This window comes from Epinephelus lanceolatus, chromosome 13 (assembly GCF_041903045.1).
Source record: "Epinephelus lanceolatus isolate andai-2023 chromosome 13, ASM4190304v1, whole genome shotgun sequence".
Taxonomy (NCBI): Eukaryota; Metazoa; Chordata; class Actinopteri; order Perciformes; family Serranidae; genus Epinephelus; species Epinephelus lanceolatus.
Window position 1 is genome coordinate 21,001,530 of NC_135746.1, and position 144,179 is coordinate 21,145,708.

General features: G+C 42.2%; 5 protein-coding genes and 1 long non-coding RNA gene across 12 annotated transcripts; 4 read left to right on the top strand and 2 right to left on the bottom strand.

Moving 5' to 3' along the window:
• Positions 1 to 25,094: 25,094 nt before the first annotated feature.
• On the bottom strand, positions 25,095 to 27,937 carry LOC144466535 (uncharacterized). Its single transcript, XR_013493148.1, has 2 exons — positions 27,790 to 27,937; positions 25,095 to 26,171 (listed from the first exon to the last, which is right to left on the bottom strand). It is a non-coding gene; the product is annotated as an uncharacterized LOC144466535 (long non-coding RNA).
• Positions 27,938 to 33,918: 5,981 nt separating this feature from the next.
• On the top strand, positions 33,919 to 48,849 carry LOC117270927 (sine oculis-binding protein homolog). Of its 2 annotated transcripts, none has more exons than XM_033648939.2 (7): positions 33,919 to 34,256; positions 36,835 to 36,964; positions 37,267 to 37,461; positions 39,297 to 39,448; positions 40,627 to 40,722; positions 42,228 to 44,153; positions 46,455 to 48,849. In XM_033648939.2, exons 1-6 carry the CDS (start codon positions 34,164 to 34,166, stop codon positions 44,142 to 44,144), a joined length of 2,583 nt encoding a protein of 860 aa, XP_033504830.1. In that variant the 5' UTR covers positions 33,919 to 34,163; the 3' UTR covers positions 44,145 to 44,153; positions 46,455 to 48,849. The 2 variants fall into 2 exon arrangements, with proteins under 2 accessions (XP_033504830.1, XP_033504831.1); XM_033648940.2 differs by having other exon boundaries at positions 42,249 to 44,153.
• Positions 48,850 to 51,113: 2,264 nt separating this feature from the next.
• Positions 51,114 to 105,303, top strand: LOC117270871 (rho-associated protein kinase 2-like). Of its 6 annotated transcripts, XR_013493149.1 has the most exons (35): positions 51,114 to 51,585; positions 62,046 to 62,127; positions 64,210 to 64,310; positions 64,981 to 65,118; positions 66,102 to 66,362; positions 67,023 to 67,167; positions 67,450 to 67,588; positions 70,983 to 71,074; positions 76,599 to 76,758; positions 78,026 to 78,122; positions 79,146 to 79,225; positions 80,954 to 81,002; positions 81,094 to 81,229; positions 81,586 to 81,677; positions 81,917 to 82,163; positions 83,796 to 83,902; positions 84,117 to 84,276; positions 87,679 to 87,839; positions 89,215 to 89,399; positions 89,597 to 89,666; positions 89,889 to 89,992; positions 90,896 to 91,082; positions 92,888 to 92,981; positions 93,259 to 93,353; positions 93,641 to 93,829; positions 93,946 to 94,114; positions 95,198 to 95,419; positions 96,059 to 96,126; positions 96,241 to 96,329; positions 97,598 to 97,676; positions 97,826 to 98,093; positions 100,202 to 100,484; positions 102,407 to 102,488; positions 102,707 to 102,817; positions 104,656 to 105,303. XR_013493149.1 is itself a non-coding variant. In XM_078173866.1 (34 exons), the coding sequence occupies exons 1-33, from the start codon at positions 51,490 to 51,492 to the stop codon at positions 102,438 to 102,440; spliced, it is 4,479 nt and encodes a 1,492-aa protein (XP_078029992.1). In that variant the 5' UTR covers positions 51,114 to 51,489; the 3' UTR covers positions 102,441 to 102,488; positions 104,656 to 105,303. The 6 variants fall into 6 exon arrangements, 5 of the variants coding, with proteins under 5 accessions (XP_078029992.1, XP_078029991.1, XP_078029993.1 ...); XM_078173866.1 differs by lacking the exon at positions 102,707 to 102,817; XM_078173865.1 differs by lacking the exon at positions 102,407 to 102,488.
• A 4,843-nt stretch (positions 105,304 to 110,146) lies between these two features.
• Positions 110,147 to 111,648, top strand: LOC117270476 (uncharacterized). The gene is made up of 2 exons (XM_033648108.2): positions 110,147 to 110,304; positions 110,512 to 111,648. The coding sequence occupies exons 1-2, from the start codon at positions 110,208 to 110,210 to the stop codon at positions 111,507 to 111,509; spliced, it is 1,095 nt and encodes a 364-aa protein (XP_033503999.2). The 5' UTR covers positions 110,147 to 110,207; the 3' UTR covers positions 111,510 to 111,648.
• An 813-nt stretch (positions 111,649 to 112,461) lies between these two features.
• On the top strand, positions 112,462 to 113,864 carry LOC117270477 (uncharacterized). The gene is made up of 2 exons (XM_033648109.2): positions 112,462 to 112,620; positions 112,744 to 113,864. Exons 1-2 carry the CDS (start codon positions 112,586 to 112,588, stop codon positions 113,753 to 113,755), a joined length of 1,047 nt encoding a protein of 348 aa, XP_033504000.2. The 5' UTR covers positions 112,462 to 112,585; the 3' UTR covers positions 113,756 to 113,864.
• Positions 113,865 to 140,877: 27,013 nt separating this feature from the next.
• On the bottom strand, positions 140,878 to 143,175 carry LOC117270456 (voltage-gated potassium channel regulatory subunit KCNF1-like). The gene has a single exon (XM_033648077.2). It carries the CDS (start codon positions 142,830 to 142,832, stop codon positions 141,333 to 141,335), a length of 1,500 nt encoding a protein of 499 aa, XP_033503968.1. The 5' UTR covers positions 142,833 to 143,175; the 3' UTR covers positions 140,878 to 141,332.
• Positions 143,176 to 144,179: the final 1,004 nt, after the last annotated feature.

Genomic DNA, 144,179 nt, shown 5'->3' on the forward strand with positions numbered 1-144,179 from the left:
GCTTCCTCCACACTGCAAGGACAGCAGTGGAAATATAATGCACTGTTGAGTCTCTGTTTATCCTGGGGATTAGGAAGAACTATACTGTATGCTGAGGTCAGAGTTATAGCTGTCAGTTTCAAACTTTGGCTTACACACACACCCACACACAATAGACATTTTGTCTATAAGAAGATCAACAACTTAAAAGTTGCTGAAGGTTGGCGAGTACGTGCAATTGTTTCAAAATGTTTTCTCCATGCCTTTTTATATTAGAATACTATTAACCACTTCCCTCTTGTCTTTTATTTTACATTCTATACATGTAGAATAATGTTTGAATAGTGTGACAGAGACCACAAGAAGCGTGATGCAAATTAAATATTTGAAGAAAAGATTATTTACTTAGAAACAAGTTTGTTACGTTAGTGTTTAATCTTTTTACACAGTGACTCTTCTAATGACTTTGAACCTTTCGAGGAAGCACATAGAGGAAACTCCCAAAAGTGCCTTAAAACTTAAGTTTATGAAAATGTAATGATGTGAAATTTTAGCTCATGCCAATGTGAAGTCAGCAATGATAAATTGTATGTGAGCATGTTCCATCACATACAACAAATTCTATCACAACAAATTTAGGTACAACTTAAGATTTTATTTGCACACATTCGGACACATTTACATCTGCAAAACCCACATTTGTACAACTTTTCTTTTATGAAGACTCACAATGACACTGACAGCCTCTCAGCCTAAACCCTTAACCATAAACACCACATGCAACTCCAACCCTTGCCCTAATCTGAACATAGTTCTTACTTAAACCCTTAAACCAAGCCTTAAAGGGACAGTTCACCTCAAAATCCAAAGTACATACTTTCCTTCCTACCTGAGTGCTGTTAATCAGTCTAGATTGTTTAGAGATGTCTGCCTTCTCTCCAGTATAACAGGACTAGACGGCACTCGGCTTGTGGTGCTCGAAGCACCAACAAATGCATTTGAGAAACTCAACAGCAAAGTCTCTTTCTAGAAATCATGATCTGGTTACTCAAGATAATCCACAGAGCAGTTTCATGTGGGAACTATTTTCTTTCTACCAAACTACACCCTCTAACAGTATCACAGCGCAAAACTAAGCGTGCATCCATCATGGTAGACAAGAGTTGTGTCTCAGTTCAGGGGCTTCAACCTTTGAAGGACGCAGCCTTTGCGGTCGACATCGGCAAAGTCCTTTGAAGACCGCATCAGCCAAACCGAACGGTCTCCGCAATGGGACGGTCTGGTCTGCTGAAGATATCCTGATTGCAATACCAGTTGCTTTCGCCCTAGTCTCTATATACAGACTCTACATTCAGTGAATGTAGAGTCTGTAGGCAAACCCCGAAGATCTTGCCTCCGGAAGAAGAGCGGAAGAGCCCTGGTTTCCGGTTTTAGGCTGATTGTAGTCTGCGTGATATTGACCAATCACGTTTGAGCCGGCTGCAGTTGTTGCCAGGTTAAACGGTCCGTGCGGTGAACTAACGAGGCTCCACCTGAATCAAACCGGAATGGCAAAAAAATCGGGGGTCTGCCCCCAGAGGCTGTATCGCCGTCTGCCGGAAGTCAGACGCTGAATACAGCCAATGGGTTCCGAGAATGCTCTCGCCCCAACCCATTGGCATTCCTGTTGACTAGCAACCAGTTGTGCTTGACGAAAGAAGGAGTAAGCTACTAAGTAAGTTAGCCCTAAATCATATACCCAGAGATTGTTATTATTGATTTGATTTATTTCAGGCTGATGGAGGACTGTTTTCAGGTAAACTTTTTAAAATAAGGTTGTTTAAGCTGTTTGCTTTTAGCTAACAACAATAATGTTAACAACAATTAACTGTTAGCTAGTTAACAACTCTTAGTTGACTTAACTTGATATTTAATCTTCAGCGGCTCGCAATGCATCTTGGGATAGGCTAGGCCACGAAGGATTCATCCATTGCATCCTCCAAATTCTGGGAAAGAAGGCTGCATTTCTCGCCCACATTTCAAAGGGCCTATGAAATGGGACAGCCTTGGTCGCGCCAATGTGATGCAATCGGTCTTCAAATGCAGCCTTCGAATGCTGCAGCCCCTGAACTGAGACACAGCTAAGACGTAAATATTATTGCCGTCCTCCTTGGCTCATGAGCTAGCTTCATGGTGCTAGGTGAGTTGGTAGTTTTGTGATACAGTTGGCGGGTTTAGTCCAGTAGAAAGAAAATAGTTCCTACATGAAACTGCTCCTCTCTGCAGTCGGTATTTTCAACCCAGTCTCACTCCGAAGTCGTCGAAATCCAACACTTGGCCAGTGACTTGCAGCATCAGATACCAACAAAAAAAGACGCTCTTTAATGTCGGCATGATACGCGGCTGGTGGATGTTATGGTGGCGGAAGTCCAAGTAGGGTAGGTGGGAGGGGAGGTGGATAGGTCCAGCAAACACTGACGAGATCGGTATTCGAGTCTCCATAAGATCATAAAGCCAAACACTGTTCTTTTTTCCTAATCCCAACCACATGGGTTTGTTGTTGAAGGAAAAAAACATCAAACTGTGGTGTTGAACCTACGTAGTGCATTTATTTTGAAAGAAGACAATGCATGTAACAGGCAGAGCTTGACACAGCATCCCTTAATTTCAAAAATCAACGCACCCAGGGTACCTTGCACATGGTATCTGGACATGGATGTGACAAGGTCGGAGTGAGAATGTGTTGATAGTACCAAAACTTGAACTGTACTGTCCCTTTAACCAATAAAAACCTGTTTGAACAAGTGAAAGACAAACAAACGTCTTCATTTGCACAGTATAAAACTCAAACTGGTCCTAACAAAGGTGTAAAAACGTACACGCTCACACACACAAACTCATTTTTATTACATTAATTTATGTTCTTATAATTAATTGCCACCGGAACATAAACAATGACTGACACAAAACTCCACTGTAAACTCTGTGATTTATTGTGTTTCCACTATTGTTCCAACTAAGGGTACAAACTGCAATGTGCCCTATAAATACAGCAAACGCCAATAACTGCAGACATAACAGCTCCTTAGCAAATCCTTCTCTCTGGCATCTCTGCCATCTACCAACCCTCAGAACCCCGATTTAAGGACACTGCCCAGACTGCCAAAGATAAACACAAGTAGCCTGCATTCATTCACAAACAGAGGGGAAGCATTATATTTACAAGAGGTTTATTCTTTGTATCCTCAGCAAAGGAATGCTTTCCCCGAATTGCTGTCTCAAGTGCACTTCTCTTATAATTACCAAAGTAGGGTAACATCCCAAGTATGAGCTGCCACACTTAAAGCAACAGTTTGACATTACTGTGAGTATTTCTGGTGAAGAGTTAGATGAGACCTAATCTACACTGAATAGGCCTTTGAGGTTACAATCAGTAGCCGCCTAGTGTAGCTTAGCTTAAGGATGAGAAATGGGAACCCACTTGCAATGAGGGGACAATGCTAACCACTGCACCACCGTGCTGCCCTTCTTTTTTTCTTTCTTTTTTTTATTTGACTGATATGATCTTGTACTGGGTTGATATCAGATATTAAGCTAGCAGATAAAGACGAGCAGCAAAATAAGTAGCAAACACTAAATTTGTGCTGTATATACTGTGTTATTATTCAGAATCTGCTTTCATCCATCCACACAACACTTCCAAACGATGTAGGAGGATTGGAGGGAGAGGAGACCACGCCCACTTAGGAGTCCAAAAGTGTATACCATTTCATACAGACCCCCAAGATGTGCATCAGGTTTCGTAGGCAATTTTCGTGGTGGCCAAACAGTGTGTGGCCCAAAAATATTTTTTCCCATTGACTTACATGGGAAAAGAAGCATCTGTAAATCCATGGATACACAACCCCCACAAAATGACTCTTTTGACTTTTCAGGACCTTATCTGTTCATTCAGATAACATTTGAAAGGTCTAGAAGAGCCCAAGACTGAATCTTTTTTTTTTTCCCATTCAAGTTGATGGAGCGCTTAAATGGTCAGAGGAAGTCTTAAGTGTGTCTGCTCTATGGGCTGCACAGTGCGGAAGCAGTGCTAATCATTCGGACAATTTTATACAGGGCAGCTTGACCATTTTGTCTTCATGCTTCATTGAACAGCTCTCATAGGAATGAATCAGATCAACTCCAACGTTGTATCCAGCTCTCTTTATACTTCCATGATTTCGTGACGCCAGTGCATTTTGTTATGCGTTACCCTTTGTTATAGAGCATCTTTGCTATGAAGGCCCAGATGCACCAAACCAACTTCAAAGAACTAGCGGTGATAAAGCCCTCTGTGGCGTTGGCTCACGTTGCCCATGTCTCAGCCAAAAAGTCGTACATGAACACCCCGCAAAGACTTCAAATGACAGCCAGCCAGCACATACAGTACAGGCCAAAAGTTTGGACACACCTTCTCATTCAATGCGTTTTCTTTATTTTCATGACTATTTACATTGTAGATTCTCACTGAAGGCATCAAAACTATGAATGAACACATGTGGAGTTATGTACTTAACAAAAAAAGGTGAAATAACTGAAAACATGTTTTATATTCTAGTTTCTTCAAAGTAGCCACCCTTTGCTCTGATTACTGCTTTGCACACTCTTGGCATTCTCTCGATGAGCTTCAAGAGGTAGTCACCTGAAATGGTTTTCCAACAGTCTTGAAGGAGTTCCCAGAGGTGTTTAGCACTTGTTGGCCCCTTTGCCTTCACTCTGCGGTCCAGCTCACCCCAAACCATCTGGATTGGGTTCAGGTCCGGTGACTGTGGAGGCCAGGTCATCTGCCGCAGCACTCCATCACTCTCCTTCTTGGTCAAATAGCCCTTACACAGCCTGGAGGTGTGTTTGGGGTCATTGTCCTGTTGAAAAATAAATGATCGTCCAACTAAAGGCAAACCGGATGGGATGGCATGTCGCTGCAGGATGCTGTGGTAGTCATGCTGGTTCAGTGTGCCTTCAATTTTGAATAAATCCCCAACAGTGTCACCAGCAAAACACCCCCACACCATCACACCTCCTCCTCCATGCTTCACAGTGGGAACCAGGCATGTGGAATCCACCCGTTCACCTTTTCTGCGTCTCACAAAGACACGGCGGTTGGAACCAAAGATCTCAAATTTGGACTCATCAGACCAAAGCACAGATTTCCACTGGTCTAATGTCCATTCCTTGTGTTTCTTGGCCCAAACAAATCTCTTCTGCTTGTTGCCTCTCCTTAGCAGTGGTTTCCTAGCAGCTATTTGACCATGAAGGCCTGATTGGCGCAGTCTCCTCTTAACAGTTGTTCTAGAGATGGGTCTGCTGCTAGAACTCTGTGTGGCATTCATCTGGTCTCTGATCTGAGCTGCTGTTAACTTGCCATTTCTGAGGCTGGTGACTCGGATGAACTTATCCTCAGAAGCAGAGGTGACTCTTGGTCTTCCTTTCCTGGGTCGGTCTTCATGTGTGCCAGTTTCGTTGTAGCGCTTGATGGTTTTTGCGACTCCACTTGGGGACACATTTAAAGTTTTTGCAATTTTCCGGACTGACTGACCTTCATTTCTTAAAGTAATGATGGCCACTCATTTTTCTTTAGTTAGCTGATTGGTTCTTGCCATAATATGAATTTTAACAGTTGTCCAATAGGGCTGTCGGCTGTGTATTAACCTGACTTCTGCACAACACAACTGATGGTCCCAACCCCATTGATAAAGCAAGAAATTCCACTAATTAACCCTGATAAGGCACACCTGTGAAGTGGAAACCATTTCAGGTGACTACCTCTTGAAGCTCATGGAGAGAATGCCAAGATTGTGCAAAGCAGTAATCAGAGCAAAGGGTGGCTATTTTGAAGAAACTAGAATATAAAACATGTTTTCAGTTATTTCACCTTTTTTTGTTAAGTACATAACTCCACATGTGTTCATTCATAGTTTTGATGCCTTCAGTGAGAATCTACAATGTAAATAGTCATGAAAATAAAGAAAACGCATTGAATGAGAAGGTGTGTCCAAACTTTTGGCCTGTACTGTATGTTCTGTGCCTGCGTGAGAGGAAATTACTCTCTACAACAGCAGATGGCGGTGGTCTGTAATGGTCATACAAAAAGGAAAAACGGAAGACCATCTTGACGCTAGTTAGCCAATTAGCACAATAACAACACAATCCCATGTTGTAAAAACAAAGCATATTTGCCTTGTGCCAGTAAACAATAACACAGGAAACATTTCTGCTAGAGAGCGCAATGGTTAAAGCAAAAATAATCTTACCTTATGTCACAAGGTTGTTTACGTTCCTCACTTCCGTTTCTCCTCTTGTGCGCTGAGCTGAACTGCCAATCAGAGTGATTTCTTCACCAGCAGGCTCCACAGTCGCTGATGCCAGTTCATCATGCTGAATCAGCCGAAAAAAAGCCAAATAGTGCTGACAAGGGCCATGGATGCTCACTGACGGCCCAACATTGACCAATAACTGACCGTTGCCTGAGTGTGTCACAGCCTTAACACCAGAATCATAGGTTCTCAATCAGACTGCTGTCTCATGTTAGGCTCATGCAACAAAAGCACTTTGCGTAAGGTCAGAGAAAGATTGTGATCTTTGTTATGTTAATAAAAAGGTAATAATTTAAAAGAATAATGCTGCAGTTAGCCATGTTCCTGCATTAGCCTCTGTTATTGGCCTATAAAACATAATTTGCTCTGCATCACATTTCCATCAAAAACAATTAGTTGTATATGAACATAATTTCTAGGAAGCAGGGCTGCTAATGGACAGAATGATGCAGATCTTCATATCTAGCTCTCTGCCAGAAATATACATGGGGAGACCAGGGTTGGATGGCTACAGGGGCTGTTAAAGGGGCACACAGCTATTTTCTGGTCCTTTGAAGGTCACAGGAAAACAAATTCAACATCAAAATGTTTGCTTTCTTTGCCTGCACTCATCTACTGTGTTAAAACACCTGAAAGTCAGTAACTTACTTGATGAGGGGGACAGTCAAAAGTACAGAAGGCACAAAATAGGTCCTTTAAAAAGTCATTTAAAAATAATTCCAGGGGTGGATGGAATGGACAATAAAGTTTGAATGAAATATATTACTGCTGTTAGTAAATGATGGAATGTAAAATGTAAAATTGTATTTCCTTGAGTCAGAAGAAGTATTTAAAACAGTATTTCCTGTGCTTTATGAATGCACATTGATGGTAAATATTGATTACTGAATGCATTACAAACGTGTCCACTGCTGTCCTGCTGACACCACATTGTATTCAGCATTGTTATGAAAAAAAAAACCCTGCACATTTATTCAGTCTGGTTCCCAAATGAATTATCTTTCCAGTATGCTTTACACCTGCGGGGATTAAATGTAATCCAAACAGCTCTTTTGCCCGAGAACATTGCACTTACACAAATACAACTAAACTTTCTCCACAGTCCACAGTGTCTCACACCTAATTGGGCAGCCATCTGATAAATGAACCACATTCATTATACAAATGTCAGTGCCTGCTGGTGGAGTGTAGGAGAAGAGAGGGCTGGGGAGGAGGTGCAGAGGGGCTGGGAGTCGAGCTGGCAGGCTGCTAATGAGATATCATCAAGGAAAACGGCTCCTCAGTCCAGTTAAGAGGCACAATTTCTAACATAGTAGTTGGGTGTATAATATAATGAGGCACACTGTGGGATTACGGTTTGTCATCCTGTTTTGTTGTAACCGTAAACCATGTCCATCACCATCATAACATGTCTGCACCAGGTTTTTATATTGAACAAGGTCAACCCTTTATTTTACTTTTAAGTTTACAAAAACACTCCAACATTTTATAATATGTTTCCGTCCTTGTCTCGCATCCCTTTGGCTATTCACTATTCACTCATCACACTCGCTGTTTACAAGGTAGCACTGGGTGCGTATGTTATCAGGAGCATCTAAAATCCATTTTACGCTTAAAAAAAAGGATGTTATTGTAAGGAAAGAATAGACCACTGGGGCATAACAGTTATCTTTGGCTAAAAAGCACAGCAGAGAATATCTTTATGTAAATTTAACTCAACAGTTACAAGTACACTGAGAGGAAAAACATTCGCTAAAAGCACAACACATTAGCCGCATCGTGTCACACTGTGCTGTTGTTGCCCTGGGGATAGATACAAAGACAAGATAGACCTAAACTGTGGCGAGGTGCGCAACAGCAGATGGTAAACACCAAGCTCATATGTTGCAATCCCTATTTGACAGTGCTGACTGAAGTGGCTCAGACCATTACTTCTCTGAAACATTCAAAGGAATAGCTCAGTATTTTGGAAATATACTGTCTTGAGAAAAAGATACCACTGTCTATCTGTCCACTAAATACAACTGCAGCCAGCAGGTGGTTAGCATAGATTAGGCCTATGCAACTATACCATCTCTATGGGGTCTAATCACAAAAGACTTTTCAGATGTGTGTGTATTTTGGGCCTGTGTGTATATTACCACAGAGTCAAACAAACTGAATTTCCCCTCAGGGACTGATAAAGTACATCATTATTTATCTTTTTCTTCATCAACAACAATTACACCCTGTAAAGCGTCCCCCACCATCCACTGGTCCTGATCCAAAACCACAGTTTCTGATAGCCTTTATGTCGCAAACACTGAGGTAGACCAAATAACATCGAAGTGAAGCAGCAATGCTAAGTTTAAGTGTAAAGTAGGCTACTCATTAGGCCAAGCAGTGTTGACAAAACGGAAACAAACCGGTAGTCCGCTTCCGCTTGCTCACTTGCTTCTGGCTTATGCTTATCATACAAAGCAACAATGAACATGTATGAACTGAGGAGATTACGTCATTGTCTCTCAAGTGCTCCAATTTGCATGTCCAAACAGAGACACAGTAATCAGGGTTTCAGAAAGTCTGCATCTAGGTAGGCGTTCTTAAAAATAAACAAAAATATCTGCATACATCTCGACAGGGCCGTAATGTATGGGAGGTGGATTTTGTTGCATTTAGACAGAGCCAGGCTAGCTGTTTCCCCCTGTTTACAGTCTTTATGCTAAGATAACCAGAAAATCTGGGCAGCACAGTGGTGCAGTGGTTAGCATTGTCGCCTCACCGCAAGAGGGTTCCTGGTTCTAACCCGGGGGAGCCCTTCTGTGTGGAGTTTGCATGTTCTCCCCGTGTCAGCATGGGTTTTCTCTGGGTACTCCGGGTTCCTCTCGCAGTCCAAAGATATGCAGGTTAACTGGTGACTCTAAATTCTCCATAGGTGTGAATGTGAGTGTGAATGGTTGTCTGTCTCTATGTGTCAGCCCTGTGATAGTCTGGTGACCTGTCCAGGGTGTACCCCGCCTCTTACCCATTGTCAGCTGGGATAGGACCCAGCCCCCTGTGACCCCCAACAGGAATGAATGAGACCTGTATACTACATTACCTCAGTCAATCTTCTATTGCTGAGAGTTTTTCAAGTACAAACCTCCCCTATCATACCACAATAGTCTGGTGACCTGTCCAGGGTGTACCCCACCTCTCGGCCATTGTCAGCTGTGATAGGCTCCAGCCCCCCCCCCCACGATTCCTAAGCGGTTACAGAAAATGAACGTATTAGAAAATCAGCAAAGTGTATTTCCCATAATGTTGAACTATTCCTTTAAACCCATCTAACCAATTTTTAAAGCTATGCCATTGCATCAGCCTTGCAAAGCACACATCTCAATGGGTCTGAAGGGTTTGATATGTCAGCAATATAAGCTCAACTAGTTGTGGAAAATGATCCACTGGAGCAAACACTCTCTAACACACACCAGAGGCTGGATAAATCCTGGTTTGAGACCTTGAGATTTCAAATGAATTGCAGTCAGCTCACTGACAGTTTACAATTTTCAGAGCAGATCTGCAGCTGGCCTCGTAAAAATTGTATGAGAGTTCATAGGTGTTCGATATCAAATAAACAAGGTCTGTGGGAAGTGAAACTCATCGCCTCACCCAACAGCAGCAGAGTCAGCAGCTCTTTTACCAAAGTTTCCAGGTGGCCTCGGCTGCGGATGTTGTAGTCGTGGAATAGATTGCCTTTTGTTTCCTGTGCAGCGGATGTCACTCACGGTTCACTTCAGATCACACAGTGGAGCGGCACAGAGTGAAGGTCATGATAAAGTTAAAGAGGAGAGGATGAATAGTGCTCAGTGGATGACAGTTTAACATAAAGATAGATCATAAATATGAGCTTGTAAGCTAATTTGCCACTAATGAATCATCCACTGGTATGACTTTCAAAAGAAAATGATGGCCAGAAATTGCCAACATGACCGAAATAAACAGCTCTAAACTTTGAGTTTTGGTCAAAATGGTCAAATTTAATAATGCAAAAACTGTCTGTATTGTGAAGTATTGTCAAAAGTTGGTGTACAATACTTACACTAACACAACATCCATCTTTTTTTTAAAATTGGCAAATACTGAGCAATAAAACATCTGATTTTCAGTTACTTTTAATGAGATCCCCTCAGAGCTTCCTGGCAGGAAAACCAGTTTTAAGTGCAGCTTTCAATTTGTCAGATGATTCTGACAGGCGAACGCAGCTCGAAGAAAAAGCATTGATTCTCTGTTGCCTCACAGACCAGATGGTACTGAGACACGTAGACTCTCTCTCCCTCTCTCTCTCTCACGCATCAGTGTATTCAACAGTCATTGTGCGCGGGATTAGTGCATGTACATTGTAGGTTTCCGTCTGGGGCTTCTCGTATGGCTGTCTTTCGACACGGGGTGATTGGAAGCTGCTCCCAGCAAACAGGTGCCATCATGTGGCATCAGGTGTCCTTCCAAAAGGTTAGACAGAGAGAAGGGAGGATGGTTTGTCCTAGATATGCAGTTAGTTAGATCAGAGCCGCTCTCGGAGGACACTCTGAGTTTGGTAGCCACCGACAGCGGGGGACAGTGGCGCTGTGAATCTGGGATACAACCTGATTTGCTTATGAAATCAGGTTAGCTCTGTGGGCGCTCGCTCGTGTCGTGTTAAGCAGGTCAAGCTAAGCCTCGCAAAACGACGAGGCTTTGCATCACAGCAGAGTAAATATTAATTTTGGTTATCAGATTGCATGTGAAGTGCGCTCAATTATCACCCCACCTGTCTGATCGCAGGGCGGCAATCAAGCGAAGCAAAGAGGCCGCAAACACTTGGACCGACTTCGCCAGTGCACATTTACCCAGCAGGACAGCATTCCAGGATTGGTGTCAAACATCTCTCTGATGTTTGGTTTCCATGGCGACAGCAGCCTCTGGACATGAATCACTGAAACTGCAGACAGGAACAGAGGATCCATTTATGCACCTAATTGACGAGCTACATGTGATTAGTGTAAATGAGAGAAACCAAACAGCTTTACAGAGGTCTGTCTCCATCCATGCTAATTGATCCACTTTAGCTGTCTGTTGATACAGCAAAGGGGAGCCTCATTGTGTCTCAAAAGCAACAAGCTAGGGCAGGAGGGAAAAAAAGAGTACAGCTGACCATCTGGCACGAAGGACCTTTCAGCTGATTTACAGCCTTTTGTCTGCCTTTTCCTTTTTCCTTCCTCTATTCAAGTCATTAAGGGCATAATGTTACTGAAATGTTCCCGTAGCCCTTTAACAGATCTATTTACCATTGATTTCATTTCACATATCAGAGAAAAATTGTTTAAAGTGATGTTTTCTGCAGTTTTGTTTTCTGTGTTGCGAACGTAACATGGTTTCCAGGTACGCTTTAATCAGCATTCATCAAATAAATAACATCCAGGCATCAGTCAGTAAACACACAAACAAGGCAACAGGTAGCGACAGATTGTGTTAAAAGCATATTTTCAAAAGCAGGAAGCAAGTAAATTGTGAATATGAGCCATTATGTTATTTCCTAAAAAATAAATTTGAGTTTTAAACCAGCTTTGTCCCTCTGTGCTTGGGTTCCATTTGTCAGCTCAATCAATAAAAACAAAATTGAAGAGCTTGGTGAAATAAGCTCACTCTGGGGAGTGACAGCAGAAATCTTCGTCAGAGAGGGTGAAGACAGAAGCAGCAGTTTATGTTGTCCCCTGTCAGAGATGAGTCTGACCAACGCCCTCTTGGTGCTGCCATAAATGCAATTAAAATCTCATTAATGCCAGCGCATGAGCTATGTGTTTTGCAGCAATGAGAAGACTTCTATTACTCTCTCTTGAGCTATTAAATGCTTGTCTGGTCCATCAGCTACTAATGAATCGCATGAGTGAATGTTGTGGAAATTCATCGTGTTGTGTTGGATGTTTTTGGCTGAATAATGTCGTTATTGTTGTGGTTTATTTTGGAACTTACTAAAGAGGTCTTTGTGGGGGGGTCATTGATTGGTCACCACCATCAGGAAGATTCTACTGTTCAGACATACTGTTGAGAGTAGTGGTTCTCAACCAGCTGTCTGAGGACATCCAGGGGTCCTTAAGGGAGTACTAGGGGGTCCCCAGAAGAATGGGAAATGGTTTATTTTCATGATTTCATTTACTATAGTGAGCACCGTGTGACTAAGGGTGCTTTTACACCTGTCGTGTTTGATTTGGTTCAGTTGAACTCAAGTTCGTTTGCCCCCTAAAGTGCAACACACACTGCCGCCGTACGCCGCGCGTCAAAACGCCCGCCTCCATTATATGCTATGAACCAACCCACACTGGCGCCGGCCGGCCGCCGCGCCGCGCCGCTCTGCTTCAGCCCACTTCTCTATTTCCAGCGCGTCCGGCACTCATGGCGGCGCTACGAGAAAAGCCTTTTATGTACGTCTCGTCTCGTAGGATCAACTCCGGTTGTTTCAAATTTTTAATGAGACGACTTTGATAAGAAATTCACCCGTGAAATTCAAGTTGTTGTTGCCTCAAAGTTTTTCCTCTTCTTCTTCTGTTACTAGCAGTTGGCAACCGTTGGCAACTAGTGTAGGTACAGCCACCTAGCGGGCTGGGGTGGAAAATACATGTTGACGGTGCCGCTGCACGCTGCTGCCAGTGTGTGTTGGGGGGCGGCCCTTGACGGCCACAGCGCTGCGCTGGCGGCGGTGTGTGTTGCACTTAAGTGCAGTTCGTTTGGGCAGGTGTGAACACAGCAATCACACTCCATAACAACCAGACTGAGACCTTCTTGAAGAGGTGGTTTTGGTCCAGTTACAAACAAACTCTGGTGCGGTTCATTTGTGGTGAGAACGTGTTCCGACCTTGATCTGAACCAGCTGCAGTCACATGACACATTGTTTGGGTTAAACATAAACATGTTACAGTCCTGGAGGATTATTAATGTGCACCTCCTCCTGTACTGCCTTAATATGCACATTCAGCACATCCAATGCATCAAAACATTGTTTTCTAGTTGGAGCCGCGCCTCGTTTTCAAACTGTATGGTTTGACTAAAATGAACAATGACAGCAATATAGTCCACGATGACCAGCGCTAAAATCAACCTGCGTAGTTGTCCCTCCATTGTGACATTAGAAAGTGTCACATTTATCTTGCAAGTGTACTCTTCTTCAACGTTTGTTTACTTCCTGGATTTTTCCCACATGGAAATTCTGACCAATCAAGAGCAGCTTTCTGGCGCAAGGCATTTTGGGCCTGTCCCAATACTATGGGGTCAGATCAGTCTCATAATGAATGAACTCACGCAGGGTTTTTCACGAATGCACATGCTCTGGTTCGCAGTTGTATTTTGGACTCACTAATGCACACGCTCTGCTTCACAAATATTATTTTGAGGCACACTTGTAATATAAATTCACAGATCATGCGAATCGCTGAATGTGCATTTACAAATTGCTTCTCATTTGTGAACCTCTCTACATTTGTGAGAGAAATCTGTGTGGTGAATTTTGAGACTCTCCTGACGTCGCAGGTCAACAAACATCACCATTGGCTGATAAATCTGTCAATCAAATTTATGATTCTGATTGACAGATTCATCAGTTGATCAGGTGTGTTCGCTTTCAGCCAATCGTATGGCTCTTTCCATTTTCTCCACACTTTCAAACCAATAGCAGAGCTACTGTTACGTGCACATGCGCAGTGCAGTTCAAACAAGACTCGCTAGACTGAAATGGTGGACAGGAGCCATGGTGGAAGAGACATGGATCAATCTCAATCTGTAAGTAACACATTTATCTCATTATCATTATCATGTCTACCAAGATTTCAAGGGAGACCCGACCCACACTTTCAACGAAATGGAAGATGAAATGAAATGAAATTTCCCAAAACATTTTTGAAAAACAATTTGTTACTGTACGATTGGAATGTAAGCTATACAAACAACAGGTGGCTGGACTAGCGTGAACTCATCAGCAACTCAGCTGAACACAGCGTCAAAATATTTAAACAAATCGACTTACCCGAACAAAATCGATCAGAACTAGAAGATGTCGTAGGCGCCTCCTGTTTTCAGCATTCATCTTCTCCGTTGATTCATCAGACGGAGAAGAATAAACATAGCACACACCACAACACAAGCACTGGAGCATTCTCAAACCTGAAAGACTACCGGTATTTTGCGTTGCTACTATGCGTGACATATGCCTGCACGATATTTCTCACTTCCCTCATCAAGGGTTATCTCGCAAACAAGGGCACTCACTACCAAGTGGAGGAGTTACGGGGTAGAAATGGGATTGAGCCTTTATCTGGTCCGCTTATAAATACTGCCGTGAGAACACGAACCAACTCTAGGCAATTATGCAACTTTGTAACAAAATTCGTCCCTGATTCAGACCAAAGCGAGACAACTCTAGGTCTGAAAGCACCCTAAGAGTCAAAAGACTGACTACTCGTCCTCCACGGCGCTCTCCTCAACTGTGGTGGACAGCTATAGAATTACGGTCTTAATCAAAGTGAACAACCAAAATCTTTTTAGATGGAGTTCAAGAATCAAAATCTTACCAAATGGGGGTCCATGACCTAAAATGTATCAATTTCAGGTCCTTGACATGAGAAAGCGCCCCAGCTGACCACCACTGTTGTTAGACGTTGATATATGGTTGAATTTAGGTTGTGATTCGTCGCATATTGAACAGTTTTTATGGTTTATCTATAGATTTTATAGCTTATGTAGAAAAGGCGTGTCATTTTGTTGTGGATAGCTACCACTGAAAACAAAATAAAGTAAAAAAGTAAACCAATAAACCATCCTTTTTGAGGACATATAGCAAATGGCAATGTTTTAAAATAAGCAACATTCTTTTCAAGATGAATCACCTGCAAGGGCCAAGACGTTTAAAATATCACCATCCTGATTTTCATTCCAACCAAAAATTGAATATCTCTCCAATGAAAGAGTCCATTGTCTTTCTGATGTCAAGAGGCCTGCTGCCAGCTGGGTCGCAAACCACTGATGAAGGCAATACAGTGAGAACATCTCAAAAAAGATTAGTTATTTAAAGATGCTCACAGGCATAACTAAGCCAACCCCAGGTTCACCCCCGTTTTTTTTTTTTTTTGTTGTTTTGCTTTTCTGGCACTGTGTGTCTTGAATGCCTGCTGCTTACAGTCCTTTTTTATAATGCCCTCGACCTCACCTGGGTGCTGCAGGGGTGGACGCCCATTAACATCCAGAGCACAGAAAATAAGAAGAGCATAAGAAAATACAGGCAGAGGGCAGAGTCAGCCTGACCTAGTAATCTGAACAGGAATAAGATAAGAAACTAATTTGTCCAAGAAGACAAATCAAAATCATGTAATATCTAGGGTCTCGCTGGCTGTAAACAGCTTCTGCTAAACTGTCTGTAGAGACGAGACAGATGAGGAAAATGTTCCTCACTGACAAGAACAGCAACAGCTTGTTCTGGTTGTGAGAGTCAAATGCTGACAGGAACAGATGATTTGCATAAACAGGGTAGAGGAGTGATAAACTGAGAAAGGATCAGGATAATCTAATTACTGCAAAATATATTAGCGTTAAAGCTGAAAGCCACAGAGTGCTTAGATGACAAGCTTCTTTGATAAAGTGTAGTGATTAATTAATGGTCAGTAATGTGGGTGCCGTCGTATACCCCAATATTTACAGTAAATATTTAAGTTAAATTATTTCTAGCTTTCACAGAACACTATAATTACTGTGTCAGTACGCCATGTAATTTAATTTTGAATATGCAGCTTTGTTCCATCATCATGGATGCATTTACTTTTGAAGTGTGCTTTACATAAAAGTACATAGTTCGACTTTTAAATAGTTATTAAAGTTCATGTTTTTGAAATGGAAACTTTGCAAATCTGAGACAGAAAGTTTGCAAGAATGTAAATTTTTGTAAATGGTCCTGATCCTCGTGTAAACACCTAAACTCAGAAGGTCCTTTGTTGTGCGTGTGACAGGTTTGTTGGCTGTGAACAAATTTGGTTCTTCAGCAGCAGGAGTCACTGTGATTTGAATTGCTTTGGGCTTTTTGAAAACACACCTGTTGAGGCTCTGAGGTCACTTCGCCTCCTTGAGCTTTTCTTGTTGTGTGAAGGTTTTGAGCTCGTACAGGTCTTCAACAGAGTTCAATTTACAGTATACCCATGAAAATACATGAGGTTGAGCATTTTTTAAGCAAATTAGCCTAAGAACTCCTTAAAGTTTGATGCTAAAATATTTGTTTGGGTGGCTTATATATGTAACGTTTTTCTAAAGTAAGTGATGGTTTTATTAATTGTTAATTAATGATTTAAGAATACTTTATAGATCTGTTGCCCTATGGCATGTGATTGTCTTGCAGCAGGACACTTGTCCTTTCTAAGCCCACTCATGGACCAATTACCTTCTGGAAAAACCCAAAAAAAAATCTAAACCAACATGAAGTGGATTTTTTTCCTAGGGGTTACCAGATGGGGCCACTGAAAATCTTGTGTGGCACACCACCACCAAAAGTAATGACTGAATTTCAGAAATTCTATTACACTGCAGTGGTCTAGTATGTTAATATGAGAGTATTCTGATAAACTCTAGTCCCTGTTTTACAGTTAATGTTACTAAGTGTCTGATATGCCTGACTAGTGTTGGTACAGTTAACATATTATGCTCCACAACAGTCCTGTTTTAATGTGTTATGTATCTGTATTTACCAGTGACTGTATATAAAGATGGACAATGCATCTCTGCTTCCTCCCACAGTACAAAAGTGAAGCCAAGGTATCCTGAATATAGTCAGTACCATCTTGTGCCAGTGATGTAATTTGACGCCAGAGTGTGCACAGTACTGATCTCCACAGTATCAACTTTCCACCCGTACACCTGTCCAACCAATAATAGGGCACTCAGACAGCATCAAACAACGTCAAAATACGTCCACTAAAAGTGCATTTTTTTCACACAGATAGGCTCGGATTGTTTATATAATTATCCAACAACATAACGGAAAGGAGAAATGAACGTCTGTGTTCACCTTTAGCTGGATTCGGACAGGAGTCCCTGAACGTGCGTGTATTGGCTAAACGTAACCATGTGCATTTATTGTTGAAGGAGAAAAAAAAGTCAATTCACTGTATGTCTATTTTGAAAGAGCCTGTATGCAAATTGTACATTTCCTGTGAAAAAAGTACAAAAAGTACATGTAACAGGCTGAAGTTTACACAGTGTCCCAGAATGTCAACAACAGACACCCCCAGGCTGTTTTGCACGTCATATGTAGACATGGAAAGTTAAATACCAAACAACGATATGTGACGAGGTTGGAGTGAGAATGTGTTGGGACATACGTCAGCTAGAAATGACAGACAGTGATTCTATCAGGGTGGCTCTGGCCCCTCTGGCCACCACTAATGGCTAAAGTATACTTGCTGCACGAAACGCGTGCCCGTGCAGTTTTCGTGCACGTTTGGCTGCCACGCGTATTTTGCGAGGTAGCGTGACACGTACGCGAGATGCAATATTGACATGAACACTAGAGGCGCTCGTGCGAAGTATACCTAGAGACCATGAACGTGAGGTTGGCCGCACGTCGGCCGCACATACCATCTCCGATGGCGGTGGAGACGACACCTTTTCCTCTGCCGAGGTCTTAACAGCAATAAAATTATGATCTCCTCTTCATCGAGAGTGTCCATGTTTGTGTTAATCCGGAAATACACTGTCACCGCCCTGTGTCTGAGTGCTACGGTCTGCCCCAAGCGGAGACCACCAGTATCAGGCATTTTGGTTGCATCGACGAACGTCCATGCTGCAGCAAGTATACACACTGGTGCAGCACACCCCGCATACACGTATGTTTGGCCATGCAGCAAGTATACTTCTCGCTTAACAGAGCCACTGCTAACATATATTAGTTAAAGGTGTATTAACATGTACAGCTGTTGGCTTGGTGGCTTAAGTGTGAAGCCCGTGAACATTTATCGAAGGTTTACAAGCATTTACGACAGTACATCCAGTGGATCCAGAGGATTTTTTTTACAAACTGGAAACCCAAAAGTTGTTCTTATTAATGGCTTATAAATGATCTATAAAGCACTGAAAAATAGGCTATAAATTAACCGTTACAAAAAATTAGTTTACAGCTCACAAATGCTCTTTAAAGGATGACCAATGAGAAAGTGGTACCATTATATTGTTCCCTTATATACACCATCCGCCTCAGCACAACCCCACCCTACCACTTTCACTTTTTTGGCCAGCCATCAGATTTGGGCTGAGAATGTGAATTAAGTTGCTAATGTTGCTTGAAAATACTCCAAAAATGCTGCAGAGGGGAGAGCATATTTAGGTAGAATTTAGCATGAAGACCAACTTAATAATTTCTTGGATTTTGTTCTGGTCACCATAGTTCCGAAATGTATGTAGGAAAAAACTTCTCAACCCCTGTATACAGTACAGAGCAGGACTCGGTATTTTCAATTAATATGTCCCCAAGAATAGACTGTTTTGACGAAGCTTACTGCAGCTGCTACCTGTTGTTTTTTCCGTCTCTGTACCAACCAAATTAAAGGCAAGTTGTTGTTCTCCGGAAAACCAAGAGCTGTACAGATCGTACTGTGAGAACAGCATGAGAGCAGCTGCGGTTAGTTCCAGTATGATTTGACCATTTGAGAAGCCAACAATTTTTTACCTCAGTCATCTCCCGAGTGTATGAATCAGCGGGTGAAGAGACGGTTTCTGGGCACAGGGTTGGACAGTTGTTACACTGAGACTCGCATTTGTCTGAGGTGTGAATTGGATTATTCATGAGGCCAGAACAATTTCCTTGATAGAGTTGAAGCTTTAAACACTCCCATACAGCTGGAGATCTAAGAACAAAATGCTAGATTTGAAATTTACAAGTGAGAAAAGTTTTAGATCTATGAAACAGGTTCATTACCTAAAAAGCTGCTATTGTTCCCAAGCAACCCTGTAGTGAGTCGTCTTACTACAGCCCTGAAACCTGACACAAGTCAGGGGGGCCCTTAATGACAGAAACGTGACTACTGTAGCTAATATCGGTTACGTTATTGCCACACAAACACACAAAAATATACCCACCTTCCAAATAAACAAGTGAACACACATAAAAACCCCTCTCCCCTTTCACAACACAGTGTATGAATAATGACCATGTGATCAAACCACTTGCTTCTACACAAAGACACATATAAAAGGGTCCGCGGAGAGAGGTGTCCATGTGGGCTGGGAGTGGAGCATTATATGTGTGTGTGACATTGTCCCCTGCAACACTGGCGGCTGTCTCAATAATTCATAAAGCCAATCAATGATTAAAGGTCTGCTGGGTGTTACACCTCACACCGGTAGAGAGGTCACTGTATGTCATTCACGGTTATGGAGACAGTGTGTTGAGGTAAAGTGACAGACGACATATAGCAGAGGAAAGAGGAAGTAAAACTTACAGGGACACTGAAGCTCCTTTCTTTCCTTTATTGCTTACGAAAGGTTGAAAACTTTTTTTATTGCTCACACAATGTGCCATTAAAACAATAAAGATGTTATGTTTGGTTTACTTGTTCCATGTCATGACTTTTTATCTGACTCATCGCCAGCTGATGAAACATAATAGTGGCTTATCTCATACCTACATCATGAAAGCTTACACGGTTGTTGTCGTGGCTAACAGGCTGTGTCTAATGGGTCTTTTCAGAGAAAAAAAACACTGGCACACAGGAAGTCATGCCTCTGATGTTACTGGAAGCAGCAATTCTGGCTTATTCAGAATACTCAGAAGGGACTGTACGCAATGGATAAACATGATCCTTTCATCCCCTCAGAACTTCATCAACAGGAAAAATATACAGATGCTTTGACTGACAGGAAGTGCTTTACGTGAATGTTTCAGCAATGTGCGGTCAAAACTAATAAACCGAGAATCTTGTGGAGAGATTTCTATAAGAGATGTTTTGCTTCTCATTCTGGCTCTAAAAATCAATCAAAGGGAGGAGAGGAGCAGAGATGGAGGAAAACTTAAGACACTTGAGACCCTTCTGTGAAGAAATGACTCAGCAAACTACTACTGAGGTGTTTGTGTTACTGTACATCATGCTACTCATACACTCAGGAGCCAAGATGCTCCCCTAGCAAGGTCTGGAAGACGGTATTAAAACTTTCTTCCCTGTATTTGTATATTGTCATATAACTGGTGGGGTCATAGACTGTATAGAATAATGAATGTAGCTATGGTGACGTCACCTTTTGGTTAGTAAGCTGCTGTTTTGAAGCAGGCCACAACTGGAATTACAACTTCCTGGGTCCGTCACGTGATGTCATTGGGCCCAAAAAGACTTTTTCCCTTTGACTTATATTGTGAAAGAGACATCTGTAGGTCACTAGACCACACTTTTTTTGAGCCTCGTAACCCTGTCTTATTTTACTTTCAGAATTTGAGCCATTTGGTTCAGAACATTTGGGAAATCTAGAAGAGTTGCATGATTGAATCATTTTATCCCTATTCAAGTTAACAGAGCGCTAAACCTGAAGTAGCCAGCTCGGCCAATGGGAATCTCTGGTGCACTTGCTTTATGGGCTAAATGATGCAGAAGCAATGCCAATCATGTGGCAATATTAAGTGCTATATCGTAGGCAACTGGACTTGCTTGCGTTACTTGAAGATGTTTCACCTCTCATCCAAGACACTTCCTCAGTTCTGACGTCTTCAAGAAACGCAAGCAAGTCCAGTTGCCTACGATATAGCACTTAGGATTACCATGACCTGGATGACTGAGAACCTTCACCAACAATCATGTAGCAATTAAACATTTTTGGCTCCATGTGCCATTGAGCAACTTTCATAGGAAAGAATGGGGCCCTGCCTTCAATGATGCATCCAGTTCTCTTAATACATCCATGTTTTGAAGCCTACGGGTTACATCTGTAACAGGAAACCGATGAGATTGGGAGCCGGCGATGTTTTTATTCCCACAGCTGGGGAAATCACAAGTTTGCACCATTTTGGTATTCCTCTGTTTACCTACAGCAGCTGACGAGGGTGTGTCGTGAGCCTGAGCCGGGGTTCGCGCTGTAGTAGTAGGTATATATAGGGCTAGTACATCTTCTTCCTCACTAATAATAGCCTACTGGTTCTCTGTTGGAAACAGCTGATGAAGTTTTCGTTAGCCGTTGCTATCCTGCGCACCTGCGCAGCGTGGTGATGAACTGTCTTATTGATTTCTGTTGCCGTGCTGTCTTGCGGGCCTGCACGGCGGAGTGATACTGGCCAGAAAATAGTCCCAATTGATAGCAAGGTCTGATGTAATGTGGGGATGTTTTAAAATTATTGAAATAATCTAACAAAACACATGCATACTTTTTTGTAGCTTAAAACCTTTTGGTTACGTGTCCCCCGTACATCTTCAGAACTACTTTTTCTCCGGTAAGCTACAGGCGATTTCTCAGAGCAGGAGGCTCGCTGACAGTAGTGACACTGTCACATCAGAGCTACAGATGGTCAGCGTTTCACACAACTTCATGTCCAAAAACCCGAACTATCCCTTTAACCTTCATTCTTGTCCTGCTGCATATCCCCCTGATGCTGCCGAGCACCGTTAAATATAACATGACATCATGCCAATGTTAAAGGACAGCATTTTTCATTAGCGTGTGATGCTGCAAGTCCCTGCCCAATTGCCGGATTTCGATGACTTTGGAATGAGGTGGAGTTGGTGGTAATCCCTCACAGACAGCCTGTCACTCAAGTGGCCCCGCCCTTAAATATGCGTAACTTTAGGTCTTAATAAAATTTAATGTCTGATGAAAATTTTTTTGCCCCCGTACAGTTGTCATGAAGGGCGAAATGAGCAAAAGAGACCAAAACCGCTTTTTTGTACCAGGCTGTAAACATGTTAACATGGGGCTTGATAATTGATCGCTTCTGAAGCCAGTCACCATTCCATGAACTGCACTTTTTTCATTTTTCAGCCTTGGAAGTTGCTGCACATTTGCGATTGAAGATTGGCTCTCTGAGAGCAAAGCCACATAAGTGGAGTTTGAGGGCCCTGACACATCAGACCGATGGTTGACTGTTGGTCAGTGTCGGGCCATCCATGAGTGTCTGACGCTTTAGTTTTTATGGTGCCTCTTGCACTGTTTGTGCGAATCAACTCTTGTCAAGGCCAACTGTTAATGTGCTAACTGGCTAACTAACATCTTTGATCTTGAATCTGTCGTGTCAATTCCCTTTTTTTAATGACAAATACAGACTATTGTGCTCGCTGGTATGAAGAGTTATTACCTCTTATGCAGTTGCAGAACGTACGAGCCAGTCGGCCATTGACTGTAGTTGGCAGCTCATCTTTGGGAGCCATCTTCCTGATGTATTCCTGGAACTTTGTTGTTTCATCCTGGACAGCGGCTCTGATGCTCACCAGTCCTCGGCCCCCCTCGCTCAGCTTTAGTGTACAGTCTCAGGGTGCTGGATTGGGATGAAACCCTCCATACATTGTGAGAAACTTCCTTGTTTTGATATCAGTGGCCTCTATCTCCTCCTTTGGCCAGCGTATTATACCAGTGGGGTATCTGATGACTGGCAGGGCATACGTGTTGATGGCTCGGACCTTGTTCTTTCTTCTTCCTGTTCAGCAGACTTTTCAGAACCTGCCTTACTCTGTGTAGGTGGCTGTGGCTGACTTCCTTGCAGTTTCCTCATGGTTCCCATTTTTTGGCTGTATTTTGACCTCCCTTTATTTACAGGAAGCCATGGACACCTGCCTGGTCCAATGCAATCCAACAGCAACACTACTTGAAATGGCTTCAAAGACCGCAGTCAACAATTCTTTGATCTAGTCTTAACACGTAACATAGAGTACAGATGTTCATGATATTGCCCACCTTCCATATATTGAAATACCCAAAGATTACCTCTTTTAATGTGAGCTGGCAGCAAGAGAATCTCTGAGCAAACATACTCTATTTACCCATTCCCAAATCCATTTAAATGTAATTAAAGCAATTTTAGCATGTATTGTTCCCGAGGGCTTAACAAAGCAGCCTATCCTTCTCTTTTAGACCTGCACACATGCAGACACCTACACACTTAAGCCCCTGGATGTCAGGTTCTCTAATTGGAGAGAATGTCTGTATTAACAGAAATGCCCTTTGTATTTGTCTGTCCCTTTGTGCCAAAGAGTGCGTTGGCTGACCCCTTTTGTTTAGGAAATAATGGTATGAAGAAAGGGTTTTTAGTGAAGTAATTGTACAGAGATAATTTGGATTTTAGAATCTTTTAGATGGTGTGCTTTGTATGCTGTACCTGGAGTAAATGGCATCATAACCTGAGATACTCACATTCAACTATTTTGGGAGGAATCAAACATCTAATAAAGAGCCTGATTGTCTTTTTGTGTGGAAAGATTAATGTTATAACTACTCAGTGAGTTGTTAAATTGCAGAAGTGAAATAATTTCCAACAATACTCTGAAAGTGTTGTGTAGAAAAACAAAACCCTTGGTCATTTTTAAAAAAAACCCCACATCTATGCAGTCCTCGCAGACCAGACTGCGGGGGGACAGTAAATGGATAGATCCGGAAAAGAGATACTAAAAGAGAGGAGGGAGGGGAGATGGTGGGGAGATGGCGTTGTGTGGGGAGAGGTTAATAGTGCATAGAAGGATTGAGAGAGACAATAGGCCCGGCTAATGAGTCATGAAGCTGGCTTTAACTGGTGCGGAGGCATTTCCAAGCTGCACGCTACTCACTCTTTCATCACTGTGATCACCAGAAAATGCACACATAATGGTGTTATCTGTGGTTTTTGCTTCTTTTGATTGGTTTAAACGCTTTTACTTGACTAGCTGCCAGATCAATAGTAAAAAAAAGCAGATATTTGCACTATGAGGGTTTAAATTGGAAGAGATTTGTTACAAAATGCTTCAAATCAATGCTTTTTATGACATATTTAACTTTCAAACTCTTTCTCAGTAGTACAAAACCACTTTAAAATAAAGTCCTCTTCCATTATGTTTATCTCAAAGAGACTGTTACATTTGAAAACCCTATTAAATCTAATTAATATTAGAGTATGTCTATACAGATATTTTTCCATGCTCTGCAGCTGTTGGAGAATTAAGCACCGGGACACAGACAGGATTAGACAGTGTTGAGCACAAGCCAAAAGCCAAACTTGTTTAAACACCTAATCAAATATGACATTGCATTCCCTTAGGGACTCATTAAACTCATCTTTATTCTTCTGAGTAATTGAAAGATATAAATAATGGTAGTCAGACTCCTGACTCAAATGACAGGTTGCTGCATGCTAACAGCTTTTTTACACGCTCCCTCTCCTCCTGCTGGAGTCAAAATGAAGAATCATAATCTGAATGTTGTATGCAGGCTTATTTAGACTTTATACATCACTAGAATACCTCGGAGGCTGGCAGTGTTTCATATCCAGTCAGCGATGCTCTGGCACTAATCCAGAGGGGATCAGCGGGGGCATCAGGGAATGCTGAGTCCATCTCTGGCCTGCAGCTCAGCAGTTGCCTGTCTAGACTGCCTGGCAGCTCAGTAATGATGAGCACAACATCACCATGCCCTTTAAATCGACTGTATCGGGATGATTTTCATGGACTGAGATCCATGCAAATTCGGAGGACGGAAGAACAAGATTATCAGAGATTAAACAGCATTAGTAAAATATTGGTTTAAGTGCTGCTCTCAAAGGAAAGACAAACATTCTTAACCAAAAGTTAAACAAAAATCAAAGAAACAATTACAGCTGTCGTCGTTTTTCATAATTTATTGTACATTGTCATTTCTTCCATTATCTTATACCCAAACTAATAAACAGTACAACGTTTCAATTTATACAAAATATAAACTATAAAGGGGAAATATAAATCTAACATTAACCCGTCCCATATGGTTACACATACAGCCATTTCCTGGGTCTAACCTATGGGTGAAGGGAGGGGGGAAAGGTGTCAATCAAACCCTCATTGTAAAAGACCACAACTCTTTAAAAATCACAAGGCAAAACTGACACAAGTTTTGTGGCAACTGATTTGCTACATACATCTCTTTGACATTTCTAATAAAAAGACAGAGGAGCCAAATGATGAAAGAACCCAACTAAAAATGTCATCTGGCTCACGCTTTTGTTTTGTCTTTTTAAAACCCTCCTACTGTTTGTGCCAAACTTCACTTAACAGACAAAAACCATTCTGATATAGATTGCCAGGTGGATTTGAAGCCACAGAAAGAACTCTGTACACTCAAGTGGTCCGCATTTCAATCAAGACACGTGACATGACAACCGCAGCCCTGAGCATCTCCAAAATGTGATGGCGTGACTATGGAAACGCAAAGCCAAAAGGGAAGCTGGGTGAACCGCCATTCCTTTTGATTCCATGCAAAGGGCCTGAGGGGTTCGTGGTGATAATCTCCAGCTGAAGGTTAAACCCCCTTTATTGAAAGAAATGTCTTGAATTATAGATATTTGTTTTATCATTACTTAAGGAGGACAACAAAGGTTGTGGAGTCCATCCATGTTAGTCTTGTGGTCTCTGTGCAGTGCAGTGAAGGGGAGAAGAGTGAGGTTGGACTGGGTGGGATGATGAGGGGTGGGGGGTGTGGGGGACTGTGGGGTCCAGGGCTTCAACAGTAGCGCTGCAGCAGAGAGGCTGCCATGATGATGGGGATCAGGAAAGAGATGGCGCCTGCGTGCAGCGAGACGCCTGCTCCGGCGGGCTTGGTGGTGTTGGCCGAAATGCTGTGCATGTCTGTGGCCATGGTGGTGGCGTTGGGGTTAGAGGTGGAGTTTCCCCCTGCTGTGGCGTCTGTGCTGTTCTGGGACACCACCTGTAAGAGGGAGGAAAGGAGGATGGAAGGATGAGGAGGGTTTCAAACTTTCAAAGTATTCTGTGATAAAGCCTGTGCTTCAGTGCTGAACTTAGACACAGCGGCTGCAGATGATAGAGGTGGCCACCTAGGGTGCCACCCAGAATGGGGGCAATATTTTTTTATTTATTTTTTTTCATTAAAGGGTTTTTTGGGGGGAGTTTTTCCATATCTGCTGTGAGGGTCCAAAGGACAGAGTGATGTTGTATGTCGTAAAGCCCTCTGAGGCAAATTGAGATTTGTGATCACTTTATTTTATTTATTTTTAGTTTGTTTTATTTTATTTTATTCTCTTTTATTTATTTTTTTAGTTTGTTTTATTTTATCTTATTTTATTTTTTTTTTTAGTTCGTTTTATTTTATCTTATTTTATTTATTTTTTAGTTTGTTTTATTTTATTTATCTGTATTTTATTTTATTTTAAAGAATTTTGAAAAATAAGAAGTCCAACATAACTTAGATGCAATGGCGGATCTCCCTATAGACGACATAACCACTCACCTAAGGCACCAGGGCACCACCCAGAATGATCCCCGTCCCCACCCCAACACCACCACCACCATATTTTATTTCATTTCATCTTTCAAAATTAAAATGAAATTCAAATTTTTTTGAAAATGATCCAAACCAGAGCCCTAATGCTAATGCTAAGTGTCACTCTGTAGGCTAGTTATCAGTTATTTATTTTAATTGCTTGTTAACTAAGTTATTTTGTGTCGATTTCTCCTTTGCTCTTCTTCTTCTTGTTTGTAAAAAATACAATAAATATAAAAGATTTTTTTTTCAGGGTGCCGGGGGAAGCTTGCCCAGGGTGCTGAATGTGCTAGGTCCAGCACTGCTTCGACAAAATACACTTAATGATAAATACCTGACCTGATAAGTTAAAAAAAAATACCTGATAAGTTTTGCAGGAAGTGATTAGTACAGAATAAAACTTAAAGCATGCACTGAGCTCAGAAACAGTGGTGCAAATTATTACAGAACACTGGAAATCAATTAAAATCCATTAATCTTTACCACAGTTATTTCTGCCTACTCGTTTAGCTGATAATATACTTCCTAACAGCAAAGAAAAAGCAAAAAAAAAAGATAAGCGAGACCCAAGTTTCTGCGCCTGCGTGTCAGGTTTCTTATAGCCCCCACACACACACACACCGAAAAGAAACTTTAGATTCCCTCCCAGCCTTTGTACAGGTACACAATACACTGCACCTGAATCATTAATTCGCTGGAGTGTACGCTAATCAAGAGCTGAAGATAAATGTGAAAAATTATCAGGACTGGGGATGAAGTGTAATTAATAAAGACACACACCAATTTAGAAATCGACAGACTAGAATTGAGGATCATATTAATTTCCCAAGAGAGCTTCAAGTCTAGCCTGTAATCCAGACCATCACAGCAAGCGAGTATTACAGTGTAAACCCAGACTGGAAACATCATTAAAGTCGAGTAACCCTGCAGCACACAGTTCATTTCCATCTGTATTCAAAATATATTAAATAAAAAAAGCCCCCCCGCATCACTACCAAATGAACACAATCAGATTAAAGCATCCAGAATATATTCATAATCATACCTGTGTTGATAAACATATGGCGAACACAATCACTCCCAGCTGAACGATCGTCATTTTAGACATTTTTTTTTTTTTTTTTTTTTGCAGTAATTTGGCCAGGTGGAGGAGACTGCCCACAGACGCTGCTTCTCTCTAATGTGGACGCTGCATCAGACGGAGCTTTTTATACCAGCTACAGGTCTGTGACGTCAGCTATAGGATCCTAACAGACCCGGACAGGGTGGAAATAACAGTTACACAGAAATGCAACATAGGCTATCAATGGACAGAGGTTTGAGCGCAGGAGCGTCAATCATGGAAATAATGACACACTTTGGGCTCGTTGTATTCCGCTGAAGGCTTTAAAACACGTTTGCGAAGTGAGCTGAGCTGCGCATGCTCCGTAGCAGTCACATTTTATCCACTTTTTTTTTTTTTTTTTTTACCATATGTCAACACGTCTTGATCGATGACACGAGTCCGTGTGATGAAGACTCCATTTTTATCATCATAGTGACAGAGGAAGGCGGACTGGGTACCACCACCTGCACTCTGCTCCCACCGTTATGTTGCCATGGTGATAATGATTCGTGGGCTGCTTGGCTCCCAGGCTGTCATTTGGTTTCTTATTATTGAGATGTCAATAGCTGCTTCTACCGGTAAAACTCCGTTGCTTCACTTCGACTTGTATTGGCAAGAAAGTCACATAGATCGAATGAACGATGGAAGAAATGGCAAAGTTAAGTTAACACAACCTGTTGAGCAGGAGCTCACGCCGAGGCTATAAGTGTGGCAACAGCGACACCCAGTGTTCAGCACTGGAATTGACCTGATATAGTAATGAACCCATTAAAGGTAAAAGTAGTCCAGCAGATCGTCATTCTCCTAAATTTATCACTTGCAAAATCAATTTTTGGTATCATTTAGGGGTGTCACATTATGGGATGGCTTTGTCCACCTGGCAAAAAAAACTGCTCCTCTATAAAAAGTTATAAAAGATGCTTAAAAAATGTTTTTTGCTTTTGCTCCTCGAAACACTTCTATCTTGTATATCTGTATATTTTGCCAGATATTTAATACTCTGTTGTTCTATAACTGTGCCCACCCAGTGAGTGGCCCTGACCCAGGGTACCCACACTGTAGAAATTATTAAGTCGGTTTAATTTGAAAACTTAAGTTCAATTGCTGCCTTAAAAATGTGAGTAAACTCAATTTCAAGAAAAGCTTTATTTCATCTCAGAAAGATAAGTTATATAAGCTCAACTTGATGCTTGGAGTTGAAATGACTTGCCTTCTCTTGTCAAACAAACCTATAATTTGACACTATTTCAACTCACAAAATTCAGTTACATCAGTTCTCACTGATGAACTCACTATATTAAATTATACATTTAAGAAAACTTGCTTTGTGTTGTCAAATGTGAATGCTGTGAACATGTGAACGCTGAATGTGCTAGCTCTGGCACTGCCTAGACTTCACATGAGCAAATACACTTAATGATAAATACCAGATGCTAAACGTAGACCTGATAAGTTAAAAAAAAAAAACAAAAAACAAAAAAAAACGAATAAGTTTTGCAGGAAGGGATTAGTATGGAACAAAAAGCTTGCATTGAATCCATGAACATTGGTACAAATGTTCAGAAAACACCGGAAATCAATTAAAATGTCCATTAATCTTTATCAAGGTTTAAATTATTACCACAGTAATTGAACTGCATTGAATTGAATTAAAAGAACATTAAACTGCTGTTTTGTAACTGCTTTTCTCTTCTCATATATCCATAACAATCTCTAGACATTTTTCATCTTTTTTCCTCACTTAAAGACATTTATATATAAATGTATATGTATATGAATTGCTATGACAGGCAACCATGCACCATCGTCCGAATTACATTATTAGCAAATGTGCCATAATCATAAATAAACTTAACAAATTGCCATTTTTATTGCTACTGGTTCTAGTATTACAGTGTAGGCTACTGTAGTCCTGCGTGTGGTTTGTCCAAGTGGTGCTGCTTGACTGCTGTGTATAGGTACAATCAATGTCAAACACTGTACTGTCTCTTTAATTCGTTACTTTCAAATATATTAAAAAGTTGAAAACAAGAATGTCATAGGCTATGACTGTGTTGTTGACTGAGTGTGGGGACCACTAGACCACCTGGCAGATTTTGCCCCCTCCATTGCTGACTCAATGACTACGGCCCTGTCAAAAACAGTAGTCAGATGTAATCAGTTACATTACTTTGATTTAGTAATTAAAATAGTTATAATAGGCCTACTTATTACTTTTTTAACAGGGTAGCCTAATTATATTTCAAAAGTGACCTTCCCAACACTGCCCGTTACTAAGTTTGAACTCTTGAGGTAGTAAAGACTGAAAGAATGTGTAAATTGGTTGCTAGGAGACACCTGTGGACCGTCCAATCAAGAGCAACCACTTATGTAAACAGGAAGTCACTGTTCACAAGCTAGCATAACATACGAAAAGACACAAACGATGTAGCTTTCTAAATGCCCGATATTACTTGGTTTTAATTGTCTGCAAACATGAAAAGGTACGATTTTTTTTCAGAGTAAGTATTATACATACAGTTCACCATGAGTTTGGAGAGGAATTATCCCATTTATGCTAAGCTAACTGATGTTTATATGCATTAGCATATTAGCATTACATGTGTCATTTTCGTGAAATATACGGCTTATTGAAAAACTAAAGATTCACATTGTTATGAAACAGCATTATCAATTTTTCAGGCCAGATATGTCAAGCGTATTTAATATCACCTTCTTAAATTAACTCTTCACCCAAAACATTTTATATATTAGCAAGCTAAAGCTAACGTTAGCTTTGTCAGTTGGTCCAGTTAGCACAAGTGTTAACACTCAGTGGGTGTGAAATATTTCGCAACAACTAATCTCTGTTTGTCACATGTAGTAACATTTTATTTTTATATTTAGGATGTTTATATCGGCACCTGATTATAACGACAGAAGTAAATGTACACAAATACACAAACTGTGGCAACACAATAGAGAGGAGGGGGTGCAACTACAGTTCAGCAACAAAGCAGTACTTGTAATGTAGCCTATAATGGTGGGGACACATCATCCCCAATATTCAAGTATGCTCATATGTTGCATGTGTAATTTGTGTAGTCAGTGGTAAGTTTTATTTATTACATATTCGTATCCTGTATAGCTTTACCCGCTCATGATAGATAACATATCAGGACGTGAGTTTAGGAAATAAATTTAAATGTCAAAGTTGTTAATCAAATGCGAATGTTTCATATGCCTCAGGTCAGTTTATTTGGTCACTGAGGCAGAAACACAGATGCCCTCATCATGACTGTATTTGTATGTAATTTGATGCAGGGAAAACACCAGGCTATATTCACTGACACAACTATGCAAAACCAATGGGTGGACAACGCCCCCTTATGGTGGAAACACATTACCTTAAACCGCAGTGGATCACACAGAGTATCCCTCTCTTAATGCTGAGGACCAGACTACAACATTTTCAATCATCTTCTAAATTGACAGGGTATTTTCACTGTAATCATGTATCCATGGACAATAATGCAAGTAATGATACACAAAGTGGCCAATTTTTATGATTCAGACCAGATGTTGGGGATTGTAACTTTAGACCTATAAATACTGTCTGTAGTCCTCTATCATTTGTGTAAGTGGATTTCTGAGGGAACAGTGAGACGGTCTTATCCCCTCCTTCACCCCCCAGAGGAACCTGAAGGGACAGCGCTCCCTGCAGAGGCACCAGATGTGCGCTGTTATGGAAAGCCGGAGAGAGGGGCCTTTTGTGAGGCATCAGATAAGCCCTGTTCCCAAAGCCGGGCCGGATCGGGTATCATCAGTGGGTGTACGAAGGGGCGAAACCCAAGCCCCGCGCACTGGATCAGGTTTCTGTTTACACGAGCCGTGGTCCCTGGATTCCTCCAACCAGAGCAGACTGAGGACGGCTGGAGACAGGGAGGAGAGGGGCTGTGAAACAGCCTTCACGTCCCGCCTGTCTGTCTACCTGTCTGTCTCTCTGCATGGGGTTTAGTGTCCAAGTGAAAGTTCTGCTAGAGAGAGATTTCAGGATGCAGCAGAGCCCTGTTTACCTGCATGATTGGTAATGACATGACCAACTTTATGACTTAAATCCATCACAGTAAGTAGTAGTAATAACCTGATGTTAGGTAAAATAGGGATGTTTAGAATAAAAACAAATTTAGCAGTAAATAGTGGTCAAATAATAATCAGAGTTTTCCAACTTCAACAACTCTGACATGACGTTGATGTTTGTGTTGCTGAATGTAACTCTATCCTCTCCATCTTTTCATCACCAGCCTGGAAACATCATATTGTAATAAATCCTCTGGCCTCTCCCATCAAGAATAACCATGGGACAAATATTTACGTGCACAGACACAGGACACACACCTCCCTCATATGTGAACATAAATCCTGCCCTCAGGCGTGTGTGGTACTTTTCCTAGGGCAAGGGGTGGCTCAGGGGCCAAATGTGGACGTTTCAGGTGTTTTTTATGCCGCGTGCACATATACACACACACATCATGGCTCACAAACAGACACACTGATCAAACAGATGCCATTTGAGAAAGCCCCATACATTCTGCCATGGTATCATTTAACTCACGGCGTTCTTTTCATCTCTTTATTTTAAGACAAGAGTATACAGACAGTGTTTGTACTGTGTCCCCCTCAGATAAAATACAGTCTTTGCATTCCTTATGAAATGTATCTGTTGAGATTTGGGAGGGGTGGGCGCCAGGTGTTGGGTTACATCAAATCACAGGGCCCTCCCTACCCTATCCGAGAGGGTAGCGTCAAGGTAGACAGAAAGAGGGCATATTAGACCGGAAGCTAGGCGACTTTGTTTTCATAATAAAAGCAGAAAACGTATTGGCGTCCAAAGAAGGTCCCAGAGCCTTCAAATTGTATTCAGGTGCAAATAATTATTTGTAAGATGTGCAGCACATGTTTCTTGTGTAACCTAGCATACAATATGAGCTTAATATTAAGCAATCTAGTACTAAATAAAAGAGATGGTGCTGCGATTGTTCTTTATACACCTTTGAGCAGAGCAAATGAGTCTCAACCAGTTGTGTTTATACTATTTATGCCTTTTCTTCTATGTCGTGATTGCATTTGCATTATTATGCATTTTTCAACATTCAAATAACATTAAAACAGATAAAGTGCCATAAATCTCAGACACCTTTGTGGCAACAGACAATGCTGTTTATATTCTACTGGACATTAATTAACAGGAAATATTGCTCGCATTTACAATGTTTTTGTCTCCAAAGTTTTGATGCAAATTGACCATAAGACCTTTATGTATCTTCATTTAGTTTTTAGTTTTTAACTTTAACTTTTATTGACTTATATGTGTTATAGAATGAAATATAAAAAGAGAAGGGGTTAAGTTGTGGAGTTGTTTCATTCCAGTCCATTTCTGTACCTTTTATTTGTTTCCCCGTTGGGTGGGTTGATTTGTGTCCTTATATTTAAGAAATCAGTCCACACATGACCATACAATAAGCAATGACAGTGCAATTCCATTAAAAGTCCAAAGCATAGGGCCAAAACCATTTGTTGTTATCTATTTTATTCACTAGAGGGAGGTTGTTTTCCTCCAAAAATCTACTAACTTTCACTCATATATGCAAACATATATACATATACACACATAGATATACTGACGCATACATATATATATACACACACACACAGATGTAAAAACATATACAACTACTTTACATATCTTTGCAGACACATATCTGTACACACATATTACGTCATTACCTTCATTCTCAAACTTATGTATGTACAAATATTTTTACTAACTACACGTTGTCATTGAGTAGGAGCCACTATATCAAAATCATATGTCCACTTTCTCCATCCATCCATCCATCCATCCATCCATTTTCATCCGCTTATCCAGGGCCGGGTCGCGGGGGCAGCACTAAGTGCCACTAACAGAGTTCTGTAGTGGAGTGGTAGATTATTGGGCCCACTTTGGTTTTCTCTTTTACGCAGTTACGTTTAGCCGTAATTAACAATTTACTTTGAAAGTCCCAACCGGAAGCTTTGTCTTTGTTACCTGCAGATACTTGACAGTGTCGGAGAAGAGAGGGTGAGGATTGTTCAGCGGCGGAGCCTCCAGCCCGGAGCGCACGCATGTTCAGTGGACTCGAATGGTGCGAAGCCCCAGATGAGGGACTCAGACGTCCGGGAATGACAGCCGCTGTCACCGGGAGTGACAGCTTTCACTCTGAGCTACTCCGCTGAAAAACCCCTCCAGCTGACACCCAACACTGATCCGGATCGGATCCAGCCACACCAGGACTATGCCAGAGATGGAGAAAGGGAGACCACCGGAAAATAAACGCAGCAGGAAACCTGCGCACCCCGTGAAGAGGGAGATCAACCAGGAGATGAAGGTGAGAGTGAGTTTGTGTGTCACCGCTAGATTAGTTTTTATCAAGTGAGATGCGTTCATGGCCGAGAGATAACTTCTGTACGCGCACGTCTTCCTCCTGAGCTCAGAGAGGCAGAGAGTCAACTGCGCACAGATCAATGCTGGGAATAATCACGCACGTAACTGTGTTTGTTTTCACTCAATACTCTCCTTATGTCTTTAAAGTAAGCAAACATACGTCATGAAGACACTTTGGTTGCACGTTGAGAGAAATCACTGCCATCTTCAAAGTTTGCACCCCTCGGAGGACAATCAAGGAATCATAATAAACATATCTTATAAATATAAACTCCGAAATGTCACACACACAGACACACACAGGACGTTTTAATTATAGATGTTCGCAGCGGATAAGAGTAGGTTGGCCTTTGCCTGTACTCGGGACGCCATGTCAGCCCAGCTGTGGCCGGACGCGCACACCGTAATGTCCAGCGGAGATCCAGATGTGCGTCACTTCTTCCCCGCTCTCGCAGTGCGCACACTTGCTGTACCACAGAGGCTTGCCCTTATGCCTTCCCAAAGAGAGAGGGCATTTATATGCTTTAAATAGAATACCTCAGCCTCACCATGGGAAAAACACTACAGCAATATCACACTTTTTGAATTACACACCAAATTAAAGTTCATTTCCAGAGATAGGACATGTGTTTTAGGAATGTCTCCTCTTGTTGCTTACTTTAAAGGACAGTTACAGTTAAATCACAGTAACAGACATGATTCCCTCCTCCCATTAAAAGCCTATTACTGCATGGAAACTAATCCATGGATTGTCTGCTTTGTTTGGGTTTGGACACTGGCTATTTGAGAGTGTTGACTGTGGTGGTAAAGGGATATCCGAAGCTCCTTCAAGCAGGAGCTCAGAAATCTAAAAAGACAAGCAAGTTTCTTTGGGAGGGGGGAGGTGGTGGAGGAGGGAAATTCTGGCCTTTTCGTGAGAGAGGAAATGTGCTCTTTTTGTGTAAGTGGTTTGGATTGTAGCGTTTGATATCCAGGGGAGGTGTAGTGTTACAACTTAACTAATTTTAATCAAAACATGTGAAACGCTATCCCCGCTTGATGTGAGCCTGCCTGGGCTGAATCTCAGGGTCGGCCCCGGTTTGTTGCCTTTGGCTGCAACTCTCTCTGTGGTTTGGGATATGGCTTGTCACTCTCACAAAGCAGATGTTTGTCTGAACTGCCAAAAAGAAACAAAAACAACATTGTGGGAAGTGGAGGGGTGGGTGAAAAAAAAAATTGCCCGGCTTTCGTTAACAAGCAAACGGAAAGACTAAGTGACACTGAGCTGTATGGATATAGGAGAGGATACCTAGATAAGACGTAAAGTGAAATCATAGAGATGTGCAAAAGGAAGACAGTGAGAAAAAAAACGACAGACAGGAAGGCAGGAAAACTGATTTCGAGCTCAGCTGAGGTCCGGCCTTGTGTTGTCTCTGTAATACATCTGTTTCAACACCACATTCGGACCTACTCCCTCCACGTCAGACCCGAGCGCAGCACCAGACACCGGATACTTAACTTTAATCATCGTTAGGCATATTTAGCTGGATATGATACCACTGCTTGCACTCACCCACACACTCTCTCAGACGCACACACACAGCAGAAAGTGAGCAAGCAAGGGAGAGATCCATTTCTTTGAGGCCCTAGAGCAGAGCAGAGGTCGGAGTGAGGAAAGCAGGGGAAAGAATGTGCAGTCAGTACTACAGCACTACAACACCACCACAGCAGACTGGCTGTGCTGGAAAAGGGTGAAACCTGAGAGGCAGCGCTGTGTCGGGTGTCAGGGCTGGAAGGTGCTGGGGTGGAGGGGAGGATGGTGAAGATGGGAGGTGAGGGAGGGGGGCAGAGGGGAGAAAGAGAGGCAAGGGGAGGGACAGGGAAAGTGGGGAAAAGAGAGAGTGGTGGACACTGGAGGGAGAAGAAGGGAGAGGAGTGGGGCATTTCCGAGAACCGTGGGACCTCGCTGTGGTGTAGGGTGTCCCGCTCTGATTTCTGCCCGTTCCGGATCAGGTTTCTCCTCCAATCCGGTCCTCCCAAAGCCACAGAGAGAGGTGGGTGGATAAAGAGAGAGACCTTTGTGTTTTTTTTTTTCATCTGGTTGTAATAAAAAAAAAGAGAGGGACCACACATCCCATCTGCGGGGAACAGTTTTCTTTTCTCCCTCTTTTTTCCAATTAAAAGAGATAAACAAAGGATGATTCATAGATTTCACACTGGTGTTAGGTTTTAAACCTTTCCGTCTCAGATTTAGCAAGAGTAAACAACTCGAATACATCATGGAAAAAGCGTCATACTGTACTCCACTGTGCCCGTATTCATTTCCCCAACTGGGCTGGGGCTGAGAAAGAATCCCTTGCATTGATTCAGAGTAGGAAGGCCTGATTATGTTTAACATAGGATAAAAAGTTCCACTAACAACCCCTAAGATGTACGGTCACAATTTCCCATGTGCAGGCAGGCTATGGCTCAGTTACCGTATCCCTTTACATAGAGAGTTAATCAGTGATTTCTTTTCCTCTCTTTTTTTTTTACTCATGCAGACGTTCGCAGAGAGCACCATGAACGAGCTGCTGGGATGGTACGGCTACGACAAGGTGGACCTCAGAGAGTCGGAGGCCAACGAGATCAGAAACTACAGAGAGAGGCGTCAGCATGTGTCTGTGCTAAAAGGTGAGGGCAGGTGTCGACAGTTCGCTGTTAGGACGGAGTCTTCTTGGATTTACGCTAACAGGTTGGGCAGGTTTCTGTGCAGACATTGTGTCACTGTTCAAATTTGCCAGACACACTGTACCGCAGATGCAACTTCTCGAGTTTCTTTCATTCAGATACATCTATTGTTTCTCAGCACGACTGTACTGAAAATCAGTGTGGGGCTTTGTTACATTATTACAGTATCATGTGAGGCATACCGTGGATTTACACTATTGTGTTACCTGAAAAATCATTAGCATCATGTTGCGTTTGTCTTTCAGAGAACTCATTGCCAAAACCTAAGAGCATGGACACCAAAGTTGGTCACTCCGTCCTCGCCATGAAGAGTGGAGAGAGAGAGTCCTCCAGTGTCCCCTCCTCTTCACCTTCATCTTCCTCAACAAGTTCATCTCTGACCACCCCAAAGGAGCACAAGAGTGCCCCTGTCATTGTCCCCCTCATAAAGCCATCAGCAGGTAGTGGAGCTGTGGGACTACACAATAAGGGATATGATGTTAGCTTGTAGCTGTACCCCAGATTCACACATGCACACATAACCCCTGACTTGTGTTATGGTTATATTTGAGAAGTCAGAGTGCAGGATCAGCAATGTGGATGGGCAAATATGAGTTTCAGCAGTTTCCTCAAGGGTCCTGAACAATCACGGAGGCCCTGAAGACAGTCAAAAGGATCATTTTTGTTTTATTTAGTGACCTTCTAGAGCAGTGGTTCCCAACTGGTGGGTCGTGGGTCCACTCTGAATGGACCCAAGTGACTCGCAAACGTGTCAACTTTGTAAAAAACACACTTTATTTTGTAGTACAGTGAATTTCCAGCATCGAGCTTTTATTTTGATGTACCATTTTCTGCTGTAATGGACAGCTACTTGACAGAGACAGCAGACTAGCTTGACATAAAGCGCAACGGCTACGCATGTTCTCAGACTGCTTAGTTGTGCACCTATGAATTTTTGTAATTAGGCGCTGCTATGTGTGTGGGGCTTTTCAAACGTGAGTGTCACAAATAATGATAAAAGCAAATAAACCTAATTAAGAAGTAAAATAATGAATTACTTTTTACCATCATTATGTCTCTGGATTTTAGAAAGATGGTCACTTCACTTAAATATACTCATATCTTTCTTATATACTCATATACCATCTACCTGCCAGGGACTGCAGATGAAAATTAGCCTGTATGGCTAAATCTGGCACATTCATGTGAATTAGGTAGTCATGTTAATTAACGCGCACTGTCCCTTTTTAAATAAAACAGATATAAAAAGAAACATAAATGCCCTAAAACCAGAAAATCTTAAAAATATGTCGCCAACCGAATAAAACCGGTACAGGATATTCAGTGTATCAGCCTTGTTATTCCAAATATTTGCCTGCTCTCCTTGAAGGCACGCTGTAAAGGCAATAAAGTATGTCCATGAATATTTGATATGAGATCTGAGTTTACAGCTAATTACAATTCCTCCTCTGCACTGAAGCGTTGCTTGTTGCATGTATTGTCTATGGTGTTTTTCAGGTAACACTGCGCTGAGCATAAACGCCTTTGTGTGTGCATGTAGTGCGCTCGCCATCTGTTGAGGCCCGGGCATGTGCAGTGACATTTTCTATTGTTTTGACTGTGTAAGAAAAATCATATTTTAAATGTGCTGTATGCACAGTATAAAAAGGGCTACAGTTCTTACACTGTTGGCTCCATGTTGATGTAAAATCGTCAAACGTACAATGAAAGCCAACTCTTAAACCTCAGTTATTGTTTCATTTCAGTGTGCCAGAGTACAGAGTCAAAACAGTTCAAACTGTGTCGGGATCCGAATACCCACGGACTACACAAAGCAGTGTTGCAGATAATAAGAAATAACAGTGGTGCGGCGGCCTCCCTGAAATTAGACTGCCCTGAGACCTCTTTAATTAATTTATAGTGGGGTATATCCCACAGGAGGTTTGGAGCCCCTCCAGCTCTGGGCCACGATCCTGTGATTCTCCAACACGCTGACATTATTCAAACATATACTTGATCAGATAATTGGTTGAGGAAGAGCACAACTGACTCATGTCTCCTGAATTCTGGTGAGATTAAAGAACTTTGCTTTACCTGATCAAAAATACTGAGTGAAAATGCTTTTATTTTGTCTATTATCAACACAGGTCTCACTCTTAAACAGTCGTCGTCTTCTAAACCCAACAGCCGCACACACCTCTTCAGGGCTGGGCTGTTTTAGCAAAGCTGGGTAGTCAAAGTTTTGCAAGTTGCATGCATTAACTGACCTCAAACTTTTTCTGCTTTTCCCCGACAGTGGAAGACGTACAGAATGTGCAGATAGTGTGTGTTTGGTGCCAGAAGGAAGGTGTAAAACGCTACTCTCTATGTATGGGATCAGAGCTCAAGAGCTTCTGCAGTGAGAAGTGTTTTGCTGCCTGCAGACGGGCCTACTTCAAACGCAACAAGGTAAGTGGTGAATGAAAAAATGTTTTCAATACGTAGCACCATCACTGGAAATCCTGATACCTCACATGTATGAGTACTTTACATGGACAGAGTTTGTTTCACTCTTCATAAACAGGAGACCCAGGCATCAAGTGGCTTCTGGCAGGTAAACAGACCCTGAGAAACAGATCCCCCTGATCTTGTGAGGTCATAACTGATGGATTAATTTACAGGAATTTGAAAAGCGGGGATCTCTGAGAACACACTTTCTAGTTAATATGGAAGACCCAGTTTAGGAATGGTGGCAGAGAGGTCAAAGTTTGTAGAGGACACTTAGTATCAGTTTCGCGTTAATGGAGGAGGGGCCGGCCATTAAGTGGCTTTGGTCTGGAGGACAGGAAAGCTGCAACTATGAAGAGCCGCTCTGATGCACATTGCCGTGATTTTTCACCTTCCATTACGACATGGATATGCACTCTTTAGAGGTGCTGTGTGACAAGCAGCTGTATCGCCTTTCGCCCTCGCTGTTGTTTATACTGTGGTTGGTTTATTCACATGACAAGAGAGACAAAAAGGAGGGCTGGACGGACCCTGCGCGCAACAAGGCCTCTAGTTTTTCGGAGGCGGGGAGGAAAGCATTGCCGTTGGCTTGTTGCTGCTTGTCTGAGAGGAAGGCCAGAAGGCCTGGGGCGAGGTGTCCACTTTCAGTGCATACCTTACCTTCAGCTGCCTCATGTTTCGTAACTCAACACGACTCAATGGGTTACAGAGATGGGGGAGCACTCAGATCCACAGCAGATCAGCTTACATGAATCAAGAGGAATTTCCTATATTAATACTGGCAAGGCCATTAATAATACGACAATACATCACCTGCATTATCTCCCCGCTCGGTTGTAGAGTCGTATCTGTTTCACAACACAGTGATTTCCCTCTGTTGTACTGACCTTTACGGTTTGGCGCCATCACGCATGAAGTTCAAACTGTTTCTAACCTTGATGACAAGGCGATTCATCCGAAAGCTATTTTCTGCACTTGTTATTTAAGAAGCTCAAGTTTGGCTTAATGACCACAGAATGATTCCATCAACTGCAGCTACATCATTATTTATTGGAGAATGAATCCATCAACTTAGGTCTGACAAACTGCCTCACAGTGGTTCATGTCATGTGTGTCACACTGCGGTTTTCCCCTGTCAGGCCAGAGATGAAGACCTCCACGGTGAGAGATCCCCTCAACATCCCCACACAGAGGACTCGCCCAGACTGGTGCTGAAGATAAACAGCAATGTCAGAGTAAGAGGACACTATCAATGTATCTTTTGTTTTCCAATCTGAGGTATTATTATGAATACATAACATTACAGGAGTAAATAGCTTTATAAACATGTAGTTTGTGTTCTTCTTACCTTAAGGTCACAGTTAGTAACTCTTTTAAGAAATAACTTTTGTCATATTTGCTAAAACTGTCACTATTTTGTCATACTCCTCTGCCTACTCTTGTAGCGCTTCTAATGGCCTTGCCACGCATGAACGAAAACAATTGATCAAAACCAAGGAGTCTGTAACGTAGCTGTCAATCAGATCAATCACTCTGTGAACTGCAATCAAACTGTCAAAGTGGGCAGCGCTGATCAAATATGAATCAAGATTCTGTAACTGCATTGCTTCCCTCTCATCTCAAGTGTTATCAGAAACATATTTCAGTGTACTGTTTAGCTGTAAAATGAGAAAGTTAGTCCGTTCGATGTCACAAACAAACAAACTTTCTCATTTACAGCTAAACAGTACACTAAAATATGTTTCTAAAAAAATCTTAGGTGAGAATTAGGCAATTCAATAACAAAATATTATTTCATATTTGATCAGAGCTGCCTTGTTTGACAGCACACATAATGATTGACATGATTGACAGCTACGTTAGAGACTCCTCTGCCCTGATTGGTTGTTTTTGGTGCCCCGTGGTCTGGTCTAGTGAAGCAGTAGGAAGAGGAAGGACATGATTTTTTTGTCTCATGCACTTTTTTCAGAGTATTGCGACAATTTCTGCAAATATGACAAGGAGTTATGTTCATAAAAGTTAGTTACTGTAGTTTTAACATGTTGGAATAACATCAGCTTATCTCCAAACCAGGGCTGTCAAGTGATTAAAAAAAAGTAATCTCATTAATTACATGCAATTTTTGTTGTTAAAGTATTTTTAAAAATTCAATTTAAATTAATTTGGCAGATGTGTCCTTGTAAAGCTGACGAAATTTGGACGTAAGTGTCCCTATGTCCTCTAACACTGAAACTGGTCTGCAATCCAGTGCGATCCATTTTGCAAGGGAGCTAGTCGGTCACAGGTAGACTTAGTCAGTTTGAACACCTGGTTAATTGTGGCTTGACGAGGCTAGCTGCTAGCGTTAGCATCAGAGGCTGTGCTAACTAAATCCTTTGAGCTGGGGTGATATTTCAGGCTCAAAGTACTCTGATAGTACAAAAATTCCTTACTGCAGAGGACAGTGCTCCTGTCAACAGTTCCATCCGGGTGTTTTTTAAATGTAAATGTTCCATTCATGGGGCCAAGCAGCATCGTCTCGTCTGCCTCCATCATGTGATAAAGCCACTGTGGCCTTCAACAACTCACCGAGTCAAAGGGCACCAAGGAATGTGATTAATCAGCGTCAATTTTTTTAACATGTTATTTTTTTCTGTGATTAATCAATCAAAATTAATGCGTTATTTTGACAGCCCTACTCCTAATATTGTGTACTTGTACATTTTCAGCTAGACTCTATCAGGTCAGTGACCCTCCACAGTCTCTCTCCCCTGTACCACAGGTATGTGATTGGTGCAAGCATGTCCGTCACACTAAAGAATACCTGGACTTCGGATCTGGCGAGGAGCGACTCCAGTTCTGCAGCACCAAGTGTCTCAATCAGTACAAGATGGATGTTTTCTACAGAGAAGCCCGCGCAGCTCTCACCAGCTCCAGCCCGAGCAGAGCCAGCCAGGAGGGGAGGGCGGACGCCATCGTGGCCGGGCAAAAGCTGCTCACCCCTGAGTCTTGGAGCAGCAGCACAGCAGAGGCTCGTCATAGAAACCTTTCCCCTAAAGGGCCTACGCCAATCCATGGATCAGCAGAATCCACCTCTGTGTCGTCCCCCTCAGAGGCATCCTCATCAAATTCCAAGATCCCTGTCTCTGGGCTGAGGACCCTGGAGAGACCCATCCAGCCTCCTCCCCCTGCTGTGGAGGTGTCACCCCATCCTGCTCCCGTTCACCCACCACCTCCTCATCCTCGTCCCACTCTGGAACATCAGCCTGTACCTCAAATCCACATGCCCTTCATCAGACCTCCTCTTCATGCTCAGGGCCTGAAAAGCCCCCTTACCAACCCTCCCAGACACCCAGGCCCCCCCTCAAGTCCTATCCACAGACCTCCCCACTCTCCTCACCTGCAACCCCCGACCTCTTCCATGAATCCCCCTGGACTGATGCATCCCTTCCCAGGTGCCTACTTCCCTGGCTTGCACTCCCCTCCTCTGAACATGATGCCAAGAGGTCCCGTCCCAATGCCTCCAATAATGAACTATGGTATTCCTTCCTTTAGCCCTCTTCTGCCCCAACCCACTGTCCTGGTGCCTTATCCCATCATTGTTCCCCTACCTGTCCCCATACCCATTCCTATCCCTATTCCAGTTCCCTCTAAGTCAACCCTAGAAACTCCAAGTCACAGTGGTGTTATCCAGCCTGTGCCAGAGGGGGTAGACAGGGGTAGATCCAGGGTTACCAGGCCGCCATCTCCGGGGATTCTTGAAGGGGACAGCAGATTGGTATCCAACAAATTGGGTGGAACCTTGACTCAAGGTCTCCCCTCACTAAGTGAGCCCAACACAGATTGGGTTAAATCAGAGAGGCCATTCCCGTCCCCGACATCCACACCACACAGCGGAGCATCCTCCCCCAGAGCACAGTACAATGAATCGCCCTGCCCAGCCTCAGGGTCAGAGGGGCTGACAGACTATAAGCAGCAGCAGCAGTCAGAGCGACAAGTCATCCAACGGGTTCTTCAAAGGACCCAAGTGAAGCCCAGTGCCAACGGAGTGGTGGACCTATCAGGGCTGGGAGAGTCAGGAACTGGGCAGGGTACCAGATCAGGACTCCATGACATCATCAGACCCACCCCTCCTATACAACAGTCCCCATCACATGACACTGTCTACCACCACCAGGACTCCCACACTCCACCTTCACACACCCCGCCCAGCCCTGCAGGCAGCAGCCCTCCGTACGATGCCACATCCTCTGCCCTGAAATCTCAGGACCACAGTCCAAACGGGATGTCCTCCTCATCCACACCCGTCAGCCCGGACTCCTCCCTGCTCCAGAGAGTACCAGCACCGCCTCCTGATCCTGTGCTCAGTGAGCTGGAGGCCATCAAAGAGAACAAGTGCTCTGTTGTTGGCCCAGTGCGGGTTGAGGGCCCAGTCAGTCAGTCAGAAGAGCCCTTGGCAGTAGTCGGGGATGTAGGAGAGGACCCCCATGTTCCTGATGAGGACCATGCCTATGCCCTGCCCACAGCGCCAAAGACAGGTGGGACCACCATCCCGCTGCTCTTGCCCAAACTCAGGGACAAGGGCAGCCTGCGGAGCCCTGCTAATATGCCCAGCGCTGTAGACATGGAACCAGCTCTGAAGAGGCGATGCCTACGAATCCGTGATCAGAATAAGTAGAGGATGGAGGTGAGAGATTCTGTTACAAGGCAAAGTATAGATAGCATTGCTTTCGCTAGCTGTTTCATCTGATATGACTGAGTTGGAAGAAAGGAGAGAACTACTGTAGCTCGTTATCTTACTCATACATCCGCAGATGACATGCCACAAGCAGCACATGGGTGGGAGAGCATTTCAGAGATTGTCAGGTACATCTGAGAGTGTACCGAGTTGACTCTAACTGTATTTGCACAAGCTTTCTAAATCACACTGCGCAGCTCTGTGTGGCAAACCCCCACCCACGTGGTGCTCTGTCTTGGTTAAATTAAAAAGCAGCAATTATTTTTAAGCGCCATTTGACTAAGGATTGGAAAATGTGCACGCACACACACTCACACTCACGCAGAGCGAGCTTAATCACAGGTCTCACAGTATGCGCGTGGTCACTAAACAGCATGGCGCCAAAGAGAGAGAATCCCAGTAACCTGGCACTCCTCTGGGCTCTAAGGTTACAACAGGGGAAGGAGGTGGAGGGCACAGGCAGTGAGAGTCACTTTGAAAGGCGATCACTTCACCACAACCTGACAGTCACAATGCTTTGTTTGCATGGCAGCCTGTTCTGTAGATTCAGTTTTGCCAAGATGTGTGAAAACGTGTGTTTGCGAGGGAAGGAGAGGATTTCTTCATATCTACCAATTAGCTGAAATCCAGAGTAGTTTGCAATGTATGAGAAGGTAGTAGGTGAAGGACAGATGGCTGCTGCTAAATCAAAACCGTGACCTTGAGGTTATAAGATGGATCGTCCAATGTGACACCCAGACAGAGAGACAGATCGAGCGAGGTTGATCAAGTGTGACCCCAAAGTCAAACCCTTGCTTCTCGCAGTCTGAACGCTGAGGCGGCGCAGACATGTCTCTGAGGTCACTGTAGAGACAGAGGTGATTGTCAGACAGACTACAAGGCGCTGCGAATATGAGAGCCAGCCCTCAGCTGTGATAGAGCTCTGGGGCTTCGCTAGAAAACACAGGGGCAGAACCAGAGCGGTTCGATTACGCGTGTCACAATGACACCCTGTTCTGGCTTCGGCTAGTCTCCCACATATGACTTTAGCACTCTCCTCTCCCCTTTCAGTCCTTTTCCTTCTCTTCACTCACCACCGCTGTCCTGTGCCAACCAGATGTTGTTGTAAGAGTGCAAGGAGAAAATCCTCCTCACTTCTGACCAATCAAAGGGCCTCTTGATTTCACTTGCCTGATTGGTAGTCCAAATGGCTGTAACACCACCCGCCGTCCTCACCCGCTGGTATCTTGCCACGGCAATATCACGTTACGGTTTTACTGTATGTGCTGAGATTAATCTGCTGATATTACAGAGACGGTTTAGATTTCAACCGACCTGCTTTTCTCTCCGAACGCCCATCTGTCAGCGTAATAATTCTGTTTAAAAATAATGGCTGTCGATAGAGAGAGCACAACACGAACCTTTATCTTACACCCCCAGATGTTTTGCGTCTAAGTTACAAGATTCCCTTTCACTAAATGAGTTCCCACTTTACTCTTTGTCATTTGTTGTGGTTTCATGCGTCCCCTTAGTAACCAATACATATGAAATCACAGCGTGCTGCTTGTGTCGTGCAGATGGATTTATGGCCCTGCCGTTGTGTGTAATGGGAGCTGGCTGCCGTATGCGAATGACTTTAGCTCGCCACCTCTGTGCTCTGAGCCCAACACTGCTGTCCTGTTCTATTGTCTCCACTGCTAAGAGTCTTTTTTTTTTTAATTTAAAAAAAAAATCTCCCACTCTGACAGAATCAGCAGCCAAGTGAAGGATTTCACCTCAGGAAACAGCCCGTTTTTTCGTCTCAGTTTTCCCTTGCCTTTATTTGGGATATTTTATAGCCCCATGTAATCCGATCCCACCACATGGGTATTCGCTGAGCGTTTGAAACTAAAACGCAATGGGACAGAGGGAGTACAGAACCCTGGTTTGGCCCTTACATGAGAGTGTGTGTGTGCGTCTGTTTACATTTAATATGTGTGTGTTTGAATGGGAGTCTGTGTTAGTGTGTGAGAGAGAAAGAGGCCAGATGTTCTTGGTTTTGATTGTGCCCTGTGCGACAGTTATCTGAGTGTTGACACGACTAAAAGCCTCATTCTCAGGGTTGGTGTAGAATAGGTGGATTAAGGAATGAGTGTCCAGAGCAGGAGGGGTTGATATAAGATATCCTAGAAATGGAAATTACACAGAATCAGCCCAGAATCTATAACATCTCACTGCTCTGTCTCCCTCTCCTTCTCTCCTTCTCTCCCTCTCTCCCCACCTAATGAACAGACTCCCTGTTTAACACTGTATGGCGGTGCCAGATTCAGTGCCACGCCCTCTTGTGGACAACGCCAGTGCTAACACCCTCCAGCCTGTCCCTCAGCCTGTCAGCCCACCAGAGTGCTGCTCTGCTTGTAGACCAGCAGGGTGCCAACCCAGGAAGCAGTCCAGATGGCCATATTATCACAAGTCAACGTGGGGGGAAGAACACAGCACAGTCACACATTTTGTCTTGGACCAAAGAGTATCGCCGGCTCGTGTTTTTTCTGTTGTGTTCAGCGAGCGCTTGATATGGAGCATCTCAGATCTTCTCCCTGTCTGCCCTAAAGTGTGTCTATGCGTGTGTGTGTATGTGTAAATGCCCAGATGCGCCTCCTCATCCTCCTCCTCCTCTCATTGCTCTACACAGCAGACAGGGCTCTGATCAGCCTTGTGTGGTCTTCTCAGATGGAGCCTGAACATGATCTCTTTCCAGGGGAAACGGTTTGTTTTCCCTGCCCGGCTCGCACAAAGAGCCACATTGTTCCTCTCCCCATATCCCACGCTGACTCCCCACTCCAGGTTTTGGGTTACCTGGCCGACGGGGGCTCAGACTTCAGGAGCTTTTTTATTTTTTTGACCGACAGCCAGGAATATAGTATACCCTTCTCCCCCTCCGCCCTCGCCGCCCAATCTAAATACGGTACACGGTAACACACCAGTGCTGAGGTTTGATTCCTCGCAACCTGTGATTCTCAAATCTGCTCACTTCCTTTAATGGAGGAGAGAAATTCTGCTGAGATTAAGACTTTATCATCAGGTGGTTTAGACACTGAGCGGAGAGAGCCTGGCTGGGCTGCTGAGACAGATGACGACTGAGCGACAAAACCCAATCTCTGAGAGGAACGGATGCTCCCTCTGCCTCCTCTTAAAGTCAAACTACGTAGAACATGAGTGGACACCTACTGATACACAGTAGCAGAGACGGTCTGTGAACACTTGAGTCATCCTGATGATGCTGGTCCCTCAGTTTTCACCTGATCTGCCAAAAGCTTTGACGGCAAATCAGAATTTGAATCACTTCTAGCACCAAGTGCTGTAGGCTCCAAAACCCTGAACACACACAGCACCTGACAGTTCCTGATTAAGATTTTTTTAACGTCACTGGCTTTGATTATTAAAAAAAAAAAAAAATCAGGCTTATAATGTTACCAAATGTGGTATTATACTTTAGCATCATGCAGCAATCAGTATTACAGTTCCCACTGTTGGGGATACCTGATGAGATCTGATCCAGACAGATCACTCAGAGGCTTTTGTCAACTCTTGTCCCATTGTACGACTTCAGTTTCTCTTGTTGAACTCTACACAGACACTATTTGATGTTATATTAACTTATGAATGATGCATCTGTAGATTTTCACAAAAAAAAAGTTTGTTTTTTCTTTGACAATTGTATTCTGTGAGTGCCGAAGCTCTTAAACGCCCCCCCTTGTCGTTATGTTTGTATGCCGTATCCCCACTAGAGTGCAGTGTTTGCCTGTGTAACTTTGCACCTGCCCCTAGCTGACAAGAAAGCACCAAAAGGCCCATAGGCAGTCTGCTGAAACCCATATGAGTACACAGAACATAACACTGCGCTTGGTGCCAGCAGACTGATATCCGATGCCAAGTAGAGCGCTTTTCCTTCACATCCTGCTGCCATTATTTTCTCTTTACATGCTACCATTACGGCAGTGTCAAGAAGACCCAGGGTGCCCTTCAGAGCCTCTTCTTAATGAAGAGTTCACCAGTCCCCCCCCCCTCCTGGGACGAGCAGTCATCATGGCCTACTCCTAGAATAACTCCAAATATGACCCTGCCATCATTCCAAAATGACATGCCTATCAGTTTGTGTGTGTGTGTGTGTGTGTGTGTGTGTGCGCCCTACAGCAGCGACGCATTTCTCCCCACTCATTCCAGCCCTACATCTTCACCACCACAGGTCATGCCATCCTGTTAGCGTCATCCTCGGCTGGCCAGGGGGGACTTTGTCAGTGATGACATCACTCCGTGCAAATAGCCGTGGTGTCAACAAGTGGTCCTCTACTCTGACGCCAGAGGCCAAAAAAAAAAGACTATTAAAGACTGCCATTGTTGGTTTGATTGCACATTTTAATCATTGCCATTTCTGACCTGATACAGTATGAGTGTTAATACAATGTTTGGACAACCACAAAAAGTACTTTTGTGTCAGAAATGTTGTTGCTGTTGTCGCCTGGAATCCATTGGTACTTTCTGACATCCCTTGTCAAACATTTAGCCCACTGTCTGAATAGATTATTCACAGATTGTTTGTATTTGAATATAGATTCAGTAACCGAGAGCTTTGGTGGAGACCTCTTTGTAAAGTTAAATAAATAAAAGTTATTCTAAGAGCAAGAAATGTGGTCTGATTTCACACTTTGTCATCATTTTTATTTATTTATTTTTATTTTAAAACAACTGATACTGTGTTGAGCTGTAACCTTGTGAATCTTGATGTTATTCCCACACAAATAACAATTATCCAGATACTGAGCTGTAGATAAGGACTGCTAACGCACCACGGGCCCCTGTAAATATCTATTTTTAGTGCCAGCGTGTCTGCAAGGCAGCGCATCAGCATTCCTAAAATGCTGAAAGTTGGTCGAGGCCCTGAGCTGTGACGGTAAAACAGATGAATGAGATAAGAGAGCAGGAATTCCGGCTAGTTGAGGGCACGAGGGGAGCTGTGATTGGTTATTGGGGGGCTGTGGTATCCCGGCCTGCGGCAACATTCCTGATAGAGACCCAAATCTGCGGGACAAGAGTACTCACAGCATGTATTAGTCCACAGGAACACAGGGAACAGATCTAGGATTGATATTTGTGAAGTCAGCTACACTTAAGCAGCAAGAAGCCGGATGCGAGATCTGCCTTCAAAATAAAAGCATTAATCAATCTTACCCATGATATTATAACATGGTAGCATTGAGAGGTTTATGTTATTAGGATATTTTATTATCTCCTTTTATGTCAAATCATATTAACAAAATGAGTCCAATTTCAAAAATGTCAGACAAACAACTATATTCACATATCACATTTCATACAAATGAGTGCAGATGGTCTACAATGGTCTTTACAACTGATAAAAAAATAAAGACAGACATTAAAAAAATAGGAAAATAGCTGAAAATACTATCTAAAAAAGACACATATTTTTAAATGAAATGAGATTCCTTTAAATAAATTACATTGCCTAATTAATTTTAGGCCACTTAATATTGTAGTATCTCAGGCTATAGGGACTTGGCTTGGGAACCAGAAAGTCGCTGGTTTAAGTCTCCATTTGGACCAAGTATGTAGCGTGGACTGGCAGCTGGAGAGGTGCCACTTAGTATATCTTCTTCTTCTCCATCTTCTTTGTCTAATTTTAGATTAAAAGTTACTTCTAAACCCAAGGTCCAAAAAGCATATCTTAATCATTATTTTTCATTCACATAATGCAGTTATAGGCCCATAATACATGTAGGCCTATATTAGAGATAGGAATCACCAGAGATCCCATGATACAATATTATCACAATATTTCTATTTTAAACATTTTGCAATATGCTTAGTATCACAAGAAAATATATTGCAATACATTTTGATTTATAACAGTTTCAGCTGCAAATTATGTCCCCAAAGAAAAATTGTCAACATCGGTTTTTATTTAATAAGATAAAGTTTTCAGCCCATTCATCTCTCTTCAGTCAATTCTATCATGGCAAAATGCATCTAGTGGATTGAAAAGGCAATTTATTTTATGGGCCACCAAAAGTTTGATTTGCAATATTAAGAATTTATATAGCTAACAAAAAAAAGATACTTGGCCTATATTGATACAATATTGTCACGCAAATATCACAATACACAATATCGTGATACTAAGCTGTGTGAACCTTTTCCCCACCCCTTATGTATAGCTATAAAATGCATTGTATGTAAACGTGTTTACAATATACTTCTTACTTTTTACATTAACCTGTTTTTTTTAACTACTTTTATTAAATAAAACTGTTTCTCCCCTTGAATTTAAAGTTCTTTTATAGTAAACATTATATGCTAGAATTTTACTTGGCGTCACTGTAGCAATACAATATTGATACGCCAAATATCGAGATACAAAATATCCCGATACTATGCTGTATCAATGTCTTCCCCACCCTTATGTAGTATATGTAAATATGTTTAAAATATTTTTCTTCAATAAATAATAAATAATGTTCTTTCTTAAATTTACATTTATTTTATTTTTTTGCAAAATGTACACATTTCAAAATGTGTATGTCTTCATTATGTATAATTATTTTTATATTATATAAATGTTTTTATTTATATAAAACATTTATCTTTTTTAACTTCTTTTATTATATAAAACTGTTTGTATGAATACCTATTTATATATGATACTATACTATAATACTATACATATATCAACTATTTATATTATTTTTCATATTTATATATATTTATAAATGTGTTATATTATATATAATAACTATGTATAATTTAAAAATATGTATTTATTTATTATATATTACATATTTATATATTTATATGACTAGAGCATATCTTTGAGGGCTAATGGTTCTCTGAGACTTTTAATTTGACAGTTGTAACCGGAAGTGGCGCGGTGTAACTTGACCGTGGTGAGTCCTACAGGTTGGGCACGTTGTGGTCGGATCAGATTTTGTTGTATCTACCTGGAAGCAGACGGCGCTCACCTGAAAGTGAAACGCTTTCCTTCCCGGCTCTCGTCAGTCCGCTCGCTTTCCTCTCCGCTGTGAGACTTTAATGAACCGGGAGCGAGGCAGCGCACTTTGGCAGCGGATAAATTATTAACCTGACAACTCCGGCAGCAGTTCACAGGAGAGCTGACATGAGGAGCTGAGCCAAGCGGCAGTGGAGTGCTCCTCCTGCCCGCCCGCCTGTCTCTTGTCTCTGTCCCGGGAAGACAAAGACAGGCCCACAGGTGTCTTTATATTGTCCTCTGACCTGGATACACCGCGCTGTGATCATGCTGGGAGCGGAGAGCAGGCTGGAGACCCGGCTCAAGAAGCTGGAGTCCCTCATGAGGAGCCCACAGTCGGCTCTAAACTTGGGAACCCTGCTGGTGAGTTTGCATTTGCCCTCTGGCTCTGGCACAGGTAGATGTCACAGCTCAGACTCAGAGGTAATAAATTACACATCTAGCTGTGTGCTGTCGGTTGTAATTCTGTCATGATCACACATCACCTGAAGAGACATGTGTGATATCTCAGAGGGGAGCTGCAGGAAATAAATCAAACACCAGTCACACAGTATAAAGGAAATACACAGAGCTACAGCTGCTATTGTGTAAGTGAGTGATCGGACAATCCCCTTCATGAGACAATGTCAGTTTGTGTTTGTTTTTTAATCAGGGATGCAGCAGGGAAACCACACCTAACTCTGTGCTGCCACCTTTTCCTGTGTTCAACACACTTTAATCCTCATTTTTCAACTTATTGTCAGGGCTGGGTCATGTGGAGAAAATTAAATGTCACAACAGTTTTGAACAAAAACCACAATATCGATATTACAACAGTAGGTAATTGATAATTAGTGCTTTCACAAAATATTTACACAAGGGGATTTTCCATAATCATCAGTGACAGGGATATGATGACTGAGGGGGTAAAGGTAAATAACAAAACAGCTAGGACAGCCTGATAAGTTCAGAAAATGACATCACTTTACTGTAATGCAGCCTTTCAAACCAGGAAAAGACAACACAAAATTAAAAAATCTAAGATGATGTCTAGTCTCATATCACGTCTGTCAACTAATTTTCTTGGTGTTTAAAATGGAAATTTAAATTTAGACTAGTTTAAATTTTCCAAGTTTTTGGAAAATCATTTAGGAAAATAAATCTTTGTGTGAACGCAGTCACATAAAGTCATGGATAGATTATTGAATGGGTCTACCGGGCATAGGCCCAGGGGCCCAGTGTGTCAGGAGGCCAGGAGGAAAATGGAAATTAACCCATAGCAGCCAGGAAGAGACTCAAAATGATCAGAGTGACACAAAATGACCTAAATTACCTCAGAGACCCAGATGACCACAAAAATATACAAGACAACCACAAGGAGACACAAAATGACTACAAAGAGACACAAAACTACATAAAAAGGGACAAGACAACCACAGGGAGACACAGCATTACCTTAAAGAGACCAAAATGACAACAAGGAGAGACAAAATGACAAATAAGACACAAGACAATTACAGGGAGACACAAATTTACCTCAGAGAGACCCAGATGACTACAAAAAGACACAAGACAAACACAAGAAGGCACAAAATAACTACAAAGAGACACAAAATGACAACAAGGAGACACAAAATTATCTCAGAGACACAAAATGACAAAAAAAGACAAAAGACAACCATACGCAGACAAAAAATGACTACAAAGAGACACAAAATGACAACAAGGAGAGACAAAATGACAAATAAGACACAAGACAATTACAGGCAGACACAAATTTACCTCAGAGAGACCCAGATGACTACAAAAAGACACAAGACAAACACAAGAAGGCACAAAATAACTACAAAGAGACACAAAATGACAACAAGGAGACACAAAATTATCTCAGAGACACAAAACGACAAAAAAAGACACAAGACAACCATACGGAGACAAAAAATGACTACAAAGAGACACAAAATACTACAAGGAGACACAAAATGACAACAAGGAGACACAAAATTATCTCAGAGACACAAAACGACAAAAAAAGACAAAAGACAACCATACGGAGACAAAAAATGACTACAAAGAGACATAAAAAGACTACAAAGAGACAAAATGACAAATAAGACACAAGACAATTACAGGGAGACAAATTTACCTCAGAGAGACCCAGATGACTACAAAAAGACACAAGACACAAGACAAACACAAGGAGACACAAAATAACTACACAGAGACACAAAATGACAACAAGGAGACACAAAATTATCTCAGAGACACAAAATGACAAAAAAAAAAGACAAAAGACAACCAAACGGAGACACAAAATGACTACAAGGAGACACAAAATGACAAAAAAGACACAAGACAATTACAGGGAGACACAAATTTACCTCAGAGAGACCCAGATGACTATAAAAAGACACAAGACAAACACAAGGAGACACAAAATAACTACAAAGAGACACAAAATGACAACAAGGAGACACAAAATTATCTCACACAAAACAACAAAAAAAGACAAAAGACAACCATACGGAGACAAAAAAAATGACTACAAAGAGACACAAAATGACTACAAGGAGACACAAAGTGACAAAAAAGACACAAGACAATCACAAGGAGACATAAAAAGACTACAAAGAGACACAAAATGACAAATAAGACACAAGACAATTACAGGGAGACACAAATTTACCTCAGAGAGACCCAGATGACTACAAAAAGACACAAGACAAACACAAGGAGACACAAAATAACTACAAAGAGACACACATTGACAACAAGGAGACACAAAATTACCTCAGAGACACAAAACGACAAAAAAAGACAAAAGACAACCATGAGACACAAAATGACTACAAAGAGGCACAAAATGACTACAAAGAGACACAAAATGACAACAAGGAGACACAAAATGACAAAGAAGACACAAGACAATCATAAGGAGACAAAAAAAGACTACAAAGACACACAAAATGACAAATAAGACACAATTACAGGGAGACACAAATTTACATCAGAGAGACCCAGATGACTACAAAAAGACACAAGACAAACACAAGGAGACACAAAATAACTACAAGAAGACACAAAATTACCTCAGAGACACAAAACAACAAAAAAGACAAAAGACAACCACAAGGAGACAAAAATGACAAAGAGACACAAATGACTACAAAGAGACACAAAAAGACTACAAAGAGACACAAAATGACAACAAGAAGGCACAAAATTACCTCAGAGACACAAAACAACAAAAAAAGACAAAAGACAACCACAAGGAGACAAAAATGACAGAGACACAAATGACTACAAAGAGACACAAATGACTACAAAGAGACAAAAATGACAGAGACACAAATGACTACAAAGAGACACAAATGACTACAAAAAGACACAAAATGACTACAAAGAGACACAAAATGACAACAAGGAGACACAAAATGACAAGAAAGAGACACAAAAAGACTACAAAGAGACACAAAATGACAACAAGAAGACACAAAATGACAAGAAAGAGACACAAAAAGACTACAAAGAGACACAAAATGACAAGAAGAAGACACAAAATTACCTCAGAGACACAAAACAACAAAAAAGACAACCACAAGGAGACAAAAATGACAAAGAGACACAAATGACTACAAAGAGACACAAAATGACAACAAGGAGATACAAAATGACAAGAAAGAGACACAAAAAGACTACAAAGAGACACAAAATGACAACAAGAAGACACAAAATTACCTCAGAGACACAAAACAACAAAAAAGACAACCACAAGGAGACAAAAATGACAAAGAGACACAAATGACTACAAAGAGACACAAAATGACAACAAGGAGACACAAAATGACAAGAAAGAGACACAAAAAGACTACAAAGAGACACAAAATGACAACAAGAAGACACAAAATGACTACAAAGAGACACAAAGTGACAAAAAAGAGACACAAAGTGACAAAAAAGACACAAGACAATCACAAGGAGACATGAAAAGACTACAAAGAGACAGGAAATGACAAAAAGACACAAGACAACCACAAGGAGACAAAAAATGACTTCAAAGAGGCCCAAATGACTATAAAAAGACATAAAACAACAACAAGGAGACAAAAAATGACCATAAAGAGACAACTACAGACAAAAAAATCAGATATGGTAGGTTTTCAAAGGGGGCATTAAACTGAACCTTGTTGTTCAAGGATAAAGACAAAAGAACCAATCAGTGCCCTCCCTAAGATCTAAGTAGATCATCCATTTATCTTTTCTTGCCACTTCATCACTGTCTGTTTGCAATAAGTCTCTTGGTGTGTCCTCTAATTGACACGCCCTCTGTCTGACCTGTCCTAAGAATGTACTCGACCAACTCTGATAAAACAACTGCTGCCACTGCTCTAAGCCTCCCTGCCCCAACTCTCTCTGACAACAAATACTCGTTCGGAGCTGATAGGGAGTCGCCTTTGTTCTGGACTTCTGTCTTGACAGGATCTCCCACCAGGCCTAGGGCCTCAAACTCTGCTTACTTTGTAGGTTTGCACAATGCTCACAACCGTTTCCTCAGCACTGTGCTTGTGTAAAAATACATTTTGAAGTATGGAAATGCCTTTGAGACAATCCAGAGATACTGAGGGAAATGTCAAGACCGGACTAACATGTTTGTCTACATGGTGACACATTTGCTTGGCAAATGAAGTCATCCAAGGGAGAAATGTAAATTCCTTTACTTTTTAAGTTATTCATTTCCTTCATATGCAGCACCGGTTGGGGTTGTCAGTCAGGTTGTCCTGGTGACAAACCCTGATGATCATTAGAGTTGATATATAAACATGGTGACTAGATGACAATTTGATGCTGTGTGTGTACAGATTGTCTACAAAAACAACCTTTCCATCTGCAGTATTTCCCGCCGGAGGAAGCCATGTCTATTCTCAGAGCTGATGAGTCACAAGTCCAGTGTAAAGCCAGAGCAAACTCATGTCATACAATGACATGAGACACCTCAGCAGTCATGATTCTCAGTTATATGTCTATCATCAGCTTCATCTGGTTCGGCTCTTTAGTGGAAATGACTGTGGCCCCCATGTTGCCTAATGCAGGGAGCTTCCACACAGGAAGCAGGAGTCACTTCCTGGAATTGAGATGCAGTTAACCTGCAGTGGCCTCACGTTACTGCTTCCTGTTTGTCCACAATTATTTGGTTGTGTATGCACAGAATATGTGTTTTGAAGTGTTTTTTTAATCTGTAGAAGAAAGGATTCGGGTCCCAGGCGACAGAGCTGCCGTTAATTGCTGCATTGGTTGTATTTCTTTCCTTTGAGTCAATGGGGACCTGATCTATAGCCTACAGGCAGGACTCAGTTTACATTCTGATGCAGTCTGAGAGCCTCCCCATTGTTGCTGACTGCGCTCAGGCAGTTTCAGCTCGCAGTGGATGTGAGGTAGGTGGGAGGTGTTGTTGAGGACACACAGCCAAGCCTAAACTCCAGGATCGTGTTCAGATTTGTCCAGATTCCAGGAGTGAAAATTAAACCAGTTTGATCTAACTGTCTCTGGCTCTGGATGTTTCTGAGGCTCAATCAGAAGACGAGAGATTTAAAACCCTAAACCCTTCACACCGCAAGATAACATGCTGACTGTACTTTATAAATAAAGGTGGGAATCAAAGGATAACTTGCAACCTATCATGACATCGTCGTGATAAAGAAGAAAGGCCTCTTTTTAATGGGCGTGATGCAATTGGTCTCTGACCTTAACCCCTACACCTACTCTAGTCTGCTCTAGTAGTGGCTTTCACCTACTCTGGCAGCTCACAGTCAGCCCTTTTATCTTACTGGTGTCAAGCTGCAGATGATTGTTCTACCAACAAACTACGGACTAAAATTCTGAAACTCCCCCACGAAAAGATTAAAAGTGAAGTTCCAGTAGTGGTCAACTAATTCCAAATTTGAGTTTCAACAATAACCCGAACTATACAACTATAACACTTATTTTGTTGCAATTCTATGTTCTTAAATTAATGATAATTTTTTTTTTTTTTTTTTTTTACTAATTTCTCATATGGTCAAGAATATAGTTATTGCTAAAATACCCTTAAATATTGTGATATTATTTAAGGGCCATATTGCCCAACTCTGTGGACAAACCTGTTGATGGTATTACTCATAAAACCTTTGTGAAGCCATTTTTTTTTTTTTTTCATTTAGGTATTTTAACCATTGCATTGTTTACATCCATGTTAACTTGCTAGCAGTCTTTCTCCTCGCTGCCTTTGTTGGGGCATTGCTGCGTATCTATTCGCATCACTTCCATCACCTGTTGATAAGCACAACAGTGTGAAACTGGTGGCAGAAATGGGTATACTGTTGTCCCGCATGCTCACGTGTGTGTATATGTATGTGTATGTAAACACCTTGACCCACTTTTGCATTATTGCTCTATAGTGACATTGTCTAGCCTGCAAAGTGGGTTTTAATACCTCTGGCCCATATGATAATGAAAAGACAGGATATTAGCACCCGTCTTGTTGGAGGACCTGGTAACACTTGTCGCAGCGGCACATCAGTGGGCTTAATGGAAACGATGTGTTGGATAAAATCACGTGGCTAATAAACTGCTGTCATAGTTGGAAGAGGTCATCTCAGGATAAAGTTATATTTGGCAGTGCTCCCACACAGGGCTAGGGGCATTTTTCTTTTTTTTAAACTCCTGGAACGTTATCCCCACCGCTTGCAGTCGCCATCTTTCTCACCGCAGCTGCTTGTTCCACCAGAAGAGACTGACCTCTGGTGGCATATGCTGTGCACTACATCGCCTCAATACAGCATCTCCATATCAGTTTAACAGAAAGAGCAGCGTCTGTGTTTTTGACGATTGCTGATAGACAGATTTAACAAGGGAGTCAAAGGGTTTTGATTTCAGTAAGAAAATTTAATACTGTATTTAGATTTGATACCGAACTTCAGTCCTTGTTATGGATGCCATTTCTAGCTCTTTGTGAATTTGCCAAATGTACCGCAATTTTCAGTGCCAGGTGATTTCATGAAAAAATGGGCGGGTTCAACCTTTATTTTTAAAAACAGTATTCAGATACGAAGATGTAAAACAGAATGCAGCAGCCCATTAAGTTCACAATTCTAGTCCTGCATTCCCACAGAACACACGCAGTTGTGTTAATAGTCCATTAAAGTATTATAATAGATTATCTTAAGCCCCACCCACCTACTTTGGAGTAATAGACCCAAAGAGTTTAATTGGTCTTTTGTTTTCTTATACTTAGCAAGTAAATACACTGTAAGTATTTAAAGGTCCATTGTGTGAGATTTAGGGGCCTTAAGTGGTATCTAGTGATGAGGACTGCAGATTACAACCAGCTGAATCATCTCCTGGTTAGAATTCCGTCATTGTTGTTTGTTCGGGAGGTTTTTAGTCTGAGCTGAATTATCCGCAGAGGTCTCCTCCTCTCCAAAACAAACGAGGCACGTGATCAAAACCAGTAAAAACAGAGTAAGGCAGTTTCATGTTACAAATCAGTGTTTCTACTACCCTGTTGGGCACATCGCAGACGCTGCTAGCCATGCACCTGCTGATCTGTGCTCACCTTTTTTTTTTTTTTTTTAGATCCAGACATTCGGGAAGTTTTTACGGGGAGCCGAATTCTCCACAGAGGTCTCCTCCTCTCCGAAACAAACGGACCGGATGATTTAAACCGGTAAAAACACTGAGTGAAGCAGTTTCACGGTACAAATCAGTGTTTCTTTGACGCTGTTCAGCCGCTAGCCCAACACCTGCTAACGTGTGCTAACCTTTTTTTCTGATAATTTATGATCCAGATGTTCACAATGCTACCTGGAGCCAAAGTATCCGCAGAGGTCACTTACTCTCTAAAACAAACGGACCAGGTGATTTAAACCGTTAAAACACAGAATAAAACAGTTTCACGTTAGTTAATCAGTATTTTTCCAACAATCTTGTTGCGGAGGGGCTGCTAACTATGATAGCTAACACAAAAATGCAAATGGCCCTATCTAGAGCCTCCACCTGAGGAAGGACCTCCCCCCTGACCTGGAGTGGGCAATCCACCCTTTTCTGGCTGAGGACCATGGCCTCAGACTTGGAGGTGCTGATTCTCATCCCAGCCGCTTCACACTCGGCTGCGAACCGCCCCAGCGAGAGCTGGAGGTCACTGTTTGATGGAGCTAGGAGGACCACGTCATCCGCAAAAAGCAGGGACGAGATCCTCCCATCACCGAACCTGACACCCTCCACCACTCGGCTGCGCCTAGAAATTCTGTCCATAAAAGTTATGAACAGAACCGGTGACAAAGGGCAGCCTTGGCGGAGTCCAACCCTCACCGGGAACAGGTCCGACTTACTGCCAGCCACGCGAACCAGACTCATGCTCCTTCGGTACAGGGACTGGATGGCCCTTAGCAAGGGGCCACCAACCCCATACTCCCGGAGCACCCCCCACAGGATGCCCCTGGGGACACGGCCGTAAGCCTTCTCCAAATCCACAAAACACATGTGGACTGGTTGGGCAAACTCCCATGCCCCCTCCAGCACCCTGGCGAGGGTAAAGAGCTGGTCCACGGTTCCGCGTCCGGGACGAAAACCACATTGCTCCTCCTCAATCTGAGGTTCAACTATCGACCGGACCCTCTTCTCCAGCACCCTGGAGTAGACCTTACCGGGTAGGCTGAGGAGTGTGATCTCCCTGTAGTTGGAACACACCCTCTGGTCCCCTTTCTTGAAAATGGGGACCACCACCCCGGTCTGCCACTCCAGAGGCACTGCCCCCGATGTCCACGCAATGTTGCAGAGGCGTGTCAGCGAGGACAGCCCTACAACATCCAGAGCCTTGAGATATCCAGGACGAGTCTCATCCACCCCCGGGGCTCCGCCGCCTTGGAGTTGTTTCACTACCTCAGCAACTTCTGCCCCAGAAATTGGACGACCCGCCCCCGAGACCCCCGTCTCTATTTCCTCACTGGAATACGTGTTGGTGGGATTGAGGAGCTCCTAAAAGTATTCCTTCCACCGCCCGACAATGTCCCCAGTTGACGTCAGCAGCTCCCCGCCCCCACTGTAAACAGTGTGAGCAAGTTGCCGCCTTCCCCCCCTGAGGCGCCGGACGGTTTGCCAGAACCTCTTTGGAGCCGATCGATAGTCTTCCTGCATGGCCTCACTGAACTCCTCCCACGCCCGAGTTTTTGCCTCCACGACTGCCGCCGCCGCGCTCCGCTTGGCCTGCCGGTACCCGTCAGCTGCTTCCTGAGACCCACAGACCAACCATGCCCTGTAGGCCTCCTTCTTCAGCCTGACGGCTCCCCTCACAACAAAAACACAACAATTCTTATTCTCAGATGATTATACACTAAAGAAAACATAAGTATAATGTTTAATTTCTGCCAATATATCTCCCTAAATCCTTCACACTGGACCTTTAAATGGATAGTTTGGAGAGATGGTGACAGTACATATAACCTGCCATTTATCTTTGAACTGGTACTTAATTTATTCTTATACCAATGTGATCTGTGTGAATACAGATACAGGTAAACACACACACACTCTCACTCAAAATCCAAATGCTTCAGTTGAATCAGATCAAATTTCATTATATTTGCATATGAACATAGAGTTCAACAGACAGACTGTTATGAGTTTCCTCCTACTGCAGTAACCATGGCCATTACAGCACACACACACACACACACACACACACTCTCACAGACTGTGTAAAACGATCACAGATCTTTGAGCGCTCAGCCTGAATCCAGACTCATAAGCTGTTTGTCCCACAATAGCTTCTGAGCCTTTCGGTCTATTTCCACCCGTCTGCGGTGGGGGAGATCTCTCCGCACCGCTGCTATTTAAAGGTGCAGAATTGTTCCACATGCCCCTGCCCACCCACTCACATGTCACAGAACAAACAGTCCAATAGACACCGCTGTGGCTCAACCACCCTACCTCACCCGCACACACACACAGGATGACTCCACTTGACCCTTGTTTCTGGGGAACAGAGGGTCATACTACACCACCGACCCCCACCTCCACCCCAAATCCCACCCACCCACCTGCCCAACTGCCCTGCCAGTCTGATGCGTTTGGATCACAGAGACATTTTAGTTCTGTGAAACTCAACACCGCTGATTTAAGCGCCGATGACACTACTGAGGCCCCTGCTCTTAGTCCGATGCTGCCACTGCTCCCCTGTTAATCCAGAGGGAGGGGTTTGCGTTTGTTTGGATGGAGCAGGTGTTTAGGCAGGGGGATGTAGCAACATCATGTGACTACTTATTGTCTCGGGAATTGTTATGTCTGTACATCGAGCCTCCATTGTCCTCCTGTCGTTGTTTGTTACGCTGCACATTAGCAGTCTGATGTTGCGCCGAAGAGCAAACAGCTCACAAGAATGTAATTCTTTCCTTCCTTCCTTTCTTGCTTCCTCCATTCATTCGTTATCTTGTATCAGCCAGCAGAAGGTCAGGGTTGTCCCACGTACAAGACTTGTCTCGACAGATAACGATACAATCTTAAAAAAAGTATTCCTTCCTTCCTTCCCAGCAGGAATGAAACTTGAAATCAGCTTTGATACGTGACTATATTTTCATGTTTCTCTGTTTGTTAGTGAAGCATTCAGCCAAACCAAAGCAATAATAACCCCAATTTGTTCCAATGTAGTGGTGAGTTTAGAAGGCAGATTGTTATTGGATAAGCTTTTTAAAACACCAGGGGCAAACCGAGAAGTGAAATGTTTTTGACATTTTGGAAAATCCATACTTTGTTGCTGTTCATTTGTTTGTTTTCAGAGGTTGATTGAATATTTTGTCTTCTCTGTCTTTCAGGACTCCATGAACGCGCTGGCTCATGATCTGAACTATCCTGCCCTGCGAAAAAACAAGAACATCGAGGCCTTTCTGAGCCGATGTAAGAGATGCAGTGTGTTTGGTGAAGGACAAGATTCTGGTGCTTAGCCTGAAAGATATCTATGAAGTTGCTGAATACAATACAGAGCACTCTGATCATGATGAAATTAGTATGTTAGGTGTTTGGCATGAGATGATGATGAAAAGCATGACTTTCCAGAAAATAACAATGTTAGATGTTCATATAAAAGGTAGCCAAAGTTTCAAATAATGAGGTCGACATATTTAGAAGTGATCCATGTGGGCAAAAACGACGACTGTGTCAATTTTAACCCAATTGACCCTTCCCTAAGTCCCGCCCCTGGACCCAGACTGGCCAATCATAACGTAGCATCGGGCCGGCTCAGACCAGGGTCCGACAACAACAATGCTCTAATGCAGTCGTTTCAGATTTCCTTAATTTTCAGGCTGGTTTTGGGGCACTTTGTGTATTAATGATACTCGTTAACTGGAGAGGTTGGTTAAAGATATACGTTTCTTCCCTGTTCCAAAACCAAATTCAAACCCTGAAAGGTGTAGGGTTAGCTAGCTAGCTACTGAAGATATAGCCTACTGAATGTATACACATGATGCTTTTGCTTTTTAATGATTATAACAGTGAAAAAAAAGACCGACCCTGCTGTACAGGAACCAGTGAAGGGAAGCAGGGGAACTTTGCTGATATTGAACCAGCTCTGTGTCATCACAGTGTGTGCAGATGAACAGTGTTGACTTTTCCTGAAGATCCCTGCCCGTCCAGTGGCGGAGGTCTGAGTGCTGGCAGCAGCACAGGGGTGAAGCCAAACACCGTTCATCTGCACACACTGCGATGCCACACAGCTGGTTCAGTATCAGCAAAGTTTCCCTTTATATTCATTGTCTTGTGTGGCGATCAGCAGTGATGTGGTGGTTCACTTTTACACTGTGATCTGTAGCCTATAGTTCGGCTTTAGCTTCTAACTGTCTTTGTCTTTTGAACCTGTTGTTGCTGCTGAGTCAGTTTGACATCCTGGATATATCCTTCAAACACAGACTGTAGACCCCTCTGTCTGCTTCTCTCTGGAATCACTGTTTCATTTTTCCAAAAATATGATAATATTTCTTCAGGGAGTGCAGTTAATTACAGTGTGGGCTCCATGCTTACTGCAACAGCTTGTCGTACCACCACAAAGGGGCGGGGCTTAGCTAAAGGTCAATTTGAGTCAACCGTGGTACCCATTACTGGATCAAAAACCACTGGGTCACCAGGTCACCAATTACACACAAAAATAATGTTATTTTGACCCAGATTTAAAACAAACCAGCCACCTGTGCATGAGGTCAAGAACGTCAGCTATATAAAGTTATATTTGTATTATTTTTCAGTCTGCATCAGAAAACAACCTCGAATAGTTTTTAGGGTGAACACTGCTACATGTAGCTACATGCTAACGTCAGGGAAACATGTAATCTTGGTTGTGGATGTCGGAACATATCAGTTGGTGATTTTTCACAGCAGAAAGTACTTAAGTAAGAGTTCAGACAAAAATCATCTACCATTATCCATCATCATCCATTGTTTGGAAGTATTTCAGCTATAGGAAAGAACAAATAAAATACAAAGAGTGCATGAGACATGTTTGTGCCGCAAATGAACCCAACTAACTTGTTAACCCCTTGAAAACACCACAATCTGCAGTACCATGAATGATGAGGGCCAAGAAAAATAACATCGCTAATGTCACCCCACTGAATCCCCGTCCTTGTCCGACATCAGCTCAGACATTCGTGACAGTGAGCTGCAGGAATACAGCACAACATGGAAGTGATTTCACCTTTCTTTCATGTTTCATGTCTTTTGTTTGCAACAGCCCAAAATCACACAGTGTACATCAGGCTTTAGATTATTTTTGTTCGACCAGAAACAGCCTTGAAATCTCTAAATAAACCCTTAAACATATTGCTCGTTCTATACATGCTTAAATTACTGTTCATTTAAATGGAGTCTGGTGGCTTTGGTGGTGGTTTAACAGAAAGTTCTTACTATCTAACAAAAATGTGTTACTCTGTAGGGATCCTATCTGTAATGTCAGACACTCTGGTAACATATCTGTCCTTCCTGCAGATGAAAAGGCTGTGAGTCAGCTGCGAGAGCTGCAGGTGAAGCTCGAAGACTTTGAGAAAGTGAAGCTAATCGGGAGAGGAGCCTATGGAGAAGTGCAGCTGGTGAGACATTTCTGTCTGTGAAGAGTTGACAAATAAAGTGGGTTATTTTTTAATTATGCAGCAGCAGTGCTGTTTCATATGAAGGGAGGTGGAGCAGGCATGTTTCTGAATTCAGCAATTTTGGCACCAAAATTCCAGAAATGTTAGCCACTAGAGGGAGCAACAATCTGTGAATCCACCAACATATAAAATATGTAACATCTGCAACTTTGGGTGACTCAATATAATTTACATCTTTCTCCTCATCATGGCCAATGTTCAGTTTATAAAAGGTAATTAGCATCGTGCAGTAATTCCCTCCAAACTCCTGGTTTTTCCAGATGTCTGTGTCTTGTGCTGGTGGAAGCTTGAATGTGGTCTCTGCTGAGTGTCTTGTGGTAGAGACGAGTCTGGACAGGCTCAGCGTGTGTGGGAGAGGAGTGTGAAGTCTGGTGTGGGGGTGTGGAGGGGATGCTTAGTGTGTTTGTGCTCGAGATCTTGTGTAAGCATGTCTCTCTATGGGTGTGTGCCGACAATTATAGGTTCCCCTCTCTGTCTTTCTCTTTGCTTCTCATGTTATCTCGGTCATTGTGACATTCTCACTATCTTGTTCTTATTGTCCTTAAGCACTTATCGCTGTTGACACACCAGTGCCTCCTCTCATGCCTTGCCCTCCTCTGCTCCTCTGTAGGTCCGTCACAAGGCCTCCCGGAAGGTCTACGCCATGAAGCAGCTCAACAAGTTTGAGATGATCAAGCGGTCGGAGTCTGCCTTCTTCTGGGAGGAGAGGCACATCATGGCCTTTTCCAACAGTCCCTGGGTCGTCCAGGTGTGCAGGTTTTACTCTACTGAAAACACAATATGTAGCATACCAGAACTCCTCCCACTACATAGGCTGAGTAGGGTTTTACGAGATGTTTTGCCCCTTTGAAACCACACACATTAAGTAATTTTTATCATGCTAAGTATACCAGAGTTTATTATACCCATAGGTTTGATCCCCGTATCTGCTATCTCCTGTCCTCCTGGCTTACATAGTCCACTTCAAGGGAAAAGGAAAATGTTACAAGTACTCCCAGTGTTCGGGGCGAACTATATGGATTGAACCTTCTGTCATGTAATATGAGATTTTAGATTTTAGTTAGCTTACAGGACCTGCTCCCGTAGAAAGGTGCGGGGATGACGTTTGTTTGTAGGCCAACATGGAGGTTAACATCACTCTGGTTCCCTCATCAAAAAGCTGATGGGATTTTTCCATTGGATTTAGGATTGTTGCAGAAAATAAGATCTGAGGCGATATTTAGACGTTTCATCGATCAAGATAAATGCAATCGCTGGAAGTAAAAAGCTAACTTTAGGCTATAAATGAACTGCTCTACAGTTGCATGATATCAGTATCATGACGTCCTGTAGTCTAATTTAGCCACTTGCTAGCAACTGTCTTTTTTAGGACACATAGAGGCTTCAAAATTCACAAGCGGGGTATTAACTGGGTATGTGCTGACGTTGTAGTATGAAACGTGAAAGTCTCTTACAGGTTACGTTTAAAACAGTACAAGCACATCCATAATAGAGTGGTGCAGGAATGAGTTCTAAAGCCCAGAAGTGAGTTAGTTCTTTGCTCCGCTTACTGTGTACTGGAGTTACAGCCTGGTGTCATGATGCTGGCATGTAGTTGGAGATAGTAATCTGTGACACAGATCATCCACAGATACACCCGCACCTTGTAGTCAAAATATTGTTTTGGTGGTGGCGCACCATCCTGTGTCGGGCTTTCAGTGACCTTATGTGACTCTGTTTGTCGTCTCCTAGCTGTGCTGTGCTTTCCAAGACGACCACCACCTCTACATGGTGATGGAGTTCATGCCCGGAGGCGACCTGGTCACGCTCACCATGAACTACGACATACCCGAGAAGTGGGCTCGCTTTTACACGGCCGAGGTAGTGCTGGCACTGAACGCCATCCACGACATGGGCTTCATCCATCGGGACATCAAACCCGACAACATGCTGCTGGACCAACACGGACACCTCAAGCTGGCAGATTTCGGCACGTGCATGAAGATGGACTCGGTAGGTTGATTTTAGACTTGGGTCGTTGTTGTTTTCAAATGTGTTGGACCTGAAGAGGGGATGAATTAAGGAGCTAAAAATATTTTGATCCTTTCATATTGAGGAACATAGTTGAACAGAGAGTGAACTGACTTTCCTGTCTGAAAACCAGAGGTCTTTTTTGGGGCTCAAGTGCACCACCAAGTGGTCAGATTGCAAAGTGACGCTCAGTGCAGCACTCTTGCATCAGGTTGTTTTAAAAAGGGCCCCAGACATTATTGCGCTAAGCAACCAATCTAGAGTAGAGCAGAGGTCCCGCCTCTCGTCAGGATGTTTTTTTTTTTTCCACCTTTTTGTTTTTACCACAGCAATTTCTAAATAGCTGGTTCAACAAGTCTCTCCGAAAGTCTACCAGTGCACAGAAAGTGTCATAAACATGGTCAGTGCAGTCCTGCAGAGATTTTCTACCAGTTGTCTCAGAATATCTGGAACATTGTTAAAGTTTCAGAGGTATTTTATACAAGAAAAGTTTTCGGGGGGTCATAAAATATAGAAATGCACATAGCAGCCATGGGAAAATGCGGAAATCTTTTTCGCTAGCTCTACCAACCTCTTACTCTCACTGCTGTCTCACTCTTGCTTTCTCTCTGCTGTAAACCTTGTGTATGTCTCTGTTTGCAGACAGGCATGGTGCACTGTGACACAGCTGTAGGCACACCAGACTACATCTCCCCCGAGGTGCTTCAGTCCCAGGGTGGCGACGGTCACTACGGCCGGGAATGCGACTGGTGGTCCGTAGGAGTCTTTATCTATGAGTTGCTGGTTGGTAAGTGATTAACCATGTGTCATTTTCAGTTATTTATTTATAAGGACAACACACATTAATCAGCATTTATGTAAATGTGCCAGTGTCACCACCTACTTACAGGTTAGCAAGATGTTCATGTGCACTAACACACAAGCCACGCAGACAGAAAGTTAGCAAGTTAGCAGCATGTTAGCCACAAATAACAACAACAGTGTATGTCATGTTCGTTTTTGTGCTGTGAAATCCCAAACATTGTCACACTAACAATCAATCATTGTACACATCTGCTTGTTTCCGCAGCTGAAACTCCGTTCTACGCTGAGTCCCTGGTTGGAACTTACGGGAAGATCATGAACCACAAGAACACGCTCATCTTCCCAGATCATATAGAGATGTCTCAGGACGCCAAAGACCTCATCTGTGCCTTTCTTACCGACAGGTTCGCTCACGTAACTCTAAATCATATAAACTAACACTTCTTTTCTACCTCCTTATTCATGTTACTGATTGTTGGACGAAGGAGCAGTGAATTTACATTGTTTGGATCACTGAACAGAACAACGTCATAACTCAACTTTGAACTTTCTGGCAAAAAAAAGACCTGGTTTTAAAAATAGACACCTTAAATCATGTGATTGAACATGACACTGCGTATCTGTGACCTGCCTCTGACTTCACACCTTACTGTAGACTCATAATTTACTCAGCGCTTTATTTATATAGCACCTTTCACACAAACATGCAGCCCAAAGTGCTTCACATGGCAAAACTGGAATGACACAGACACGAAACGTTGAAATATTAAAAAAGCAAACCAACCAAAACAGAACAAACGAACAAAAAAAGATGATTAAAACTCCCTAGAATAAAAAGAGAGTAAATAAATACAAAAAATAGAATTAAAATGAACAGGAGAGATAAAAGAAAGTTAAAAAGTGGTGGTTTAAACTTAAAAATCAAGACTGATGAGACAGTTTTGGTGATTGAAACCCTTCATCGTCAGGACCCATGTGGGGAAGTCATAGTTTAGTGACTGACAGAAGTTTATACAGTGCTTTAGTGCTTCTGATGTGTTTATGTTCTTTGGTTTCACAAAGAGCTCACGGAGAAATAACCGATTGTAAGCATTATTAGTAGGCTATCATTAGACTGCAAATCGACCTCGTTATAAATAATTACTGACGTAGAAACAAGATGAAAAGGTTGTGTTGTACTGTACTGATTCAGAGCTTGTTACTTTGGGATCACTGTCACACACTTTTAATGGACTTAATGAACTTACAAAGTACAAGAAGTTGGATACAAGCTCAGCAGTTTAAACAGCTTGTTAATCTGAAAATACCTTTTGCCAACGTGCCTATGTATTACCATGGTTTCACGTATGCATTAGCATAAAAAGGTAAGGCTATACATGGCCTTTAGATGGATCAGTTATAAGAGCATGGACAGATTTCATGATCGGTAGATGGATTTATTAGTTGTTTAGCCTTTCATCCTGTGGTTGGTTCGTTTTCTTTCACACCTCAAATGAACTGCACCAGAGTCTGTTTTTCAAGCAAGTTTCTTTGGTTCACACCAGGCCACCAGCCCAAAATGAACTGTACTTACCTTGCAAAAGGACGTGAGATTGTTTCAGCCAAACCCCATCATGTCCTTACACTAGCCTTCCCGTGTAATCAATCTACTGTTTGTTTGTTTTTGTTTTATTTCACAGTAATTAGTATCTAGTACCTAAAATGGACAGGCAGAGGGTACTTGCTGTAGCTCTGGTTGAGGGTGAGAGGCTGTCAGTAAATAGTTTGTTGGGCACAGGGAAACAGAGATCTGTGTGGGTACATGAGACCCTAAAAAAGAGGGTGGATCATGGGGAGTACCACCAGTTGGTCCAGGAGCTTCGCCTCGATAATGGCTGTTTCCAGGCATATTCTAGGACTCAGGGGCAGTTTGACAACCTGCTATCTATCATCGGGCCGTATAGCTCTGGGGATCCAGCAGCTGCTACCACCAGTTTCTCCACCATTGTTTACCAACTGTAAACTTGTTGTCGTGCCCACCACAGAAGGCCCAGCTCTCAGATCATCCAATTGGACAATGGGAAAAGAGATGATGTAGGCCACTTTTCCGGTCTGAGTTTAAGTTTTTTCAGCTTGAGGAGTTCAGAGCGCTCTGGCAAAAACACCAGGCTCTTGAATCACAGAAACCTGAGGTGCATAGCAACGCAAAAACAGCGAGCAAAAAGCTTAATTCTCATTAAAAACAATTACAAAAAGTCGCCTCCAGCTGCTAAAACAATTTCTGTGTGATCAGGGCCTAACGCATAGTGTTATGGGGGTAAATTCACATCCAGTTCAGCCGATTAAGTAAGTAGACTTCAAGAAACAAGTCATCAAAAGACAAGGCTGACTATATTCTAGATTTTTATAGATTTGGTTTTCTTGTTAAACAAATTTGTTCGTCCATTTCTCAATACTTTACAACTTGTGCAGCTTGTCTGTGGTTCTCTGCCACAGTATCTGAGTGTCCTAAAACAGCTGGGCACGGCAAATTTAGCAAATGTTTTTCAAATGGGAGAAAAAAGAGCATTTGTTGGGAACTATTTTCACCTGCGGATTGATACACATTTGGTGTAGTTTTGTAAAAATAATATCAGTGACTCCAAACCTGAGTGCACAGCAGTGTTGATCCCATCTAGGCACAAATCTTTATGTCTCATAACATAATATTAGTATTAAGGTAAGAAGTCATATGAATGTGTGGGTGTGGGTCATGTACTCGGTCAGTGGCCCATCCCCCTGGAAGAAACCACTTCCTGTTTACATTAGTAACCCCGCCCCCAGAGGGCTCAAACACAGGCCCTTTCTGCTTCAATACAGAGCAGCCTTTCATTTTTCCTCCCTGCGTTTATTTACCTTCTCACTCACTATTCTCTCACCACAGACAGAATCTCACATGTGCACGGCTGCCCAGCCACACACCCACACACGCACACACACACACACACACACACACACATCTTGAACACTGACCGATACATTCATTCACCACTTAACCCACATGCTCCGTCACTGTCGCCCTGTGTTGCTGAATCACTCCTGTGAGCCTGCCACAGTTTACCTCTCCTTCTCCCCTTCTTTTCCATGTGTTCTTCATCACCACTCCTCATTTGTAATTTTTACCTTTTCCCTGTGCCACTTTCCATTTCTCCATCCTTTTCTGGCGTAACTTTCTCCTTTGCGCTCCTGCAGTTTCCTGGGCATCGAGACACGGCCTGTTGTAAGCCTGGCTCAGTTGCACGTCAGATTTTTTTTTTTAATGCGGGGGTTTAAAAACTCTCTCTTTCTTCTTCCCCGCCCCTGCCCTCTCTTCCTCTTGGCTGGGTCTGGAATGTCCCACACGTGGCAAGCCCAAACTGCCGCACCCCTCCAGCCCTGTACCCAGCGGTGGTGGAGGAGGGAGGAAAGGGGGACGAGAAAGAGTGTGTGTAGAGTTTTGGAGAGAGAGACAGGAGAAGGAGGGAAGGCAGCGGCAGCTCTCGCAGTCCCGTTTGAGTCAGAGTTGTTGATGTTGGCTCCTGCACTCTGATCCTGCTGTCTTCACTCCCATTCTCCTCCTGGATCTGTATTATCTTGTGTTCAGAGGCGGTTCCAGTGTCCACCAGTGGTCATGTGGCTCTCCATGCTGGTCAGTGTGGTCAGTGCCTGGCGGTCACTCTGCTAGGCTGTGTGTTTGGGATGACATGTTGAGGGTGATGGTGGGTGGAGGTGGAGGGGATGAGCGGGGTGTGTTTTGTGTTCGGGCTCTGCTCACAGTCTCGCTCCTGTCGCTGTGTCTAGGGAGGTTCGTCTGGGCCGCACCGGAGTGGATGAGATCAAATGCCACCCTTTCTTCAAGAATGACCAGTGGACCTTTGACAACATCCGAGATAGTAAGTGTGTGCACGTGCATGTTTTTTAATACTGTGTGTTTTTAAATTCCCTACATACAGGTGCAGAGTTTTCCATCTCTGGTAATGTGTGTATTTCTCACCTCTGAAGGCCATTCCTCTGGTTTTTTTTTTTTGGCTTCTCCTTATCATCTCCAGCCCATTCCTCTGCAGACCTGGTTCTTTTCAGCCTTAGTTCATAGTTTATTTCCATCCCCTGAGCCATTAAGCCAGCGTATATTGTACACATGCTCCCCATATGCTCATATATTACATTATATGACTGGATGCTGTGCAGAGCAGCGGAGCTCAGGATGCACAAAACCTGTAGGATAACCAGCTGCATATGGGTGCCACTGCAGAAGATCAGATTAGAGAGAACTGAGAAAACATCAAACACTGCTGATTTTATACCAGATAGTTACTGTAGTAGTGATGCACACACTGTTGAAAGTGAAAGGCTGTTTTAATGAAAGTCTTCACCAATGGGAGCACGTAAGCTGACAGTCTGAATTAAGCTGAGTCCAAGATGTGACTAACATTACATTATTAAATCTTTGTGATGTATTTTACGAGCTAAATGCATAACTTAAATATTAAAAAGTAGTAGGAGTTGTTGCAGTACATGATGACACTTGGTAAATTAGCAACCAAAATTTTAGTGCTGCTATGAAATAATGATCAGCATTTAATGTTAGAATGCCGTGATGTTTCATTGTCAAAGAACAAAAACAGATTATTTTTTCACATTTTATTTTACTTTTATGTTACTTTGCTTTTCTTGCACTTATTTTATGTTTTTTATTTACATTTAAACGTTGACACAACAAAATGTCAATGCAAAATCAATGATCAACAGTGTACAGTCATATTAAACAATTATCTTGGATTCAAAAAAGAGTTTATATACAGTATATCCAACCTGAATTAATTTCTTCTATGTGTATTGAAAGAAAAACAAAGGGTTTGGGTTTTTTGAGGCGGGGTTGTTAGAGGTACTTACCCATAGTTTGTGTATTGCATACATTAGATGTCAGTCGGCTTGCCCCCAGTTTGGAGAAGCAGACAGGAGTCCAAAACAGAAGCTCAGTAATGTACTGCTGTGAATGGTGGTCAGCAAAGTCTTACTTAAAAAAAGTTTCAATGTACACTCTATTGAGAGTATTTTTCCAGCTTTACCTTAATGTCACGCAGCCTGTTTCGACAGGGATGCTGTTAACAGCTTTAGTTCTCCATCTATGCTCTCGTCTAAGCCACCAGACTCCATTGATAAAAACAGTAATTTTAGCTCACTGAATACGGGAGCTACTGGTCTACTGCTGCTTCGTTGGTTAGTTTGTTTGTGTTATTGTGTGACTCTGGTGAATCCTAACTAACCCTTGTAGACGTCAAAGTCATATAATAACACAAACAAAATAACTGTTAGTGGCAGTGGTAGACCAGCAGCTCCTGTGTTCAGCCATGTTAAATCACTGTTTTTCTCAATGGAGTCTGGCTTTGAAGGGGCGTGGTAACGGCTTCATTTTCCTGCTAGAAATCACTGTGTGACGTAAACGTAAGGCAGTGACAATATTCTAAAAATAGCATACATTTAAACTGATACTGATTTTTTTTTTTAGGTGAGAATTTTTTTAAGAGGCTAGAATTCATTTTGTTGCTGACCCCTATTCACAGCAGTGCATTGCTTAGCTTCTGTGTTGGATTTCAGCCTGCTTCTCCAAACTGGGGCCGTGCCGTACTGTCTATGAATAGTTACCCCATACAACCCCCACTTCAAAAAATCTGAACTATCCCTTTAATTGATGTAGGTCAAATATAGTCAAAAACAAATTACCTTAAATGGTGAAAAAGATTATGATATCCACCAGTTGCGTTTTTAAACTCAAACTTTACTGTATCATTCGATCACTGCTCATGGGTCACCTGTTAAGAGTCATGGTTTAATCTCCTCTTACACAGTTGTATCAGATTAAGCGTCGCTTAGGAAGGAAGGAAATAAGGAAAGGGATATATTAGGGAACGTGAACAGGACCTCTGTGTCCATATATAATCACATGCAGGCTCTGTCTCGCTGCCTCTGCGTCGCTCCGCTTCACCTGGCTCTGATTAAGACAACAGACAAAACTTCTGACTGAACTTCAGACTGCCTGGCAGTCTGGAACACAAAACCACTACTGTGCCACTGCTGCGCTGCTCAGATCTCTTCATGTTTGCACATGCATGTCCAGTCACACACACACACACACACTCAAAACACGACCCTGCTTCTACTCAGAGCTGCGTGTACCTCCCAGCGCTCTGTGTCTGTTTAAGGTTGACTTCCTGCCGAGTGCAGCCGTGACTCAGGAGTGTTATTTTTCATGTTTGGGCTCTTTTAAACATTCTCTTAGTTGTCTTCACGTTTATCAAGTGTATTAAGCGTTTGGGATGGTTGAGGGAAAAGACGCCAGCACTATGGATTGATGGATGAATGGGACAGGAGGCAGCGCCCCCCGTAGCGGCGGGCGTGGCAGGCTGTGCGGCCTATGTGGACTGCACTAATGAGAGGGGCGCCCCAGTTTGGAGGGTTGCTCCCGCTCTCTCACTCTCACTGTGGCCACAGTTGCCTGTCATTAGCCGCCCGCTATCAGAGAGCATTCTGGGAAGCCGAGCCACAAGGGCCTCCATGGAGCGGCCTGTGTCTCTTTCTGTCTCACCACATTTTGGCTTTTTTTTTTTTTTTACTGCCTCTTCTTTTTTATTTCCCCTCATTTGTTTCATTCCTGCGCTTGATCTCCGCCTGCATTTTCTCCAGCATCTTTGAGGCACGTTTGTCACGCTGAGGGTTTCGTCTTGACCTAACAGTAATGAGCTCTTTGCTCCGAGCCAGAGTCGCACTGGTCTGGGGAACTCGATCCATAATGGCTGCTTTTTCTCGCAATTAGGAGCTATTTATAGGTGAAAGGACCAGCTTAGTTTTATCTGATTGGCCCTTTGACACATTCTTGTCTGCCCGTTGTGTTGTGCAGAACTTTTAAAGCACGCCTGCTCTCCTCTCACAGGAGCGGGCGCTTAGGCTTCCTCCGTGAAAGGCGCCGTGTGTGGGGCACAAAGCGAGCACTGTGCGGGAAAAGGAGTGGTGTCAGCCTCACGGCAACCTGCCGAGAGCTTACTCTTGCTGCAGGCAGTGCCAAAGTCGTCACAGAATTTACTCAGAAAAACACAAGAAAAAATGAGTTTGTTGGAGATGAACTTTAAATTTGAATACATGTGGCACCAGGTTTTAATCTCCACTGGTGTAAGAGGTTGTGGTATGACATATAGGTTCTGATATTATTTAAGTTTACGCAACACTTTCTGTATATTTTGGATAGTGTTTAGTAGTGGATAGGGTAGGGCTGGGCAATATGGCAGAAAATATCATGATAATTTTCCCCGTATTGATCGATATCAATACTTATCACGATATATAATTTGATGATGCTGCAAGTTTAAAAAGTATCCTGATAATGTCTGACACCTGAAGAAACCAAATGATTTTCCAGCTTCCCACGGCACTTGTTGCAAACCTGGAGCAAAGCAGTTTGAGAAAAATATTTCCTACCTGGGAGCTCGTACCTGCAGTCCAGCACTTAAATTAACTTCTTGACCCGGTCTTTCTCCACTGTGCTCATGGGCATCATGTCTTTGGCTAGAAAGTATGACACTGCAGTTGTTATATCTCTGCGGGGGTCACGGTGGCAAAAGAGGACACTATTAATTGCTGTTTTGATGCAGCCCCGCTAGCGCTGCCCACAGCAGCAGAAGTGCTAGGCCATGGAGCAACACTTGTTTGCCACTGTTTCAGGTGATGGATAAGGTTTGTTGTGTTTCATGTCCTGGTTAGCACCAACTGACGACATGTTTTGAAGACCGTCTTTGGCTGTAGCCAAGTAGCCAAACCACTTCCAATTATTGACGTTGTGTAACCTTTTTTATCAACAATTTTGTCCATTTTTGAGGGTAACGTGAGGTCTTCTTCAGCTTCACTGCTGCTACACTCCTCACTTCCACTTATTTTCCCCTCTCTTGGTTATGTCCATGCTACTTTCACTTCCTCCTCACCTCGGTACAAACTTTGCAGTGAAAAATGGGTGTGTACAATGACACGCATCCCCAACACTTCAGATTGACTGACAGCTGTTTGTTAACTTCATGTTTTGTTTTTTTTTAATCGCCCAGCCCTAGAGGACTCACAGTACGATATTATGATGTTATTGTGTGGTTATAGTCACATATGAATCCACTGACCTGAAAGTCCAGGCATCACAAGTTAATGCCACCCTTCCTGCTGTACTCAAAGATTCCTCAGCTTTATGCTTCACCTCCCTGTAGAGCATGGGTACGGCTGTGTTGGTGAAAGACACACGCCTGGGTTCCAGTGTTTGTGCATGTCAAAGCCTTCCTCTTCAACACTGTATGGATGCAGATCTTTGGCCCAACACTTGTAATGGTGTACCCCAGGGTTCTGTGTTAGGTCCATTGTTATTTTCCGTTTATATTAATAGTCTTGGACGACACAGTGATATATCGTGCCGGCTCATCCGTCACAGACACTGTAGCCAGTTGCAGGCTGTCTTAACAGTTACCCAGATTCACTTACCCAGTTTTAAGTGCTGCTAAAACTAAGGTTATGCATTCCTCAAATGCTAGGAAGAAGCCTGGGAACACTCCTGATGTTATTACTGCTCAGGGAAAGAAGTTAGAGGTTGTCACCTGTTATAAATATCTCTGTATTTGGTTTGATGATTCCCCGTCTTTTAAACCTCAGGTTGACAATCTTCTTAAAAAGCTGAGGCTGAATTTTGGGTTTTATTTCAGAAACAAGTCCTGTTTCTCCTTTGAGTCCAGGAAGATACTTTTTGCTGCTACATTTTTACTGGTCCTGGATTATGGTGATCTGTTGTACATGAATGCATCTGCACATTGTTTGTACTGCTGAGTAAACTTACTTCGTACACTTGTACTTTGATTGAACAGAGATCTGACTGTAGCTATAGTCTGAGATCTCAAGATTTAGTTTTGCTGTCTGTTCCCAGTGCATGGACTGAGCTGGGAAAGAAAACTTTTATGTGCTCTGCTCCTCTCACTTGGAATAACCCTCAAAAAAGTTGAAACTACATGAACTGGTCTCTCTGTCTGACTTTAAAGCTCTCATGAGTACAAGGATGAATGAGTCGGTTGGGTCTTGTCATTGTGTATAAGTGTTCTAATCTTTCTACGTGTTACTGTGTATCTTTTATGTTTTTTATTGTGTGGTTGTTTGGCTGTAACTTTTTGTGTGCTGCTGTCTTGGCCAGGTCCCCCTTGTAAAATAGATTATTGATCTCAAAGGGACTTTACTAGTACTTCCATGAGTACTTTAGGTCTTCACAACAAAGTAACAGGAACACAAGTCTGTGTCAGAGGAACTTAGGCATGTTAACATGGCCGCTTATGTAAAACATTATCCTTCTTTTTGCTGCTCCTTGACTCTCTCTGTCTGTCTCTCTCTGTTTCTTTCATCCAGCTGTGGCTCCAGTCGTGCCTGAGCTGAACAGCGACATAGACACCAGTAACTTCGACGACATAGAGAATGATAAAGGAGATGCTGAGACCTTCCCTCCACCCAAAGCCTTTGTGGGCAACCAGCTGCCATTTGTGGGCTTCACTTACTTCAAGGAGGACCAGTAAGTTTTTTGTCCTGACGTCTTCTTTGAGTATTTTACCTCAATGCTTTTGTCAATGTATTTTTGGTAACGATACAGGGATTGGAACAAAATGTCACTCTCATGTGTGGGAACTTTCACAGGAGCCTTTAGGCACAGGAACCAGGTTTAAGGACAGCACTGTGCCTAAAATGCAAGAGGCAGAAAAAGACAGCTTCACACCCATACCATTTAATACAGCCTTACACCAGTCAGACACTGTATGCCTGTTCGAGCTCCACACTGCTGCCTTGTTCTGACGGCCCCCTTTTTAAATGCCCTCTTTGCTCACGATGGAGAGTAGTTTTTGAAAGCCTGGTCTCGATCAGTAGGAGAGGTGGTAAAAAACATTTTGGATTTATGATCCTACAGGGCTTTAATCAGCAATGTTTTAACCTGAAGGCGTGTTTTTAGTTTTTAGGCATATATTTATGGAGCTTATGGAAGTACGTGTGTCAAAGCCATTTCTCTTTCACATTAATCTGACTAAAGAGAGTCAAGGGCAAAACAGTACGAATTTAAGTCAGTAGATCCAGCACAGAAGGGTGGTTAAAAAACAGAGAAGCTGGAATACATGAATATTAAGCAGGTAATAAAAAGGATAGCTTTAGATCAGCCTTCCTTGGATTTTAGACATAACTTTTCTGAAATCGTCTTCCTTTTTTTTTTGCAGTAATTTTGCGTGCATGTCCTGTTTTTGAATATTATGAGAAGCATGCAAGAACTTTTAAGCTGAAGGGAGGAAATTGTCTGAAAATGATGATAAAATTGCTTCAGATTTCTCGGTCATTATGCTGCCATGTGGCAGAGTCATGTAATGATTCACAGTGATAGCTGCCCACCATTACAAGTCCACCACCATGGTGGCAACAGATAGTGTGGGCTAGAGGCATCCTTCTCCAAAGGTAAACCCATCCAGATGTTAGACAGAGCCTGAAAGATCTTCAGACCTTATTGCTTTTTTCCACAGCGCCACAGTTTTCTGCTCCGTGTGTGAGGTTATGGGTCTTAAGTGATTTCTGAGTGGTTGTAATAAACCAATAAATGTGATGTGTGTCTTGGTGAACGTTCAGCTTCCCTTTGACCACCCAGCTGGCATTATGGATCTGGTTAGGGTGAAATACGTCACTTGGTTGCAGACAGTTGGACGTGGGGATAGTGTTGGATGTTGTCAGGGCTGGAAAGACTCCGCAGGTAAACTCAGTTACAGATGTTTATGGCTCTCGTCTGTTTCTTCTTTCTCTGTTAGGCTGCTGAAGGGAAGTAACAACTGCTCTTTGGAGGAGTCAGAAGACATTAAGGAAAACTCTGAGGATAAGGAGAATTGCTCGGACAGCAAAAAAGAGGTAGGTGATTCTTTATGTATACATATATATCTTATATTTTTATGTTGTGTATAGGGAGAGGACTGGAACATTACAGCTAAATCAGTGAAAAGAGAGGAAGGGAGAAATAAAGGAGGCACAAGTACAGTTCATTATGTATCTAAAGGGTTTAGATAAAACAGAAAAAATTATTAAAAAGTTTAGATGAATATGGGGCAGCCTCTAGGTCGGCAAGTAGTGTCCATCCTAGAGAGTCCTTTGCAACGGCTCGGGTTTGATTCCAACCTTTGGCCGTTTCCCGCATACCATGCCTATTCTCTCTCACCCCTTCCTGTCAATCTCTAGCTGTACTGTAAATAAAGGTAATAAGAGCCCCCCCCCACCCCCCACTCCCCCAAAACAGTTGAGATGAACATAACAGTCCCATTTTTCACAGTATTAATCCCTCGTGTCCTCCTGAAGTCAGAAAGTGAAAGTAGTTTTCTCCATATCTCCATAGAGTTGATTATGTTGATAAGAAGGTCAGATTTTTATTTTTTTTATTTTTTTTACTTGCAGCCATAAAATATTTCAGAAGGTATGTGTCACTTTTACTGATGTTTTTAAGAATATTTCCTATTTATAAATACATAAAAATAAAAAAAATAATCAGTTTCAAGCCCTGAGACTAAATTTCTCACTTCTCTCCAAAAAGGCTTCACATTTAGACAAGACCAAAAACTATGTGAATGGTCCGCCGAAACCGATCCACACTTTCTTTAGCAGGAGGAAACACCTCATATTGTTCCAGCAGAATTCTCTCCACAACAAGGAGTGGGTGGGAGTAGATTGTTTCCCAAACATGAAGCCATGTTTCCTCTGATATTACCATGTTAGTTTCCTTTTCCCAGCGCTGCTTTATGTAATTGTTTGAATAGAGGTGGGTGTTTTTGTGCGTGTGATCTTAAAATTCTGGTAACAGAGGAGAGATAAAAGACATAAAGTGACCGTAGTATTTAGTATTAATAGTATTTTAATTTTCTGGTTGTCTGTTTGTCTGAGCAGCTGCAGAAGAGGCTTCATAAGCTGGAGGAGCAGCTCGACCATGAGATGCAGGCCAAAGATGAGCTGGAGCACAAGTGCAAGTACGACCGGACTAAAAACACAAAAAACTATGCTGAGCACCATTAGTGATTTTTTTTTTTTTTTTAAATGCAATTTAATGCGTATTTGTAATTCTGACATTTCAAATGCAGCTGCAGCTGGTTCATCATCTGTGAGTCTTAACACAGTGTAGGAATAGAGTAGTAGTATGGCGTGAAAGTGACTCAGTCTGTCTGTCATCATCTAAAATTGAATGAAATTAAAGGATATTTGTACAGCATTAGCATTAGGGCCTGGACACCACGCAGTGCGAGGACCCTATTGTAATCCAAGAGATTTTCTTCTTCCTCCAAATGAATTGCTTTTTGGGGGGCTTAACATACTAGAAAATGTTGATATTTTATTGGTTTCATGCTCAATTGCAAAAAATAGCTCAGTAGCGCCCTCTACAAAATTTCTGTGAAGCAGCCCCTGAAGCTGGTTTGACCTACATCTACCAAAATTGGTAGGCACGTGTAACGTCCCAAGACGTACAAAAAAGCCTCTTGGAACCATACCCTATACCTAACAGGAAGTCAGCCATTTTGAATTCTATGTGGAATTTTTGTGCATTTTTGGCCATTTCCAGGGGTCATACTTTGACGCCTCTTACAGATTTGATCCGATTGACTTCAGATTTGGTGTGTACTAGAGTGTGTAAAGACCTCGGACATCAAAAGCTGCTTACGCTTGAGTTTTCATCAACCTGTGTGACTGCAGTGAGGTGTCAAATGTCAGTGTTTTGCCAGTAAACAAGAAGTGGTTTGTAACTCCAGCATGCGTGGTCCAATCTGCCCCAAACTTGACATGTTTTATAAGGCTCCAGGCTCAAAGCCAACGACATGCACTGTAGGTGTCATGGTCATTGTGCCGCCTACTGGCAACAGGAAGTAAGACTTGTCAGACAATTATCTTTTGATTTACCTGAAATTTGCATTGTGGGGTCTTCAGTGGATTCACAGCAACATGACATATGATTAGTGTGTTCTCCAGCGCCACATAGTGGACAGAGGAATGGCACAAAATGTGAACTAGGTCACTCCACACACACTCTGTGAAGCATCATCTCACTTTCATAGAAAAGGACAGACGTGTCAGCCAGCATCCTGCCAGCACCAGTTTACCAGAGGTGTGAGGGCCCGTTCGTCGCTGCTTGCAGCTTTAATTTTTATCAGCTCCAATATTTTCCCTTTTTTGTGTAAAGAATTGCATTCTGTAGACGTTCAAACTTTTAGTGTGGACACGAGTTGTCATGTTTTTTGCATTGCACAACTGTCAGAGAAACATGCTGGCATCAATAAAAGGCACTGATAGCCCTGAAGGCATAAGATTCCAAAGGATTGGACAATGTGGAAACAGTTCTCGATTTTCATCCCTTTTTGTGCGTGTAGCATGTTTGTATTGATGAAAACCACATTCATTTTGAAACACTGGTGTATTTAAGAATGCAGAACACATCATCACTGCAAAGACTGGAATTCATTTTGTATGATATCAGTTGTATAAGTCAGGAAATGTGTTTGATAGCTTTGCACAACAGGAAATGAAATCCATTCCTACAAAGTTGACGTTTTCAGAGTTTCTGATGATGGTAGAAGTTAAAAAGAAAAGCACTTCAGCACTGTCCATCAGTTAAGTAAAGGAAGAATCGGTTGCTGATCTGGTGTCTGTGTCTGCTGCCTCTTAATTCGATGATTTTTGTCTGCAATCAAACTCTTCTTTTTCCCCAGAAATGCCACCAACCGTTTAGACAAGCTGGTCAAAGAATTAGACAAGGAGGTAAGACCATTTCCACCATGTACCTGATGTGATGTGATAAAGTCAGTAGTTCATTCCACTCAGCATTCATTGTGATTTCCTCTCTGATCAGATGAGCAGCAGGCAGAAAGTGGAGGCCTCGCTGAGGCAGCTGGAGATGGAGCGAGCTCTGCTGCAGCACCAGAGCGCCGAGAACCTGCGCAAGGTGGAGATTGAAACTGACAGAAAACGCGGCCTGGAGAACGAATGTAAGCACCTGGGGAATATCCTATCCAAACATTAGGCTTGAGACTCCTGAATAAGAGTATATAAATGCATTTTAACTCTTTAAATGTTTAGATTTCATCACACGCACAGAAATAAGCTGACAGTATATTTATGTAGGTCTCAAGTTGTTTTCATTATCATATATTTTATTTGCAAAATTGTCCTTACGTGTCAGACTGCCTATTAAACCCATTAACCACAAGGATGTCTGGGAGCTCTCGAGCACTGTTTATGCCACAGTATATATTCTATATGGTTGTACATGCTGGCTATCAGTGGGTGGATGTGTTATATCACACAATGCGTTAACTCTTTTACTTGTGCGTGTTCTCGTTAGTGAACAACCTGAGGGACCAGCTAGAGGATCTTAGGAAGAGGAACCAGAATTCCCAGATCTCCAATGAGAAGAACGTCCAGCTGCAGAAACAAGTGAGAGGAATCTTTTTTAATTTCAACTCTCTTGATGTTTCTCTATGTTGCTTCGCTGTAGTATTTGTACTTATGTAAATCAAACATGCTAATTTGATAATCCATATTCAAGCAACTGTGAATGCTGTTTTCATTATTCCCCTTCTTTCCCCTCGTTAAATCCCTTTTAATTTTGCTGCTGCGCTGACCCAGTTTAGCCTGCAGGGAAAAGTTTCATCCTGTCTGTTTCTCATCTGCAGCTCGAGGAGGCCAACGCCGTGCTGCAGGCTGAGCAGGAGGCGGCAGTGCGGCTGAAGAAGAGTCAGGCGGAGGCGCAGAAACAGGCTCAGAGCCTGGAGGTCAGCCTCAGGGAGATGCAGGAAAAGTGCAGCCAGCTTGAAAACAGCAAGATGGAGCTGGAGAAGCAACTGATGGGGCTGCAGGCCGAGCTGGAGGAGGAGAGAAGAGACCGTAACCTCGGGAAAGAAACTATTACTGACCTGCAGGGTGAGACGTGGCTGTCGATTACTCATTGGACAAGGATTGAAATAAGCTATTCCAAGTAGATTAAAAGCAAGACTATCAGTGTTGAGAGAAGAAATACAGTCAGGTCCATAATTATTTGGACAATGATACAGTTGTCGCCATTTTGCCTCTGTACACCACCACAATGGGTTTTAAATGAAACAATGAATACCTGCTTAAAGTGCAGACTCTCAGATTTCATTTAAGGCTTTTTTCAAAAATGTAGTATGAACCGTGTAGGAATGACAACCATTTCTTCACACAGTCCCCCGACTTTAAGGGCTCATAAGTATTTGGACAAACTAACATAATCATCAATTAAACAGTCAGTTTTAATACTTGGTTGCAAATCCTTTACAGTCAATGACTGCCTGAAGTGTTGGACACATAGGCATCATCAGATGCTGGGTTTCTTCCCTGGTGATGCTCTGCCAGCCCTTTACTGCAGCCGTCTGCACTTCCTGCTTGTGTTTTGGGTGTTTTGCCCTCAGTTTTGGCTTCAGCAAGAGAAACGCATGCTCAATTGGATTCAGGTCAGATGATATGACTTGGCCATCACAGAACATTCCACTTCTTTGCCTTAAACATGTCTTTGGTTGCTTTTGCAATATGCTTCAGGTCAATGTCCATCTGCACTGTGAAGCATCATCCAATGAGTTTTGAAGCATTTAGTTGAATCTGAGCAGATAATGGTGCCCCAAACACTTCAGCTTTCATCCTGCTGTCTGAAGTATTTGTTAAAAGTTGAGAAAATGTCTGAAAGATATTAAATGTTCAAGTCTCACTTTAATATTCTGTTTATATGCATTTAGCCTGCACACAGTGGTTTGAATAAACCATATGCAGAAGAAAAGCACTGTTCAGATACAGCTGTTAAATTTTTATTCAGCAATCAACACCTTAGCATCCAGCCAGCCCTTATTTACAAGCCTTTTATATTGCAAACATGAATGTGTCTATTAAAATGTTATAAGGTTAGCAAAGTTAGATTGTACCAAAACAAAAAGATGAATTCGCTGCCATAACTGCAGGTAACCATCAAACTGTGATCTTCATGGGCTCATTCAGTAAACATCTCGTCAGTAGCAGGAAAAAAGCATTACACAACTTGGAGCAGGAGGTTGGACATGGTTATTAGATGTGAATCGTTTTTTGGATCAGTCCTTGGGAAATATCAGATCATAGGTGGAAACATCTGTTCAAAAGGCTGCGAGTGAAGCAAGAGGCTGTGAAAGCCAGAGCCGGACCAGAGCCAGCACCTCTTGTGAGACGCTGTTTGGAAACTTAAACGTGCTGAGTCCGTGCAGAGAGGCCAGTGGCTGAGGTCAGAGGGGACGTAGTCAAACAAAAGTGTTGCCTGTTTGCTGCAACGCCTCATGCTTTTTCTTTTTTCCTGGTAAAACTCTTCATGTGGGCGGAGGGAAAATAAACATAAACTGTGTTGTTTTTCGTATATTAGAGGCTGAATGTGTGCAGCAGCATTATGTAATGTCTCACCTAGGATCAGGTCTGTTTAAAACTGAACCATTCAGGTGCATTTTTTTGTAGTTTTACATTCGCTGCATGTCCTGCAAGTTCTCCTATAGTCTCCCTGTTCTCATCTCTCCACCTCAGGACGTATCTCTGGCCTGGAAGAAGAGGTGAAAGAGGTGAAGGCATCTCTGTCCAAGGTCAAGACTGAAAAGAAGCATCTGCATGAGAAGATAAATGAGCTCGAGAAGGTTTGTAGTCATTTCAGTTTGCTTATTCCCAATGTGAATTTACAGTTAAGGCTAGCCCAAGAGATATCTACCTTCCTTCTAGGTTACAGTGACGTTGTTCCCCAGCATTTTGAAAACTTACCTTGGCTGCTCCCATGCAATACGTTAATTCAGTACGAAACATTCCTATGTGACGATAGCCATTAGAAACCCAATATCCCCTTTGATTCTACAGGCGAAGAGCAACCAAGAGATCGACTTGACGTTCAAGCTGAAGTCGCTCCAGCAGAGTCTGGAGCAGGAGGAGGCAGAACACAAGGCCACCAAAGCCAAGCTGGCAGATAAAAACCACATCTACCAGTCCATCGAGGAGGCGAAATCAGAGGCCTTAAAAGGTGAGGAGCTGGAGGGAGAGCAAAAGTGTCAAAGATGACTATTGGATTGATGAAACACCATCGTTAATGCTTGGTGGTAGGATGTTTTGTTGTATCTCTCACCGCTAACTTTTTTCACTACGTCAACGACTAACGGATCTATATAACGGTTCTGGCTTTGTTTCTTGACTTTTCCAGCTCTGCTTTATGTTTTCATGTTGTCAGTCCGTACAGAGATACGTCTGTGTGTATGTACGTGTCAGGCTATCTCAAGAACGCCTCAGAGGAATTTCTTCAAATTTGGCACCAATGCCAACTTGGATTCAACAATGAACTGATTAGATTTTGGTGGTCAGAGGTCAAGGTCACTGTGACACTGCATCTATCTGATTCTTGTAAATGCAATATTTCAAAAATGCCATCAAATTTGGCACAAACATCCACTTGACTGCAAGGATGAACTCATTTTAGTGGTCAAACGATATGCCACCGATATGCCGATATACAGTTTTGTTTTCCTTAACTGCGCTGTTTTGCTCCTGGCGTGCCTCTTACTGCCTGCACGTACCACTCTAGGCTCTTAAAGGCAAACTCAAGATCTACCTTTTTACCCTGGCTTTTAATGGAGCTCTCCTTTATTTTTATTTTATTTTTTTTTTATTTTGTATTTATGATTATTGTGTTTTTTTTTTTTATTTATTAATCTGTTTTTATTTAGCTGGCATATTCTTCAACTTCGTTACTGTTAGTTACTTAATTACTGTTAATTTTGTGTCAACTACCATTTTTACAGCAGACATACAGTACAGGCCAAAAGTTTGGACACACCTTCTCATTCAATGCGTTTTCTTTATTTTCATGACTATTTACATTGTAGATTCTCACTGAAGGCATCAAAACTATGAATGAACACATGTGGAGTTATGTACTTAACAAAAAAAGGTGAAATAACTGAAAACATGTTTTATATTCTAGTTTCTTCAAAATAGCCACCCTTTGCTCTGATTACTGCTTTGCACACTCTTGGCATTCTCTCCATGAGCTTCAAGAGGTAGTCACCTGAAATGGTTTCCACTTCACAGGTGTGCCTTATCAGGGTTAATTAGTGGAATTTCTTGCTTTATCAATGGGGTTGGGACCATCAGTTGTGTTGTGCAGAAGTCAGGTTAATACACAGCCGACAGCCCTATTGGACAACTGTTAAAATTCATATTATGGCAAGAACCAATCAGCTAACTAAAGAAAAACCAGTGGCCATCATTACTTTAAGAAATGAAGGTCAGTCAGTCCGGAAAATTGCAAAAACTTTAAATGTGTCCCCAAGTGGAGTCGCAAAAACCATCAAGAGTCACCTCTGCTTCTGAGGATAAGTTCATCCGAGTCACCAGCCTCAGAAATGGCAAGTTAACAGCAGCTCAGATCAGAGACCAGATGAATGCCACACAGAGTTCTAGCAGCAGACCCATCTCTAGAACAACTGTTAAGAGGAGACTGCGCCAATCAGGCCTTCATGGTCAAATAGCTGCTAGGAAACCACTGCTAAGGAGAGGCAACAAGCAGAAGAGATTTGTTTGGGCCAAGAAACACAAGGAATGGACATTAGACCAGTGGAAATCTGTGCTTTGGTCTGATGAGTCCAAATTTGAGATCTTTGGTTCCAACCGCCGTGTCTTTGTGAGACGCAGAAAAGGTGAACGGATGGATTCCACATGCCTGGTTCCCACTGTGAAGCATGGAGGAGGAGGTGTGATGGTGTGGGGGTGTTTTGCTGGTGACACTGTTGGGGATTTATTCAAAATTGAAGGCACACTGAACCAGCATGGCTACCACAGCATCCTGCAGCGACATGCCATCCCATCCGGTTTGCGTTTAGTTGGACAATCATTTATTTTTCAACAGGACAATGACCCCAAACACACCTCCAGGCTGTGTAAGGGCTATTTGACCAAGAAGGAGAGTGATGGAGTGCTGCGGCAGATGACCTGGCCTCCACAGTCACCGGACCTGAACCCAATCGAGATGGTTTGGGGTGAGCTGGACCGCAGAGTGAAGGCAAAGGGGCCAACAAGTGCTAAACACCTCTGGGAACTCCTTCAAGACTGTTGGAAAACCATTTCAGGTGACTACCTCTTGAAGCTCATGGAGAGAATGCCAAGAGTGTGCAAAGCAGTTATCAGAGCAAAGGGTGGCTACTTTGAAGAAACTAGAATATAAAACATGTTTTCAGTTATTTCACCTTTTTTTGTTAAGTACATAACTCCACATGTGTTCATTCATAGTTTTGATGCCTTCAGTGAGAATCTACAATGTAAATAGTCATGAAAATAAAGAAAACGCATTGAATGAGAAGGTGTGTCCAAACTTTTGGCCTGTACTGTATATCGGATGTAAATACCAGCTATCGGTATCTCTCTTTCGTAATAATCGGTATCGGCATCGGCTCTGAAAAAAAACATATCGGTCGATCCCTCGTCAAACGTTACTGTGACCTCATAGAAACGTTTTGGGCCATAACTCAAGGATTCATTTGCTAATGATGACAAAGTTTCACACAAATATGTAATAGATTAAAATGATGTAGTGATGACATTTTATATCCAAAAGGTCAAAGGTCAGCTTCCCTGTGACATCATAATGTTCTGCAGAAAGCTGGCCATTACTCAGCCTCACAACTCAGGAACAGAAGGGGAGACATTTGGAATTGGTGACTCTAATGTTGGGTGTCCACCTTGAAACTGTCATGACTGTGTAGATCTTGGATGATGCCAGGTTGTAGATGTGTGTGAAGCATCCACATTTAAGACCATTCTGTGCAGCAACATTTGAAGTATTCTTTAACAGTCATGGCTACATATGAGTCTGGACAGACATGGATGTAAACTGAAACTGCAGCTTGACTGGTTCGCAGAGGCAAACAACCACATGGCTTTAATTCTAGTTTCTGTTCCTCCTCTTTCCAGTCCGTCTCCTTCCACCACTTATCCACGCTTAGCCTCTAGTAAATCAAAATTCACATCGCAGTCTGACTTTTTACGCAGTCACAGCTGTGTGTTAATGAAGTGTTTCACAGCTTTGAATACAGCTCAGTCAGTGGCAATCAAGGACCGGAGCGATCTATTTAATAAACTGTATCTTACATTAACACAAATATTGAGATAAAAAAACAAAAGAGCACAAGTATTATCTATTATGGGGGCCTGATTGATGGAGTAGACCTTGGACAAACTGCAGTTCTTGAAAGGAAACTTACTGGCCGGCCTTCAACAAACAATGTTTTACTGTGGTTGTGTCTTCGGGCACCTGGCCATTTATCTGGCGCTCCTAGCAGGTTGAGTCAAAGGCAGAAATTGTTTTGTCAATACTGTGATATTGAGCGCAGGATAAATTACCCTCCTGATCGTTTCCCTGGTTGTTTCGTTGCAGAGATGGAGAGCACCCTGCAGGAGGAGCGTAGCCAGAAGCTGCAGGTGGAGGGAAAGCTGCTGCAACAGGAGAAGGACCTGTCCATGCTGGAGCGCGACTACAAGCAGGCGCAGCACAAACTGGAGGAGCTGCAGGCACAGAAGGCCAAACTTTCTGAGGAGGTGCGTCTCTCTCTTTATTAATAAATCGCTTGATAGACAATTATAAATTATTATATATTGATAAATGTGCAGGCTCTAAGTCTCTGAAATGGTATTATTCAGGCCTTGACCAACGCTTAGCTGAGCCTAGTCAGGTTTGATAGTTGGTTTGTTTTTTCCATCTTCTATTTATTTCAGAAAAGTGAACAATCGATAAGTAGCAACGACCAAGGGCTGAACATACAAACATAACAGTACACTGAGGGTCATATCAAATCTCCACATCCCTTCCCTCCACCCCAGACAGTCCAGTATTGATCACCACGTCAAGTTTTCAAAGCAAAAAAAAAATTTAAAACAGAAACCAAATGTCGTGAAAAATTTCACCACAGGCCTGTTTTTTTTGTTGAGTTGATCTTCAAGGTAAAAAATGTGATATTCGGTTTATGAACAGCTTAAAAGTTGGAGGAGATTTGTTTTTATCAAAGGAGAAGTATGTATGTCTTAGCAAAATATGTTCTAGTAATAGATACTAATTTTTATTGAATTGAAAATCGGTCGTATCGTTTACTAAATAGGATCAAGGGTTTAAATCAAATTCTATTTCCAAAACTGATTTAGTGAAGTCGTGAATCGACTCTAGAAAGTTGTCAGCAGATCGCATCACTAAAACAGATGCATAAACATTCCGTCTTTCGTTTTGTATCTAGGACAGTTTGAAGGAATGAATGAATGAATTGATTACTTTATTTCAAGCAAAACATCATCACAATATTTCAAACTTATTTACAGCTATTAATAAACATACAAACAGTCTTACATATTAAATATACAAATCTTATCTCAACCAAGCCCCAGATAAATAAATATTTACTTGTAAATGAGGAATATTTTCTTTCATAAATGTTTCGTTGGGTAATTTTATCTAAAACCATCCTAAGATCTTTTCCCCAGATATTTAATTTAGTTATAAAAGATGAATAACCTTCTCTGGGTAGAATATCATAAAATTTGCAGAATTTACCTTTAATTATAATGGAGGACATTAATATTTCCTGTTTTTCAGATAATCCAGACCTAAAATTATTTTCTTTGACAAGTGGTTGTACAACATTCCAAATTTGTAGCCATTTAAAAAATACCTATTTTAAAAACATGCCAAACAGCAGGTTATTTTCTTCACTATGAATATTTGCAGCTTTTCCTTTTCACATTTCAAGTCTTTTTAACCGATGTTCAGACAAAATATGCCATAAAAATGACACGTTGGGCATTTGTCCTCATTTCTAGACTTTTAATAGACTATTTGATTGTTTGTAATGTAAATTATCACCAGTTTGTTTTGCAGCTTGTGTGCCACCACTGAACATGCTTGTGTGCATGTGTGTTTGTGCAGGTAAAGAGCCTGGGCTTGCGTCTGGAGCAGGAGGTCCACAAGCGCAGCCTGAGTCAGAGCGATCTGAAAATGCAGAACCAGCAGGTGTCGGTGCTTCGCACCTCCGAGAAACAGCTCAAACAGGAGCTCAACCACCTGCTGGACATGAAGCAGGTCCTGGAGAAACAGAACCAGGAGCTCCGCAGGTCAGTCACACATAAATCACATAATAAGCATAATGCATACTGAGCATAAACACATAATGCAGCTGAGTTTGCTGTAACGTTGTTGGCAAATGGTTGTTGAGACTCTGATTCATCGTATCTGGTTTGAGGAAAGTGCTTTGGCTCTGGTGGTTATTTGGCCAGCAGCAGTGATTGACAGATTGTTGGTCCTGTTCCAGGGAGAAACAGGAGGCTGGTGACCAGCTGAAGGAGCTGAAGGACCAACTGGAGGCTGAGCAGTATTTCACAGTAAGTCTTAACAACAATTTTTCTTCTTTTGTGTACCTTGTTTACAAGCAGTCGTGACTGCCAAACAATATAACAGCCCTCAGCAGAGACAACATAATATTGTCAGACTAGTAAAATAAACTCTCAATCTCTCCACAATGAGAGGGTCAAATGTTTATATTCCACCTGCGTCCAGAATCTGTGATAGAAATTAACTGAATCCTAAACTGTTTTTGTCCTTAGACCCTTTACAAGACACAGATTCGTGAGTTGAAGGACGAGCGAGATGAGAGGAATAAGCTGTACAAAGAGCTGCAGCAGCGACTGGCAGAATATCAGGAGGAGAGGTAACCAGCTCAAACACTGCAGCAGTAAAATGACCTGATATTTCTGCTCTGTTGTAAACAGCACACACATCAGAGGGTCTACAATTTGAACAATTAAACGGCACCTATAGGGCATTTTACCAGCTATCGTTATTGGAGGAACTTGCCTAGTGGCTGATGGCTGCGCAGCCTCGAGGACATACCTCACCGACCACAGCTGAATATGGGAGGGCAGAAATAAGGAGCTGATCTTCTAGTGTTTCAATTATAAAACAACATGTAGGTTCCATTCTAAAAATGTACACATGGAAAAAAGCCAAAAATGGCATGCGCCAAAAAATATTCAACAGTTTCTGCAATCAGGCTTCCATCTCACAATCTGCGAAAATGAGGCGCGGCTCTTGATGCATTGGATGTGCTGAATGTGCATATTAAGGCAGTACAGGAGGAGGCGCACATTAATAATCCTCCAGGACTGTAACATGCACATGTTTAGCGTGAAATTCATAGGTTGAGTTTTTAGAGTTAAATGTCAGTGGCAGTGAAGCATTCGCAGGATAATACCACAAAGATAACATCTATCTGTTTTTTAAGAAGGTAACAGACTTTCCAGATTAGTGTTATTTGCCTTCTGTCAGCCAAAATGGAGGACTTGACCTTTAACTGAATGAGTGGAGCAGATTAGCAGCGTTCCCAGATGCACTACAGCCAAAGATCACTGAGGATAACAAGTTACACTCTGATCCAGTGTAACTCTCACTTGGAAAATTGTGCATTGACAAAAAGGTCATTCATAAATGAAAGTCTGTCCACACTACGGCAGAGTGTGTCTGACTGGCATAACAACAGCAGGGGTAGGATTTATCCAGCTGTAGCAATTTGTTAACAAGATAATAAGAGTTCCTTCTCCTGCTCTCTCCACAGGGACTCCCTGACAACCCAGCTGGAGGCCAGTCTGACCAAGGCGGACTCTGAGCAGCTGGCTCGCTCCATCGCTGAGGAGCAGTATTCGGACCTGGAGAAGGAGAAGATCATGAAGGAGCTGGAGATTAAAGACATGATGGCGAGACACAAACAGGAGCTCAGCGACAAGGAGGCCACCATCAGCTCGGTGAGATCAGAGAGTGATTTTTTTTTATTAATTACATCCAGGAAGTTTTTGTTGTTTAAATAACAACCTGGAGTGACGTCACTTTCCTTGTGCTGCTTTCAGACGACTTTCGCAAGTATTTAAACCTTTGAACTTTGAGCAAATTGATGTGATTTCTTTCAAAAACATGGGGGAAAAAGGCAATGAGCAGCTTGGTAAGAAATGTCCCACAAATTGCAAAAAAATTAATAGATAAAGAAAATTATGGGAAAAAAAACCTAGGAAAAAAGAAAGCTTGGCAAAAACTATATTTCTAATTATTATTATTATTATTATTATTATTAATATTATTGCATTTTTAATTTATTTTTACTAATTTCTTTTTTACTAATTTTTTGGTTTTTATTTCTCTTTTTATAATTTTTTGCAATTTTTTTGGGTCATTTCTTCGTTCATTGCTCATTGCCTCCTTCCCATGTCTGTGAAAGAAATTAAGCCAATCTGCTCAGGTGTCACGTATTGCCAAAAAGACAAATGACAGACTAAAAGTAATCAATAAGAACACAGAACAGTACAATACAGAACAGGTCACCAAATACTTGGTTACAGTGATGTATTGTTGACCTTTTTTGAATCATTCTTTGTTATTTACATGTTCCTGTTCCAAAAATTAACTGAAATAATAAAATCTATCAAAAAACTTTTCTATGGATGTCAGTTTAAGGCCCACGACGGAGGACAAAATGTGACCTGCAACAGTGTGGCTTGTTGATTTTAGCCTAACTCAGGGGTAGGCAACCTGTGGCTCTTTCGCCCTTCTCCAGCGGCTCCCTGTGGCTTTGGCAAAAAATTATAAAGAAATTATTAATGGCTATTTCTTAACATTTTGATTTCAATTTTTCATTGTCATAGTCCTTGAGTGATTCTTACATTCGGTATTGTAAAAATGTGTAGCCTCTTCAGAGTTTAAAAAAAAAAAAAAAAGCTTTTACATTTCATCAACTAAATGTTCATCAGACGGCCTATCACCTTTTACTTTAAATTTTGCTGAACCTTAATAGCAATGGCTTGTCTTGGACCTAGCTATGGACTCCAGATCGAAAAAAGTCTTGGAGGAGAGTCGAGAATTAAACAGTGTGTGGGCATATTCGTTTGCTTTTACAGCCAACCCTGCTAAGTTAAAGTACCAAACAATCATAAATAGCCCACTGCGGAGTAGCTGCCTTGTAAAACATATCAGTAAAGGCATATTTAGACCTATTAGTAATGTTAATGGGTGAATTTAAACTTACTGTTACCTTCATTACAAGGCTCAAACATGTTTTGCGGCTCCAGGCAGATTATTTGAGAGCTTTTTTGGCCAAAAATGGCTCTTTTGACAGTAAAGGTTGCTGACCCCTGGCCTAGCTGATTGCTGGAAATGCCTTTTGCTCCATGACTTTGTGGAGGAATTGCAGCCCGCCCCAGTTGGTTAAGAGGAGTTTGCAGTCAGTGATGGAATAAAACATTTTTTTTAACATTTGCGAATCACCACAACCGTGAGAGGTCCATGAGCACACAGTCATCAATGTGCACACAAAATATGAGGCTGATCCTGGTCCAGTAGTGTTCGAGATATGCTGCAGACACAGATACACACATTTAGACACACACGACCAAATGCATGATCCCCTCCTAAAAATCTACTAATGTAGTACATTGTCTCTTTCTTATTTCTTCTTCCAGTTCTTATTAATGTTAAGCATTTGGTGTTTTTAAATGTGCCGTTTAGTTATCTTGCTTGTTTCTTTGACACTCACATCACCTCTACCCTGACGTCCCCACAGCTGGAGGAGTCCAACCGCACTCTGACGGTAGATGTGGCTAACCTGGCCAGCGAGAAAGAGGAGCTCAACAACCAGCTGAAAGACATGCAGCAACGTGAGTGTCATTTGGAGCTAAGGAGCGCCACAAAAAGAGAACTCATTACTACTGGAACGACATTTCCCTCAGTCCTGGAAAATGTGTTAAAAAACCATCTGACATATCTGGATGATTTATAGGGAGAGGGCTGTAAAAATGTCATGAAAAGTAGCCATTAATCTCTTCATCAGGGGAGCAAGTGTCTGCAGATCGGCAGAATACTGGTCTTCAGACTTGTAATTTATGGATTACTTCTGTAAAACTTATGTTAAGTATGTATCTGTTATTTATACAGAGTTCCAGAAAGCCAAGGAGGAGGAGAAGCACATGAACTCGCTCAAACTGTCCTTTGAAAAGCAGCTGCAGAATGAAAGGACACTAAAAATTCAGGTGTGTGTCTGGGCGCCTACACAGGTCTGGAAGGCCTGGGATATTTTCTATAGTCTCCTACTTTTACCGTCTGACTTTTTACGACTGTTATGTCACATCATTTGTTGTTAAGAATAATGTTCAGCTGCAGGCTTTGTGTTGAACTCGGGGCAAAATCACTGAGATCTGAAACAAGTTTTTAAAATATCTATCTCGCAGCAACTTTGATTTTCCTGCAGACCTTCCTGAGTTCACAATAATCACAAGTAAATCTCTGAAAAGCTTTATTGCTGCGTTTTTACTTCCAGGCTGTCAACAAGCTGGCCGAGGTGATGAACAGGAGGGAGACGGTGCGAGGAGGCCACCGAGGCACCGGCACCGAGGTGCACAGGAAGGAGAAGGAGAACAGGAAGCTGCAGCTGGAGCTGAGAGCAGAGAAGGAGAAGCTAAACAGCACCATCATCAAATACCAGAGAGAGATGATGGATATGCAGGCGGTCAGTACACCGAACAAATAGCATGAATATAAACATGTTATCAGTTCTTATGCAAATTACAAACAAGAGTAAACACTCTGAACTGCAGTTAAAGTCTGCTTGTGTCTGTTATTTAGCTGATAGCAGAAGAGAACCAGGTGCGTCTGGAGCTTCAGATGGCGTTGGACAGCAAAGACAGCGATATCGAGCAGCTGCGTTGCCAGATCTCTTCCCTCAGCGTTCACTCTCTGGACTCCACCAGCATCAGCAGTGGAAACGACCTGGACATGGGTGACGGATACCCAGGTAGGCAAACAAAGGAGTCTTCATCTCACACCCATCCTCCTATGATTTGGCACCCACATGTACAAAGAACAAAAATTCAAACGCAACTCTTTTGTTTCTGGGGGGGAAAAAAAATATGAGTTCAAATTATCAAAAGGCTTAGTTTGCTCAAATTTTGTTCACCAATTTGTTTACATGTGTGTTAGTGAGAACTTTGCTGATATAATCCATCCACCTGACAGGTGTGGCATATCAAGATGCTGATTAAACAGCATCATTACTACGCAGGTGTGCCTTGGGCTGATCACAATAAAAGGCCACTCTAAAATGTGCAGTTTGATCACACAGCACAATGCCACGACGTCAAGTTTCGAGGGAGCTTGCCATCAGCATGCTGACAGCAGGAACGTCCACCAGAGCTGTCTCATATGTCTTTACTGAGAAGTTGGCAGTACATCCAACCAGCTCAGGATCTCCACATCCAGCTTCTTCTAACCAGCCAGATGACCCTGCAGTTGAAGATGACCTCAGATGATCTTGCAGGTGAAGAAGCTGGATGTGGAGGTCCAGGGCTGGCTCACTAGGCTGGTTGGATGTACTGCCAAATTCTCAGAAATGGCAATGGAGACGGCTTATGGTCGTGAAATGAGCATTTAATTCACAGGCAAAACGAAACATTTCAAAGTAGCCTTTTATTGTGACTAGCCGAAGACACACCTGTGTAATAATCCTCCATGTTGATATGCCAGACCTGTCAGGTGGATGGGTTATGGATAATGTTGGCAAAGTGTTCACTAACACACTTTAAACAAATTTGGATATGAAAATTGAAAGAAAAGTCTTTTGTATGCATTGAAAAAGTCAGAGATTTTTTCATTTCAGCTCAAAAGTGCTGCATTTATATTGTTGTTTAGTGTACATTCAAAGAGTCAAATAGACTTCCTGCATTCCACTTCCTGCAGCCCCTCTTCCTGAGTTCTCCCTGTTTCCTTTGTTTTGACGTTGAGTCTCTTCCAGGCCAATTGTTGCTGACCTTTTCCTCTTTATGCCTCTTCCTCCCCCACCTCCTTTCACCTTAACCTCTCTTTTCGGGGTCCGGCACAGTGCGCATTACTCAGTCTCACACCTCCGAATCAATGTCCTTCACCTACCAGCGCACACACAAATCTGTGCGCATTGACACACGACCCAACCTTCACTCTGCCCACTCTCTCTTCGATTCTGACTCTGACAACGACAATGAAGAAGAATATGACGGGCAGGTGGAGCAGGGCCACCGTCCCCTGGCCCTCACCTACGAACAGCCCCCTGAGGCTGAACCTGCAGGTGACCCTGCATGGCAGTGCAAACCTGGGATGGGGATACAATGACCCAGCAATGTTACACTGGTTTAAAATTTGACTTTTTTCCTAAATTAATTAATACGTGAAAGAAATACCCCCAACCCTGGTTCAGTCCTGCAAAGTTTCAACTAATCCCTTTACCCTTGACTCTGTCTCTGCTGTGCTTTAATCCTTTTTAATATTAACCGGACATCTGAATACTCACAGCTTGATGACGGCCTGCTTTGCTCAAATTTATTCCACTGCAAAAGATGTGGACATTTCTCCAAGAGTGAAGTTTGTGTGTGGAGTTTTTCCTGAGCCTAGAACAAAAAGCTTTCCACTTGAGCTTATTTTTCCTCACCAGACACCGTGTTGTGTGCTGCAGATTCCCTATAATCCGCACAGCTCCCACTGAATAATCTGCTGCTGAGACCAAGTGGCAAAGCTTCCTGCCACTTGCCCTTTGGTTTTAACGAGGAATCATTTCCTCTCCCAAGTGATGAGGGCTGTTTAAAGAAAATGCTGCCATTTGGAAATGTCAAGGTGTTCTTTCAAGTGGTTCACACGATTGAAGGCAGTTCTCCTCTTTGTGTTAACATCTTCCTGTTTTTTTTTTGTTTTTTTTTTCTCTGCAAATTAGACTCCAGGCTGGAGGGCTGGATTTCAGTTCCTAACAAGAAAGAAAAGCGGTTTGGCTGGGAAAAAAAAGTAATGTATCCACCGCTATATTTCATATACACATCTGTTTTCTTAGCAAATACCACTACCGTTTAGTCATATCCCGCTCTAATCGTTCGGCCCTTGTTGCCTTTTCCTTTAAAGTATATAGTTGTGAGCAGTAAGAAGATCCTGTTCTACAACAGCGAGCAGGACCGAGAGCAGGCCAACCCTTTCATGACCCTGGACATTGAGTAAGTCATTTAAAGCGGGGTTTGAACATGTAATACCAAACATTTCTTATGATGGTAAAATGCATTTATAGAGAACTTAACAGAACTGAGGTCGTACTTGGGCACAGAAGTGCTTTGAGCTAAATGCTAACATCATCATAAATTAACATGGTAGCAGCGCTAGCATCACTAACATCATCATAAACAGACATGCTAGCATGCTAAGCGCAGGAGTGCTTTGAGCTTAATGCTAACATCATCATGCTACATCATCATAAACAGACATGCTAGCATGCTAAGCACAGGAGTGCTTTGAGCTTAATGTTAGTCTCGCCACCAGACATTCAGAGATCTCCGCCTTCTGATAATGCTATCATCATGTTAAACAGACATTATAAACAGAAATGGTAGCAGTGCTAGCATCACTAACATCATCATAAACAGACATGCTAGCATGCTATGCACAGAAGTGCTTTGAGCTTAATGCTAACAACATCATGTTAAACAGACATCATAAATAGACATGCTAGCATGCTAGGCACAGAAATGCTTTGAGCTAAATGCTAACATCATCATTCTAAACAGACATCATCATAAACAGACATGGTAGCAGCGCTACCATCACTAACATCATCATAAACAGACATGCTAGCATGTTAGACACAAAAGTACTTTGAGCTAAATCCTAATATCAACATGCTAACGTGCTCACAATGTCAGTGGTAACAGAAATCAGTTCCTTGTATTCACCATCTTAGTTGAGCGTGTTAGCATGCTAACATTTGCTAATTAGCACTAAACACAAAGTACTGAGGCTGGTGAGAAAGTCATTACTTTTGGTATTTGAACATAAACCAAAGCATTGGACAAATTTAATATTTAATATTTGACTTCATCCTGAAGGGGACATGAATATTTCTGCCAAATCCATCCAGTAGTTACAGTTCACTGAAAACTAAAAATGTGACCCTCATGGTGGCACTGGAGGAAAAGTCAGAGGACCTGTTGGGGCCTAAGAAGTGGACAGCCATGCTGCTAGTGTGGCTAAAAGCAAAAATAAGATAAAATACAGAATAAGAACAAAAGGCAAACTTTAAAGCAGCAGTAAAAAATAATGACTGTTTAAAAATCAGTAGAATACAATCAGGGTAAAGTCCCTTAAAAGAGGAAACCGACTCATCTAAGTATACATATTCGCTGCTACACATTATGATATTTTTATACCCTTATTAATTGCACTTAATCACCATGGTCTACTCTCAACTATTCTGTCTCTCTCCATCCAACAGTAAGCTGTTTCATGTCCGCCCTGTCACTCAAACTGATGTATACCGTGCAGATGCCAGAGAAATTCCAAGGATATTCCAGGTAATGAGCTAGGACACTTCCTGTTACCGTCTCTTTCTTTCCCCTCTCCCTCCGCTCAGACTGTCAGTATAAATGAGGTTCTCTCAATTCAACTGCCTGCCTTAATAAACCCTCAATAAAACTCCTCTCCCTCTCCTTTCTTTCCAAAGATCCTGTACGCCAACGAAGGCGAGATCAAACGGGATCAGGAGGTCGCAGTTGAGCCTGCGGCATTTGGTGAACGTCCCTCCTACATCAGCCACAAGGGCCACGAGTTCATAATCACTCTGTACCACTTCCCATCCAGCTGCGAGGCCTGCACTCGGCCCCTGTGGCATGTTTTCAAGCCCCCGCCAGCCCTCGAGTGCCGCCGCTGTCGCACCAAGTGCCACAAGGATCACCTGGACAAAAAGGAGGAAGTGATTGTGCCCTGCAAGGGTAAGAACGCTCAGTCAAGAGATGATAGGGAACTTAACCTCTTCTGTGGAGCCAGCATTAAGTTGTACACCACCACGATTCTGCTTGTTTCAGCAGCTGCTGGATTTCCCACTATAGAAACCTATTTTATTAGATATTAAAGGTATACTATGCAGAATATTTCTAAAAAGTAATGTTTAGACTCATACAGAAGAAGCGTGTGGCGATGTATTTATCTGCAGAGTATCTGCCCTCAGCCTGTATTTTCTGATGTTCATCCTATTTTACCATGTTCGGGATGTTTGAGGATGCAGCGCACACTTGAGGTTGGAACTTTATAAGAAAGTTAGCAACCAGGTGCCAGACAATAAGCAGCACACATCAAAGAGGAAGCTACGAAAATTGCAGATACGACGCAGAGAATAACTAAATAAATAAAAAAAAAGCGATGCAAAATGCCAGGAAGATAAAGTGGGCTTTGGCTTTCACTTTTCCTTGTGATTCTGTTTACAAACAGTAGCCTACAATTGCTGCACAGTGTACCTTAAAGAGGGGCAATTAGTAAATCCTCATCAATTAGTCATTGATTTATTTTCTGATTTATTGTTTAGACTGCAAGATGTCAGGAAATAGTAAAGGATGGATGAATGGATGGATGGAAGCTGGAACTAATCATATTTGCCCTTTTTGCTTGAAAAATGACAATGCTAATGATTGTATCATTTTTCAAATTGTTGCCAATTAATGACCTTTTGGTCAAAAAAATAATTGGTAGTTTCAGCTCTATAAATCAGTTACTGCTCATCCTGGCACAGGGTCATGGTAAAGCCTGATTTATGGTCCTGCGGCATACCTACGACGTACCTACGTCGTTGCCGTGACGCCGTTGTGAACCCTTCGATCTTCTCCTTCACTCCATTTCGTCGCGGTGCAATTCATCGCCAGAGCGGTAGGAGGCTGCGTTCCTTTCCTGAATGGTTATCGTCGTCTCTAGTTGATTCTTTGTTTAGCTTCCGGCTTTTCCGGTCACAGAGAAATGAACGCGGAGCACGGACAGACGGCTCCGTCCGTATCCGTATTGAACGTTGAGCATAAATGGGCCTTAATACTGCAACATCTAGATCGCAACAGAAGATGTAGAGATGGTGGGGATGGCGCAATCTGGAAATACGGAACCGGAAATGCGTTGCTACCAAGCAAACCAATCACAGCCCTCTCAGTCTGCGCTGGGTCTGCGTCGCCTCGACGTGTAGTTACATTTTTGGGGAGGTGCACGTCAGGCTACGCCGGGGGCTACAGCGAGCCTTCTGCGTAGCCACGTACCCTACGACGTAGCAACGTCGTTGATTTAACGCAGGACCATAAATCAGGCTTAAAGCTGGAGCCTATCCCAGCTGACACTGGGCAAGAGGCAGGGTACACCCTGGACGGGTCGCCAGACTATCACAGGGCTGACACATAGAGACAGACAACCATCCATGCTCACATTCACACCTACAATCAATACAGAGTCCTCAGTTAACCTAATCTGCATGTCTCTGGATTGTGGGAGGAAGCCGGAGAACCAGGAGAAAACCCACACCCATGAACATATTTTTAATTTAATTACCACTGAGGTGACGTTGAGAGCTTTATGGTCTTCATCAGATAAAACACAACATAGAGACACACCTTCAAAAACATACTCTGCCAGGTCAGGTAACATCACTGGAAACATCACCAAGGTGGTAATTAAATTAAATATATGTTCATGGGAGCATTGTCTAATGTGCCGACTCTTTATTTCTGTCTGTTGCATTATCTCTTGTCCAGCACCTAGTGTTCATCGTCTGAATGTGCATGCTTTTGGACACCTTTTGGCAAAATATTATAAACATTTTTCAGTGTACTTCAGTCCAACACAACACTACCACAATGTGCAGCATGAAATTGCACCATAGTATTTAGCCAGCATACAAGAAAATATAAAACTCAGCATAAATGTAATGCAGTGTTTCTTTTTTTCTGGTCCTTCAGTGTGGCTTGGCTGTTATGTTGGAAAATTACTTGATTTGATTTCTTTGTAAAAACAGCTGTTAAAACCACAGAACTCTTGTTTCTAATCTGATTTAAATCCCTTCCTTTCACAGTAAACTATGACATGTCCACCGCCAAAGAGCTGCTTCTGCTGGCCAACTCCAAGGAGGACCAGCAGCGCTGGGTCAGTAACCTCCTGAAACGCATCCCGAGGAAACACCCGACGTTGAGTCCTCCCGCAGCAATACAAAACAGCCTTCCTGAAGCAACAGCGCGCTCGTCTCCACAAGCCTCTCCGCGGCCTTCACCCAGGGGGTCACCTCATATGTCGGCGAGACATCGCGGAGCCATCAAGGTCCAGCCCAGCAGACAGCAACAGCCGTCAGGGAAGCCCAGGTGAGGACGGGGAAGATTTTACCGCACACAGGAGATTTTTGACTTTTTTGTTTCTGCAATGACTGTTTACACATGATATAACCATCTTATTCAAAGGTCAGAGTCACTGTTTGTTATTTTATAAAGTTTCAAACTCAGTGTGCAAAGATGATTGACACATGTGAGGTTGTATTTGTTTTTAGACATGTGACACTTTCGGAGGAAAAGAACGGACTTAGTGTGCAAAGGACTTTAATCTGCAGCTCACTTTTGTTTGGCCCCATTCCTGTCATTGTCACAAGAGAACTTAATTTACTGTAAACTATGGGACAAAAAAAAAAAATCAGGGTAAAATACTAAAAATATGAGCTAATCTTAAAAAAAAAAAAAAAGGATTATTTTTTCTGTAAATTTTGGTTTAAAATTTAGTTATTCAGTTATTTGCAGGTAAAAGAGGCCAAAAGTGGTGGCTGACACGGGATTTCTTGATTTAAACAGGATGCCTGAATCATTTGCACAGTGCTGTATACAACATTAATGCTCCAACATGGGTGTGCACGCATCTGCGAGCTACGTAGTCAGCCTGTGCTCTGAGTGCACGTTAATACTTTATATAATAACCTGCATGAACCTTTGTAAGAATGCAGAACAGAAATCATGAATTAGTTTAATTTGATGAAAATGAAAAGTTGGACTGAGTGGCAAAGTGTGGGCTGGTTTTATTTCTAAAAATCAAAGACTGGATAGTACACCAGTATAAAGGCATACAGATTATATTGACAATGTTTTCCTTTTATTTGTATATTTGGTCTCACACCTGCATACGTGGATGCTGATAGTCTGCTTGTAAGCCAGTGTGGGCATCTATAGCCCTGATTCCACCAAACACTTTCAGTATGGTACCTTTGGAACCAAAAGTAACCCCTCAGACATGGTACCTAGACCCTAGGGTTTCCACCACAAACAGTACTCTTAAAAGTGGACAAGGTTGTTGTCACTCGCTGCTCCGTCCAGCACTCACTGTATTTCCCTTATTATCGGTGACAGAGATGGAAGTCTGCACCTCGTTTATCGTCCACAGAAAGAGGCTGCACGCCGACATTTTCAGAACAAACAAAAAAGGCCGCAGTGAGAGTCAGCAAAACATCCTTTATTTTTATAGTTATAGTTTACTAATGTAAAACTTGCCACAGTACGAACAGTGGTTAAAAAAACAGCCACAACTCAGCCCTTAGCAGAGTGACCGTCCTCTATTGACCAATCAGACTGCAGAGTTCACAGCTCCACCGTTTAGTACCAGATCTGTGTGCCAGGTACCCCAACAGAGGGGGGACCAAAAATGGGAACGGTACAGAACGGTTCCATCGGTACCATCCACAACTTTTCACAGTGGAAACAGAATAAAAAACGTACCAAACTGAACCGAACTGCTCAGTGGGAACAGGGCTTATGATGTAAGATACTAGATTTGTCTTGTTGGGCCATAATTTAGTCTATCTAAATGTCATTGAATTTTAGCACTGTTTAGTTTCAATATAATGTTATGATGGTTAATTTGTTAACGTATCAGCAGTCATTTAAAAGTCATCTGAAAATCTGAAGGGAAGTCTCGTCGCTAAAGATCCAAGTGTAAAATTAACCTGTTGGTTAATCCTGGCATTAAAGCAAAAATTAGGTCAATAAACAACTTTTTAGGTTGTGGTTTAACTAGTATATCCAAAAAGTGAGGAAATGACCCAATATGAGCCAATGAGAAGGTGCATGAGGCATTCAACACAGGAGAGACCTTGTGTTTTTGGGGATTCCCGTCAGTAACCACCTAGTTGAGTAAGAAACCAGTATGGTAGTCACTAACTGTAACTGTCTTGTTTTCTGTGATTGATTAAGACATCAGTTGTCAAAGTTTGGTCTTAGCCACGACCTAACTGGCTCTCATCCCTCAGCACTGGCCCCATGCTCCGTATCATCCTCCACTGACCTCTGACCCCGACCCCACCATTCTAACGTCTCTCATGCTGGGAGACTGTAAGTAGAAGAGCTTGTTGCACCTGCCCGCCATCCAAAACGCTGTGCTGTGTGTCCAGTAACACCCCCCTCATCATAACAAGCAGGACTGAGCCGCTCACTAAACTACTCACAGCTCTACACTGCCCCCTGCTGAGTCTGGCATGTATTGCCCCAGCAGATCATGAAGCACTAAAGGCTTCTTACCCCTCAATGAACCTCCGTACTTACTGTTTCAGATTGCTTGAGTTTGGCCTGAAAGACTGGAGTTGGCCATTGGATGATGACGATAATGATGATGATGATGATGATATGTTCTTCTGAAGGAAGTGAAAGAGGGGGGACAGAGGGTAACTGCACCTCTGCATGTGTGTTTGCAGTTAACAGGAGGCCTTAATGTGGCCAGAGGCATGTTTTTGTGTGATTTCTAAATTTGCAGTTGAGTGTGAAGACATGAACTTGATGTTTGGACTTCATCCTTGTTACAAGAATAGTTTTATGGTTTGGGGGAATTGGCTTGCTGCACATGCTTAGTGCACAAAAAGCAGACTGATTTGGCAGTAATAATTTTTGCAAGAAGTAGAATATTAAGGCAGTAGTTATCTGCTGAGAATATTTTTCATAGCATGTTAGTCTGTAGGTAAATTTTGCTGCTCTTCAGGTTACTGCACTGCGTACAACTTGAGTCAGTTGGGAGCTAGCTAAAGGAGCCGCTCATTTGGGGATTACTGCTTGTAACACCGTCCTGACCAGGCTCCCAGGATGTGCGGCAGGCGTTGAACTCAATTTTAGTTGTGGCTTAACAGTGGAATTACAACTCCCATGTCTGTCATGTGATGCCATTGGGCCCAAAAAGGCTCTTTCCCCAAAGAAAAATCAGTGGATACATTTTTTTAGTGTTACAACTGCCACAGAGTAACTCGTTCCATCCGTTCAGTCCAATAACATTTGGAAATAGAAGAGAGCCACAAGATTAAATCATTTTATCCTCATTCAAGTTAGCGCTAGTGCACTTGCTCTATGACGCAGAAGCAGCGCAGATCATCTGGATGATTTCATATGTGGTAGTTTGGTTTTTGGATTCATGCACCACTAAGCAACTTTCACAAGGATGAACGAGGTCCTGCCTCCAGAGCTGTATCCAGTTCTCTTTATACATCAATGGTCCTGACCCAGCAGTATTGCTGTGTAAACACTGTGCCCACCTTTCAGTCTCCCCTCAGGTCACTCCAGTGAGTAAGTGGCTCAGTTTTAAGCCGCAAACCCCCTTTAGCATTGTTAGCTACTGTTAGCACTGTTAGCAGTGCTAGTGGTGCTAACATAGTTAAGAGTGCTAATGGGGTTTTGCAGATCAAAATGGAGCCATTTACTCACAGGAGTGAGATGGGAGTAGACACAAGGGTGACTACCATGTTTCCACAACAACGGCATCCCACCACCTGGACGACATCACCAGTGGTAATCACAAATAAGCAGCACTGCAAGCTAGCTTAGCTCCCACCTTACCAGGATGGTGCTCAGTGCAAAGTGGCCAAGGCCAACCAGTGGAGACTTTAGGTTTGGCAGTGGGCACCATGTTTCCAGTTGCTAATGCGGCTAGCAGTCTGTCTGTCAGCAAAGCCAACAAAAAATTAAATAAAAGGCAAGACATTTAACGTTAGCTTACATTACATAACATTAAAATTTCACCACTTCTAAATGGATATCACTCTGAAATGCAGCTGTGAATATGGAGCTGCAGCCAGTTAGCTTAGCTTAGCATTAACACTAGCAACTGGGGAAACAGCTAGCCTGGCTCTGTCTGAAAGTACAAAATCAACAAAATCAGCCCACTAGCACTTCTATATGAGACATTGTTAAAAAAAAAAAGCAATTTAAAAAAACAGTATAATATCCAGAATACCTTTGGGTAGAGCCAGGCTAGCTGCAAACATTAGAGTTTGTACTGTATATGTAGGTACTTGTATATCTGAAAATGGACTTCAAATTTCACTCCTTGTGAACATGCAGACCAAGATTATTCCCATATCTGTCTGCTTTTTATGCATTTCACTCGTGCATTGTGTGGCTTGTGAATAGCTTCCTGGTTTAATATGTGTGGATTTTGTGTGGGTGTGCCTTTGAAGTGCAGCCATTCTGTTGGTAGCATCCCAGGTTTTCACATAATTTTCTTTCTCTCTTTTCACAGTTAACCCTGGCTGATCAAAGATGTGTGTTTTCATCTTTGTGGATTAATGACCGCAGTCTGGACGCAGTGCCTACATGTGTCATTTCTTCAGGGAAGTAGACTGAAAAAGAAAAAAAAAAAAAACATTAATCATGGAGAGAAACATTCACAGAAACTGGCTGTCGTCATGAGAACTGAGGCTGCCTTTGTCGTTGTAACAAGAGGAAGAAAATGAGTATTCATATTAGAGTGAGATTTTAACTAAAGGGGAAAAAAAAAAGGTCAACATTCGGTGATTAAAACTGCCTTATTTTATAACCGTCATGACAAAAACGTGGACATTTTATTCTGTGAGGTGCAGTGACTCACATGGATTTGTCTTTGTGAGGTGTTAGGCATGTGTGTGAACATTTGTATATAGGATTAAGAGATCTGTCTGTGTATTGTAACACAGGAGGTGTAGCTCATAGAATATGATTGTTTTATTTTTATGGATATAAGTCAGCAGCACATTATGCAGTACATGCTTGTCTTGTAAATGAATACAGTTTTCATTACACAAAGTAGATCAATTAAACCATGAAACAGAATAATGTGAATTGAATAGGAACAATGTGTTATCTCCTCGACATTCATGGCTAATTCAAATAAATTCTGTTACCCTGAAAATGAATATTTCATTTTATATTAATTGGTTATCATCACTTGGGAAGGATTTGTCAACCCTATCACCAGAACAGATGTTGGCATTGTTCATTTGTGCAAACCTCAGATACGAAACTTGGTACATCATTTCAGTATTACAATACAGTGTGCACTATCTCTTGTATGTCTAACATAATTAATTGATACCTCATTAACAATTCAGGTACAGTGCAACAAATTAAACAAGTAAGCGATAATGTAAAGTGAGCAGATCTCTGAGCGGGAATCACTCTTAAACGGGATTTAAACTTGTGGAGCAGACCCTACGCACGTTGCCTACACCGTTTTTTTTTTTTGTTGTTTTTTTTTTACCATTTCCCTTAGTGGAAAGCTTTTATTTACTTTTAGTTTCACAGATAAGAAATGGCAAATTGCAAAGACAGTAAAGCCTCCACAAAATAGCATTTTAAGTCTTGTGTGTGATTTATACTTAGAGATTTATCCTGGCTTCATATGAACAGAGGAAGTATTCGCTCATCGCTAGGCTAATTTATACAATGTAAAATGCCATAGGCTGGTGCTAATAACATTAGCATGTTATATTTGTTTGGAAAACGTGTTTAGTATAAGACAGTTGTTTTGTCAGTGAACCTTGTGAGTCGTAATGGAGCCGAATTTTTTAACATTACCTTTGTTAATGTTGCTGTCTTCCCTGGTTTCATGTGAGTAAAGGAAAAGTTTGCTAGCTGCTAGGCTAATTTATACAATGTAAAATAAAGGCTTGTGCACATAACATTAGCATGTTATATTTGTTTGCAAAACGTGTTTAGTATAAGACAGTTTTGTCAGTGAACCTTGTGAGTGGTAATGCAGTCGAACTTTGTAACATTACTTTTGTTAATATTGTTGTTGTCCCTGGATTCATGTAAGTAGAGGAAAAGTTTGCCAGCTGCTAGGCTAATGTATACATTTAAAAATGCCATAGGCTTGTGCTAATAACGTTAGCATGCTATATTTGTGGGGAAAATGTGTCCAGATAAAGACAAGTGTTTGTCTGTGAATGCTGAGAGTTATAGTGAAGCTGATTTGTGTACTTGAGTTTGAAACTGTCGCTATTAAGCCATGTTGTGTGTTTTAGGTGTGTTTTGAATCAACTTAACTTTACAGCACTTCACAGAAACCTCACTGTCAACTAGTGTACTGGAGGTGTAAGTGCAGAGTGACACAGACACACCACCGCACAAGTATAAATGCTCACAACGGCATGGGCGACGTGCGTAGGCTACGATGTAAGGTCTGCCGCACAAGTATAAATTCCTGCTTAATTGTTGTTGAAATATGAAATATAAGCAAAATTAACAATACCAGAAAGATAACTGATACAGTTAGTTCTAGCAGTGGTTCCTAACTGGTCCAGATTTCTCCTTAGTCATTAGTTCAAGGTCCACACAGTTTATATATTCAGTGTCATACTTGCATTTGGCCGTGTTGTTGGGCTAGTTTGCTGTCTCTGTCATGTAGCTGTCCAGTCGTCGCTCACTCTTCAGCAGAAAATTACATTTCAAAGTAGCTTCTCTGTGCAGGAAATTCACTGTCCTTCAAAAAAAAAGTGTGTTTTTTACAAAGCTGACACGTTGGCGAGTCACTTGAGGTCCATTCAGGTTGGACCTGCGACCCACCGAGTTATTGCATCTCAGCGATATTATAAACAGAGATGTTGTAGGAATATTGTAGTGATCCTTGAGAGGTGTTACAGACTACAGTGTATTTTAGGAGACTATTTGAACTGCACCAGAATAGGTCTGTCTCTATCTTGCAAGTGCATGTGGAGTGAGTGGGCTTGACTGAAATAAATCTTTCAGAACAGCCTAAAGCCAACTGGCACTCATCATACATAATGTAATGGTTCATCATGTTGCCCATCTGCTAAAATCGTATTTCATACTGCAGGTCTCATCCATTCTGTCTATCAGCTGTGTGACTGTATGTTCTGCTTAAATAACCATGAAACCTGCCGTACCTGCTGGCTGTACCGACCGCTGCGACCTCAGGTGGCACGCAGCTTTCATCTCCTGCTTCTTCCTTCTCATCATGAATCAACATGTATTCTTTTATCTCCAGGCTTTTCATTTACATTTCTAAAAAGGACATCCTTCCTGTAGTAGTGTCATGTAGTGTGTTACTTGTTTCTAATTCTTTAACTGAGTATTTCAATTCCATGCTAGAGTTAGCTAGTTACTTTACAGGCTCAGAGTTATGGTGAGCTTATAAAATATGATGCATTAGAGATTAAACTACCCATCAGTATGCAAGATTAAAATTAACCCCTCTTCAACAGTAAAATGCTACTTAACACTTTAATGCATCAGTAATAATAGTCTAATAATGTAGTATAACAGCTGTGTAACACTCACATAGGCAATTTTACATTACATTTATATTTTGCTGATGATACTTAAGTGATATTGTCAACCTAGGACTTTTAATTGATTCATTCTTTTTCCGTAACTGCTAGGGGTTGCTGGGGGCTGGAGCCTATCCCACCTGACATTAGGCGAGAGGCAGGGTACACCCTGGACAGGTCACCAGACTATCACAGGGCTGACACATAGAGACAGACAACCATTCACACTCACATTCACACCAACGGACAATTTAGAGTCACCAATTAACCTGCATGTCTTTGGACTGTGGGAGGAAGCCGGAGTATCTGGAGAAAACCCACACTGACACAGGGAGAACATGCAGACTCCGCACAGAAGGGGCAAGAAACAGAGGCAACAATGCTAACCACTGCACCACGGATGACTATAAACACTGGCAAATAAAATAAATTTTAAAACAAAATACTTATCATGGCCAAAATATTGTTAAGTCTGATCTGGTTTATAAGAGAAGTCGACATTTTGACTTGTGTTTGTTTCTTTAGACACTTATTGCCGATGGTGGAATTTAAAAACTTCAATCAAAGCCTGATCCCAATTAAACGCCCAGTCCCTTTTACTAGCCTGGTGTGGTTACACATTTTGATAAATAAACGCATGTCTAAATTAGATGCTGGGTCTGGTTGCCAAGCAGTTCATTTTTTCCTCAGATATATAACAATTTGCTGAGCAACAATTTTGTGTGAACTTAATTAAAGGCCTGTCCCATATAGAGGCCTCTCCCACATATAGGCCTGTTGATTTCAGTGATTTAAGCAAATAATAGCCTGGGCTATTAATTGAAGTTTTACGGTACATATGCTTAAGTACTCCACTTGAAGGGACAGTTCACCAAAAGTAGAAAGTAAATATTTTTCTGTTTACCTGCAGTGCTATTTATGAATCTACATTATTTTGGTGTGAGTTGCCGCGTGGAGATGTCTGCCTTCTCTCAAATATGATGGAACTAGAAGGCATTCGGGTTTTGGAGGTCAAAAAATAAATTTTCTTTGTACAGAGCTATACCTGCCTACTCTATCACAATGCAGAAGGAAGTGTGCATCTACTGCTAGCTCACCTAGCACCACTGAGCAAGCTAATGTCACAACTCAGCCGAGGAGGACGCCATTAATGTTTATATCTCGCGCTGTCATGGGCCTCTTGTCCACAAAATCAAAAATACATATTTTTCCTCTTACCTGTAGTGCTCTTTATCAGTCTAGATTGTTTTGGTGTGAGTTGCCAAGTGTTGGTGATATTATGTCTGCCTTCTCTCCAGTATAATTTTGAAAAACTCAACATCAATGTCTCTTTCCACAAACCATGACCTTGTTACTCAAGATAATCCAGAAACTGTTTTCGTTCTACTGAACTTCTCAGAAGCATGTATGTACCCATGAACAAGACGCTCATGCTCATGACAGTGAAAGATGCAAACATTACTGGCGTCCTCCTCGGATGAGCTGTAACGTTAGCTAGCTCAGTGCTGCTAGGTGAGCTAACAGCAGATACCCGGTTTCTTCTGCATTTCTATTTTATGCTACTGTATACATCTCCATCTTTTTTGCGTCATTTATTTGACGACCATAACTTCTACTTTGCTGATTAAGACTTTACATGGTCAGCATATAAACTACAGTTCATTGTTACTGAAGCATTTTATACCCAACAGTACATTGAAGTTAAAATTAGCTCCAACTCAGCAAACGACAACTGTAAAATACTATTTAAATGTCAATTGATTTAACTTTTTATACTACCTGGAACACCTGGTTATAATTATTTGGGATGCACAAAGTATTTTTACATTACTGTATATGAACTTTTATGTAGGTAGAAGATCTGGATATTTGTTCCACCACTGCGTCAGTATATTTCTTCTTCATACAATCCACACAGTGGAAACAAGCTTATAAATTGAGATACATTTTATCCGTCAAATAAACTCACTGACTAAAATTTAAGGTTTAGGATAAAGCCATTATTTAACTTTTGTTCAGTGCTTACTGCTTTGCTTTAAGCTTTTTGCATCTATGTGAATAATTAATATGTAAACATTGAGCAGCATGACTAGTTAGCTTTTCAGATTATTAATTAAATGTTCAGCAAAATAACTTAAATCCACCTCATTTTAAATTGATGATCATGCATTTTTATCTCTCTCCCACCCTCTCTCTTCCTCTTTCCCCCATATTTAGAAAATCCAAAGTACAAAATAATGCAAACACCTAACTGAGTTTTTCACTCAGTGGCAAACCGTCATAATCGTAAACTTCATACGCTCACATTAACACACAGACTCCAACATCATATTTCACGATCAGCAGTTTTGAAGGAGAGCTATATAACATTGTATTTGATAAACCAACTCAAACTAAGTTTCCAGATTCTGGACTTTCCCTGCAGGTTAGAGTCACAGAGTTTGTTCCAATGGCCTGTCCTTGACGAATGACTGTGTAATGAGTGGGACCTTGTTTACTCAATAAGTAATGATTAGTTTGGAGGATGCTGCTCCCCAAAGGACTCAGTAATTTGCAAGTGACCACTGCTGAATCTGATATAAGGAGCATTCTGGCTGTGTCTCATCTGATAACTGAGAACGGTAAGTTTTATTTTGTTACTCACGGCACTGAACATCATGTGCAGGAATGTATGTGTAATTGTTTTACTCATGTTTCTGAACATCTTGTGCACGACCTGGAAATGATCTGTGATGTTTCGCAGTGGTGAAATACTTCAGTGGGATATTTAAGTCTTCTCTGATGTCCTTTCCTCCTCATCCTTAACTCTCTGTGTCCTCTCCTTCTAGCAATGAAGTCCTGGTGTCTTGCTTTCCTCTGCTTGGCATGTTTCTGCCATGGCGCTCTGTCCTGCCCAGCACTTTGCAAATGCTACCACAGAAGAGCTGAGGTGGTCTGCAACGAGGTTCCCCTGACGGAGTACCCCTCCGAGGGTCTCCCAAAGAACACCACCCTGCTGACCATCCAGTTCACGAATATCACCTCCATCTCCGAGCAGCACCTGAACGCCACGCCCCTGCTGCAAGGGCTCCATCTGTACAGCAACCACCTGCAGAACCTTCCCTCTCATCTCCTAAGAGGTGTTCCTCATGTCGACACTTTGGACCTCACAGACAACAAGCTGTCTGACCTGCCTGCGGACATCTTCAGCCACGCTTCGCTCCGCAACCTGGTGCTGAAGAATAATTTGATTGAAAAAGCTGATGCCAACTGGCTCTCTGATAACAGCAGCGTCACCTGGTTGGATTTATCTGGGAACAGTTTAAAAAAGATCCCGGCTGCTCTGCTGCAGAAGCTGCCCCACCTGGACAATCTGGACCTCGCCAACAACCACCTGGAGTTTATCTCTGCTGATTCTCTGGACCGGATGACCAAACTTGAGAGGCTTAACTTGAGAAACAACAAGCTAAACACCCTGGATGCATCTATATTTCAGAGCACCCATAACCTCACCTCTCTGTTCCTCTCTCGGAATAAGCTCAACAAACTTCCCCAAGACCTTTTCCAGGGGCTCGCTCAGCTCAAATACCTGAGTATGGATGACAACCAGCTGAGCCACATCCCCACAGGTCTGTTTGATCCTCTGAGCTCCCTAGACGAGGACGGGCTGGACCTGACCGACAACCCCTGGCTGTGTGACGGGAAGGTGGAGTACCTCTGGAGGTGGCTTCAGAAGAACAAGAAGATGGTGTTCCTGCCAGAGACCGTCACATGTGCCAAACCGCCGTCTCTAGTGGGGCGCTCAGTGATGTCACTGACAGAAAGTGAACTAAACCTTCAGTCTTAATATCCTCTGTCCTCATACTGGTTGTTATCTGACATGGTGATGTACCCTGTCTTAGCTTTCTTACTTTTCAATCACAAAAACATTCTCTTTTATCGAATGTATAATTAAATATGATACAAGTAAAGAGAGCTTTCAAGACTTTCTGTCTTTCTGTCTTTACTTTACTGCAGATAAAATGTGTTGTCAGTGGACATTTTGGGCCTTGTCACTTTCATGTTAAGATTCAAATACAAAGATCTGTACCACTCTCATGTCTGTACACCAAATATGAAGCTACAGCCAAGCGATGGTTAGCTTAGCTTAGCATAAAGACTGGAAATGGGGGAAATATCTCGCAAGGCTCTGCAGAACCAAAACTTGTCCTCTTGTATGAATTAAACCAGTGGTTTTCAACCTTTTTGAGCCCAAGGCACACCAAAGGGCAATCCGAAATCTCAACACTTGTATTTATACCTGTGCACAACAGCTTCTATAACGTGTGTTAGCACTCTTATCGCGACATAAAACATTAAGAAAAAATAAAACAGGTAGCTTTTGTGATACTGTTTACTTTTTTTTCTTTCTCTGTTTTCTATTGGTGGTAGGTCGTCTTCACTGGTGCTTTGTTGTAATTTGCTCTGTACAATAAGCTAAGCTAATCAGCTGCTAGCTATAGCTTCATATTGAATGGACTGATTTGAGAGTGGTGTCAATCTTCTCATGTAACTCTCGTAAATAAGCATGTGTCAAACTAATCCTTCAACTGACTGTATGCTCTTTAAACAAGAAATCCAAACACAAAGAATAAAATGAAAATGGATCAAATGATGAGATTAAATTGAAAACCTCAGTCATCATAGATTTACAAGTCACAGTTAAAATAACATACTGCATAAAAAATGTTTTTGCAGGAATGAAAAAAGACTATTGATTTGTATGTGGTAAGATCTTTACTTTTGGACCGAACAGTAAAAAGTAACCACTCGCCGGCTGATGATCTGGTTTGTTTGCTTGGTTTTATTTGCCTCTTGCAACATCTTGTCCTGACTCATTGCTGGGAACAGATACACTCAACATTGTATAAAACCAAGTTCGTAATGACAAACAGGAGGAATTCTGCCGTGCCTTTCAGGTAAGATCATACATTTATGATCATGTTTTCACAATGCAGTGAGATGACTTAAACAGCTGATGATTTGTACTTTGATTATTACATTGATATCTGTTTCTGATACAGTTTGTTTCCTTTGTGCAGTGCTTTAAAGATGAACTTGTGGACGCTCCTGACTGTGACTGCGCTGGCTAAATGGGCCCACTCCTGCCCAGATCTGTGCTCCTGTTCCTTCACACCTTCAGGTGCAGAGGTGACGTGCAGCGAAAGCTCCCTGACACATTTCCCTGTAGACGGTTTACCCTCCAACACCACTCAACTGTACATCCGGTCCACCAAACTCAGCAGTGTCGCAGCCAGCCATTTGAGTGCCGTGCCCCTTTTAAAGTACCTCCAGCTGTATAACAACAACCTGACGAGCCTTCCTTCAGATCTACTGACGGACGTCCCTCACTTGGAGACGTTGGATCTGACAAGAAATCGTCTGGTTCATCTTGCTCCGGACATCTTCAGCCATGCCTCACTGCGTGGTCTTGTGCTGAAAGATAATCTGTTTGAAAAAGCTGATGCAGAGTGGTTTCCTGGCAACAGTGGCCTCACCTGGCTGGACTTGTCTGGAAACCGTTTGTCGGGTGTACCCGCTGCTCTGCTTCAGAAGCTGCCCAATCTGGATAATCTAGACTTGAGTGACAACAGTCTACAAGACCTGCAACCTGATGCCCTGGAGAGCCTGCACCGCCTGCAGACACTGAATCTCGCTGGTAACAACTTAACCTCCCTGAGTTCTACAATCTTCACCAACAACCTTAATCTATCTCAGTTGTTTCTGCAAGAGAATAAGCTCCGAGACCTGCCAGCGACCCTCCTCCAGGGTCTCCAACACCTTGAATATCTGATGCTCAACCATAATCAGCTGCAGCGTTTCCCCTCAGGGCTGCTGGGTGACAGAAAATCTTCCTTCCGCATGATCTTAATAGGAAACCCCTGGGTGTGCGATGAGAAGATGGAGTATCTGTGGAAGTGGCTCACTGCCTATCGTCAAAATGTCATCTTTTTGGAGGAGGTGACATGTGCAGAGCCTGAAGCTCTTAAAAGCCGACCAGTGATCTCTTTGACAGAGAGTGAGCTTGGACTTCACAAGATGGAAAATCAATGATGAAGACAAGGCAAAAAGAAAATCTCAAGTCTCTATATTCTACTAAAATCATATGTGGTATGATAAATTATTCATTGTATCGAAGGCTGAAATAAAACCTTACGAGCCATTCTTTGTCCAACACTGCTTTTTATGATCTCTCCTTGGTCTCTCTATTTTTTGGATTTTGTCCAGCCCACTGGGTGGCGTAAGATCCTCAATACATTTTCAAAGCAATGAGCTGAACAGACAGTGCAGGTTGGTTGAGAATCAATTTACTTAGTAGATCCCAGCCCAAAAAATGTCACCAAATCATGATGCTGTTTTCATGTGTGGGGCACGTTATCTCAAGTTAATTCAAGGTATGGAAAGACTAGATTTTTAATCATCATGTAGTCGAAAAAGCTGTGATCAAGACAAGAAAATGAACATCAGTGGTGTCGCAGAATCGCCAGCAATCAAAGCACTCCTCCCTCCCTCCTCTGTGTTTTTTTGGAGATTCTTACGGTGAATTCTTACTCCAACAAATCTGTCTCACTTGGTGTTGGTTGCATCACAGATTGCGGCATTGTTTCAGTCGTGCCCTTTTGTTTTTAATGATGTTGAGCATGTGGGAGTGTGTGGGCAGTGCAATGGCTGAGTCTTCCAGCTGACCTCTTCTGGGTGTGTTTAAATATCACACACACATACACACACACACACACACACACTTCCTTTAGGTCTCTGTCTTTCTCTCATTGTGTATATGTGTGTTTATATCCTCCATACGCCCACACACCCATGTCTTGGAGCCTTGATCACAGTGAGTGCACCCCACAAATGTAATTTATTACTCTTATAAAATATAAAACATTGCCTCCTCTACAGGCTGTTACTTATGAAAATTAAACCTTGTTTGTAAAAGCTCCCCAAAGAGTGGAGGGATAACTTCCGAGCTTTGATGTATGCCTTTCATTCTGCCTCTCTGAATTGTGTCCTGCAGGTTAAAGGTGGAGGAAATGCTGGTACGATTACTCCCTCCAGATGGAAACATCTGTTTTGGGGAATGTGAACAAAAGCACTCTGCTGTACCTTAATAACTTCTGCTGCTCTTTGGGGCAAGACATTTAATCTCCATCTGCTCCTGCAGAATCCCCCAGGCTCTGATTTTTGTAAGTGTGTAATGGTGGGCAGGTTGTTCCTGGGATAAATGAGGCTTCCTTCACCTGATCAGTATGGAGGAATGGCGCCTGCTCTCTGGCTTGCTGCCGTGCTGCCGGCTAATGATGACTGACTGACACTGAAATCTGAAAGGTCACAGGCACACACTTGATATTGACTGTGGCCTTTCTGACTCGGTGTTGTGTTAATGGAGACATGTTTGTCTCTGAGTGCTGCTCATTAGCACATAATGGTGCTCTAATTACTTGACATTTTTGCAACAACTATTTACACGATTTTTCTGAATATGTATTTTCAGGTGAAAACTTTGGTTCCCTTTCTGTCTTACTTCAGCTCTGCACCAATATGAAATTTAAAAATATGTTCTTATACACTCATTAATGACTGTAAAACAACTTATTCATAACTCACATTGCTGTGATGAAAGTTCAGGAAGTACATCTACTCAATTTTTTGAGTCTTTTTTACGTCACTCCATTTCCTTATCAGATATAGTTATTGCACACTAATATTTTACACATTAAAATCCCCTGAGAAGGTCATAAAACATAAAAATGCTACAGAATAAACTAATACACAGTATATGAAAGAGTTACCGCTACCTCACCCAGTTATAATATTGAAACTGTGAATGGGCTCATGATAAAAATCCCGAAGTGTAACACTCACAAAAGGGCCACTGTGCACTATAATTAAGGCCATTTTGCTGATTGATATCAATCTCATAACTGTCTATTGAATTAAAGGCTATAGAGAATGTGAAGTTGACGTCACGCTGTGGTACTTTTTTTAGGATGGGGGTGCCATCTTGTCTGTGCCTGCTACAATGGTCCAGCATGTGTGATTTAACAAACTCATGATAAACAACATACATCCATATGACTTGGAGATACTTGAAGGTACGTCACGCTGTGTGGGACGTGGGCGCCATCATCACTCATTCCAAAAAGACGATAATTTACAGCAGGGGGGGTAAAACTCATTTTAGTTCAGGGGCCACATACAGCCAAGAGACTTTTTATGCACTCAGTAGATACATTTCTCTCAAAATTTGTACTGCAGTGCACTTCTCCTTTTCCAAGGTAATCAATCCACCCTACAGGTGAAGCATATTAACATAATAATTGACCTATGGCTAAGCCATGCCCCTCTCCACTCACTTGGACAAAATATCAACATTAAGTGACCAGCGCTATGGCAGGTGTCACAGTACACTACATTTTGCAGGAGGCAGTTGATGATTTTTGGAGACATAACGATAAGATGTCACGAAGAAGTAACCAAAAGGGCCTTAACTACGCATTGGAGGGATATATTCATCATTTTATTGTTGAGAAGGTCAATTAAAAGCTTAAATTACAAGCCAAAATTTACAGGTCGCAGTGTAAGTGTGATAAACCTCATCTCGTTGCCGTCATCATCAAAGACAACAAGATAGAGGATCAGCATTGTTCATGCACTGCAGGGTAAGAAATTTAACAAGAAAAGGATAACGGCCTTTTTACCATCTTTACCGAGAGTGTCTCTTCGTTAGTTTGGTGCTACAGTATTTACACTGAATTATTCAGCATAAAGTTTGCCAACCTTTGTTATCTCTGCGATTACACACAAGTTAATGAAGCTAAGCTTCAGAAGTTATCGTTAGCTTAACTAGAGCCCTTTGGACAACAGCTAACAATGATGCACAATCACCAAAGTCCAAAACTAGAACAAAATAGGCTAATGAACTCCCAGCAAACAAGGTGACATGATGAACAACGCAGCTAGGAGCTAACGTTAGGCTAACTTTAGCTAACGTACAGGTGTTCTTGAGATGGTCACAAGGAAAGGCCACTCTGAATTAAAGTTTGATGACACAACACAATGCCACAGATGTCCCAAGTTTTGAGGGAACATGCTGTTGGCATGCTGACTAGGAATATCCACCTGAGCTGTTGCGCATGAACTGTGTTAGAGTCATTTCCGGCAAGCCCTAGTTTCCTATTATTTTTTGAGTCACTTAAATGCACCACCTCACCTGGCATCTCCGGAACCTTTAATTAAAGGCAGGTGTGCTGAAGTGAGTGTGGAGTGTGGAAACGCCACAGGGTTACAGTGTGTAACCGCTGCCTGTTTGGTTTATCTTTGGTGTTATTGTTTGATGAAGTCATTTAATACCCCATTGGTAGACAGAGCTACTCCCCACAAGATGGCAATACTTTTCAAAAAAATGGATATGGTGCTGCATCAACTTTACATTCCGTATAGGCTAACGGACACATATGAAATCTTCTCAGCTCTTCGTCATAAAGCATATTTTCCCAAACTGTGAAACCACTCCTTTTAAATGTAAGACTTGTAATAGTGGTTTTATATTGTAGTATTCCTACCTGGCTCAAAAATCTGAGTATTTTGTCTACTGCTGAAATTATTCAGCCATCCCACATCCCTCAGTTTTTGATTAAGAGTCACTACAGGACGGTCGAAACAAAGATTAAAGTACGATTAATCACAAAGAAAGGAAATCCCAAGACAAAGTTTCCCCTCTAACAAGACACGCCTTTGTTAATGGACACATCTGTTCACTGCAGCGGTGCACCTTTTGTTCAACCTTCATATTTCACAGGTCACCTTCTTACGTTACATGTGTCTGAGCTCTGGCTGAAATAAGAAAAGAGGTTGTTAGACTCATTAAAAGCTTACCTGAAGGTGAGTGAGAGGAGTCACACTGTGGCTGCCTTCACAAGCTTGAGGCCATTACCATGCAAGCACTCAACAACAGTAAAACACTCCCACTGAGCCTTTTATCCACCTCCCCACGCTTTTTACTCAAGAGTGACAGTATTTTGTTTATGCCTCAAACCTGTGCATTTACAGGACCAGCATGCATTGCAGCTTTCAGCCCTTATCTAGCATGTTTAATCAATTTCAACCATGATCGTCTGAAGGTGTCAGTGCTGGAAAACGGCACCATCTCATGCATTAACCTGCGTCTTCATTTATCATAATCCTATGCGCATTTTATTCATCCCGTTCTGCTCATAAATCACCGCTCCACCTGACAACATCAACACGCAGAAACAAATGTGCTGTTGTTTTTGTGCATTATCTCATTATTGGCGAAAAGAGAACTGAGGCCACTTCCCCGACTGTATGATTGGTTGTTGTAAATGGCCTCCCATGCTCTCCTGGGAAATGGGCTATTAGGAGGCTCTTTCTAGATGGACGCCGTGTTTAACACCCTGCCACAAATCGAGCCTACTTTATAGCGGGGATAAAGGATTTGATGGAGGCTCCTTTAATATCCCCATACACATACAGACAGTGACCACATGGAAAACGCATTAACCTTTGAAGAAATATAACAGCTGTTTATTCATCAGAATCAGATGAATATGCAGGCAGATGTGGGAGAAAGTGTGAAGTGGCGACCAAAAATATCAAGATGACAACAACGCAGCAGCATTAATGAGGATATAACAGTAGTGATGACGCATGTTAAGAGAGATGAAGCATCCGTTTATGGACGGAGCTATATTTTCTCAGACAGTTGCAGCTTGTTGTTGTTGTTTTTTTTTTGCTTAAGGCTGAAATAAAAACCTGATAGAACTAATGATGAGAGGCATGAGTAACCAAGAGGAAAGGCAAGTCTCAAGTTTCTGTCAAAAGGGTTCGTTCACCCAAATTCCAGTTAATATTTTCTCGCTCACTGTATCTCCAGCAGTATTCAGCTATACCGATCACCTACCTACAACCAAATAAAAACTGAAGCACAAGCCCTGTACTTTTACTGTATATACGCTTTTAAAAATCTCATTTATTGCACTATTCCCTCACCCCCAGAGCGCATGAACCAGAGCACAAGCCCAGCACTTTTACTTACTATACACTTTTTATGTTTCTTATTGCATTATACAGCAAACAGTAGGGCTGATCATGTTGCTCTGTTTATAAATGTTTTTAATTTTTGTTTAAATAGCTAATCAGCTAATCAGTTCGATGCATTTAGGCATGTAGACATAGTCAAGACGACCTGCTGAAGTTCAAACCGAGGAAGAAAGGTAATTTAAGTGACTTTGAACGTGGCATGGTTGTTGGTGCCAGACAGGCTGGTCTGAGTATTTCAGAAACTGCTGATCAACTGGGATTTTCACACACAACCATCTCTAGGGTTTACAGAGGCTGGTTCAATGAAGAGAAAATATCCAGTGAGCAGCAGTTCTCTGGGTGAAAATGCCTTGTTGATGCCAGATGTCAGAGGAGAATGGCCAGACTGGTTCAAGATGATAGAAAGGCAACAGTGACTCAAATAACCGCCCATTACAACCAAGGTCTGCAGAAGACCATCTCTGAACCAACAACACGTCCAACCTTGAAGCAGATGGGCTACAGCAGCAGATCCAGGATCCATCCTGCTTTGTATCAACAGGCTGGTGGTGGTGGTGTAATGGTGTGGGGGATATTTTCTTGGCACACTTTGGGTCCCTTAGTACCAACTGAGCATGGTTTAAACACCACAGCCTACCTGAGTATTGTTGCTGACCGTGTCCATCCCTTTATGACCACAGTGTACCCATCTTCTGATGGCTACTTCCAGCAGGATAACGCACCGTGTCACAAAGCTCAGATCATCTCAAACTGGTTTCTTGAACATGACAATGAGTTCACTGTACTCCAATGGCCTCCACAGTCACCAGATCTCAATCCAATAGAGCACCTTTGGGATGTGGTGCAATGGAAGATTCACATCATGGATGTGCAGCCGACAAATCTGCAGCAACTGTGTGATGCTGTCATGACAATATGGACCAAAATCTCTGAGGAATGTTTCCAGCACCTTGTGGTCCACACAACAACTAGTGGTATATACACATGCTTCATTCAGTAACTGTGTTTCCTATACATCGATTTATTCAGTCTTATTTCATTGTACAGTTGTGCACAGCTCATTCCCTCAGCCCCTTTCTCGCCCAGAGCTCTCTCTTTACCACAAATGAGACAAGAATTAGCTAGTTAGCCACTCCACGGTCCCTTCACCTCGCTCCCCACTGCTGTGGACTGCCTCCCTGGGAGGAGAGCAGTCAGCAGCTCTGGAGACAGACCGTTGAACAACAGCTATAGTGGCTTGAATTCTGCCAACACAAACCCCCAGCAGCTGGTGTCACAGCAGGCTGGCAGCCAGCAGCAGCACTGGGTCTAACCTGCGTTTTGGCAGCCACAATAAGTCTGCTGATATAAGGTGAGTTGGAGTTGTCTGGTCCCCTGGAGCTGGGGGTAGCTCTGTCTGGATTGAGTGTGCTGCAGCTGCTGACTGGGGGTTCATATCCAGGGCTTCTGCTTGCTCTCCACCCAGATTTTATTTAGGCTTAAAGTGTCCGCCTTGAGTGACAGGCTGTTTGCCGATAGTGTCCTAAGCTTCTCAGTCAGATCCACCCCTCGCTCCTCCCCAGCGCCAGCCTCTCTCCCAAATAGGGTCACTTCTGGCTCCAAGAAAGCAAGCTGGCGACAGCTGAAGTGTCAAACTCGAGACATAATGGTCTATGGTATATTAGACTTTACTGATCCCCAGGGGGAAATTCGCAAGCTATCCAGCAGTATATGAAGTTATTAAAATTAAAATTAGCTCCTCCTTTACCAACTGTGACTGTCTGAGAGACATATTTTACTGAAACTGAATTGAAATGCTTTTCATATTTTGTTATAATTTCATTACGTTTAAATTCATTCAAATGTAAGAAATAGGTAGTTAAAAAGATATACTACCTTTTAAAACTGTTGTTCAGGCAGAGAAAAATGAATTGTTCTTGATGCAAGTTTATTTTGATCTAGAGTAATAGGTCACATGACGAGTGAGTAATGAGTTTGGGGGATGCACCTGTTGCATTATGGGCTGAGGCAGCATGGTGGCAGAGAGAGCCAACAAAGAAAGTACATACGGTCCCAAAACAATAATATTCTGCACGGTCCAAGAGGCGCACACGGTAATTGTCATTTTGCACCTTTATTTGGTTTTGTATCTGATTTATGATATTTGTTGAGGTGACCTGTATGGACAATTCAATATGTTTTTTGGTACTGTGCTAACTTTTGGGACCTGTCTATTATCAGAAAATTCACGTGAGAGACTATTGTTGGGCACGTCTAAATGCTGGACATTTGTAGTTCTCATGGTGTCTGTGGAGGCCTTGAAAGATGGAAATAAAACTTTTAAAGATATCTGTATGATGCGTGGCCATTATTTCCTTGGACCAGTGCAGTTACACCAACTGAAACATAAAAGTGATGAACCCGATAACACATCAATAATCATCAATAATCCAGTGATATAATATGATTCTGAAATGAGCAACTCTGCTTAATGAGCACTTTTACTTTTGGTATTTTGATGCAAATACTTTTGTACTTCTCTTTTGAAAAATTTTAAATGCAGGAATTTTACTTGTAACAATATCTACTGGCGATACACGACCGAATTAGGCTGTAGAAGCAAAACCTCTAAGTGTCTTGAGTTGAACAGACCATACTTTTTCATTTGTAAGAGGAAGCCTGTGTTCCTTCTTGATGATCCACACACAGAGAGACAAAGGACCCCCATCTGTGTTTTTTCATTAGCCAACCATCAGGACACAAAACAGTATGATCTTCAACTGACATGCTCATGGCCATTTTAAAAAATATCACTGACAGATGTTTTACTCCTCCCCCAGCCCAGTCATTCTGGTTACCATACATATGCATACCACTCGTTAACCACAGCATTGTTGAAATGTGAAGTTTCAGCACATCCACTACATAATAACATCCAAATGTTACACATCTGTGGCTGATAAGAACATTTATTCAGACGACTGGGTTGCAGCCTCCCCCAGCTTCCACCACTCTTATCCGACTGTACACATCCACTCTCTTTAATTACTATGTAGATATTCCACTGCAGCGATGCACTGTGTACGAGCTCCGCAGCTTTGATCTGAGGCTGGTGTGAGAGGGAAAATCTTTCTAGTGTACTCTGGTAACCATTATTCCTTTTGTGTCTTACTCTGTAATTTTTCTTTCCAGTGCTGGCAGATTGATCCTCACACTGCCATCCATCATCCATCTGTAATCACCCACAGTGACCCACGCAGGGGACAAACGGGGCTGAGGGAGTTTAATTACCTCCGAGCACAAAGACAAGGACAAGACATTTCATCACTGTTTGACGTCTAAATCTCCTCGATGACTCCTCATTTCCTTTGCAATAAGTTTTTATGTCAGCTCACCGACATCGTTCCACTCTGCGCTCATGTGGATTATCATCTGGCTCCATGTGTACTCAGAGGCTTTATGCTGTGCCTATAACAGACCTTTCACCTGTTGTTGGGGCGGTCGGCGCAGAGCCACGCAGAGGTGCTTGTGGTGGTTAAAACTTGTTCACAGCATGTAAAAACAAGGTCACGGCTACTGAGTGAGATCATGTGTCACTGATGAGGACAAAGAGGGAGTCAGGCCAACTGTTTGTGAGGGCGGACTGAGATGAAGGCACTCATTTAACAACTTATTGATTCATGCATTTGACAAGCTTCTGCAAAGGTCTCTGTTTTAGTTATCAATTATTCAGAAATGTCTATGTGTTAATTATAGAGCCAGAGCTGGGAGCCTACCAGCCGCTCTAGGTCTTAGTAACATGTTGTATCCAGGCAGCAACCTCCAGTAGACATGTATAGCTGCAGAGAAACTGCACCCACCACTAGCACAAGACAAACCCACCAACGTGATGGTTATCTGAACCCTGCTGCTACAATGCTACACCGTAGTGAATATATGACACAAAATGTCGCAATAATCCACTTTATAATTCATAATTCATTAAGACATAATACACTTTATAAGTAATGAGATGTGACCCTTCCCACTACCCTTTCTTTGAACATGATACTTTAATAACTAACGTTAGCTAATTGCTAGCTTAGTGGTGTAAGTAATGAGATGTTGCCTACACTTAGCCTAACCATAACTGCCTCTCTTTTAATGTAATAGGCTACTTAATAACTAGCTAATTTGTAGCTTAGCATTAGCATTAGTAACAAGATGTAGCCTTCCCATTACACTTGTCCTAACCTTAACCACCTCCCTTTTAATGTAATACTTCATAACTAGCTAATTTGTAGCTTAGCATTAGCATAAGTAACAAGATGTAGGCTACTGTAGCCTTTCCATTACCCTTACCATAACCTTAACCGGCTCTCTTTTTATGTAATACTTCATCACTAGCTATTTTCTAGCTTAGCATTAGCATAAGTAATGCGAAGTAGCCTTCCCATTACACTTGTTCTAACCTTAACCACCGTAATTAATGTAATTAATGTAATTTAATGTAATCACTAACCTAGCATTAGCACAAGTAACGAGATGTGGCCCTCCCATTACGCTTTCCCTAACCTTAACTGCCTCTCTTTTAATGCAGTGTCTCCTAAAATGTGGACATTAGTTAGCATTTTGGCATGTCCGGATCCCTCGTCTTGAAGTCAATGGGTTTTTTTGTCAGATGCCTGAAACAATGTGTCTGTGGCTCAGAAGTAGAATGGGTTGTCCACTAATTGGAAGATCGGCTTTTCGATTCCTGGCTCCTCCATACTACATGTCAATGTATCCTTGGGCAAGATACTAAACCACAAATTGCTACCAATTGCTGTTCGATTGGTGTGTGAGGGCCTGTGAATAGTTGCTGAGTAGCAGGTGCATGTACAGTATGGGGTGTGTGTGAATGGGTGATCGTGACAGGTAATACAAAAGCACTTCAAGTGGTTGGAAGACTAGAAAGGTGCCATACAAGTCTAGTCCATTTACCATTTACAAGCTTTAGAGCTTTTCACATTTTGTTCTGGCAAAAAAGGCATTTGCTAACAAGTGGTTAAATTAGATTACAGGACTTTATCATGCTGAACACGGCTTTACAACCTCGTTGTGGGGGTGACCGTAGTGTATTTGTTAATAGTTAAACATTAGCTTTTTATTTATGCTGATTGCATTTATGGTTTAAAAATCATATGTTGTGTATTTGCGAAGAGTATCTTGCTGAACTCAGCTTGTCAGTATCATAAACTTTTGTTTGCCACAGCTTTTTTACTGCAATGATTCAAAATCCAATGGAAAAATCCCATTGGCTTTATTGGGGAGTTTTCCTTATCCACTGTTAGGGTCCAAGGACAGAGGGATGCCACATGCTGTAAAGCCCTCTGGGGCAAATTGTGATTTCTGGTATTCAATATAGACTTGAATTGTTAATTTCTGTTGGACTCCAAAAAAAAAAGTCATTTCTGTAGCACTCTATTTTACTGCCATTACCTACCTACCTACCTATAACTGTATTTACCTAACAACATGTTTTACAATATACTCCGAACATATTTATTTTACTTAATATTTAAGCAGGAAATTGTCAGTATTTAGTATTTCTCCAGTATTTCCAGATGAGTCACTTGATTTCAAAATGCTGATTCTTGCACCTAATTCCCATCAGACATGGTCACATTTCTTACATGCTGCTGTTTTCAAAGCAAAAGCCTTGATTTAGAGCTCATGACTCAAAAGTGAGTTTTATTTTCATGGCAGCAATCGATCTTTTTAATGGATGGATGACGTATTTTTGAATAAAACTTCAAGTGTCACATCAGCCACAGGCAGAGCCCTAAGGCTGCAAATTACAATAATGCAACGCTGTCACAATTTGACATATGGAAAATGCATGTTTGAGTCATTCTCAGTCAGAGACATATCTTCTGTCCCAGAGAAGCTATAAATCTGATGGCACCCTCAATAAATATTGTTTTTATGACCTGCAGCCCTAATCGTAATCATTAGAGTAAGCCACTGCAGGACAAGGATGTTCCACTTCATAAAACATTATTGTCTCAGGATGAGATAATCAGCAGTGGCAAGTGTATCGGTGAGCAGGTAAGATCAATCACTAAGGCTTTGGTCTCCCAAGGCCAATTTCCTTAATTAGATGTCCATACATTTATCAGCAGAAGTGACACAGGGACACTACAACATGGCTGATGCAGTGAAATTTGCCCTTTGTAAGCCATTTTTTTGAAGCGTTGACCATCAGTGAAAGGAAGGACATGAACTAAGTGACTGAGAAGGAAGAAATACGAACTTGTACCAGACCTTAAGCAGACCCAGTTGTATCTCTTTATTATGCAGGCAGTGGTCCACAGGAGAGCCGTTTATTTCTTTTATGTGTAGTTGTTTATAACCTTCTAATTAAATTCATTTTCTAAAAAAGCCATGCAACCGATGGATTGATTTTTAAATAAACCGAGGCAGCTTTAACAAGCTTTGGCTTTGAACAAGTTATTTGAAGCCGTCCGTGGACACGCAGCCTTTAAAGCCCAAGTTCATCTGGAGACTGGGCTCGGCAGAAATGCGAGGGGTGTTATTTCAGACTGCTGGGGCTTGATCAAAGCAGTCAGCACAACATTAGAGTGTGAAGCAGTGCAACACAAAACACACCACCGTTAAATGAAGATTCAAACGAGGCAACAACATAGGAAATCACAGGGTAATAACATAAATAGCTACATCAGGATTCTGACTTTTAATTTCCATATTCATGTTTGCCAAATGAGCGTTCGCTGTACACTGGGGGGATTCGGCCTGAAAAAATAATAGGGGGATGTAAAGAAGGGATTTCGCATTATTTTCCAGCCTTCAGCAAACTTGAATCAAACAAAGCCTGAGGGACATAGTGCTACCTCGCACTTGTGACCTTCACAACCAGCTGAATCTTTTTTTTTGTCATTGATAGTTTGAATTTAACTTTGACTTTTAAAGGAATATTTTAAAAGCTTGAGTTAAATCAGATGATCACTAAAACTCAAAGGTCTTTATATCAAGTGCAAAGCTGAAATAAGAATGTGATTAGCCTAGCTTAGCATAAAGAAGGGCAGCAGGGGGAAAACAGCTAGCCCTATTGTTAGTTTTACCTTTCTGTGTATGGAAAAAAATAAAAATGTGCTTAAGGCCTTTTGTGTAGGATTTGGTGGCATCTGGCACTGAGGTTGCAGATTGCAACCCACTGAAACTTTTTCCATGTGCCAAGCATGTGAGCATGTGAGCATGTTCTCACTCTGAAGTTGTCGAAATCCAGCACTTGGGCAGTGACTTACGGCAGAAACCAATGAAAAAAGGCATCCTTTAACGTTGGCATGATACGCGGCAAGTGACCATTATAGTTAAATGTCGCCCGGCAGTGTCAGGGGGAAACGCAGCAGGACAAGGACAAAAGTTAAGGCAGTGAAAGTCCGAGTGAGGCCAGTAGGAAGGGTGGCTGATGGGTCCAACAAACACCAACTTTCACCTGAGAGAGTGATGGTCGCATCTCGTAAGATTCCCTGTTCTTTTTTCCTAAACCTATCCACGTGTCTTTGTTGTCTAAACCTAACCACATGCTTTTGTTGCCTAAACCTAGCTGTATTTTTGTTGCCTAAAACTAAGCAAGTGTTTTTGTTGCCTAACCCTAACCACGTGTTTTTGTTGCCAGTGTTTGACCACCATTGTAAATGTCCTGTCTGTAGAACTGCTGTCAGGACACCTCAAACTACAAACAAGGTCAGTAATGATTCTTTCTATTATACATTTTTGATCCATGGTGGTTTTATATTTGTAAAACTTTATTCAGGCCGAGAAAACAATTTAAAAATTGTAATGTAATTTCAATGTAAAGTCTATGAGCCGAATGGGAACTCACGGGTGGGGCCAGCAGGGGAAACACAGACTGCACATATTCAACTGGCTGCATACCACGTTAGAAAACTCCAGAAGCTACAAACTTTTGCGTATGTGCCAAGCAAGAAGTTCCACAGGGCTGAGAAGGCGCCAACTTGACGTCAAGTAGTTATTAATATAAATCTATGAAGAGTACCTGCTCTGCATGTAGATATAAACGGTTCATTCAGGTAATAAAAACACATTTATTGTTAGATTCAGGGGATTATAAACTGATGAAAACATTGTTATTAATATTATATTTCATCTCTGCCATTAGCCATTTGCCATTCGGCCTTTAATTAATCACCTTTAGATGTGCTAGGGCACATTTTTAGCTTTGCATGAAGCCAGTCAAATGTTTCCCCCGCTGCCAGTATGCTAAGTTAAGCTAATCGCCCAGCAGGCTCTAGTTTCATATTTACCATACACACATGAGAGTGATTTGAACTTCAAACTTACATACTGTAAGTGATATCTGTAAAACGCACAGGCCATGCTTACCACCGCCTGGTCTCTAATAAGTTACACAGCTGTATTCTACTGTTAGGTTTTCACTCTCAGCTACTGAGTTAAAGCCTCTTTGATTCAATGTTGTAAGATAACAAAACATGAAAACAAATTAATCCTTTTTATATGCACTTTGGTGTAGAACTAAGTTCCAAAGTGGAATATATAGGCCGAGCAAGCTTGTAATTGCTTGTTGCACTGGAGCCCACTGTGGAGGCAGATCACTGATGCCCTGATCATAGATTAAACTAATATATTAAGTTCATAAACATGTTTATTGCTCTCTTTGCTTTACTATATAACACATAACTTGCCTTTGAGACACACACACACACTGAGGTTGTCCTCAGAGCAGCAGAGGACTGGTAGAGGGCAGGTATGTCAGTAAGCGTATTAAGCGGAAGCTACCACAGATGTTTTCAGTGAGTTAAGGCCACAACACCTCGTCGAGGCTCAGCATTAAACTGCGATGGCCCACAGCCACCCGGTCTCTATTTCACATAAAAGGCACCGTTAAAAACTGCCTCCGATAACAGCCTGAAAAAATGAGGCTATAAGTTGTCTGCCAGATCTCAAGGCTCTGAGCTCATGCTGAGACTAAAAGCAGTATTGAACTCTCTTTCTCTTCTGTATTCTCACAGGTGAATGGTTTCCTGCACACTGATAGATTTAAAAGATTACTATGTCGACTGAGGCCATACTTTGGGAACATTTATCACAGTTTTGTACATATCTCTTTATTCACATCCAAAGAAAAGATAAAAGGTAATGAACTACAACAGTAATCCATTAGGATACTCACTGGGGGTGGGCAATATATTGATATGAATAAAACCATCAATCAAACCTGCCCTGTTTAGTTCAGTTCAATCAAATTCAAGTTCATTTGCCCCCTAAACGCAGTTCGTTTGGGCAGGTGTGAACACAGTGATCACACTTAGGTGCGCACCAAAACAACCAGACCGAGACCTTCTTGAAGAGGTGGTCTCTGTCAGGTTACAAACTCTGGTGCAGTTCATTTGTGGTGAGAACGTGTTCCGACCTTGATCTGAACCAACTGCAGTCACATGACACATTGTTTGGGTTAAATATGAGCATGTTACAGTCCTGGAGGATTATTAATGTGCACCTCCTCCTGTACTGCCGTAGTATGTGCTGTCTGTGCACATTACGCTTCATTTAACATGACAGAATAAGTTTTGTGGCGTGAAAAAACAACAGAATGAGACGACTGAAATCTTTTGCTGAAGCATGAATTGAAAACAAAGTGCTCCTCTCCAGGCGACACTCTTCAAAAGTTTCACACGCCCATCCATAAAACAGGCTTCAGGCATCCATTTGTACCAACCATGTCAGCAAAGCCTGTCAGGAAGGGGGCTAAATAATGCTCCAAATTCAGGCTGATTTTTCTGAGGGAACAACTGGCATGGCCATTTTCAAAGGGATCCTTTCAGCTTTCACCTCAAGATATCTGAATGAAAATGGGTTCTGTGGGTACCCACAAGTCTTCCCTAAACTTGAGAGGGCTTGCTCCCAGTAAATGTTTTGTTCTTGACAATCAATGTACCCTTTCAGATTAAATCTGTGTATTTGTCTTTTTAAAGAAAAAGACAACCTGCCTTTTTGAAGAGCAATGAATGGTCTAACACATTAAAACACTGATTGGTGTGGAACTCAAAATGTTAACTATAGTAGTGTTAGTGTTAGTCAACACATTCCCACTCCAACCTTGTCACATATTGATGTTTTTTACATCCTTTCCACGTGCATATATGACGTGAAAGGTACCCTGGGTGCGTTGGTTGTTGACGTTCTGGGACACACTGTCCAGTTCTGCCTGTTACATGCACAGCATTGCCAGGTGGGAAATGTAGGATTATCGTACCAGAGACTCAAAATTATCGTATTTTGAGGAAAATTATCATACATCCGTCATAACCAAAATAACAAGCCTACTGATGCGCTATAGGCAAATATAGTCACTCTAGTGTTTACTTTTTTGGTTTACTTTTTTTTCATTTTCCTTCCTTCTGTTTTTCCTCTTCTTCTTCTGTTATGAATCTCATTCTCGCTTGACTTCCTGACGGGTCCTAGTGCATCGTGGGGCAGGCACAGCTGACCATTCAGCCAATTGTGCTCGTTGTTCTGAGACAAACGTCACCTGTATCTCACGCTAAGCAAAGCGCGATTGGCTGGAAACGTGTCACATGGGAACAGATGCCTTCAGGATTCACAACAAAATTCTGGCATACTGATTACAACTACACATTCACGAAATGGTCAAATTATCGTACATTTGGCCTTTTTTGGGATTATTGATCGTACATCGTACAGAGGGCCAAATTATCGTACAAATACGATAATTATCGTACACCTGGCAACGCTGTACATACATTGTCTTCTTTCAGAATACACTTCTGTTTTCACAGGAAATTTAACGTTTAGCCTACATACAGTCTCTTTCAAAATAAATACCTACATCTGTACAACACCGCAAATTGATGGTTTTTTTTCCTTCAACAAACACACATGATTAGGGCACTGTTAAACTATAACGGCAACCGGCTGCATATCATGCCGACGTTTCTGTTGGTTTCTGAAGTTGCAACTCATTGCCCAAGCGCAGGATTTCAACAACTTCGGAGTGAGACTGGGCTCTATTAGTCTGCTGTAGACTTAAGATGGACAACGTGACAGCTCAAAAGTGAAGCCATATCACCTGGATCGCCCTCTGGTGGCTGTCTGCAGTATAGGCCATAAACCCTGTCCCTCCACATCAAATTAATTTGAATTCATTAATTTTTTTAATTTTTTGCCTCACAGCAAGAGGGTTTCTGTTTCAAACCCCGGGGTGGGGGAGCCCTTCTGTGTGGAGTTTGCGTGTTGTCCCCGTGTCAGTGTGGGTTTTTTCCGTCTTCCCACAGTCCAAAGACATGCAGGTTAACTGGTGACTCTAAATTGTCTGTAGGTGTGAATGTGAGTGTGAATGGTTGTCTGTCTCTATGTGTCAGCCCTGTGATAGTCTGGCGACCTGTCCAGGGTGTACCCAGAATGCCTGAAATTCAGTTATGCCTTTTGGTTTTTGCGTGCCACCCCAAGACATTCAGTGGGATACTGTTGCTTGTTGCCCAGCCCTAATGCTCACTGCTGATTTACACACATACACTCACACAGTATCAGTACACTCATAACTATCACTCAGTATTCTTCTCCTTCCTGCAGCTGTCTTCGAACAGAAGCTGTGTTTGCAAACTCTTATTCAACTCTCTCTGCAGAAGCAAAAGCTTTGCATCAGACCACGTCTCCGTTAGTCCCTCTGACAAAAAAGAACCGGCTCACTGGTGAAAACTCTTTTACAGGCAAATCACTTTCCTCATATTGCATCTGCAGTTACATTTTCCTTTCCATTTTTATGAGCCCAGGGTAATGTACCAGCAAACAGCAGCTGGCTGCTTCATCCTCACTGGTCAGTGTTGTGGTTGCAGATGCACCACTGTATTGATTTTATTGTTTAACACTTTACATTGACATCTTGAAAGGCTTTGGCAGCTGCAGTGCAGAACAGTGTGCATTTGAAATTATACACTTCAGGGCAGAGGCTTCACTTATCAGTTGAAACTGTATTTCGTTCTGCAGGTTTCATGAATTTTCCGATACAAACCCGCGGTGCAGACCTGATGATTTTGATGCAAGAGAACGCTCAGCAAGATAAAAAGAAATGGATGAAGTGATAAGGTCAGTAGAAAAAGAAGATATGGAAATCATTTCGCAGACAGGTAGAGTGGTTTCAGTGTGTCATCCTTTTCTGCTATTTTGCAGAAGGTCATATTTAATCTATGTAATTATTGTCATGCAATTTTATGCTGCTCTCCGCCTGATTCAGAGTGCTCCAAGGTGCGCCTACGCAGTGTTTTTAACATTCCTGTTTTAAAAAAAAAAAAAAAAAAAAAATTAAACTCATTTGCTCCTGAAATGTCTTTTTCCTCTTCTTTAGAATCTGACATCAGGGGAATTACCTTTTCCCTCTCCTGCAGCTGAAAATATCTCTCCGACGGAGATGGTGCTCGGAGGGGTGGTGCTGTTAAGCCATAACATTATGCACACACACACATTCCTATTCAAATGAATGTGTTTGACCATCTTCTGCAGGCTGTGAATCCATTAAAAGATCCCATTTGTACCGTTCGAGGGGAGACATTATCTGCTTTAGTGTGGTCTTGAGAGCAATATCTTATCAATGATGTGTTTGAATGCATCATGTGTTTTGTTTTTCTATTCTTTTTGTTTGTCTCTCCTTTACTTTTCTTTTCTCTTATTCGAAACATATGCTCTTAGTCTTATGTCTCCGCTGTATCTCATATGTCAGTCTACCACTTTGCTTAAAGGTCCAGTGTGTAGGATTTAGGGGGGATGTGGAATATAATATGATAAGTATGTTTTCTTTAGTGAATAATGACCTGAAAATAAGAATTGTTGTGTTTTAGTTACCTTAGAATGAGTCATTTATAGCGGCACAGGGAGCAGGTCCTCATCCACGGAGGTCACCTTTTTGCACCGCCATGTTTCTACAGTAACCCAGAACGGACAAACCAAACACTGACTCTATAGAGCGGTTCAGGTTTTCATGTCAGCAGCTGTCGGAAAAACATTTTTAACGAGAAGCTGCTTTTTTCAGTGTTTTTGCCTGATTAAATCACCATGTCTGTTTGTTTTGGAGAACAAGAGACCTCTGTGGATAATTTGGCGCCTGTTAAAAACCTCCCGTCTGGATTTTAAGTTACCTGAGAAAAAAGGTGAGCACACATTAGCAGGTGCTGGGCTACTGGCCCGTCTCCAAAGAGCTGAGGAGCATAGGAGAAACACTGATTTGTGAGGTGAAACTGTTTTATTCAGTGTTTTTTATCATCTGGTCTGTTTGTTTTGGAGAGGAGGAGACCTGTGCAGATAATTCTGCTCCTGGTAGAAACCATGACATCACCCACTGGTTTGTGGACTACTGTTTGTAAGCCTTTCATTCAGCATTTCAGTGGTCGCCATCTTGTTGTTTTGGTTTTCGGAGCCAAAAGCGACCCTGTTTGTAGGCGTAAGGCTGGCGTTGTGGAGGACTGAAGGGTGGATCTGACCGAGCGGCTGAGGACAGTATCAGCAGACAGCCTGTCTCTCAAAGCGGCCTGCTCTTAATTATGTGTAACTTAGTTAAATGGGGAGGGAAACTGGCTATAGAGACCAAAGCATTTTTTCGTACAAGGCTGTAAACATGTTAATTTCTGCTGTAAAGATGGGCATTTTAATATGGGGGGGTCTATGAGGACTGACTCGCTTCTGGAGCCAGCCTCAAGTGGCCATTTAAAGAACTGCAGTTTTTGGCAATTCTTTACTGGTTTCTTTTTCAACCCCGGAGGTTGCCACTTGGTAAAAACCTCCTGAACAATAAACACTGATGTAATTGACCCTTCCCAAATCCCGCCCCCAAACACAGACTGGCCAATCATAACAGAGCACTGGGCCAGCAGACCAGGGTCCTGTGCTCCATTGACTCCAATGCAGTCGTTTCGGATTTCCTTTATTTTCAGGCTGGTTTTGTGGATTTGGAGCTAAATGTTGTGCCTGGGGCACATCGTGTATTAATGATACTTGTTCCCTGGAGAGGTTGGAAAAAGATAAACGTTTCTTCCCTGTTCCAAAACCAAAATCAGACCCTGAAAAGTGTAGGGTTAGCTAGCTAGCTACTGAAGATATAGCCTACTGAATGTATACACATGCTGCTTTTGCTTTTTAATGATTATAACAGTGAAAAAAAGACCGACCCTGCTGTACAGGAACCAGTGAAGGGAAGCAGGGAAACTTGCAGTGAACATGCAGATGAACGTTGTTTGATTTCCCCCGGAGATCCCTGCCCGTCCAGCAACGTTCATCTGCACACACTGCGATGCCACACAGCTGGTTCAATATCAGCAAAGTTTCCCTTTATATTCATTGTCTTGTGTGGCGATCAGCAGTGATGTGGTGGTTCACTTTTACACTGTGATCTGTAGCCTATAGTTCGGCTTTAGCGTCTAACTGTCTTTGTCTTTTTAACCTGTTGTTGCTGCTGAGTCAGTTTGACATCCTGGATATATCCTTCAAACACAGACTGTAGACCCCTCTGTCTGCTTCTCTCTGGAATCACTGTTTCATTTTTCTAAAAACATGATAATATTTCTTCAGGGACTGCAGTTAGTTACAGTGTGGGCTCCATGCTTACTCCGACAGCTTGTTGGACCACCACAAAGGGGCGGGGCTTAGCAAAAGGTAAATTCTTACTAGGAGAAGTTTCAGCTGGTTGCAATCTGCAGTCCTTTCCAGATGCCTCTAAATCCCCCTAAATCTTACACAGTGTTTCTTTGAAATTAATACCAAATTTAATGACTGAAACTCCCAGGTGTGGTGCAGATTTGAATTGAAAAGGACTGTGTAGGGACATAGATGCACAACATAACAAGCTGGAGTTTGTATTGAATTTCTATTTGTCTGTGCTGTTTGTTTCCTACAGGGATTTCACTATTTTTAGACGTGAGTAGAAGAGGATCCCTGACCTAAAGGTCGATGGAAAGGGGAACTGGGAGAGGCAAGAGGGGTCTCTGTGAGTCCGTGCTGTCATCAAAATGGTTTGGTGTAACCGAAAACCAATATGCCAGTACGTCACCAGAAAACAATTGGCACTTGGAGTCAGCTGGACGAGACATGTGAGGTTCAGGGATCATTTTTATTCCCTAAAACACTCATGACTGTGCCCATTAATTTACTGTACAGTGTTGTGTTCAGAGTCTCCGGGTCTCTCTGTTTATTTACAGAATCCCCTCCCCCCCAAGCAGGATCCAGGATTTAACACTAGATTTAATGAAATATTAAAGTGTGATACTGAAACAAACATAACATCCTATAGACTTGTTAATTATTCTTCACCCTCGCTGCGTCTCGCTTAGCCGTGGAATAAAAGCAACATAATGTAAACACCACTACAACAAAAATAGAAAAGCAATTTAATCACCAGCTGGAAAATTTGAAGAACTTCCCTGAAACACACACCTACACAGATTGTGATCCTTTTCGTCTGTTTGGAGGATTTAGACAAATCTGTGCTGCACATACACATGCATCAGACATCTTTTTATTCAAAGGCATATGAGTCAAGTAAACACTTTGCCCACCACATCTTCAGAAATGCTGGGAAAAAAAAACAGATGAATCTTCACTCTAAAACCCCGTCTCAGGACATAACGACCACGAGCATAGAAGTATGTATTGATTTAGCAGCTGCAACAATTCTCACAACAATGGTTAGGTTTTTCGAAGGGATAATGATCGGCGTTCTGAGTAAACGCTCAGGAATACCTCTCATCTTAAACACCCACTGAATGCTGCAGATGACCAACATGTGGGTGTAAAAATTAGTGATTAGCCAGCAGATCGCAGCAGGTCACAGCAGAGTAGATCGCACACGGCCGTGGGTATATGGGTGAAGAAGTGCGTGTGTGCGTGCAATTATTTGTGTGCACTTGTAGGTAGGCGGTTGAGAGGAGGGGGGGAATGTTTGTACATGCCAGCGTGTGCTTGTAAATCTAAATTTGAACCTGAAGTCGCATGTGTATTTGCATGTGCATCTGCTGGAGGAACATTGTTCCGTTACACAATACACGCCTTTGACATTCCAGCTCCACCTGTCAGCGTGTACAAAGGCCTTTCTCCCCCAAGGCTTTGACATGTGTGAATCTGCTGCTGGCCAGGAGAGATAGCAGAGAGTCCTGTATAGGACATGTGTGGGTGGACAGTGTGCGGAGTCTTGCCTGACCTCCTTCGTGATCTTTCTTTCAGGCTGCATAACTTAGAATGGAGCTCGGTGGAAAACATCACTGAAGAGGTAGCTTGCGCTGAATAGATGCTCTCGCACTAATCAAACACGCTGGTGTCTTGTCTCCAATGATTGATGCAGCCACCCTGTTAGTAAAGCAGCAGTAAGATGCATCACCCTTCTTTATGCCATTAAAATGTGATGTAGTGATCACATGGCTTCAAATTTACTATTCTGACATTTACTCTAAGGCCCCCCATCAGGTCAGATACCATAAAACTTCAATTAAACACCCAGTCTCTCTACTAGCCTGGTGTAGCTACACATTTTGACAAACAAAGGCCTGTCTTTAGGCGCCTGAGGCATGCACTATGAAGCCAGGTCACTTTACCCAGGATATCTTTTTGTTATCTGGTCTGACTAACCCTAACATTGGCCGTCTGGATAACTGGTACTAGAAAGCTGGTTAACAGTTCAGTCAGCTGTGGGTTTCCCTATCCAGCTAGCGTGTTCATGTGAAAGAAGCGGGGGTGTTAATTACGAGCATCATCAGAACAATGACTGAAGTAGGCTGCTTCATCTCATATGACATGAAACAGTACCAAAAGTCTGTGACTGCGAGACAGTAAAAAGTCAGTGATGTGATGATATAAATTATACTCTGTAATTTTACAACAAACAACAATTTTTGGATTCGCTGGTCACATTGCCTTTTTGATTCCCTTTTGCGCTTTCTTGGCGACGAGGATTCCGTCTCCTGTGATGCTGCATATGCATGATCCTGCATTATGCTCAAAGAGTGAGACTTTGTTATGCTGCAGTAGTGCCGGGGTAGTAGCGAAGCGCCTCTTGCTCCTCTCCTTCGGCTTCTCAGTCACGCAGTGCTGGCCTGGCTCTCAACGAAAACCCCCAAGGTGGGGCTGTATGTCCCTTGCTGGCAGATGTATTTTCAAGATGGCGAAACGTTATGGAACCCCCTAAATGACTTACCTGCACAATGTACAAACAAATTCGAAATTGTCCTTTTACGAGAATAAATCAGATTATTGATGGAAGTAATAATACATCAATGATGACATATTTATGAATGCAGACATCAATTTTTGCCAATAAACAACTGAAAATGTTACACAATGTCCCTTTAAGGATGGGAAAGTAGCCTCGTTAATGACTAATGAGTCTACCTGACTGAAATGTTGCATTTATAATAACAGGAGCCAATTAACAGTGTGTGGATTATTTTACTAATGCAATTTGATCTTTTTCCCCAAGTTTTCATTGCAGGTGTCTCATGTTATTTTGAGCTGCAGTGATGGAATCATGGTGTAAAATAGCAACACTGTCACTGCAGACTAAAACAAACCTTGCGTAAGTTAAAATCCTGCTAAAATAATGTGTTTCGTGATGTAAACAAGCTCTCGAAACGGTCTTTAAAACCAAAGGAAATAGAGCCCTGAAACAATGAATTAATTCACACCTTCGCAGGGGTGAAGGCGATTTAAATGTCGTGAATGGTCCCATTTTTTTTCTTTAATGGGTCCTTGAAAGTCATGGAAAAGTTTTGAAATTTTGTCAGTGAAGATGTGTCAGATCCCTACTTAAGATATACTGTGCAAGATTGTCGGCAACAGTTTTTTAAAAACTCTCGTCAGTAAACGTTTAAGTGAAGCCAACCCCAGATTTATGATCATTTGGCATTCGCCTCACTATTTTTGCGTTTTTAACTGTGTGGCCCCTGATTGCTACCTTTCTAGGCTCGACCTCACCTAAGCGCTGCGGGCTACATGTCTATAAACGACCAGATCACAGAAAATAAGATGAAAATAGGAATATCCAGGCAGAGGGCAGAGTCTCTGCAGAAACATTCACTGTCACACAGTTCTAGTGGGTCATAAGTGATCATTGAGAGGAGTTACTTCTGCATGAAGTCAAACCCTGTGTACTATATTTTTACCCACAGCAGTGTCACACCATGAAACAATGAGACAAGAATAATTTGAAGTGGCTCATGGGTGGTTCCGCGAATCTGGGGTTACCATATAGACACGGCCATCTTCTGGGCCCCATAGCATCACGTGACAGACCCAGAGGTTGTAACTCCATGGTTTGACTAACTATGTTAATTTGGCTTTAAAGCCCGGTGCACTTCCTGAGGGCTTGGGTCAAGGTTCAGGGGACCATATGGAAAGAAAGTTGAGTATTTCAGCCAATTAAAAAACTGAAACTGCTTGCTGAAATTATTACTTTCCTATGTCAGCCATTTATCCATTATTACTTTTAGCTAATTTTCTCTAACTATTTCAACTATTTTGCAAGCTATTAAATGCTGAGCTGCTGATAGATAAAATAGTTGGCTGAATGCAATGGATAAATAGTTGAAATGTCCAAATATGACTGGAAACTTGCCCAGAGACCAAAACTGAAACCAAAACGATAATGTCACAATATCATCTTTTAAAAAAATCAATAAGATTTAATGACAACTGGTTTGAAAATGATTTAAATTTGGAACATGTTGAGTTGCTGAAGTTGAGTCATTGAGGCTGTGGATGAATATCACATTTTTTAAAAACAGGCTGGGAACCAGTGATGCACAGTTTGGCGAAGGTAACTGGGAAATCTTAAATGTTATCTTCCCTCCAGCTGAAAGTTGAACCCACATCAGAGTTGAGGGCAAATATATCCACCCATCAACCACCCAAACCTTCTTCTGCATCGTCCCACTGCCAGGCTACCTGCTGCTGATAATGCCCTCCTCCTCTTCTCCTTCATTTGCCCAAAGTTCGTTGGAAACACCAAATGCGCAAACCACATATTTACATTCAAGATGCTCATTTCATAAAATCAGACTGGGCACAGGAACATGGTCCTGACATAAATCATCCCTTCAGGCTGCAGCAGAATCAAACCACTGACATCTGAGATGTGAGGTTTGAATTAAATATGTCAAATTTTAATTATAACTCCCCCACTGCGCCGGCTGAAGTAGTTTCTAAAGACTGCTCTATTTGTGCAGCAAGTTTCATGTCACTCAGACTAATGGTGTAGGAGTGGAGACCTTTCAAACTGTGAAAATTTAACCTTTAAATACAGCTCCCATTAAGCCAATTTAGAGTCCCTTCTTCAAAACGCGGGACAGTGTGAAAACGCATCGTCCTTTCGAGTTCATCAAAATAAGAGCAGTGATGCATTAAGACAGATTTTACAGGCAGAGACTCTCTAGTGATACTCTTACATCTTCTATTTATGCTGCCCTGATAATGCATGTGCTTTTGAATTAATGAAAAAAGTCCTTATTGATATTATTTATTTATATTTCCATCAGAAATCCATCTCTTTTACTCAGATGTGCAGGTTAGATAGCTGCACACTGGGATTTTAAAGTTTAAAGGGAAAGATTGCATCTTTTTTAAGTGGGATTGTTTAAGGGATTTATCCACCATCAGCATACCCTCAGTTTGGAGAAGCAGACAGGAGTACAGCCACACAATGTACTGCAGTATATTGCATATTTTAGCCACCTAAATAAAGTCCTTCCTAAAAAAATCAATATCAGTTTAAGTGTGCGCTGTATTTAGATTATTTTTACTGCTTTATACCTAACTGTAGACAGCCATTTCCGATGGGGAAATGAAACCATTATATTGCTCTCTTCAAAGCCAGACTCCATTAAGAAAATGTATTATTTAATATCGCTGGACACAGACTTGCTGGTCTACCGCTGCCTCGACCAGTTTGTTTGTTTGTGTTATTATGTGACTTTGGTGTTTAAAAGTGTAAGTCCCTAACACATTCTCACTCTGACAGCGTCACATATTAACATTCGGTCATGGACTATCCATGACCAAGGTACCCTGGATGCGTTGGTTGTTAACAGTCTGGGGTGCTGTGTCAAGTTCTGCCTGTTACATGTGCTGTCTTCTTTCAAAATACACTTCTGTTTTCACAGGAAATTTAACGTTTACACGCAGTGTCTTTCAAAATAAGTCTACGGTTGTTGGATGCATCCTCCATCCGTCCTGCCCGCCCTAATCGGACTTTCGCCGCCTTAACTTTTGTTGTTGTCCCGCTGCATTTCCCCCTGACCCCGCCCAGCTGCATTTTATGGCGACATGAAAGAATGACTTTTTACGTACGTGCCTGACGCCGGAAGTCACTGACTAAGCACCGGTTTTTGAGGACTACGGAGTGACACAGGGTTGAAATCACAACAAAAACTAACTAACTGATCAGCAAGCCAAAATTGCATTTTTTTTTTTTTTCAGTGGGATTTGGTGGCTTCGATGACAGCATACAGGAACGGCTTCCCATCACAATGGGCTGTCTGATGCAAAGAAAAAAAACTTTCAGTGTCACCTACTTTTAAAATGTTATAGACTGTTTTAGGTTGGACTTTTTTAGGAGGCTGAAATATGTTTTGCTGCTGACCCCTGTCCACAGCAGTACATTGTTTAGCTTCTGTGTCTGTAATCCTGCCACTTCTCCAAACTGGGGATGTGTTGACTGACATCTACTGTATGTAAAGCCCCGTTTCCACCAAACACTTTCAGTATGGTACCTTTGGAACCAAAAGTAACCCTTCAGACATGGTATCCAGACCCTAATGTTTCCACCGCAAACAGTACTCTTAAATGTGGGCGGGTTTGTTGTCACTCACTGCTCCGTCCAGCTCTCACTGTATTTCCTCCTTTATCAGTCTGCATCTCGTTTATCGTCCACAGAACGAGGCTGCACGCCAACATTTTCAGAACATAATAGATCAGGCTGCAGTGAGAGCCTCTCTCAGGGGTTTAGGAATGATGCTCCACGATGCTTTTTTTTCTGCAAGTGAGGATTAGAATATATGCAGTTCACATAATCTGGTCAAAACTAATAAATATTTTTAAACGCTTGAAGATCCACTCATTACTAAAAGTTTGTGTCATCCAAGAGAGACAGTAAAAACTAAAGTAATGGTCAAAGTTGTCACAGTGAAATTTAAGGTGTGCTGATTGATTCACATCGTCAGCTCATGCATTGAGTGACATTACAAGTTAACGTTCCACCTTGAAAGTCGCCGGCAGTTGGGCCAGTGCAAGAGGCAGCAAAACAGCCTTTCATTTTATAGTTACAGTTTACTAATAAAGCTCTCCACGGTATGAACAGTGGTTACATGAGCCTCAAAACCAGACACAACTCAGCCCTGAGCAGAGTGACTGTCTTCTATTGACCAATCAACAGACTGCAGAGTTCACAGCTCCACCTTTTAGTACCAGATCTGTGTGCTAGGGGGACAATAGGGAACGGTTCCATTGGTACCATCCACAACTTTTCACAGTGGAAACAGGAAAAATAACTGAAGTGTACCGTACTGCTCATGGAAAGGGGGCTTAACACACTAACTTTGGAAAACTACCCCACTCAAATAAATAAATAAATAAATAAATAAAATACAATCATAACTCTCCCTTTAATAATTCAACAACTGGATTATTTTTATTCAGCCTCCAGCCTGTTGCTCCTTCCCCTCGCCCATAACTTGGTGGTCAAGTTATTCCTCCGGGGGGAGCAGAGTGGTGACGGCTGCTGCAAAGTTTAAACCCATTACAGGAGCATGTCCTGCAGCCTTCTGAGGTCCCGGTGTTGATTACATGATCCTGTCTGAAACTGCAGCCCACTGACACAGACACTGCTTTCAGTAGACATATTAGCTCACGATCACACAGTCTCATTTAAAGATTAGAAACAGAAATAAACTGCTCTGATGATAAGTTGTTTTTATATTTTCTACCATCTCTGTCCTCTGGTGCACCTTTAACGTGTCCTTATAGTGATCTCTGAAATTTCTGGCATTATAAGTCTCTATCAGTGTTAAATATCTGCAGCTTTTCTTGTGATGCCTGCACACCCTTCAGTGATGACTACAGTCCTCTTTTCTCCTGGAGGAGCTGCCAATCTTTATTATTATTAAAAAACACATTAATTGTGATATATATCTGTACAGAGGAGTACGCTACAATGCAGTCTACAGTATGAGTGTGAGTACTGGGGATGGGGGAGTTATATAAGGAGCCTACATGGGGGGAATCGGTGTTCAAACACAAGCCCTCGGCCCTCCAGGGAGTCACTGCGCAAAGGCACAGCTCATCAAGTCAATATCTCACACATATGTCCCTTTAATAGCCGCGATCCCTCAAATGCATTAACGGTCCTTGGAGAGGTTTGCTGCGGTCCTGTTATCTCTACGAGGCTATTTACAATCACGTCTCCAATCACTGTGGTGTCATTAACCCCGGATTGTGCAGGTTGAGTTTGGATCAGTCAGAAATTAATGATTAATTTGATGTTTTGTTCTTGATCTCGTTGTTTTCAGATGATCTTCAGTGTTTAGGAGATGAAGTAATCAGTGGCCTCGGCTGTGCTTTCAAAGCTTGTGTCCATGCTGGGGGTCTGGATCCCCGCTGCCCCCCTGGGGTCCTTCAGTAAGGGGATGTATGTGTCGCTTTGACAGGAGCGCATGGCGTTGTCCCACACCCCTGCGCCGCAAACGTGTTTATGGGCGCCGGGCGCGGCCTTCAGCTCGCCGTCGCCGGAGCGCAGCGCCATCAGCTCGATCTCATGCTTGGCAGCGGTCTCCAGCACCTGTTGCTTGTTGTAGAACAAGACGAAATTGTTGATAATGGGGTGTATAGGCAGCGCTATGGCGATCACCCCGCACAGGAAGCTGATGGCCGCGTTACAGCGACCCAAAGTGGTCTTGGGGTAGACGTCTCCATAGCCCACCGTGGTCATGGTGATGACAGCCCACCAGAAGGACTGCGGGATGCTGGTGAACAAGGTCTCCGGGTGGTTCTGCTCCATGGTGTAGCCCAGTGCGGAGAACAGGAAGACCCCGACGCCCATGTACATGAGGAGCAGTCCCAGCTCTTTGAAGCTGCTCTTCAGGGCAGATGTGAGGGTCTGGAGTCCGGAGGAATGTCGTGCCAGCTTGAAAATGCGCGCAATGCGCATTATGCGTAAAGCCTGCACCGCCTGCTGCACGTTAGCCAGCTCCATCACTCCTGTGCCGAAGGAGGTCAGAATGAGCACCACATAGAAGGGGATGATCGCCATGAAGTCGATGATGTTCATGAAAGCCAGCATGAATTTGATTTTATTCGGGGAGGAGATCAGACGCAGGATGTACTCAATAGTGAACCAGCCGATGCACACGGTCTCGATGACCTCCAGAGTTGGGTTCTCCGTGAGGTTACCCTCCGCGTCCTCCACCTGCAGGTCGGGGATGGTCCCCACGCACATCACCACGGAGGAGACGAGGATGAAGATGAAAGAAACTATAGCGATTATGTGCGCAGGCAGCGAGGACTCCGGCTTCTCCATCAGCCTCCACAGACACATCTGGAAGCGCTGCCAGCCTGCTGCAGACGGGTCTCCCTCCCGGTCCACCAGGATAGTCCTCACTTTCTCTGCGATCTCTGCAAGTTCATCCTCCACCTCCTTCAGGTGGCATTTACAGCAGTCGTCCAGGAAATCAGAGTCGATCTTCCAGAACTCCATCTCCTTCATGAAACAAATGGGACAGATGCCTCGTTTCATGTGGATCTCTCCATAATAATACAGCTCTATTATACACTTAAAGGCTTCGGGGTCTCTGTCAAAATAAAATTCTCCTGTGTCAGGGTCGTAGTCGTCACACAGTGAGGATATTTCCTCAGCAGACTTGAGTGAACAGTCCACCAGCTCTGCCAGCCGGGTGTCCGGGTAGCGATTCAACACGTCCCCATACAACACCTGTTTCACCCCGCCGATGTTGACAACAATCTCCGTCTCCTCGCTGGCTTCAGAGCCGTTGCAGTCTGCGTACCGCGTCCTCTGGATCCCCCACATTATGGTGACAACAAGTCCGCCGCAAAAACAGCCCGAGATTTTCACACAACTGTGCCGTCAAAGTCAACACAAGTCACCAGAGGCTCGTGCGCTCTGCGTAAAACCGCCTAAACCATCTAATCTCTGGGTGATAGGAGAAAATATAGTGTTTGCTCAGAGGTGACTGCAACGTGAAGTCTCCTCCGATCAACACAGCCGTGTAACAGTACGCCTGTGCGCTCTGAGAAAGTTGGCATTCAAGTGCGCGTAATGTCAAGTGAGCCACAATCAAACCACAAGACTTCCGGTAGACCCTTTCAAACAAAAATCCTCACAGACAAATTTTTCAAATATATATTTATTTATGTATGTTACAACACCACCAAACACCCCCTAATGGAATATGAGCCAAGTCTTTAAAAATGGTTTCGTGGCTCCAGATGACTCAAACGTTTCCATTTTTAAAATAAAATTTGAATTATAAAAATATCTTCTTCTACATTTTCACCTCATATTTGCATGTCATTATGACTTTTTTTTACCCGATGTTTCAGTCATGAGATATTCGAGGTAATACTCTAAGGACTGCTGGCCTTTTTGTAAATATATTTTTTATAAATATCGTTTTTACAAATGTATTTTTTGTAATTTTTTTAAATGTAGTTTTTGTAATTGTAATTTTTTTGTAAATGTATTTTTTTTAATGTAGTTTTTGTAAATGTAATTATTTTTGTATATGTATTGTATTCCTGTGGTGTAATTTTGTATATAGCTACATGTGGTATCACATGACCTGTTGAGCGAGGTGTGTCTCCTCATCTTGTTCATGTCTGATGAAGGGCTGGTGCCCAAAACGTCACATGTGGTGATATGATTAAAAATTAAATATATACATGATTAATATTAATTGTATTTTATGTTTTTATTGTATTTTTTTTTAAATTAGCAGGAAAACAAAAATGTAGCCTATGTGCTATCATTATTATTATTATTTTTAAAACATGTTTAAAATGTATTTCTATTGTTAAAATTTTGATGTTTTTTTTTAAAAAATTGTTTCAAAACCATTATATGTATCTCTCAGTAGAACCAAATAATTATTTAGATATCATAATTAATTCATTAATATCAATGAAAGAAATTATATCAATCATTCAATAGTGGTAAAATTATCAACAATATTGCCCGAAGATTAAAATTATATCACTCAAAATATCTAAAGGAGGAAAACAATAACAATAAACAAACGGAGAAAATAAAAATGAAAAATAAAAATATTTAAGATCCTGTAAATCAACTGTTTTATGATTTAGCACACCTTATGCTTTTATTTTTAAGGCTGCCTCCGTGGTTTCCGGTCACGCGCTC

Excerpts from the sequence above, each read along its gene's own strand:
- LOC117270476 (XM_033648108.2), top strand. The coding sequence starts at position 110,208 with ATGCTGCTCCCCAAAGGACTCAGTAATTTGCAAGTGACCACTGCTGAA. Across the intron at positions 110,305-110,511 it reads TCATCTGATAACTGAGAACG|CAATGAAGTCCTGGTGTCTT; the intron begins GTAAGTTTTATT and ends CTCTCCTTCTAG.
- LOC117270871 (XM_078173865.1), top strand. The coding sequence starts at position 51,490 with ATGCTGGGAGCGGAGAGCAGGCTGGAGACCCGGCTCAAGAAGCTGGAG. Across the intron at positions 64,311-64,980 it reads CCTATGGAGAAGTGCAGCTG|GTCCGTCACAAGGCCTCCCG; the intron begins GTGAGACATTTC and ends GCTCCTCTGTAG. Across the intron at positions 89,667-89,888 it reads AGGCTGAGCAGTATTTCACA|ACCCTTTACAAGACACAGAT; the intron begins GTAAGTCTTAAC and ends TTTTGTCCTTAG.
- LOC117270477 (XM_033648109.2), top strand. The coding sequence starts at position 112,586 with ATGACAAACAGGAGGAATTCTGCCGTGCCTTTCAG. Across the intron at positions 112,621-112,743 it reads AATTCTGCCGTGCCTTTCAG|TGCTTTAAAGATGAACTTGT; the intron begins GTAAGATCATAC and ends TCCTTTGTGCAG.
- LOC117270927 (XM_033648939.2), top strand. The coding sequence starts at position 34,164 with ATGCCAGAGATGGAGAAAGGGAGACCACCGGAAAATAAACGCAGCAGG. Across the intron at positions 34,257-36,834 it reads AGATCAACCAGGAGATGAAG|ACGTTCGCAGAGAGCACCAT; the intron begins GTGAGAGTGAGT and ends TTACTCATGCAG. Across the intron at positions 36,965-37,266 it reads GCATGTGTCTGTGCTAAAAG|AGAACTCATTGCCAAAACCT; the intron begins GTGAGGGCAGGT and ends TTTGTCTTTCAG.
- LOC117270456 (XM_033648077.2), bottom strand. The coding sequence starts at position 142,832 with ATGTGGGGGATCCAGAGGACGCGGTACGCAGACTGCAACGGCTCTGAA.